The following is a 142,984-nucleotide window of genomic DNA, read 5'->3' on the forward strand; positions in this document are numbered from 1 at the left end:
AGAAGACTTTCTTTGAACCCTCATTGCTAAAGGGTTCTGAAGTGAAACTCTTTTGGTCATAAAAATTCTGGCTGAAAGGAAATCATCGAACTGGACAAACTGGACCAGAGACTGAGTTGGTGGCTATGTCGGAGCCACAGCTTTGGTCTCTGACTCCCAGCTCTCCGGCCCCTGGGCCCTGCGTCTTCCTGCAAGCTCTGAAAAACTGCTTGTTCTACAGCATTGAGGGTGACAGTCCTCCGGCCCAGCCACAGGGTGTGAGATGGCCGCTGTCCGGCAGCATGGCGACGGCCTTGACGCAGAGAAGTGAAGTGTCTCCAGTCAGAGCAGCCAGCGGGGATCTGGGGCAGCAGCTCGTCCACATAGGTGGCAGGAGCCACAAAGGAGCCCAAGCCACGCCGTGCGATGCACGTCACTGGAAGGCCAGCCCCCTGTCCCAGCTCCCCTAAGTCTTGCCAGGAGACAGCGATTCCGAGTGCAGCGTGCCCGTGTCCGGGACCTTTCCAAACCGTTCGGTAAAAACGCGTTGGAGGAACTGGCTTCCCCGCTCCCCATCCAAGTGGCTTGTCCACAACGGACACCGTGTTGATGGTAACACTTTAAATGGGAAAGCAGGAGAACACTGTTTAAAATGCAGAGGGTTACAAAACAACACACAAGAAGAGAAAATGTAATCCAGCAATGAACTGCTAAAAAAACAGTGGTGCTTTCTAAGTAAACATGCACACTTTCCAATGTTGAACCAGGGTGAAGAGCAGAGGCGTGGTGTAATGGAACCTGCTTTAGGGACTGGGTTTTGTTTCTGTCTTTCCAGTAGTGAGCTCCCACGTACTATTCCAAAAGTAACTCCACTCTTCTCTCTTCCCCTGCCTCCACAGACCTTACTCTGAACTCATTACATTGTTTTTAGTTTTACTAAACTATATATTCCACCACTACATTAAAAGGTTTATTACGGCCGCTAGGCAAATGCTGCTGGGTGTTAATCTCTTAGGGACTGGACCGTGTGCCTGCCCAGACTTGTCTTCTCGCTGTGCTCACAACCAAAAACAACACCAAGGACACAGTGCCCTTCAGCTCCATCACAGAATGCGCCTGGGCCACCACCTCTAAAAGGATCCATTGTTTCAAATATTTCTGCCTGTGATGAGCATGTGCTCATGTATAATTTATGGTCGTATCTGGTGGTTTTGTGGGTATGGGTGTCATAATTCCACAGTGTGCTCTGTGTCTCACGGGAATGAACCGAAGCCGGGCTGATGCATTGTGCAACTCCAAGGGGCGGCATGCGCATCATTGCCTTTGGTGCCTTACGGAGCTGCACGGCGCACAGCCTGGGCGGCTTGCGGGGGCAGCCCTGACTGCCGAAGGCATCAGATGGGCCCCAGGAGAGCTCGGGTGTGTGTGGTTGGGACAAGGGTGACAACGTCAGCTTCAAGGGCAGCGGTGCAGGACCTCAGAGCTGGAGTGGGGCAGGGTTCACTCTGTGTGATTATGGGGTGAGATTGATATCGCCTGCCAAGCTTTAAGAGCGGCTGGTGAAGGAGATATTAGGGCTTTGCTTCCTGGGAGGCTCCGGGCTTGGGGTGTGGTTGACCTCAAACCCCAGCGGGGGCTGGGCAATAGCCAGCAGGGTCCGTGTATTTACCAACCTGCAAGTTCTCTAAAGGTGTGTCAGCCCCTTGCTGGACAAGGAGGGACGTTTTGTTTTGTTTTGTTCCCCTCCTTAAAAAAATCTAGCAGCACCTTAATGGTTGGGCAGAGGTTGCTTTCTCTTCAACCCAAAAGCTTCCCAGTGAGCTCGCCTCATGGGAGGGGCCCTCTTCTGCCGGCAGAGTGTTCAAGCCGGCAGAACCCTGCAACACTAGATCCCTTTGGAGATCCTAAATGGAGCCGCTGAATTGTTGTCATGGTTACCTGGTACAGTTTCTGAGGCCAGAATGTTTTGAAGGAGGGCAGCCCTGAGCTGGGTATCCTGGGTTTCTGAGTAGGCAACTGAACCAAGAGAGCTGCTTCCCCCTTCCGTATCCCACGCTCCTAGTCCCTAACCAGGAGTGCGGCATCCAAATGGATCACTCTAGCTTAACCCCAGCCCGGCCCCACTGCCCACAATTGTTACAGCTCTAAAGGACCAGACTGCCTTAGAAGCACCCTGGCTGTCGCTAGGGAGTGCCTCCTCCCTCTACAAACCCACACAGGTTCCTGGATTCACTCATGCATGCAGCTGCTACTGAGCAAAAGACATCTGTGAGCAGTTCTTTGCATTTAATATATTAATAAGGAACTGACATTTTTGAAAACCTCCTATGAGCCCAGCACTTCACATGTATCTCATGTAATTTACCAACCCAGTGCAGGAGGAAATATCATTCACATTTTATCTCTGAGGAGCCAGGGGCTTGTAGAGGGCATGCCTGGGGCTGTACAACAGGAAGTGGCAGAGCTGGGATTCAAATTCAGGTGCATAGATTCCAATGATATTCAGTTTTCTTTGCTCTAAGCCATGGCTGCCATTTTAGCCACTGAGAATTGGTAGCTCCAAAAGACTCTCAGCCATCTACTGGGCACTGAACATTCATTCATTCATTTAATAAACATGTCCTGAATCTGCTGGCTACCAGAGACACAAAGATAAATTGAGCACAAAATTTGCCCTCAAGAAACTAACCCCCTGACAATGAGCAGTAATTTACAAAGGGGAATGTATAAGGTGCTAGAGACAGGGGCATTGGGAACCAATCTGGAGGAAATGACCCCTAACTGAACCCGCTAAGTCTCAAGGTATGTCCAGTTGTGGGGAATAAACAGCAGAGTAAGACCCAATCCCTGTGCTCCAGGTATCAACACTTGCAGCAGAGTTGCAGAGATAAGATTCAGGCTTGTGACACAATGAAAGGGAATAAAATCACTAAGGCTCTAACAGGTGTTCTATGTGGAAGTGTTGGAGGGTTGAGAAACTGAGGCGGCAGAAGTCAGGGCCATTGAGGGAAGGCTACAGAAATGAAGTAGATGCCCCCTTTGTTCGTAAGAGTTTCCTTAAAAGTCTTTGATCTTTTATCCCTTCTTTTCTCATAGTCACTTCTGGTTCTACTCTGATATTTTTTTTTCATGTTTAATTTCCTGCTAAAGGAAAACACTCACTTATTCAACATCTTTAGAGCTTGTGCTGAAAGCAAGGCGTTAACCTACGCCCCGATGGTGGTCAAGGAGGCAAGCGGTGGGGATGCACAAAGACGAACAAGACATACCCTTGAGCAGCAAGTCAATAACCTGCATAAGAAAGGTTGAGATGTGAGCTCTAAACCAAATGGCAGAAGGAATGCAATAATTCAGACTTGGAAAAGGGCCTGTCATTCAGGAAGGACAAGGTCCTCTCCTCAAAGAGCCCACAGTTGAGCACAGGTCCGGTCAATGCAACCATTACAATATATTGTGATTAAAAAAAAAAAAAGCATGTGATGTGCACAGGGTCATGGATACTCAGAGAGGATTCAGAAGACATAGTGGGTAGCTTTTGAACTGATTCTTAAAACTAAATAGGGGTTTGCCAGTTGGAGAAGAGAGGAAGGGTGTGGGATGTTTGGAGGGAGGTGAGACATTATAATTTACTGCCCACGGACGTGCAAAGGCCTTGAATACCAAACTTAGGCGGGGTAATGGGCAGGCTAAGAAGAGATGTGAGCAGGTGAGGATTGCAAGATTTTTGTTTTGAAAATGTCCCTCTCCTTCAGCGCGTAAGGTGCACTAGAAAGGGGAGGACATGAGGGCTCAGCCACCGGCGCCTATGGCAGCTGTATCTTTGCGCCTGACAGGCTGCACCAGAGCTAAGCCAGGCTGGGGGTGGGGGTGGGGATGGGGATGGCGATGGGGGAATGGGAGGTGAAGGGAGAGTCCCGCGTGAGGTCTACATTCAGGAGAGGGACGTAGTACGCAGTTCTAGGCACCACATAACTGCTGGGAAGACTCCTTCTGGGGCGGAGCTCGAACCAAAGCAAGTGACGCCTGGGGAACCACCTTTACTGTGGGCAGTTCCTCCGTTCATCCGCGTTTTCGAGGGTCGCCATTCCGATCCCCAGCACCGATCACCAACACCTTGACTGTTTTTCGTGGTGCTCAAGGAATCTGTTCTCTTTTGCGCATCTCTACATGTTCCTCTTGCGAAGCGTGGTTAGAGAAGACAAACAGCGACGGAGGCCTTTGCCCACACTAAAGATGGCGACCGGCTGCGCTCACTCTGGGTTGGGGAGCAGGTCCCAGGCAGGCGGCTTCACTGGGCGAGGCGCAGACGGAAGGGGAGTCTCTGGAGGGACTTTTTCGACCTTCCTGGGAGGGGACCTAAATGGGGGGCGTGGCCTCCTCTAAACTCTAACAGCTGATTGGTCTCTAGGCAGGTGGGCGGTGTGTCCGCCGTACCCCACCCCTCCCTCTTCGAACCGGAAGTGTCTCTCGGTCTTTCCAGCTGGTTGTCATTTCACTCGGCTCGGTCCTGAGGAGAAGGACTCAGCCGCGGCTGCGGGACCCGGGCACCGGGAGGCGGTGGCGCCGGCGGCGGCGGCGGCGGCGGCGGCGGCAGCGGCGACAGCAGAGGAGGAAGAGGAGGGAAAAGGAGAGAAGACGAGCCAGGCGGAGTCCGCAACAACGACCGCGGGGACTGCGGGACCGGGGTAAAGAGACGGTGGCGGAGGCGACGACGACGGCCCAGCAACCGTGAGGAGAAACAAAAGCCTTCTAAATTGCAGTTTTTGAAAAAAAAAATCTTGGGAAAAAAAGAGAGAGCAAAGGGGGGAGGCCCTTCTCTTTTAGGATAACTACACTAGTGGGTTTTTCCTTTTTTCCTCTTTCTTTGCCCCCCTGCGGAGAATCGAACTGAGAGAACTGAACAAACCGCCCCTGGGTCCCATGAGGGAAAAAAACCCCGGAGCCGCAGAGAGGGGAAGAGGCCGAAACCGCAGGACCTTCCAGGTCGCCCCCTTGGTCCCCGCACCCCCGGGCCGCCGGCTCGTCCTCCTCGTCGAGTCTTGCTAATCCTTCCTGATCGCGACCCCCTCAGAGGGAGAAACGGGTGTTTCCAACCCATTTCATGGGGGAGAGGAAGCCGGGGGGAGCCCAGGAACAGCGACCGCAGCAAGATCTGCACCCAGAGCCTCAGGAACAGCCCCAGAGGCCAAAACTGCACCCCGTGAAAGAGCAGAAACAGGACCAGGAGCAGAAGAAACCTCCCTGCGATCATCCTTCCATTAGTCAATGCTGATTTCCTCTCCCGCAACCAGGAATTCACCTCCCACCCCAGATAATCTAATATAATCTATATATATAAATATATAATATATAATGTTCTTAAATTATTCCTGATTTTTTTTAACCAAGCTGCCAAGAAAAGAACGTATTCTCCCCTTTAGCCCTATTCTAATTTTTATGTGAGTGAATCTAAACTGCTGAGGAAGACCATATGTGATTGTTAAATTATATATATATATTTTTACTCCGCGCAATGCTTATTCTTCTACATCTATAGATGCTTGAGAAGCTGTGTTTTTGTCATTCATGTACATTTTCCTTTGGAAAAAGAAAGCGCCTATTTTACTAACCAAAGACTTGATTTTTACCCTCTTCGTTTTTATTCCCTCGTAGAAATAAGCCCAGTTGGATTCATGTCAGTGTTTTAAGAGATTTTGATTTTTCAGTTTTCTTTTTTCTTTCAGAGACCAGAATTCCAAATCAGAACTATTTAGGGTGATAAGCTGCGATCTTTGAGCTAGCTATAAATAAGACATTTCAAACAAACAAATTTTGGGTAGAGCATACGAAGGCGTGAGACATCAGGTTGTCATTTTTTATTGTAAGATTCTGCTCCTAAAAATAATAAATGGGGGATTACGGGTTTGGAGTGCTAGTGCAAAGCAATACTGGGAATAAATCTGCTTTTCCAGTCCGATTCCATCCGCACCTGCAGCCTCCACACCATCACCAAAATGCCACCCCCAGCCCTGCTGCTTTTATAAATAATAACACAGCTGCCAATGGCAGCAGCGCCGGGTCAGCTTGGCTCTTTCCTGCTCCCGCTACCCACAACATTCAGGATGAGATCCTGGGGTCAGAAAAGGCAAAAAGTCAGCAACAGGAGCAGCAGGACCCTTTGGACAAGCAGCAGCTCTCCCCTAGTCCAGGTCAGGAAGCTGGAATACTGCCTGAAACCGAGAAGGCAAAATCTGAAGAAAATCAAGGGGACAATTCTTCAGAAAATGGCAACGGGAAGGAGAAAATCAGAATCGAATCGCCAGTGTTGACAGGGTTTGATTATCAGGAAGCCGCGGGGCTAGGTACTTCCACCCAACCCCTGACGTCCAGTGCGGCGTCCCTTACTGGCTTCAGTAACTGGTCAGCCGCGATCGCGCCTTCCTCCTCTACAGTCATCAACGAAGATGCCAGTTTCTTTCACCAGGGAGGGGTCCCAGCTGCTTCAGCTAATAACGGTGCTCTGTTGTTTCAAAATTTTCCCCATCACGTCAGCCCTGGCTTCGGAGGCAGCTTCTCCCCTCAGATCGGGCCTCTCTCCCAGCACCACCCTCACCACCCTCACTTCCAGCATCATCACAGCCAGCATCAGCAGCAAAGGAGGTCTCCTGCCAGCCCCCACCCGCCACCTTTCACACACAGAAATGCTGCTTTTAACCAGCTGCCTCATTTGGCGAATAATCTTAACAAACCCCCCTCTCCATGGAGCAGCTACCAGAGCCCCTCTCCTACACCCTCTTCTTCCTGGAGCCCAGGAGGTGGTGGATATGGTGGCTGGGGAGGTTCCCAAGGCCGCGACCATCGCAGAGGGCTGAATGGAGGAATAACGCCCCTGAACTCTATCTCGCCTTTGAAGAAAAATTTTGCAAGCAATCACATTCAGCTCCAGAAGTACGCTCGCCCCAGCTCTGCCTTTGCTCCGAAGTCCTGGATGGAAGACAGCTTGAACAGGGCTGACAACATTTTTCCTTTTCCGGTAAGATTATGTTCCACTAATAGATTAAGATGAATAAGGAAATGGCATGGTGTGGTATCTAACTAAGAGAGTTTGAATTGTCTGTGTTCATAGCAGAGCTCTTCTTAGAATATGAGTTCGTTACCAGACATTATTTTGGCAGGGACGGAGTGTAATTTGGAACAAAATATTAAGCTGTTTCTTGGGTAAATTTCTCATTGTCATCTCCCCATAGATAATTGTGTGACTTGGCATAATTCATACCAGGTAGTTAGTGATGTCGTAATTATTAACTGCAATACCTTTCTAGCCTGACAAGAGAATCAGGGTTGGTTTTTCCCTACTTATTTACATGAGAGTAAATAACAGAGGTACAAATGTCTTTCACTGTGGAAACTGATGAGCACTTTGTCCTGTATGCAGAAACTGTATAACCAAAAAATTCATTTTTCTCCGCTATAAGGTAGTGAGTGACTAGACACCAACTCTTAAATTGTAGTTTTTTCTCTGCTTGCATTTTAAACCTGGAACCTCTCTGGACCATGCAGTCTGAACAGTCTGAACTCACTAATTTCCCTGTAAACCTCTTTGCAGTTTCTGACCTGCCATGTGTCAGCAAGGCCTGCTAGAGAAATTATTTCAGTCTTTTCTTCATGCCTGTTTATTTTGAATACTGTGCAACTGTAGATCTTAGAGTGACTCTTTTAATGATGACTCTCACCCGTTTGTTTCTTTTCCAGTGTTAACACTAGGGGTGTAGATAATTAACCGTGTCTAATAATAGATCCGGGCCAAGAGCGCTTGTCCTCCTTGCCACCCGTGTATCCTCGTCCTGCAAGAGTCACATTGTTTGATGTTTTTGAATTAATGAGCAGCCAGTCTAGTTGATAGATATGAGATACAGGGAATTTCATAGTTCATTGGACATCAAATGCCCCACTGAATTTGTATATTTTGGACGCATGATCATTTATATGTGTTTAGGAAATTTATATGAGATGGTAAGCTAACATAGAATCAGTCCTCACAACAAGCCTGCAAGGTAAGTTCAGTCGTTTTCCCATTTTACAGATGAGGAAACTGAGTATCAGAAAAATATAATAACTTGCCCAACAGTGCACAGCTGAGAAGAGTACAAACTCTAGATTAAAAAAACAAGGATTACAAATATATCTGTATATACACATGTACATATATGTATGTGCTATAGCTGGAGTGTCATTTTAGAGATCTTTCTGCAAGGGCTAAAACAGATGAAGTGCAGAATTACCTGTTTTAATTAATAGTTTACTTAGTGGTGGGGGAACTTTGCAAAGAAAACACTGTCATTCCAAGGAAGTAAATATTCCCCCCATAAGGATGCAAGTGTGGTGGTTAGGATGTAACTTAAAATAGTTGGTTAAACATAGTTTTAGATTTTTTTAAAAATAATTTTTTGCGTAAGTATCAAAAAGCTTTTGGCCTCTGTTTTTAGAAAGGGATTTTACTCAAACTGAAGAGAGAAATTGTTGTGTTTTTAGTTGTCAGGTAAAGGCTGTTTACAACATTGGCAGTAGTCTCATGAAGTCGATTTTTAAAAAGTTGGTTTTGATATTTCTTTGAGCACAAATTTAAGGGAAATTTAATGCAAAGGCAACTTTTATGAATTATTCATATATTGCTAATTTTAAAAATTCAAGATGGCATTTTTTACATTTTAACTGGATTAAGATTGGCTCAGAATTGAATATTGAACGCACTGTTCTTTTTTATTTTGCTGCTATACGCTGATGGAATAACTTCATGGTTTATTTTCCATTCTAAGTTCACTGACTTTGATAATGGTTTGCTTTGGGGAAAATAATTTCAGAAAATGAATAAACTATACATGTATGCACATGACTAATATTTTTAAGGGGGTTAATAGAATGTGTTTAACAAGTGAAATCTTTCCATCAGTTGATTTCTTTGGAGATTAAGCTGGTTTATGAAATAATAATAAACTAGATTAAAGTTGATACTAAAATATATTGCTAGAAACTAACTCTTCCCTTAGAATTATTGTCTATAGTGCTGAGAATGGATGGGATGAGTCAACATACCTGGCTAAAATATAGTAGGATGATAAAAAAAGTTGCAGATTTCTGGTCACAGTTTTTTAGAGAGATTGAGAAAGAGCGAGAGTGTGCACACATGCACGAGTATGTGGGCTCTAGCATTGGGGTGATTTGAAAGTCATAATAAAAATAAGTGCTTTGAAAAAAATCTTTATGGCATGAAACCCCTAAGTGGGTTTTGAAAATATCATAAGTTGGTAAACCAACCACAGTGATGCTTACTTGAACGAATGCTGTGTGTGTGTGTGTGTGCGTGTGTGTGTGTCCGTATATGTGTTTTAACAATTATTCTTTTGAATTAATTATTTGGCACAAAAAGTCATTTGGCATTGATATGCATTGGTTAAATTTGATATGAAAAAACTTGAAGGAACATTCGTGTGGCTGGGAGCCAGGAGACGCAGGTTGCGGTCAGGCCCTATCGGTATCAGGGCATCGGGAGGATTCAGTTTCTTTATAAAATGTGGGGGTGACCTAGGAGATTCCTAAATTCCTTTTGATCCTAAAGCAAGCTACTGTGAAATTTAAACTACTGCCACCACAATCCACTCTTTTTAAAAACCAATGCGATCTTATTTAAACCTAATGCTTTGAACACTATTAATTTTAGGAAAGATATTTTTATAGATATTAGTAATTCAATTTTGATTACTATTAGAAGAAAATTCCTTAGGTGTAAGAGATCTTTAAATTTATCACAGACATTACAGAAGAGTTTACATAACTACTTTATAATATTGGTATTCAATCAAAGGCTAGCATGGTAGTGTTATATTAAAAGGAAATCATTTACCTGAAATGTAACTAATACTAGGCAATGTTTATTTTAATTTGAAATGAATCAGAATGGTTTTTATGTTTGTCTAATGCAGGTTTGAGTGCATACAGTGAATTAAAATTAATGGTAACATTTTAATTAGTCTTTTTGGCTGATCCTAACCTTCTCTTTGTATCCATGTTTATGGAACAGGAGCAAAGATTCTGAATATATGAATAATCCTCTAAATAACTGCTATGATGAGGCATTATATTTTGGGATTTTTTTGTATTAAAATTTGTTTCTAAGTTATATTTTCTTAACTTATATTTTTCATTATGCAAATTCAGATAATATACCTCAAATCCAGTTTTCAGATACTCCTAAGCTAATAGATAGTTAATAAAGCTAACACACCTATAATACTTTATGTGTTTTACATTTATTTACTCATTTAATTAATTCAACAATCACACGAGGCAGAAATTATTGTTATTATTACTAGTCACACATAAGATTTGGCTCAAGCATTATACTGCAGTGCCTCTTCACATAGATGCACTACAGGTGTAATACAGGCAGGATGGGGCTGGGGATGGGCGGAGAGACACTTCCGGAAGCATGTAAGATGAGAGGAAAAATTTTACAGAGTAATGGATATATGATGGTCAAAAGCTGATTATAGGTAACATTTTGAAAGTAGAAAATAATAGAATGTATTTATCAACTTTTAAATGTTAAACTTAGATAGTATTCAAATCAATATTTTTTTTTCTGTGTTTTTAATATATATTACATGCCAGGCACTGAGCTAGGTGCTCTCACATATGTTATCACTCTTGCTATGTAAGATTTCTCAGTCCTATGACATCTGGTTTTATCGTCCCAATTTCAAAATGAAGAAACAAGGTCTGTATTCCTCTGACTGCAGACATGAGTTGACCTTTAGAAGGGGGTAAAAATCTGCCCCGTGCTGCCAAGCACATCCTGGAATTCTGTTGTCCAGACCAGATAGTGTGTTGAGGCACCCGCCAATTGTTATATCTGAACATGGCATTTCTTTGGAGGCGTGCCTAGGTCTTCTGTCCTTACAGGAAAGTAAAGGGGAATTGGGTAGTATCTATTCTGATACTCGCTGACCTTCAGCTCAGCTATGTTCCCACCTCCACTATCTACGAACCAGGAAGTAGGCAGAAAAAAAGAGGGGGGCAAAATTTGTCACAAAGACAACACTAAAACTTGATTGATAGCAAGACATTTTAGGACTTAGAGATCATTTGCTCTGACTTTAGACGCTCTCACCATGGATTTGTTGTTGTCTTAATGAAGCAAATAATTCATGTCACTTTAGTAACTCTCCTTGTATTGTCAGTCTATTGGTCCTCAAAGTGGTATATGTCACCTTACATTTTAAAACAAAGTTTACTGCATTGCTTCAGTTTTGAAAGTCATGGTGAATTATTAAATTATCTAAAGTGCAACCTCATTACATCTTTTGCTTTTAATATAGTTCCAAGAGAGATCTTTGCATAGAAAACATTGTCTTTGACTTTGTATTTGTTAATATTAGAAGAGGAGGAACTAATTTTTTTTTTTTCCACTGAAAAGTGTGAGTTGGTTGGTCCTGGCTCCAGCAGAATTGAGATACTGGGAAAGCTTTTGGAAACACCTGCCAGATACAGTTTTACGCCTTTTTGTAGAAAGCATTTTAACTAGGCTTAATTGCTTTTCCAGTGGAATAGACTTCGGGTGGGGTAGAGTTTTTTTATTATATTTTGTTCTTGTCTTCAGAGAAGCCATGGAATATGAGCAGCACATTGGTTAGCATCTTTCGGGAAAAGCTAGTTTATGCAAGCCTACTGAGTATGTTTTGGTACTTGGAACAAGAAAGATGCTACTTACTTAGTTCATGAGTTTAAACTTTTGAGAGTAATCCTTGTTGGTGTTCAGGAGAAAGAAATGGAAAAATAATCTTTAATACTAACATGTCTACTTTGAATTTTAAAGTCTAAATTTTATTTTTTTAGGACTTTTCTCTATTTTGCTATAAGGAAGATAAACTTGAAGAGCCATCGTCACATTTTTTTCAGCACTCTGTTATTGTGGCTTGGTTTTTGGTCCACTTGCAGATAAGAGAGTATGTGTAATGTGTTTCTCTTCAAGGCCTAGGGAGCCCATAACTTTAGCATGTTTAATTTTTCCTGACAAAACTCATTTTATTTTGTATTTTATTTCTCAAAGAAAATTGTTCTTGCAGGAATTAAGGTGTATTTTACTGTGATAAGTTTATAGCAAAGTGTATTTTTTAACTTCAAATTTAGTGTTGATTCTCATCACATTTTATATTATTGAAACAGAAAGAGTTCTGCTTTCAGGTTTTCGTAATATTCTTAGTAGGTAGAAAGATAAAGGTGTAGATCCTATTTTTAATTAGTTTCTGAAGGTGAAACTTGAATAATTACTGAGAAAGACTATGTTGTGAGTCCAGACATGTAGTGGAGTGAAGCACAGGCTCTAGATTCAGACTTAAATTTGACTCTGAACTCTAATTAGCTGTGTGACATTGAGCAAATTGCTTAAATTCAGGAAGACAGTGCCTCATCAGGATAATAATACCTGGCAGTGAAGGGCTATTGTGAGATGCCTTGAGTCTGTGGCTGTATTAGGTAACTGAATTGTTTTTTAATTTAAAGTATGGATTTCTAATATTGAATAAAATCATGAAATTAAAATAATTACAAAGGTAGCTTGGACATCTGTGATCAGTTCAAACAGACCTTAGTATTGCTTATCTTATTACATGCATTTTACTTCTCAGAGCACTCCTTGGGAATAAGCTAGATGCAACCAGGACAGATAGAACCTTTAGCAGCGTTATTAATTTCCTTGAAGAGAAGTTGTATATGTACCTAAACTTTCATTAGCACTGGTAGCCTTTCAGTATTTTGAAAGATTTTGCCTATAGTTATTATTTTAAGAAATTTGAAAGATTTGTACATATTAAGGAAAACTATATTTTAATGGAAAATGTGGTTTTTTTGTTGTTTTTTTTTTTTTTGCTGAAGCTGGGAAAAGCTAGCATAGATTTGAATTGGGTATATTTTAGCTTTTATCCTGAAATTATTTTGCTTTTCATATTTTAATTAGTTTATTTATCACATATTTATTGAACACCTGCTTTGTTATGACTAAGCATAGGACTTGATATCTCATAAAAATTGTTTTGATTTGGTTTATTTAGTGTATTTCTGACCTGTGCTAATTTTTGAGTGATACCAAACATGCATTTTTTTCCCCTCATTCTATGCAAATTAGTAACCAGCCCAGATAGGTTCCTTTTATTTTAATCCATGAGCTATTTAAACTTAAAGTAAACTAACAGATTCAGCTTTCGGGATAACAAAAACAATGTGTATATGGCATTTCTAAATATTTTATTAATGGTCACATTTATAAATATATACTTGTGCAAAGCTTCCTTGTACACAGATGTGCTTATTTAAGTTTGGTGACAAAATGGCACCACAAAAGGAAAACTTGAACCTATGGGTAGCAGAATGCAGGTCCCATTATTTGTCAAAGAAAAACTCCATCAGGCACTTACAGGTCCTCTTTCATGTTTACAGACTGAATGATTAAAGTTGAAAACCTTAAGCTGTACAAGTACTTTTCTTATTGTTTGGGCAATTTCTATTTGGTGTATATTTACCAGATATATCTCAATTATAACCACTCCATATTAGATCTTATTTATTTATTTATTTACTTATTTATTTACTTATTTAAATCCTTACCTGAAGTTATGTCTTCTGATTATTAGAGAGAGACAGGAAGGGAGAGAGAAAGAGAGAGAAACATTGATGTGGGAGAAACATCCATAAGTTGCCTCCCATACGCGCCCCATCTGGAGGTTGATTCTACAACCTAGGGATGTTCCCTGACTGGGAAGTGAACCTACAACCGTTTGTTGTATGGGACGACGCTCTAATCAACTGAGCCACCCAGGCAGGGCAGTATTCTGTATTTTAAAGGCATATTTATACTTAAATATTCTTCCAGTTGTTTTTGAGGATTGCATTAAATGCTAGTCAGTGAAATAGCTGCTGTCATCTTACTGTCTGCAAGATGCTTAAAAAAACAAAACAAAAAAACAAACAAAATCCAATATAAGAACATTGCTACTCAGGAGAATTTCCTAATTATAGTGTGGAAGTCAACTCCTGGTTTCTAAATATAGCTCTGCCACTCACTAGCTATGTGACCTAGGGCAAACTGCTCAACCTCCCTGATCTTTCATTTTCTCACTTCTTTTGTCTTACTTTCTTGAGAATAAAAATGAAATATGTCTAATATTTAGCTTCCAAAAGATCCTGTTGTTATAAGAAAGCAAATCATCAAATAGAAATACTAGTTCAAAATCTTGCAAATAGCACAATTTCTTCCAATGTGAAAACCATTGTATACTGGGGGTGTAGTAATTTTAAAGAAGAGTTTTATGAACTGAACTATAATTCTTAAAAATAAAGATACTGTGGTTAAATGATAATGGGAATCAGCCTAGATTATGCTTTTATGCTGAAACATTTAGTGACCAACTCTTTTTTTTTCTCTTTGAGTAAAGTTTTTACCCCTGTGTCTTCTAAACTGATTATGGAAAAATTTTAGCATATTCAGTAGTAGACAAAATAGAGCAAACCCCTGTGTGCATGTCACCTGGTGTCACCAATGATCAGCTCCTGGAAGATCCTCTTCCATCTGTCTTCCTAATCCTCTCCTTCCCTTTCATGTTATTTTGAAGAAATTCCCAGATATTGTATCATTTCATTTGTAAATGGTTTAGTCTATGTTTCTAAAAGATAAGGAGATTTTTTTTTTTCCCCCTTAAAGATGTTCTTCTTTAATTGTTTTCAAAACAAAGAAACTGGAGCAAGGCCCCCATTTCTGTTACATCTGCTCAGCCCATTGCACCACTTGACATGATGTGAATCTCCAAGGAAACCACCTTCTGGGCGGAGAAGGATGCTGATGGTCACGTGGGCATCACAAGAAAAGAGATCCAGCAGAAGCACCAAAACAGCAGCTGGGGACCAAAAATTTAGGAGGAGATTGATCCATTTTTCTCTCTCCATGTTATCCTGTCCCCGAGATTCAGTCTTCTGTGGACTTCTGGGAGGGTCTCTGAAAGAAGATTGAACAAAACAGGACTGAGAGCTTTTTGGTTGACTGTTTCTGTCTTTTGAGAGGAATTTAGAGCTTCAGGGTCTTTTGCGGTCTTTGGTCTGCATTGAACCTTTTCATCCCTCTCTCTCTTTCAACCCATGAGTATTTGATGCGTCCAGTGGTCCATGGGCGGCCATGCTCTTTCTTGGGGGCGGCCCAAGGCAATTGTGCTCTTTCTCCTTATGAAGTGTACAGTCTGGTGTCTTCTTGCTGTGTTGCCTGAGTGTGGAGAAGTGCTCTCTGCTTAGGAGACTCAGGAGAGCTAAGGATTTGGGGGCGGGAGCCATGAGGGTTCAGAAGGGCTGACACTGGGCACGGGCTGCTTTTTGACAATTGCCGTCAAGGCTCATAAAAGAGACATGACATGGGTTCCATGCCCTGTAGGACATGAGCCTCAGCTTATGAATAAAGAGTGTGCACGCAGGCGACCATTCTCTCTGCTGACCCTGGACCCAATCAGGCCTGTAGACATGGAGCAGAGGCACTGGGACAGCCAGGAGCTGGCCAGAGACGGGGGACTGGCCAGAGCGGCACTCCTTACTTCATTTCTTAGGGGAGAATTTTAGTGGCGTCTATCTACTCCCTTGTCCTGAAGAGCTTATTATGTAGGATAAATCACATACTGATATTTTTGGGTTTATAGGTTTTTGGCTTACGTTGCTGATCTCTATGAAAATGGGCTACAGGAAATATCACAAAAACAGCTGAATTATTCAGATGCAAACCACACTGAATTTAAAATAATAGTTTCAGTTTCTTTGCCATGGCACCAGAGGGAAGGGGCAGGGGGACTATTTATTGAAAAGGTCTAACTGTGGGGCACCATTCCTGGGCTGTCACATACCTGACCTCCTTCCTCCTCGCCGCACGTTTAAAAGGAAGGCGTTCCTCCATTTTGCTGATGAAATCAAGGTTCAGCGATGCCACTGTGAAGATCACTTGTCTAGTAAGTGATGATTTAAATGCACGTCTTGGAATAGATTTTAATTATTTCTCTCTGCCAGGCAAGGTGAGAAGGAACAAACAGTCAACACCAAGAAGGGGACTGTTGATCCAGGAACTGAGTAATCAAGCCTAGAAAGCCAGTTTGTTTTTTTAATACAGTTAAGTAGTGACAAGAGATGTTTACCACTTTAAGGAGTTCTAATGCTCAAAATGAGTGTGGTTTCTTTAGTGAAGGTGGGATAAAAGACAATTTTCTCAAAGACTTTCTGAAGAGATCTGACTTGTCAGGTCACATGAGAGCGAACAGAGCTCTTGCTCCAGTCAGGGTAACACACAGAAGACATTCATTCCTGTGGTTATAGCTCATTACTCATTAGGGAGCAGTTGGTAGCCTGAGACCTGTTAAGACTCTTTGCTTTCATTATAAAATGGTCATAATGAGAAGAATGAGATGTTACTAAATGTGCAGATACTTACCTCTTTGATTTTTAACTTCTGACGCTTGTTCTTGGAATTCAGGCACTGTATGTAGTGAAGGACTTTATGTCTCGCAGGTGTTAATAGACTGAAATTTCTGGGTTAGACAAGGCTTATATAAATGGACCACTTTTCTGAGCTTCTGTCCTGAAGTCAGACTCCACTGCTTACTGTGTTACTTTGAGTGCAATTGGTTAACTCGCTTCACTTGCCTAAAATGGGGATGGCCTTAGTACCCACTTCACGTGATGCTTGTGAGGAACTAATCCATGTAATAACAGATAACTCATGTCAGATGCCCAACCCTGAGTCAGAAGGCACATGTTAGCCACTTTTATATCAGTGGTGACAATGATGATGGATTTACTGTATGCTGCACAGATGCTACCATCTGTGACTGCGAGGAGGAGTGGAGCTTGCAGACCAGCGGGGAGATAGCCAAAAGAGAGCTTGTCAATATCATGTAGGGTGTCACCATGCTAGGCGTACATGGGGGAAAAAGGGACTTGTGCCTGGACAAGAATGTATGGGTCACCTGGGAGTGGAGCCTTGAAAGTTGACCACATGGTCAACTTTTGATGTCTGTGGGCTCGAACATTTCATCCAATAAGAATATTTGTGTTTTGGAAAATCTTGGATAAAAACTCTTATAGTTAGTTACCTTTGATTAATTACGGCTCCACTGGCATCTCAAACTTCCTATTTATTTAGGCACCTCTTTGACACACTGGCATAGGCTTTACTTTCAAAACAAAATAATTTCCTTTCCCTTGTTTACCAGGCAAAATTTAAGCCAGAAAAAGAAACTTCCATAGGCTGGCACGGATACACAGTCATCTGAGAAGTGTCAATCACAGTAATGTCGGTCTTTACAGAAACAGAATGAGTAGAGGGAGTAGCTGAATTTTGGCTTTGGTTCTTAATGATGTGGCTACATTCAGTTAATTATATTTTGTGTTTTAGACCCAGTCTAGTATGCTGAAACATATTAACTCAAGTATAAAAGGATAAGAGGCAGTAATAGAATGGTCATGGTGGTTGATTTGTTGAAATTGAACTTGATTGTAATTTTTTTTCCAAGTTATGACCTTAGAGCTTGGAACGGAGGGCTTTGTTTTGAGAGCAAAGTCCTTCTCTTCATAAGTAAACCTTACAGTGGTTTATGTAGAATATTTAAACTCCACTGTGTCATGACTGGTCAGCCAGGATGTAAGCTACCAATCACATCTCCAAGTACCTAATGAAGGTAACCTATTGGATGGAATTGCTTAACTCAGTGGTTCTCAAAGTGTAATGGTCCTTAGTTTCATTTGAAAACTTGCTAGAAATGTGAATTCGTGGACTCTACCCACAGCTACTGAAAGAGAAACTTTGGGGGTAGAGCCAGCAGTCCATGTTCCCACAAGACCTCCAGATGATTCTGATACTTTCTCAAGAATGAGAAACACTGGCTTCGATTATCCATCTACACGTTTACAGAAACAACAAAAACCCAAAACCATGAATGATGATTTTGATTTGTGGCCTAATTGAATCTAGTTGTTCTCTCTGATAGTAATAGACCAAGCGGTTCATGTGCTTCTTGTGGCTACTTCAGGAATGTTGTGAAAACCACGTCGTGTCCTCAGTTACATGCTGATGTCGCTCTTCCCCTTTGGCCATGACAAGACTAGTCAGGTGTATACAATAAAAGGACAAGCCCTGCCCTTTGAAATACTAATTTTTTACAGGAAGTTATTTTTGTCAACTTTGATTTTTATAGTGACTTATATGATTTTTCCTTTAGGAATTGTCCTGTGAAGTAGATAGAAACTGAAACCAATCAGTTACTGCCACACTACTCAATATATAATATTAATATTATAATGGAAATTGTTATAATCAAAATATAACAATGAAGATCACAAAACGAAATGAGTTCTAAGCATTGTAACCATGTTTGCTTTGCTGAGCCTTGAAAATAATTGGTGTTTCTTTATTTTCATTCCTGATTATTCAGCTACATGTGCTAGCATCATAAGGCCTGGTTCCTCTGTCAGGTTCTGCCTCCTCCACTCACCTGATATTGATCAAGTTATTAATCACTCTAAGCTTCAATTCCTTCATCAGTGAGTGGGATAATAACTGAACATACCTTATTGTATAGGATTTTTGTGGGTAATAAATAAGAAATGTAAAGCATTAGCACTAGATAAATGTTAGCTGCTGATATCATTGTTGTTATTATTATTATAAATATAATTATTATTTCTACCACTTCTACTCCTGGGGTTGCAGTAGCTAAACTAGAGATACCTTTGTGATAGGTCACTAATTTGTGCACCACGTCTGTCTGTTACCTCAATAGGGAGATGGAAGATACGGCTTCTCGTTCTCGTATTAAGTTTTTAGCATCTCTGATACCATCCTTTATTACTCTTATACATACATTTTGTTCTTTCTTTTGTTTAATGAGTACTATTGGAATGCCTACTGTGTGGCGGGCACTGGCCAGCATTCCTGCCTCCGGGACCCCTGCAGCAGAGCGTCTCATTTACTCAAACGTATGCCTTAATTAGTGGGGGCCTTTGGCTGCCATGACCACTGCCTTACCCACAGGAGCATCACCTGCTTTGTAGTGAGACATAGACTTGAACCCTGACTAGACTATTGAACCTTGCAATGACCTGTCTGTGTAGTAAACTGTGGCTTTCCTTAGCCTTAGTATTTATCATTGAAACAGGAATAATACAACCTAACTTATAAGGAGGTTTGAGAATTAATTAAGACAGTATTAATAAAGTACCTAGAGTAAGGTAGGTACTTAGTAGATGCTCAATAAATGGTAATTCTGCTTTTCTACCTTTGCTCCCTGTAGGCTGCCTAGAGAAATGGGCAATGGTGGGCTGAAGCAAATGTAGTTGTTGCTGGGTTTTTTTGTTTTATAATAGATTCTTTGACTTTTTTTTTTTTTTTTTTTTTAAATCAGGGCATCCTGCTCAATGAATTGTTTTTAGTAGATTTTTTAAGCCTGTTATTTTGCATTAATCTGTTACTGGTTGACCTCCACCTTTTTGTGGGCAAAAGTGACAACGTTTGACTAGTAATTCTCATTCGCATTTTTGGTTTCTGCCATAATCATCATCATAATTTAAACTGTGACTCTTGGAAGAACACAAACTAAGGATATCAGAAAGCTAGACTACAAATGTATTTTGGAGCTAGCAAAGGGACATTAGAGATCTAACCAAACTCTTTCTCAGGTCAGGAAGGAGGTCTAGAGGATAAAAGTGCCATGGTCACCTGACACACCAGTGGTGGGGTTGCGCTTCCTACTGTCAGGACTCATACCATTGATTTATATTGATGGTCATGTCTTGGTCGTCAAGTTCGAGAAGAATTGTCGCTCTCTATTTTTTAGTTGTTTACTTTCTGGGAAGTAGATCATAGAAAATAGATCCATGGTTATGATATTTGGCTCAACTTTCAATCAAAAAAGGCAAAATCGAAGAGCGATCTCTGGCAATCAAAGCACTCTTGATTTGACATTTTGGTCATTAGGTATGGAAAACAGCCTTGCGCTGCTTTTATTTCTTGGGTTTAATTATTAGTGTCTACTCCTCCACCTACTTCCTAGTGGCACAGACATTTGTATTTTAGTTTTTTCTTTTAAATTAGAGGTTAAAAATGAGCAGAAAAGATCAGCAAGAGTGTGTAAATCAAGAATGATAAACTTAGAACCTCTCTGAGAACAGAATGTTTGACAAAATATGTGGCTTTTGAACTCTTTGAATTACCAAAGCATCATAAGAAATAAAATGTTAGACAAATGTATAGTTTATAATTATTATAATTGGTAATAATGTTGGATTGTGGGGATGACTGCATATCAGGTCAGGGGTGGTGAGGGTGTGGGACTCGGGCCTTTGGGTCTCGTCCCTTGTGCTCAGCATCAGCGACCTGCTAAGACTGTTTCCTTCTGAATCCACAGAGTCTAAAATCCCTTCTCAGTATGTTGTGTCTGGAGATCTTTGAGTTAAAAAATAATGAAAGGGAAAGAGAAAATGCCACTGAAGAGAAGGTTATGGAATCCTGCTTCTCAGATTCCTTTAAAAAAAACTTATTGATTTGAGAGACAGAGAGACAGAGACATCAATTTGTTGTTCCACTAATTTATGCATTTATTGTTTGATTCTTGTATGTTCCCTGACCAGGGATTGAACCCACAGACTTGGCATATTGGGGACGATGCTCTAACCAACTGACTTACCTGGCCAGGCCCAGATTCCCTTTCCTTTCATAGCCTGGCTGTGTTGTCTTTGTGTTCATGTGCTATGTGTAAGGTGGGTCAGCAGTGTGTATTACTGCCTCCTTTCAGAATTTAATTTGAAAATATTTTCATGTCCTACTTTTCACTTATCAAGCTAAGCTTTAATCTGGGTTATCTGTAGTACTCCTCACGCAGAAGAATGCCCGAGCAGCTGCGCCATTGTGTACTTTAAGATTCCTCCCCACCCCGAAATGCACTTGGTTAAGCCAGGGTTTAGACCAACAATGTTCTCCATACACTTTCTTACCTTTCATTTTAATGGCAGTAAAATCAAGAATACTTTGCTTCTGAGTGGTCTTGCAGACATTTGATAACTATTTTCATACCTTGGCTTGTAAGAAAACAGAGCTATTCTGAATAGCATGTGTAGATGCCACTTTCGTCAGTAACTGCCACTTTCGTCGGTAACTGCTGGAACCAGTTTGGGAAGCTTTGCCACGCTATTGCGACCCTAAGTGGCAGAGAAAGATTACGAATTTTATTTTTACATTTATTGAATGTTCTTACCTAGCTTTAATTGTTTCTGCTTTATTAGCAAAAGTAATGTTTTTATTGAAATTATTATTAGACATCAAATCACTCTCTGCTCTGCCAGGGGTACTTAACTTTTGTGATTTTGATGTTTTGTAAGTGTTCAAAATAAAACGTGGTAATAATGTATATCCTACAGAGAGGGAGAAAAATCGCTACTTCTTGATCTGTGTCCTGCCCAGTGCAGCTTATTGCCCTTTTTCATAATTAATGCTATTTTAAAAGTGGTTTGTGGCTGTTTGGTTACAGGATCGTCCCAGGACGTTCGACATGCACTCCCTGGAGAGTTCACTCATTGACATAATGAGAGCTGAAAATGATTCCATTAAAGGTAATTTTAAAAATGTAACTATTTGATTTTAATAGTTGAAAATTTGTACTATCTATATAACCTGATCAACAATATGGCAAATATTTTGGATCCATCTTGTATCTAGTCAATTTTATGCATGTGTGACTTTTTGGTAAATACTGGACAGCCGTCCACTGCCGGCCCGTCAGGGTGTCTGAGAGGACCGCCGGGGTGCCGATTGCACGGGGAGGGCAGTTCGCTGGGAAGGCATGAGCCGCGCCCCTCGTTTCTTTATGTCGCAGGCAACACCTTGTCAGTGCCTTAAACCCATGTTTCTGTCCACCCATCACAGAGGCTATACACTAGGAAGAGTTCGAATGCTGATAGATTTTTAGCCTAGTTTAATATTTTTCAAAAAATGGCCTACAGTTTCAAAGTTAAAATGATGTTTTGTTGTTTTTGAAGTATTTCCTATGTATTATGTTAAGAAAAAAACAGTGCTATTCCTACTTGGATTGTGGCCTCCATTCTATTTCTAGCCATCTGTGTTATCTTGAACAAGACATTTGAGTTTGAGTAGGCCTCAATTTCATACTCATAACAAGGGACTTCAAATCAGCCTTCCAATAAGGAACCTATAATGGGGAGCTTTAGAAATAACATACAGATGCCTAGGCCCCGTCCCAGGTGTGGATGGGACTTGACCTGTTATTTCTTTAAAAACAAATTTTTTTAAAGATATTATTTATTTAGAGAGAGGGGAAGGTAGGAGGAAAAAGAGGAAGAGAAACATCAATGTGAGAGAGAAACACAGATTGGTTTCCTCTCAAATGTGCCCCAACCAGGGACCAGGCCTGGATCCCAGGTGTGTGCCTTGACTGGGAACTGAACTCGTGACCCTTCACTTTGTGGGAAGACACCCAACCAACCCTGCCATGCCAGCCAAGGTGACATAATATTTCTTAATGTCCCAGTTGATACTCATGGGTATCCAGGGTTGAGAATGGCCAGAATAGATGTTTTCTAAGGGCCCTTCCAGCTCTGATTTTATGAAAACTATCCTACAAAATAATATACAGGATCTAGCACAAATAATTCTGCTTTTATCACAAAGTCTTTTTTACAAAGATTACAGAATCATAAGCATGTAATTCTGTAACATAACAATATCACACTCAAGCACACCATATGATATTTTAGGTGAAGTGTTCAAATTGCTGTCCATCTTGTGCGAGGCATTCATCTACTCTACCAACTACACTCCAGCAAGCTTAACTTCTGCTGGACTCTGTATTTTTCTGGACATAATATCTATTTTACTTGAAAGTACTTTTTAAAAAAAAATTAGGTTGTTTGGTATATTTGATCATCCTACTTGTTTATTCATTTGTCCATTCTTTCGTTCATTCACTCATTCATTCATTCATTCAATGTTTATGAGCCTGCTTTGTGCCAGACACAGCTTGCACTGGGGTTAGATGTGACAAGGCAGGCTGTAACATCAAGTGGTGACCAGCCTGGCCCAGGTTGGGCTTTTTTTTTTAGGTTAGTTTATCCTATTACTGATGAGTAAAGCTAAATATTTTTCAACAATTGAATAATGGTAAATTTCTCAATGAGGAAAGCTTCTCAAAGTCTGGAGAGATGAAAAATAATATATGAAAACAATATGCATCCATCTGATGAGGTAACTTTGAAATAAGATAATTTTAAAGGTCTTTACTGATGTCCCTGTGGAATTCTGATAGATGACTAATCTGAGGCACACTGTTTCTGAGGAAAGATGATCTCTCACTCAGAATTGGCTGTATTTTTTTGCCACTTTTTGTCATTCTGACTTTGGATAGGCCTTCAGCCTCTTTGACCCCTCTTCTCATTTTCTCATCAGAAAAATGAGAGTCTAAGGTTCTTTCTAGACCAGAAAAACTGCACACTATTAAAAAGTAGCCAAAGGAGAAATCTGAATAAGGTCTATGGGTTGTATCAATGTCAGCTTCCTGGTTCTGTACTCTAGTTATGTAAGATGTTACCATTAAGCAACCCTGGATCAGGGGTTTATGGGATCTCTCCATTCTACTTTCTGCAACTTGCTGTAAATCTGTAATTATTTCTAAGTTAAAAATTAAGTACAGAAAAAGTATCTAAAGGATATTTGTTTATTCTTAATGTATTTATTTGATTCCTTCAACAACATTCTCTTTTTAACTTCCTTTTTGTGGGGGGTTGGGAGGAGAGCCTCTAAGGTACTAGGTTCTAGGGATAATAAATAATTAGGACTCATTTTCACAATAAGTGCCTATTCTTTTATTAGAGAAAACACAGCAGCAGACATAAACAATTTATTATGTGATGTTCTAAGAAGCAAGCCTCTAATTAGTATTTAGGTTAGATAAGAGAGTTTGCACACATTGTTCTTATAGGATTAACAGCAGCATTTTCTTGATTTATCAGATTAATCCAGGACATTTCTCTCAGGTTTATTTATTCTCTCTTACTGTTGAATTTTTGTATAAATTCTGCCTTTATTTGGTATTCCCTTTTTAATATCCTGTAACCAATTTTTACCTAAATTAAGTTTCTTTTAGCTGATTCTGTAGGGATAATCAAAAGTTAAGTCTGATGACAGAAAAAATTAAATCTGATTGGCCTTTTCTGGGAACATAAAGGTTTTGTAAAATTGTGATCTCTAAGAGGAAGTGCGGGAGAGCGGAGCCAGGTAGGTCTGGATTTAGATGGCCATTCTGCCACCGCGGTTGGTGAGGGTTCAATGGTGTGAGGTGCCTATAAAATCCAATGTGCTGCCTAGTTTATAGATGATGCTCAGTGAATGATATTGATTATTACTAAATGTCTATTAGGTCTGTCCTCATGCTTATCAAATGAGAAAGCCAGTTTTGGTTGAAGTGCCAAGGCGACTTAAGTATATTAAGAATATATATACACAAAGTAAATGAACTTTGTGTATATTTTCCTTCAAAGAGCAATAAAGAATCCACAGATGGGTTCATGGTCCTAAAATGCCAGACTGTAGCTATGCTTGACACACCACAGTGTCCATAGCTACCATTTTATAACCAAGGCGATGACCCTCTATCACTGTGGCCTGTCATTACCAAAGTGTAGTTTTGCTGGGGGGCATACTTTATTTCTTATCAAACTCTCTAAAAACAACACATTGTCCTTTTAAAATAAGGACATAAAACCTAAGTATCCATTTTGAAAATACCCTCTTCCTATGCCCTGCTCCGTTAGAAACAGAGAAAACAGAAAATGGACATGAATTCTATAAGATTAGTAGAGAATGATATGCCTCTCAGAAAGAGTATTAACATTCACTTACAAGAATTAACTTGAGAATTGTTTTAAAAAGTCTTCATCATGTGGAAGCAAAATTTATATCTGGGTTTATCTTAAAAATAATTTAATAAAATATATTAAGATTGACCTCATTTATTTTTATCTTTCATTTGCGGCTCCTCATAGAAAAGCGATCTGTATGTATGTGTTTAAATAATAAAGCCTAATTTTGGTACAAGAACTACAAGGTGAATTAATTGGTGTGGTTATATTACTTACTTAAATTAAAAGCAAACAAACAACTGAATTTGCCTTTTCCCTTTTGGGAAAAAAAAATTCCCTTAGTGTAATGGGGTTTAAATTTTTTTATTTTTGCCATCAACAGATGGCAAAGTGCTTAATATGCCTCAGAACCTTCAAATATAGTTTTTGAGTTTCTTTATAAATGTGCCATTGATTGCAACTGACTTGTTGAAAACCTTTTATCTTTTTTCTTTTTTAACATTTTAACAGATGTGCCAAAGGAGTACCTAACCTTCATTTCATAATTTATATTCTTTTATTTTTACACCTTATTTAAAAATAGTTTTTCTAAGAATTTTGAGGCTCCTATCACTTTCTCCGTATACAGAGGGTTAGCTCTTCAGGAGGAAAGGCGTCCTCCCTCGGCCTTATCTCTCCACGTCCTTGCTCTGATCAGCTGGCATGTCTGGATGTTATTTTTATCTTCGAAATTGTATATTACTTTCTCTATAACCAAAGCCAGTGGCAGTCTGCAGCGGCTCTTCTCCAGAGACAATTTCATTTTCTTTCCTGTACACCAGCCTCATAAGCCAAGAGCCCGAGTTACAGACCCATTTTGAATTTTGATCTCCCAGGTGGCAGCTTGTTCGTTGCTACAATATTATTAGGCTTATCAAGCACTTTCTTCATCTGGACAGAAAAATCTTTTACTGTTAGTGATGTTCAGATGAATATTTGGGGAATGTTGTATATTGCTGTTATTTGTGAGGTTTTTTTTTCCCTCGCCTGTGAAATTGGTACTTATTGTTTAGAAATGGAGCAGCGTGAGCTAAATTAAAACCACATGTGAGCACATCTGTTTTCAGCCTTCTGAAAAATAGGCTGGACATAGTGAAATAAAGAGTCACGAAGCCATATTACATTCAGTGCATAGTAGGAGAGACCTGAAAACCAAGCCTTTTTCTCTTTCCTGGGAGTGGAGGGAATGCAGGAATATAGATATAAACCAAAAAGTAGTTGCTTGTGGACTGGAAGCTCGGGAGACAGCACTGGAATAAGGAGGCAAAAAATAGCACTTGGAAATGATCAGATGTCAGACAGAGTCGAACAATTCACACTTTCATAATAGTGGTTGAATATTTTATGTCCTGTATATGAAAACAATTTCATATCCAGTTTGCTTCATTTCACTAGAAAACCAAATGAGACAGCAAAATCATTGTGAGCACAAAGGCAATCTATACATCGTCAAAACGTTAATAGCCATTCAGATATTAACTAAATTATGAGTCCGAATATCATCGCATTTCCCCCCAGAATGTTGTAAAGCTGGTGCCCTAAGTTCTTCATACTGTTATAGAATATATCTTACTTTCAGTTTTTGGAATGAGGAACTCAGCACATCCACTCCAACCCTCTGAGTGTCAGACATTTTAAATACTCAATTTGAACATAAGCAATAATGACTGTATTCCGAAATGCAGGCTGTTTAAAGTGCTGACCTTTTTACACATCCCAGGGAACCCAAGAAACCTATGGCCTATGTAGCATTAAGCAGTGGGAGTATGTCCTTCAGTTAGATGTTACTGCCTCGCTTGCTCCATGCGTTCATTTAATAAGAATTTAAGAGCTGGATCTGCTTCAAAAATGCTATGTATTTAATTCCCGACTGCCGGAGGTATTATGACCTTGCACTTAAAAATACTTTTGATATCTTTTTCTTTCTTTATTTGTGCATTAAATTTGGTGGCCCTTCCCCCCTATTTTTCATTGCTGTGGGTTTGAAACAAATGCATAAATGAGTGGGCAAGTGACGATTCCATCTGTGCCTCTTTTCTTTGTTGCCAAGCAAAAAAAATTTATAATAATCTCTCTACAAGAAAATCAAACTCAGTTGAAAGTTTTGTACACAAAGTCTGTTTCATTAGTTTTATAGAAGTGTTGTTGTTTTTTTTAATGTCACTGTAAGAGAGTGATTTTGGGGATAATTATTTAAATTCTCTATCTTCACCAAAGCAGAGAACGAAGTTAGTGCTACTTAAAAAGGATACCATAAATAATAACCAGGAAACCTTAAATTTTCCCTTGATACATAATCCTCCTAATGTTCCTATATTCCAAAATGCAGTCACGTAGCTCTCTGTTTTAAGGAACAGATGTTGCGTATTGATACAGATGTTTTAGAACAGATAGTGCATGCTGACGTTATGTAGACTGAGATAGCTCTAGAAAACTACTATGAGAGTTGCTGAAAATAGGACTAAGTTTTTTATCATTGATTTATAACTTCAAATTTCAGAGTAAAGAAAGTTTCTAAAGGGAAATGAACTCTTACTAAAATAAGTTTTGTTGCTATAATATTAAAATGATTTATTTCAAATGGTGGTGGTGGGTATCATTTCTTACAGTATTTAACCTGTTTTGAGTTAAGTCAGCTTGACTGTGGTGATTTGAGAAAAGACTACTAGTCCCTGTCACCTTTTCAAAGGATTAGATGGATGTTTTCCTTCCAGGGAGATTTAATAGCGCTTGATACGAAGTGCTGTAAAGAAGAAATGGATAATGCAAACCAGCTAATTTCACTTGGATTCATAACCAAATATCTCCTTCCAAGTAAATTACCATTGCTTGGTGTCAGATGTCTTTCCGGCATGTGGGACGATCTTTAAATATTACGAGTCTTGAAGACTCGGAGTCAGCCAGGCAGCTGCGAGGAGCCAGGCTGGAGCCTTCCAGCCCTCCTGGTTCTTTGTCGCTCCGTTTGGAGGGTACCAAGTGATTCAAAGCAGTGCGGCAGGGGGGTCGCTGGGACCTCTGGGGAGTAGAAAATTGCCCTACTTCTAGAAGCCTCATGAGTAATGGAGTAAGGCATGTAGCGAAGAATGTAATTTAAACTCGGCTACAATGAACTTAGTGTGTGGCTGTTCAGAAACGACACGCTTTCCTCTCCTTCTGCCTGCTCCCTTTTCTGCCTGCTGTAGTGGAAAAGCCCTGAACAGTCTCTCTCTTTTGCTTGGCTCAGTTGTGCCCTCGAATGGGACCTGGGCTTCGGTGTTGAGGTAACTTCTTTGTGAGGAAGAAGAGGGCAGAGTTGCGGGGCACGTTTGTCTTTGTGTTGCCAGTGCAGAGTGTAGTCCGAGTTCTGCGCCACTGTGTCCTCTGTGGTTACCGTTGACCAGGACTCATTAGGTTCCTTACAGCACTGCATAGGCAGAGTTTACAAATGTGTGGGTTTTGAACAGTGTTGACTACGCTTTCCAGATTGGGGGTTGATGTTGGTTTAGTTTGGTTTGGTTTGTTTTATTTATTAAGGGGAGGATGGGGAAAGGAAATGTCTAGGAGAACAAAACATGATGTTTGTGAACACCGATGTGCTCGTAACATTGGACTGAAGTCTTCCTCACTCTGACCTCTGAACTGAAACCAGCAACCAGCTCGGTCCCTACTGAACGCTCCTGTGCCTTGTCTAGATCCTCTTCTGTCCAGTTTGTTTCCATAACATGTACTGGTAAGTAGGATGTGACGATCCTCTGTCCTCCACTCAGTTGCGATAGACTAATGGCCCTTGTTTTGATTTGTTCTGAAAATCCTACAAGCAGTTGTCACAAAGGGGGAATTTGTCTTATGTCATCCATGATGTAGATCCATAATGACCTAAGCAGTCCCCTTATCTTAATCCTGAACGCTGAACACAATCTTATTCTGAGTCCATGATTATTGGGTAGTCATCTTCAAACACTGTTGCAACTCCGATTTTACCTGGGAGAGAGGTGAAGGTAAAGGGGTTAGGGGGGAGCGCGACAGTAAACATTCTGTGTTATTGGAAGGTTTGAAGATCCTAAACATTTCTTTAAAAGATTCTTTTAACTCAACTTTTTTTTAAAATTTTTACCATTTTGTTAATGTTGAATATATTTTATGGCTGTTGTGACTTAAATTTTGTTTGACACACATTCAGGGCAGTGAACTATATGTGACAGTTAACACTTAGAAATGACAAATCAGAAAACAAACAGCGATCAAGTAGCACATTATGTGCTTTTCTGTAACGTTTTGCATTTCACATTCAGTAGCGTGTCTAATTTAATGGCTGTAGGTTTACCATATGGACAGAGAGTAATAATATTTCTTAACATTGAGACATGACATCTGAACGACACTTAAGGAGTAGGGTTTTCAGGCTTTGTCAACAGTCTGTCAGTGTTAAATATTAGGGACCTCTGCAGTATAAAAAAGTGAAGGAGCTCCAAGACATTTGTATAGATCCATTTGTCCATGCTCCTTGTCCCAATTAATAATAGTATATTGTGTACCCTTTGATAGCGTCACTTACTATTTTTGGTTTTTTTCCTTCCTTGTTAAATTCTGTCGAGAGCTGACAGCTATTAGTATAAGACAGTCCCAAGTACTAATATCTACACAATGAAAGCCCTTTTGATTAGGGAGTAATGCAATAGGGTGTTGTTGTGAAGGCCTTAAGACTTTCCCTGATCCTGTTACACGATCCTGGAATAGGTTCTTTGTTGACTGTGAGGGAGGGAAGCAATGCCACCTGATTCATAGCTGTCATAAAAATACCCGATTCTCTTTGCTTTCAATTTAGCAACAGGAAGGACGGAACAGTCACACAGTTGTGCACAGAATTATTTCTTCCCGATACCCATGGAATTTCTACCTTAATGTTGTACACAGTTCATTGACCTATCAGCTGTTCTTGCCTGGTTTGTGGATTTCTCTGTTCACTGTTCCCCCTGTCTGGCCACCCTTCTCACTACCAAAGTTAAAAGAGGGATAAGAGAGAAAATTCAGTGGATTTGTTGGTTAGCGGTAACCATTTGCAAAAGGAATACATTTTTAAATGGTTTTAAACTAGTTACTACTTTTTGGCATCAGATCATGAGATGGCCAGGCTGCCTCTGGGCTTTATTATTTTGTCCAAATGACTGATTCTGAATTCGGCCCCATGCTGGTACGCTCCATTCTAAAAGCAACGCTTTGTTTTCTTGCGGGGACTACCTGGTAACCAGTCAGTGGAGAACGTTAGTGGCACTCCGAAGGGAAAGCAGTTCCACAGTCTCTTTGGAATTCAACTGGGCAGATGCCAGTTGCCATAAATTGGGGGAGAGAAGGAGGAGTCAACCAAGTAGAGGACCCTTTTTTAATCCTTGAGAAACCAACAATCAGGTGCAAGTCTTAATTCTGTAGAACAGCCATGATTAAGTGAAGTATAAAGAACCTACCAAAAAAAAATCTAATTTCGACCAGCTATAGTATTTCAAATAATAAATGAATGGCATGGTTAATTACATAGAGAGAGATTTAAATCAGCCACTTGATCTCTTTATTGTAAATGATTAGAAGTTGTTAGCTTATTAACAAACAGGCTTTCCCAAATTGTAAGAAATAAAAAGAGAAGCATTTAGAGCCGAGTTCAAAGCTGACTCTGCCATTTGCAGTTATGTGGCCTTGGGCCAGTCCTTTCTCTGTAGATGTTAGTTTCCTCACCTGTCCACGAAGGGATTGAACTTCATGATCTTTAAATTATCATCAGCAATTCCACAGTCTCTCTGACATGCTGTTTCTAAGTGACAACATCGAAGATTTTAAAGGTTTAGTGATTGACAGTAGCATATAAACTCCATGATTCTGTTTTTGGCAGTATTTAATATTGAGTAGCTTGTAGAAGGGTTCTAACCAAAAATCAGATTTAGTCAGCCAAGTGAAGGCTTTGCTTTTAGACTGCATCTCTTCTTTTTGAAATAGGCCTAACTATATTACATTTAGGAAGCAGTTGTTAAACTTGACCTCATGAAATGTTCCTGCTCTTGGTTTGTGGACCACAGGCTGCTGTGGCTGTGGGAATTATTTGATAGGCCTGTGACCCCATCAGGACCGGGCATCCCAGTTAGATGATAGACGTGTCTTTTGTGTAAGCACGATTATCTTCCAAAAGCATATGGATGCTGATGTAATGAATTAAAAATGTATTTAAAGGTGTTAATGAATTCATAGTAGCCTTTTATGATTAAGGGTGTTGTCGTCGTTGTTTGATGTGTAGTGTTCACTGGAGCAGTTGTCGTCAGGGTGGGGGGCCTCTGAAATGTTTTGGTCAAAGTGGGTCTTAATAATTATGGAAGGTTATGAAACACGGCTCCAGAGAACTTCTCTCATTGTTCGGCTTCAACCTCCCGCCATTAGAATAGTCCCAGTTACGGAAAGGAGAAGGACGCCAAAAGGAATTTAGTGGAGAAGATGGTGAGGAGGTGGACAGAGAAGAGCGGGAGGTCACGTCCCCATCCGAGATTGTTCTCTCCACCAAGGAGCATTTTGGACCTTTTTCTCTGACACCTGAAGCCATCTTTTTGCCCTTTGAGGGCGCTTTAGGCAACACCTGGCACAATGCCCAGGGGCAGGACGCCATATGACAAGAGAGGGAGGTACCCCTGGAGTTCTGTCACAGGTAGCCCTTGTTAGGAGGGGGAGCCAGCCTTCTTTAAGCCCCGTGGTTTGTGGAAGTATCTTACATCTTAGCTTCTGCTTTGTTCCAGTTCCACAAATATCTGTGCACGTTCCATGTACCAGGTAGTAGTTTAAGGACACACCTGTCTATGTTTCTCTTTCTTTGAAGGGGACAAGGATATTCTGTGTAGGGAGCAGTTTCAAGCGAAAGGGCACTTCTGATTTTTATTCTGTGCTGCTTCTGAGAATTATCTCCAACTTAAATCCTTACAGTAACCTTTTGTGTGAGTTTTTTGATCTCCATTTTACAGTTGAAGAAGATGAAGTTCAGAGAGATCCTACAGTTTCTGTAACGTTAGCCAGTCGACTGACTGGTACCTGGAGGGTCCAGTTAAGAGCACACAGCCTCTGGCTCCGGGGTCACTGGCTCAGGTACTTACTGTGTAGCCCAAAGGGGGGCAACAGACATTAAAAAATGCAAGCCTTTTTGTCTCAGTGCGCTTTAGACAGAGGGTAGGCATTAAATTTCTTAATTTCTGTTCAGGAGACTGGGTACAGAATTGAAGAATGGTATTTTATAATAATCTTGTGTAAAAGATTCGGCTCTCACGCCGGCCGGTTTCTTGTACATAGGCGCCCTGCTGGGGGCGGACGTTGGAACAGGCCCTGAGGAGACTTTTCCAAGCTGGCGTATTCTTTTCCTTGGGCCCGATTCTGATTCACTAGGGCTGTCAGGGGACTAGAGCGTGCGTGCCCCTGAAGTGATTCGGCTGTGCCGTGCTCCCCCTGCCCCCACGTGGCTCCCTCCACTTCGGGTGCCTGTGTGCAGCCAGAGCTGCGGGGCGCATTCCTGCGCCGCACACCTAGCAGGCATCCACTCTGTGCCAGGGAATAAGAGGCAAAGGCTCCTACCTCGTGCCACGCATCCTCCAAACAATTAGATATCTTAGAGCAGCGTGTTAATTATTTAGTTTTGAAGGCTAATAAGAGGAAGACTCAATGCCTTGAGTATCAGTAGCAGAAAACAGGAACTGGGCCTTCTGAGAGATAGCTAAAGGTGAAATTAGATCAGGTATGAAACTCAAGCACATTCTTCTCCAGGGTTCCATAAAGTCACCAGAGCTCATATTAACTAAGTGACTCGAGTTGCTAATAGGTATGTATGTAGAAAGCCAACTAGTGACTTTGCAGATTGCCTTTTGGGGTTTGGACTTCAGTAACCAGTCTTAAGAGTGGCTTATCTCTCTAAAGTTCTCAATCACTTGGAAACAACTTAGCCTGTGGTCCCTAGAAATATTGTAAGTTTGTCTTGACCTTCTTTTATTTACGCTCATGTCAGGACAGAGAGCCATTTCTGAAAACCATTTTGACCTTGAAGCCACTTATACGATCCTTGATGTTCATTCACTGGTTCTCTTAAAACATGTCTCCAGTCAAACATGCTGCTTTTAATCAACCTTTTTGCAGGCTAAGAGAATTTTAATTCACTACCTTAACTTTTTTTTCTGTATTACTTAAAACGTTTTCTACTATCTGGTGGTCTTTTTCCACTTTTTCCCCTATTATGTTATCTTAAAAAAACAAACAAACTGGCCTTGGCTGGTTGACTTTGGACAAAAACTATGCCTAGTTTTTTTAAAGCTAAAAAAAATTGCCATTAATCACTGGTATCATAACATCCTCTTAAGGCAAGTTATCTTGTTGCTCTGTCCTCTAAATGTAGCATCTAGAGTCAGAAGTCCTCTGGCAGGGATAAAAATAGCCTTCCTGCTAGCTGGCTTGTTGTTAGGCTTACTGGCAGGAGGAAATCTTTTGAATTCCTTAATTAGGTCAGTTCTTTGCTGCTCTCTCTCTCTAGACATTCCCTTCTGCCTGAAATTCTGAGATGCTTTTAGATCTCGGAACTTTGTGCCTGCCCTGCGCTGGAGCCCACGCTACCCTCCCTCTACAGGGGACCTGCCGCGATCTAGAGAAGCCGATCCTGTTGGCTTTACTCGCCTTATGGATAAATGTTCTTTTCTTCTGCCACTATTACAGTCTGTGTTTCAACAATCATATCACAGTCGAAAAAGTAAATGTGAGCTTTTAGTACAAAAGAAAGATCCTTCCGAGTTTTCTTAAAAGGAAAAATTTTAAGTTGAATTTTCAGAGTTTTCATTTCCTAAAATACTTCTGTTTCACCAGTTTGGCCATTAGAAAAGCAAGGAGTCAGGTTTTTCCTCCTCTCTCTTCCAGGGAAGAATTACATTCCTGTTTGTAACCAAGAACACTAGCAAATTTCTCATTTCTCTGAAGCTGAAAAATCCCCACGTGGCCCTTCTCCAAGGTTCCAGTTTGGGTTTTAGGTGCTAAAAGGAGTCCCTTCCTCTCTCCGTCCCTGACAAATGGAAATTGTTGCTTATCTCTGGCTTATAGATGGGGAGGGGAAAGGAATTATTATTAATTGAGTACCTACTCTATATGGGGGATTTTTCTGGGTATTCTGCAAAAATTGTCTCATGAATTTCTCCCAACTGCCTTGTGAGATAAATGGGAATTTCCCTGTTGTACTGAGGTTCAGGGAAGCTAAGTAATGTGACCCAGGTCACCAGATGGGGTTGGCCTAACTCTCAGCCCTCCTTGCTGCGTGTGCCGGTGCAGGGACCGACCCCTGCCGCTCTACGCCATTCATTCATTCAACGGCTTTTATTCAGCGCCTCTCTCTGCTCCAACTTCTGGGATGTAAGACCCTAAAATCTGTCCTTAAAGATCTTGCCCTAGAGGAAGAGATAGCTTAGGAATAGATCACTTAAACACAGTGTAGTTAAGTGTCAAGGGTGTTGTGTGGAGGCCTGGGTTATCTGACCCGGAGCAGGCGGCTTGCAGTAGGGGGCACCGGCCGTAGGAGGTGAGGCCTGAGAGGGACGCTAGCAGGGCAAAAGGGTGGGGGCTGCAGTGGCGACATATGTGGGGCAGAGAGCGGGGAGAGCCTTTTAGGCAGAGGGGGAACTCGGAAGCGAATGTCACTGGCCCAGTAGCCCTGCAGGTCTGCAGCGGTGCCCTGGGAAGGGAAATGGCAGCGTGGAGAGGCGAGCCTGCGGGGACGGCGAGGGACTTCAGTATTCCGTGGGCCCTGGCTTTTAAACTGAAAGCCAGCCCTGTCCCAGAGAGGGGCTTTGTTCAGCCTGAACTCTGTGTTTATGACTGTGACTGGCTCTCTGGGGGCGGGGGAGCCCTCTAGTTGATGTCAGCCCCAGCCAGGCCCGCCTTTCTGATACTGCATGCAGACGTCTTGACGGGAAGTCGGTTGTATCACACGTGGGTCAGGAGGGAGAATGAGATTCCAGGTTTCGATTGGGGAGTTATTTTTAGGTCAAATAATTATTTTTAGGTTAGAATAAATTATTTAAAATAGTTACCTTTATATCATTCAATGGTAGAACATATTGAATACATTTTTGTTAGTTCATATTGATATGTGTTCTGCATTTGTATAAGCATAAAGTGGTATTCAAAACTGCATTTATTACACATTTCTTGAGCCTTGTTATGCATCGTCTAGGTCCCCACAGCGCCATCTTGCTGCAAGTCTCTGACACTGTTGGTAAACACAGATGTGGGAAGGCAGGTGAAGCACCTCCTTTAAAAGATTATTTATTGCAGTGTGGCGTCTACATACTTGGCATGAACTATATAAAATGAGTGGGAGCAAGGTGCAGGAGCACCTCTCGCTAGGCAGCAACGACAAATGCATGTGTATGTGTGTGTACGTGAGCGTGTTGTGTGCCTAAATCTTGGATCTACCTGAGAAATGGGCCTAAGGCCATCTTATCCTTTCCCTATTAGAAATTTGTACCGATGTTTACTGATGACCTCTCCCTTTGCTTTGGAGTATCTAAGGTTTTACAATGTAAATCAATTTAAAAATTAACTTAGAATTTCACACAATTTGTCACTTTCCAGGACTGCACGGCTGTCTGTCTGTAATTTGGACAACCTGGTAGAGTTATCCCCCATTGCCATTCCTTGGCCTACACCGCGTCACCAACGACACGGGCATGATTCTGAAAAAGAGAAGGTCATAGCACGAGATCTAATAGTGCTGTAGAGCACTTGATACTTTCTGGTCTTTGTGTGTTTGAAAGGGCAGCCTTTAGTGTATCATTTCTTGCTGAATCATCAGTAGCAATGGTGTCTGGTTTACTTTTTAGAAAATAATTTATATCTAATTTTGAAAGTAGTACATACAGATGCTGCTAATATTTTAATTTCCTTCTAGTCTTTATTCCTTTTATATCATTGAGTAGGTTACTTTAGTTAGTGTCTTATAAGAATATGATCGTACATACTGTTCTTTTGAGCACCTCCTCCCCATGTAACTCTTAGTCGGGCTGGCTGGCAAATACTGGTTCTCTCCCAACTCGCGAGTACCTAGCCGAGAATTGCCTGGTGGGAGTGTGGGTCTTTTTAAGGCGGTAGAATTCGGTGGCGTGGTTCCCCAGAGTCGCGCTGTGTCAGCGGCCTGTATTTGGCAAGGTTGAGTCATGTCGCCGAATATAGCCTGTGCCTTATGCATGGTGTGCGCCGGCCTTCAGGCTCCAGAGGCCACAGCCGCGGCAGAGGCCGTGGCTTTTCTGTTGCGGTGTCCTTGCAGGTCAGACCGCTCCTCAGGCGGTCTTTCTTTCTCCTTGTAACACAATCAATACCAAGAGTGTTCAAAGATTGAACTTTCTTTACCCAATAGGTTCACTTGCCTGAAATCCTACTACCCTCCTTCTCCCTCGAGGAATTAAATTCTAAATGTGCCAAAACCTGGGTTATGTTTATAGATAGGATGAGTTATCAAAAAAAACCAGTGAAACAAAAACCATAAACACTGGGTTATTTTTAGATTTAGATGGATCAGATACTTTTGGTTTACTTTACTTTATTCATTTGTGAAATGCTGGTGTTCTAAGTTCAGTGGAATGAATTCACTGAGTGCTTACCTTGTGCCCAAACAGGAAACTCAAGGTACTAGTTTAAAAAAAAACCAAAACCCTCTAGTCCCTAAACAGGGTTATTATGTAAGAGAGATAAGAAAGTTAGCCAGTAGCTGAAATAATTACCTAAGAAGGTTGGCTGGTGAAACATGGCTAGAAATGAAATTTGGCGAGTTGATCTAAAAAGGGGGTTTCCTTTTTGGGAATGGTGCCCTGAAAAAGGCGAAACAAACAAAAAAGAAAAAGAGTTGAGAAATCCCCTCCAGATGAAGGAGGAGATTGTGGACGACCTAGCCATGAAACAGAAGATGCAGCAATGCCAGTGTCGGGCCCCCAGGAGCAGAGAGGCCGCCGGCGCGGGGCGGACGGGGCGCGGGGGCAGGGGAGAGGCGTGCGGAAGACTTGGGAGTCCCACGGCGCTTCAGGTGGGAGCTTTCAGATCTCCAGGGAGAAAGTGACGTGCGTGATCCATGATAGATGTCACGAACGGATAGCTCTAACTAGTTTGATTATAGGAAGAATTTACAGAAGGATAGGGCTGGCAGGTTAGGGAAGTTTTAAAAAAGTTTTTAAAAAGTGTTTTTTTTTTTTAATGTCACTGTTTATATTTTATAATTGAAGTAGAAAGCATTACTGATATTTAACAAAATGTCACAGGCGTATTTGCGACTCAGACATCAAAACTGAGTCCAACCTGAGAGGACTCATAAGACCAGGTCAAAAATTAAAAACAAGTATCACCTTTCAGAGTTAAACCATGAACCTTGCCAATGATCCTTCAGTGCCCTATTGTGTTAGCTGAAGACTAGAATGACCGCATTCAGCAGTCCGAAGAGCAGAAGCACCGTCAAAGGTCGCCTCCCGGGGGGCGGAGGGCTGGCTCCCCTCAGGAGGTGCGCTCTGAGGCGGCCTCTGGACCTGAGTAAAGGGGCACTTCGGTGCCCGTAGCTGAAACGGTCCTCTTCTCCTTAAAAGTTACCCAAAGGTGAATTTCTGATGAAGTAGAACTTGATTTCTAAAGTGGGCCAGCCTGTTTGGTCACTTGTCTTCAGATCCTCATGCTTAATCACCCTTCCTTGGCATCAAAGAGGAGAGATTGTAGTTCATATGGAACAGCCATGACTTCGGCTGGAATGTTAACATTAAAAATTCTGGAATATATGAATATCCTCTTAGAAATACAACAAAAGATTTCTTCTTTACGTCAGTTCATGTAATTACATAAATTTGGTTTTGCATTGACTCATATCATCTTTTTAAAAAATGTTTTATGATAAATAAAACTGGTACATGTGATTGCTCTGTTAGTTCAGTCCTGGAGGGTTTTACTTTATAAACTATGTTCCGTTCCAGGAAAGTCGGCTGCTGGGACGAGTTAGTGATTTGGGAACAGTAGTTGCCCCTCCCACGTTTTTAACAGTTGAGGGTCATGTTCTTGGTCCAGCATCTCAAGTCTGCGCCCTTCACAAAGCACACTGTGGCAAGTCAGTCGATCCGGGCTTGTAGGTAAAGCCGTTCAGATGGAATTTCAGTGGTGCTGGATACTGGGCTGTGTGTATGAGCATTAAATAACAAGCCAAATTTTAGGAAGAAATTGAAGAAAGTTATTTTGTACTTCCTCCTTCTGTATCGCCATCCCTACCTCCACTCCCTTAATAGGGACAAGCTGAAATTTTAAATAGAACAATTGAGAATTTAATAACAATAAAGACAATCCTTGTATTTGATTTTAAATCTTAGGAAAATCATTAGGTTCAGATTTTGTTTCCTGTTAGTCTCCCAAGTTTTGGATATGGATTAATTAAAGCTGTAAACAGTAAAGAACAATGTTCTCTTTTTCACGGCATGAGTTCATTTCCTTGGAGACTGTTTCAGAGAAGCAGGCTTTGGGGAGACCAAGGCTGGCTGAGGCCTGCGGTTCCGTTCCCGAGCTGTCCGCCTGTGCGGGATTGATGGCCCACTTGTTCGCCCTGGTCCCTGCGGCGCGCGGCGGAGCCAGGCAGAGTCCCCTGGCGTCTTGGAAGACTGGCCCCCCAGCCTCAAGCCTTGGGGGCCTCTGCTTTCCCACCTTTTTGTAGCCTTGGAGAGCCTACTGTGAGTCTGTAGGGTCGGCGTTTAGACTGCTGTTTCCAATGGAACGTTTGTAATTCCGAGTTAATTTTAAATTCTCACGCTACTCCTGACTTATACGATGCTGGCCTATGGTAGCTTCTTAACAGTCAAGTTCTCCTGTCTGTTCCTTAGGTGAGCGAGACTTTGTTCAGGGTTCTCCACCATTCTTATGAGGGCGGGTGTAAATGGGCACGCGGAATATGGAGACTTAAAAATGTTGCCAGAATGACTTTTATAATGTATAGCACAGAATTAGTGTGCATTCTGTAAGAACCTGTGGTCTGATATCAACTTACATGTAAAATTCTTCCCAAACAGAAATATAATTCCTTATTAATAGAGAAACCATTTCCAGGGCCATAGCCCTCCCTTTATTTGTTGTTACCAATTTAAAAGTTGGCACATCCTCCAAAAATTTTAGTACCTTCACAAATCCTTTTTTGATGGGCATTGTAGGTGCCCATTTTAGGTTCAGAACTAGATTTTTGAATCACTTAAAAAGTCAAGGGAAACGAACTCAGCATTCTTCGAGTGCCCCTGGGGCTCTGGGCATTGTGCTGTGTGCTTTGGTGTTTTCTGTCGTGTGTGAATACAATGATACATTTTTCTTTACCTTCTGTACTTCTCTCCAAAAGGTGAATTTTAAACCCATTAGCATGTCTGTACATGTAGACATAAGTCTGGCACTTTTGTTCTAAATCATAGGAAAATACTACTGTGATTATGTACTAAAAAGCAACAAAAAACTATACATTTGAAAAAATTGTTCACATTTATGGGGCAAAAAAATGTGAAGATTGTTATTATGAATTGATATTGGAGCATAATGGTATAAAGAAAATTACTGTGGATAGGGATTGAGAAATTAGAATGACTGACTAGTTAAATAGGAGGGATATTTTACTTTTCTACTTTCAGACTCCCTATTTGAATGTTTGTGAGTGATACATATGTCCTCTGACTCATTGTGTTTATTAGCACAACAAAGTTTATCCCATAATATAGCTTTTTAAAATACCTTACTATTTAAACAAGTAATTCAGTTTTGTTATTGAATACGCTGAAACCATCCATGAAAAAGTAAATTTAGTAACGGCCTTCTTTTACCTTCAGGTCGTCTAAACTATTCATATCCAGGATCCGATAGCTCTCTGCTTATTAATGGTAAGTGATAATCAATTTACCCTAGCGAAGTTCACAGCCCAAAACAAGTTAGTATAGGTGAAAAAAATAGAGCAGTTATGCTTCAACAAGTGGAGAAATAGCATTAGTTTCTTCTGTAATGACAATTAAAACTTGCTATTAATCTCTCAGGAATTTTGTGAATAATTATTTTTCCTTCAAATCGTTGCAAGAATTTTGTAAACTTCGAGAGCTAACCAGTTCTATCTTGCAATTGGTCACAATGAGAATTACATACTGATACAAAAAGGATGGCTTAATCTATTTAGCTTCTGTAGACTGACCTTTGAAATGTCAACATAGAAACCATTTCCATGTAGTTGGAAAAATGTTCCAGTGTAATCAGAGATCTGAAACCAGAAAAAAGCAGCCTGAGACCACAGGGGTTGACATTGCAAAGGACAAGGGCATTGACTGTTTGCTGTATAATGAGAACAAGAAAAATGCTGTTTTATTGGCCTTTACAGTGTCTTCTCCCCGCCTGTTCTAAGTATTACCGCCGTGCTATTGAGTTCTGTTTTTATGGGCTTCTGCTGAAGCAAACTAAATTTCAGAGAGAAGGAGGGGGCGTCTACGCACAGCACTAATGAAAGAATCCGAGTGTCTGTTTGGTAGTCCTGTAGGTTAAAATAACTGGGGGACTGCAGAGGGCTTGTTTACTCCTTTTCTACTCATTTATGAGTGAGTGGATTTCAGATTTGTGGGTTCATTCTGCCTTCCATTTGCCAAAGCTCATTTTAAGTCCTACCACTTCTCAGAAGTGTTGCCCAGATAGCTTTATTCTCATCATTCCAAAAATAAAACAAAACAAAACAAAACAAACACAAACCAAACCAAAACAAAACCAAACTCTTACTCCTTGTCTGTAATATATTGTGAATGGGGCATTAAAAATTATCTCTCTGAGCGGACCTCTTTATGGCCAGTGTTTGAAACCAGTGCTCTGCAGGACACAGGGCTGTCGCGCCAGGAAAAGGTAGCAGGTTTGACTTAGGAGAGTGAATGTGGGCGCATCCGATCCTCTGGAGGCCGTGTGGTTTATAAAAGCCTTACTTGTTCACCAGACTTTGGTCTTTTCATGCTGCTGCTGCCAGAAATAAGGCCAGAATATAATATTTCAGCATAACTGTGTGGAGACTGAAAAGGAAACCCGGCAGTAACAGTGGCATCGGGCTGAGGGACAACGTCAGGGCTGCCCTCGGAGCTCGCCCCGTGGAACGGCCCCAGCGGCGGGTCTCCGCAGTGGCAGCCGCCGCCAACCTGGGGTCGAGATGCCGCTGTGGGGGCCTAGGCAGAGGGATCGATTCTTCTTTGTCCCAGTTTCCTCATGAAGTCACAAAATTAGGCCAGTTGCCCCTTGGGCCATCTTTGTTGAGGTGAGAAAATAAACATTCTCTAGTGGGTTTTCCTCAAAGTTAAATTCACTTTAATTTTTTAAAAAAAATCTATTATGAGATTGTTTTTCCTTCTTTCCCTGCATAAATATTTTGTCTTTTATGAACAGGTCATTTTTTAATGACCCTTACTTGGCAAAGAAAAAAATAAAGGTAACCTTTTCCCCCAAATATTTATGTTTTGAAATTTTACTGGGCCATAGACTCTAGTAGGGAACTAGATGTTTTGTACCATTGCATTCATGGAAATTGTATTCATTATAAAGGTCTGCTGGCTGCGGTTCACGTTGCTTAAACTGAAAGATAGGAAGATAAAGAACAAAGCAACGTCAAAGAAATATGCCGGCTCCACACACGAGGCCTCAGAGTGTGAGGTCGAGACTGTCATGGCCTCAGATCCGTGTTCTTGGTTGAGGGCTTCAAACTTGTTTTGTTGAATTGGATCAAGTGTTAGCTCCTAATAACCAGCCAACTAGGACCAGATGCCAATTTATGCATTTATAGTGGGGAATAAAACTTCTAGGTAGACCAGATGTTGGAGTTGACTGATAGGCTTTTTTTTTCTTCAGTAGCAAAGTAGATTATACCAGAAGATTGATGAAAAATTAGGCAGTTTTAACAAGCTGGAGGTGGAGGGGTGTTGAGACAATTTCGTAGTCACCTTTCTCTAGGCACAGCCATAGCCCGTCCTCGTAAGCCAGGTCTATGAACCGTCTTCTGTGGCAGCCGCTTCTCCAGGGGCATTGGTCTCGTTCATGTGCTGACCCTCAGGAGCTTTGCTCTCATTTTCGCTCATGCTTGGGGAGCACACCTGTATTGCAAACCTAATTTAATACTTAACTGTGCTTGATGAAGGTAAACTGAAAAAACACAAATGCTACCCATCTCATAGGATTGGGGTGAAGATTAAATGCATATAAGCCATTTAACATAGCACCTGGCACATAGTAAAGTTAAAACAGATGCCATTTAGGAAGGGGTGGGTTATGGTGCAGTCAGGGATGTTAGTACTAAAGATTTATAAAGAAAAAAACACAACACAAGGGATTAAGAGGAATATATAAACATTGTCTGTGGCCAAATATGCTTGTTTTTGGTCTATTCTTAAGGTAAATAACCTAAAACTTATCATACACACTTACAAAAGCAGTCCCTTCACAACTTAATTCATTTTCAGTTTAGAACTGAAAATAAAAGCCTAATACCTACTGTTGCTTTATATTCATTATTCAATTTTAAGACTTTAAGGAACTACCAGGAGCTCCCTGTTTACCACAGGTAGTCCATCCAGGCTCTAAAAACCTTTAGAAAGGTGACTGTATACTGCCGCTCCACCTGGCTGTAACTGTAACTTCCAGAGCTTTTTGTTCCAAGCCTCTTTGGAGTTGAAAGCCATTTCTTGCTTTGTTTGGATAAAATAGTCGAAGAGCTGTTTATTTTCTTCCTTGCATGAACATTTGAATTTCAGCTGTGATAATTATCGTAGAACTTATTTTGAAATTTTCTAGCAATCTCAAAAGAAGAAAGATTCAGAGCAGTCTCCCAGCTTCAGCAGTTTATATCGGAATGAGGTTGGAGTTTGCGTGCACAGAGATAAAAGCTTACTCATCCAGTGGGTCCAGTTACTGTCGGTGGGTCTGTTTGCCATTCTCAGTCATCAGCTTTCGTCCTGTACAGTGACCTTCATATTGCCACCGGTGTCTCTTAAAGACATCACCATTATAATCCAACAAATGATAATTGATAACTGTGCCAAGAACGCTATAGCGCACATTCTAGGGAATTCAGTTTAGTGCTGGCTTCTTAGTTGTAGATGATTTTTTGAGGGGGAATCCTTGGGTTCTAAGTGCATTTTTTTTTTTAAACAGGCTTTTTAGGTACTTTTCGGATATCATGTTGGTTTGCTACGGCTGCCATAGCAAGTACAGCAGACCGAATGGCTTACACAGAAGTTTAGTTTCAGCCCTAGAGCCTGGAAGTCTTGAGTTGATTTTTTCTGAGGCCTCTTAACTTGGCTTATAGGTGGCTGTCTTCTCTCTGTGTGTTCACATAATTTTCCTCTGTGCATGTCTGTGTTCTAATCTCTCCTAATAAAGACACCAGTCATATTGGATTAGGGCCCACCTCATTGACCTCGTTCAGCCTTAATTACCTCTATAAAGACCCTCTCTTCAAATATAGTCACATTCTGAGGACTGGGGGTTAGAACTTCAGCATAGGGGTTTTGAGGAAGGGATGAATTGAGGAATTCATCCCATAACAGATGCCTTTTCCTACATAATAGGAGATTTCCTAAGTCGAATATAATAGGAACATAGTTAGAATATCCATCCTATGGTTATAAAATCAAGCCAGTTTATTAACTAAGGCAGAAAGGAGAGAGATTAAAACATTAATTTTTCCTTTTCCCAGCTTGAAGCTTTACTTTGCCTAAGAAAACTCACATGCAGCCGCCAGCACCTCTATGCATTGCCCTTATTTCTCCAACCTCCCATTCTACTACTTTAGCCCTTGGGACTAGGTGCTTCAACAGTTAACCTTGAAAAAAATAAAAAGAACCTTGTGGCAGAGGAAGTTACAGCACAACAAGAAAATATATTAGGTTTTAACGAGCTCATGTATGCATTTCCTCTGTGGATGCCTTTCACTTAGAAACACCAGCTAAACTATTTGCTTTGTCTCATAGGAGCTGAGTAAGAGAACTTTGAAAGGTTAGCATATAGCGCAGCGGCTCTTAATTATAGTTCCGTGGAGAAGGGAGGAGGTTGTTCGCTGAAGGGTTGGGGTGGAGGGGAGAAATCTATGAAAAGGGAGTGTATAATTTCCTGGAGAGAAATATAGATTATAGTCACTGAAAATACATATAATATGGTCCTATTTGCTACAGTAAGGGGTGAAAGAAAAAGATAATATGAAAACATATTGTAAATTCTAATGGCGCTTTACCATTGTTAGCCATAGAATAGTATTGAAAAACTAAGAGTAATTATTGAAGACCAACCAAAGAATGAGTGTGTGTGTGTGTGTGTGTGTGTGTGTGTGTGTGTGTGTGTGAGTGTGAGTGAGTGAGTTTATTTTTGAGGAAGGGAGACAACTTTTGTTTATTGAGCATCTGACCAGCCATCATATATACATATGGTGTTGTTTACTCTCTTATCAGCTCTCCATTTTCATAAATGACAAACAGGGGTAGGAATATGCAAAACTATAGTTACATTCTCTGTCCTTCTCTAAGATAGCTTTTTACAAATAGTCTCATATCTTTATTATACCTCTTATCAAGATTCTCTAAATATTGTTGCAACAAGCTGGTCTAAATGGAAGTCAATGTGACATAGGAAATTCTGACTATTAAGCATAAATCTAAAATACTTTTGTGACGATGAATCCATTAAATTAGGAGTTGATGTATAAAATTATTTAAAATGATTCTTTGAATCTTTGTTGAATCATATGCCCTGGTCTCTATGATGATTGTCTGTGTTTTTGTTCTACTATCTTTATTCTTTTGTTCACATATTAATTCCTGTTAGCTTCCAGGCTTTGATTTATATCTTTTTCACTGATTTGCTAATTTGACTAATTCCCCACATACTTATTTTTTCAGTCCTACTGGAAAAGTCAGTTATTTTATAGCATCTTTTAATCCGAGCCCTCTCCCCTTGTTTTTCCAATAGCCTTGCCACCTGCCTTCTCAGCACGGGGACAGGGAGAGGGAGGGGTGGCGCTGTGACAGGCCAGCGTAGCCTGACGAGGACCAGCCTGTCCCTGCTGCTGACACCTAGGATTATTCTATCCCTCGTGTCTCTGCAGAAGTGATTAGATGTCCTCGTGTAGGAAAGGACACTTTCCTCAAATATATAATTTGTTTTTTATATAAGTACCAAGAAGAAAACCAAAAAGTGTCCATTACTAAATCTAATAGCACAGTGTACACAATAATAATACATTTAAATAGTACACAAAGGGATACAACACAAAATAAAATCCTTCTTTCTTTTCCCATCCCAGTTTCTCTCCCCAAAGATTCTTGTGGTTGCTTCTAGAAAAAAGATTTATGTATATTCCCACATCTGTTTATATTTTCTTTATTTTCAACTTTACAAAATAAGAATCATACAATACACACTCAGGCACCTCATGCAAAGCACATCTTAGAGCGCTTTAGTATCAGTGCCTGAATAGGTGCCATATTTTTTTAATGGCTACATGCCAAGTATTTCTTCTTATAAGTGTATCGCTATTGCAGGTACTTTGTTTCTTTTTGACTATAACAAATGAGAAAAAGATACTTTTTAAGAGATAAATATTTTCATTTTTATAATGAAATAAATAGTATATATCTATATAGTGTATATTTGTGTATAATGAAATATATGTAGTATATTGAAAAAAGACCTAAGTCTTTCTGTTTAAGTGTAGAATCCCAAACCAGTGGAATATTTTACTAGAGGGAATTTAACAATGACTAGAGGGCATTTGTAAGCAATCCTGTAAAGACATTTTGGAAATAAAACATTTATTAATAAATCTAATAACAACATGCATCCAGAAGTTATAAAAACTTATAGCCATAATTTTCCAGCCCATTTAGACATTCTTGAATCATGTTAGTACTAAATATTAAATTATTGAGGACTTATAAATCAAAACTAAGGAATGAAAATAAAAGTAAATAAACATATAAATCATATTCATTTTAACCCTGATGGGGACTAGAAGATTTTTATTCAATAATACGCATTTTTAAAATCTTTTAACAGGTCCTCTTTGGTAATTAAAGGCAAATTCTGAGCAGTTTATGGCAGCCGCCTTAGCTAGAAGTTTTCCAAATGTAGATTTCTTTAAACACACTTAAAGTGATTTTTTTTCTTGCTACTTCCCTGCATGGTTGAGAAACATCAAAAGTATACAACACCTGATAATCAAGAGGTTGGAAATCTGTCTGACAAGACAGATTCCTCAGGAAAATTGAGGTGTGTGTTACAAATATTTCACCATACTGTGTTTGTGGCAAGTGTAACTTAAAGTGGGCAAGGACAAGGTGCTCAGTTTCATCCACAGGGTAAGGTGGCACCTCTGACCTTCCGTTAATATCTGGGTTCTGGTTACACACGTGTGTGCACGTTATAGAATGTTTTGAACTGAACACCTAGGATTTGTGTACTTTCCTGTATGTATGTCACGTTAAAATCTACATTAAAAATAATGCATAGTGTTAACATCATTATAATAAGTAGAAATCAAACATTTAAGCATTCTCACTTCTGTGCTCTAGAATGTCATTGTTTTTATTTTTTTGGTACTCATTTATATTAATTTCCTGATTTGAATGGGCAGTTTTTATAGTTATAAACATTGTATACCTATTATCAGTTTTCCCTTAATGTGGGAAAATGTTTCTAAATAGTTTTCAGGACTTAATATCAGAATTTAACCATGAATCCTTTTATATTAACCTGCTTAATTTTGTGGCATAAAATCAAAGTTTGAAAGTACACATTTGACAACTTTGAGAGTATTAGAATTCACTTTTGATCAGTAGCCTTTCATGTTCCTGAAACTGTATTTGTTTTTGAAATAATGAAAGCTATGGGATTTTTATGTTAATTTTGTAGCTTTGAAAAGCTCACTCTTCGAACATGTTTTCTCAGAAATCTAGGCAACACCAGTCAACTTTTTAAGGTTAACAGAACCAGGATTTCCAAATCCTTCATTCCCTCAGACCCTGTGTCTTCGGAGCAGTTAGGTGCATGGATAGAAAGCCTTTAAACAAGCAATCTGCTTTGTGGTGTTTTTGTCTTTCTAACGTCTGCCAGGTTAACTAAATAAAAGAACACCTTTCCCTTTTTGAAAACATAAGACCCAGGGAAGGAAAACTTAACAGCTGAGGGAGATTATATGTTGTTTTCATCCATTTGCCCAAGTACTTTGGTGAAACCCCACGTTCTCTAGTGCTGGTAGAAATGTATTTTGCTACAAGACGTAATTTCACTATTGGAAAATGCGCACACCCGGCACCTCTGAGTCACACTTGTAACTCAGTTGCAGTCCCCGCAGCCTCCTGTTTAAACCTGATCTGCAGCCCGGGCCCCGCTTGCTGCGCTGCACCTGCGCTGGGCGCCTGGGCCAGTGCATGACGGCCCCCGACCTGCAGCACTGCCACCCTGCGGTGCCCGCTCTCTGCTTTCCTTTTAAGGGCCACCTCAAATGCCACCCCCACCCGACCCTTTAATGAAAACCAGGGCTCCTCCTGCTCTGCCCCGGTGTACCTGTCACACAACTGTCACAGCAAATAGGCGCAGCAAATAGCCGCATTATCATTATTTACCTCTTGGCCACGCGGTCGGGGCCACGCGTACTTACCTGTCCGCAGCGCCTCTCAAGGTGAGCGTTCAAGAAATGTGTGTTGAATGGAATTGAGGCATTGGGACAGGCTGGGCTTGTAAGTGCCAGTTTGTTTCAGGGAAGATATTTTCTCAAATGTGTTCTCATTTCAAGTTTATGCTGCCATTTCCTGAGTACACAGGGAAATACATATAATTATATAAATATATTTATACACTTCTCTTCTTGGCTGCAGCCTACTTGGTAATAAAATTCCAGACCTTTTACTTTTCAACATTTGGAGCATAGTAGAGGATTTGATTAGGGTCAAGAAACCTTTGGCCAAAAGGAACTTTGTAAATTGCGTAACAGTTTCATTTGTTATGATATTCTTTATTAGGGGTTAATTGAGAGGTAGTATAAAATGGCTACATATCCTGTAGTAGGGAAAAAGCCAAGAATTAAATATTTTGCTATTTATTTAACTGTTTTTTAGCAGGGAATTCTGAGAGAAAATAAGGTTACTGTGGTAGTTGGTTTAGATCATGTGACATACTCCTTTACTTTGATACTAGTGTGGACCTTGAGTGACAGTTACAACAATAAGTTCCCTTTAAAACAAATGTCCTTAAAGAACTTAAAAAAAGAAAGTAGTAAATTGACTTCTCATCACCCAAATTCTTTGTTTTTGACACAAAATAATATATAGTGAAATTTTTTCAATTTCAAAAGCTGGTAGATGAAAGCACAATTGATTCTTTTGACAATGTTTGAAAGGTTGTTTTTTTTTTTCTCATTTGACATGCAGCAAGGACATATGGGCGAAGGAGAGGTAACATTATTGTTTCTAACTTTTGAATGTATAGTTGTATTTGGAGAGGACTCAAGTTTGCTCAATTTATAATGATCGTGGGGAAGCGGGGCTGGTGGGGGAATGGAACATAGGTTTGATTCATATATACTTTACGCATTGTAGTTACCATCTAGATATTCTAATTTCAAGGAGTCAGAATGGTAGGATTTGGATTTGAACCAACATAATTTTCATATATCTTATTATAAGCTCAACTTATTTATATCTAAAGATTTGTTTCCTTTTCCTGAAAGGAATTTCTTAGGAGAAAAACAATTAAGATTCTTTAAAAAGGAAAATCCAGTCCAAATCATCTCAAAATACCTGACTGTATTAGAGGTTCAATTATACCTGAATACTTTGTCTACTCTTTTTTTTTAAACCAAGTCAGCATAATACATTTGATGTAAAATGAGATTAGCTAAATAAATGGCTAATCCTATAAATTGTAAACATTAGGGGAAAGCTCTGGAAACTTTAGAGAATTTTAAAAAATCATTTCCTAGAGGTGCCTGAATAAACCCTATTTTTGCCATAGTAGTTTGCCTTTTTAAAGACAGTTTTAAATAGCTCAGCGTTCAAATGTAAGCGATTTTTGAAAATCATTCAGGAAATAGCCTCCAATTTTATAGTCATTTTTTAAATCTTCATTATTAACTCTTTTGAGCTGTGGTTTTGTATGTTGAATTCCTGACAAGCACACATACTATTATGATTTGTGTTTAGCAATGCAAGTTGGAAGGAGGAGGAGCACGGCAGCAGGAGGGCGTTGGACTGTCTCAGGCGGGGAGAGCGGTCTGACCCGTTTCTGTGGGGCTCACTACCAGGCCCCTGTGCAGCGCCCGGGGCAGACTGGCAGCCAGAAAAGCGACCAGTGCTGGCGAGATTCTGCAGTTATTTGAAGCTCTGTGTTTTGCTCAGGATTTAAAGTTTGAACTTTAAAGTTTCAATACGGGAAGAATATAATGTACATTGGCATCTCTGGTCTTTTCTGCTTATACATTCTGAGTGATATTTTCCAACATCAAGCTTAATGACTAATTTTTAGAATTAGATAGCACTGTAGCAGCTGATTATTACTCAGCTAAAAGCAAATGTGTCTTTAGCATGCCTAAAAATCTTAAATTCTAGAAGACTAGACAGTGAAGTCAGATAACAGCGTTTAATGGGTTTTGGTTGTACCCCATTAGTTAAGGTAAACTAAGATGAGTGTTCGCTTTAAAAACCGACACCTTCATTTTAAGGACATTCTTAGAGGAAACTGTGTGGGCTGTGTTACTTGATGTTTTAAGAAAGTTTTAGCGATCTACATCTGACGGTCACATCTGATGCTTAGTGCACATGTCCAGGTTGCCAGGGGCCAGGTCCCATCCAAGGCGGTGCCGCCCGCTGCCAACTACTTTCAAAGGAGCGCTCTCGCCTGCAGTGTTTGCACTCACCTCGCCGAAGCTCCTGGGCCCCAGGGGCGAGTGGGGCAGCCCTCCATTCAACCATGAACTTTCTCCCTGGCTCTGTTGGGACTTGAAGGTGATGGGAATTCAAAAGCTTATCTAAGTGATTCTATTCGTTACTCAGTGAGAAAAATAAAAGCCACGGTTCTGTTGAATCAGCTGCTTTCCTTGTTTGTGGCGCGATCACCAGTGGCCAGGAACGTTTTCTGTTAGCTTCCTTTCCCGCTTTCTGTTCCAGGTCAGTCTTCGCTGTTCCCAATGGAAGATGGATTCTTGGATGATGGCCGCGGGGATCAGCCTCTTCACAGTGGCCTGGGCTCACCTCACTGCTTCACCCACCAGAATGGAGAAAGAGTGGAACGATACTCTCGCAAGGTGTTTGTGGGTGGACTGCCTCCTGACATCGATGAAGGTACATTTAGAAAGGATCATCCAGAACATAATGCCCAGAGGGCGGTGCACAGTAGGAAGCCCATAGACAGAGGTCGCTGTGATGATAACAGCGCCTTATTGGCCCTGGGCTTCAGTTTGCATCACTGTCTTTTCATATTTTCTTATCGTGGCCTGTGTGATTAGTTCACAGAAGGAAAGAGGGTAGGGCTTTGGGAGCCGAGTGAAACAAGTGATTGGACTAAGTGCAGTGGAGTAAACACCACTGGGAAAGCGTCCCAAGGCTCTGTTGTGGGCACACATGAGTGCTAACTGCTATTTTGTCTGTGTGCCATCTTGACCAAATTCAATGGGGCATTTTCCAAAAAGATGTGGACTCTGACTGGGGTGGTGGGTAGAGGCAGAAGTCTTGAGTGCACGCCAGGGTTGATGAGGACACGTGATACTGGTGGCTAGCACAGCACCGGCCAGGCAGACACCAGCTGGACCAGGTGACCGAGATTCACATGCCCAGTTAGGGCAGGATGACATAGCATTATCCCGGGGGTAATCCTGTTCAGCACGCACGGCCGGCTGGACTATGGCTGTGAGGTAAGAGAGTACAGGCGAGGTCAGGAGTCACCCTGCGGAACAGAGGGCCCACACGCTTGAAGACTGTAGAGCACGTGACGGCCAGGAAGGAGCGAGGAGCTGTTCCAAAGTGAGGAATACCGATGCCCTAGGGACATGACATCGAAACACAGCACGTGTTCTGGATGAGAAAGGAAAAGAGAGATGCTGCTGGGAGAGTTTGAAATCTGGGTGACGTGTGAATTGGGCGTTGTATCAGTACTGACTTTCTGACTGGGAGGATTGTATGGAAATAGATAAGGAAGTGACCTCGTTTTGAGCAGGTAGCAACAGTTGCGTTCTGGGTCATAGAGCATCATGTCAGAAAAAGGTGATTGGCAGGTAGGGAGACAGTTGGTAGCTTGAATCATGCAGAGGTTCAGAGAGAAGGAGGAGGGGAAGAGGCAAATGCGCACCATACTAACAGTTAGGGAAGCGAGGTGAAGGGGGCAGGCGTTCTTTGTACTGTTCTTGTAAATAGGAGATTTGAAACTGTTTTTTTTTCTAACTACTTCCCCAAAAATGATCACAAAAATACTGAAATCCACTCTTTTGCTTTGTTGTTCATTAGACGAGATCACAGCTAGTTTTCGTCGCTTTGGCCCTTTAATTGTGGATTGGCCCCATAAGGCAGAGAGCAAATCCTATTTTCCTCCTAAAGGTAATTCTTAAGATTCAATGTGCATGTACAGTTTATCCTTTCATTGTTTAATGTTTAGCATTTTCAGAAATGTTTACATTTAATGTAAAACTTTCCATTGTTAAACGTCTATTTTCCCAAATGCACCTTTAAAATTTCTACCTAATATATACTTCCAATTCAAATTTAATTTTACTTTGAGAGATGTTTCATGATATCAGACTGAACTTAATGTTGATGTTATGAGACTTTAGGCAGGAATATTATATTTTAATTTAAAAAAATGTAATTCCTTTTCCCTTCCTTAGTTTTAGTTTGTTCTTTCTCTTGAAGAATTACGCCCCCCCCCCCCCGCAAATATATATATATATGAGAACATATAAGCATTTTCCTCCTTTTTTATCAGGCTATGCATTCCTGCTGTTTCAAGATGAAAGCTCTGTTCAGGCTCTCATTGATGCTTGTATTGAAGAAGATGGAAAACTCTACCTGTGTGTATCAAGCCCCACTATCAAAGACAAGCCAGTAAGTGCATCCTAGCATGAGAATAGCTTCTGGGTTTGGCCTCCATCTCTACTCTGTTTGAAAAACTCGCAGACATCATGATGTTTCTGTTCATTGACATGTTTGTAAGTAGACTAGAAATGAAGTTTTATTATTGTTGCCAGGCTTCTAACATTGACATTCTGTATATTTGTGCATTTTATTTTGACAGTGAATTTTTGGTTAATTAAAATATTGGTAAATCTTTACTATTAAAAGACTTCACTTAGTAATGAATTTGATAAGGTAGCTGAATTTCCTATCAATAATAGATTTAGCTTATTATAGGCAATGAAATTTCCACCTTTGTTCATTTTATTCTTAAACATGAAGTGAAGGATTAGGATATATTCTTTGAAAATCTTTTCTAGTTGTATAGCTTCATTGCTTTGTAATGATGTGAATTGCTGCTTTTAAACATACAAAATACTCTGCAACAATTTTGAAGTTCTTTCCCCATGAGTTGTACTGAGAATGAGTCATTCGGGTCTGTACACTCCCTAGGTACAGATTCGGCCTTGGAATCTCAGTGACAGTGACTTTGTGATGGATGGTTCGCAGCCTCTCGACCCACGAAAAACTATATTTGTTGGTGGTGTCCCTCGACCATTACGAGCTGGTATGATTAAACAAACAAACAAACAAAAACCCTCTTTATCCTTGAGCATAAGAAATATTTTGTAAAGCTTTTTTCAGGATAAATTCTCCGTATGCATTTGAGTTAATGTCTGAGTGAGAGTTCTAGAATTGGTGTCTGGGTTTGAATTCGTGTGCTCTGCTCTCCATTAATAGTTGAATGACTTTGGACAAATTACTTAATTTCTCTAATTCTCAATTTCCTTTTCTCTCAAACGGAGCAGTGAGTGATCTACTTTATATGGCATTGTTTTGAGGGTTAAATGGGATACCAACGCAAAGGGCTTCGTGTAGTGCCTCACATGCCCACAGTCATCATTCCCATTTCCAGTCATCTGGAAAAAAAAAACAAAACCCTTCAATACTAGATTATGGATCGAGACATTTAATGTTTGTTTCCCATGTCTTCGTTTGCTCATCAGCTGTTTGCTGAGCTCTGAGATATAATAGGGTTCCCAGCAGTGTATCATGTTTTTAGCATAGTACTTACAAAAGAAATTTCACCCCCAATCAACTCATTTGAGATTTAATAGTATAAGTAAGATAAAGAACATAAAGTGAATAAAAATGCAGTTTCATAATTGTAGCACCTAATGGAAAAGATGACACATTCATTTTTTTCAAGTTTTTATAAGAAAAATTGGCAAGAGCTAGACTGTAGAGAAAGGTACCAAGATTTTGATGGAAATAAACCAGAAGGACCTCCAAAGAGCCTCCCGATGTTTTCTAGTGTTCAAATGATACTTATGCTAAGCTATACCTTGTCAACTGGTAAAGAAATGGCAGCAACATGGTGTAGAGCAGATAGACCAGGGCGCCACGCCCAGCACCACCACCCAGCTGCCTGGGACCTTGGACAGATTGATCCTCGTCCCTGTGCCTATTTCATAGCGTTTCTCTGAAGATTAAAAGAGAATATAAGTAAAACACCTGCCCTTAGTTAAAAGATAAATGGACATCTCTTTCCCTAAAAGCAGTGAACAAATGTCCTCTTGTGAACAGATAGATAGATAGATGGATGTCTGGACACCTGGTTGTAATCACGTTTGATTTTAATAATTATTATAATGACTTGAGCTCAGAGTAGAGATGAACTGCTTTTGATGAAACCTTTGGTGAGCCAGATGAGTTTTCCTAATTTCAAATACCCGCTTTGCCTCTTTCTTACCTAGTGGAACTTGCCATGATAATGGATCGGCTGTATGGAGGTGTGTGCTACGCTGGGATTGATACCGATCCTGAGCTGAAATACCCGAAAGGAGCCGGGCGAGTCGCGTTCTCTAATCAACAGAGTTACATAGCTGCTATCAGTGCCCGCTTTGTTCAGCTGCAGCATGGAGAGATAGATAAACGGGTAAGTCCTAGACTGCATTCCGGAAGTTCTAGAACTGGCCCTCTAAATGTGTCATTACCAAGATTGGAACGGGGGAGTTTTATATGACAATAAACTGACAGTGGACAGTTATCCCTATAGGACCAATTAGATGTATGTTCTGTAATGCATCTAGGAATTTCCTAGGAATTTCTTCTACCTCCTAGTCTTTTGAGTAGTCTAAGCAGAACACTATCTGAGTTTACTTGAGTCGATTTAATTTTTCCTGAGCTATCACCTACATCCATTCATTTATTCAGTTAGCTGATCGTTCAGTATTTATCATATTCTTCCTACCGCATTATATCAAGTCTGCAAACGCCCTTGAGGTCTCCCGACTGCTCTTGTTCCCACCCTGGGCGGCAAGCGCTGCAGCAGGGCCTCTTTCCCAGCGTGCCACGCACCACGTGATTGAACTGCACATCTTAGAAATGTTTCATTATAACAAATTAAGTAGAAGTCATAAACTTTCATTTGTAGCCTGTCCTGCTGCCTGAAATTCGGTAGTGAGCAGTGAGCACTGTTCTCAGCGCCTCAGGCCCCCCTTTGTTGGGCTTGTCTTCTGAGTCAAACAGTTGGGGATCGCCTCAAAGAGAGCTCTCTCCTCTGTTTCTGAGTGTGTTGTACTTGACATGCTGCGCTCCATTCGCTGCCTTATTTCCTTGCAGTCACAGACCACTTCCTATCTTTGTATTCCGTGCACCCAGTAAGTGTGTTGGTGCCAGGGACCAGAAGGCCCTGTCCCCCGAGTCTGCGGTCCGGTAGATCGAGGACGCCCCCTGACCCCCCTGCCAGAGGCCAGGCGGCTTGGTCCTCGTTGTGGTGAGACGGGAAGTGACACCCGAACGTGGGCCGGCCGCATGAGGAAGCACACTGTGTAGTTCAGCTGACGTTTTTTTCATAGAAACACCTTCCTGATGTGAAGGAAGCCACGTTTTGATTTGCGTTCCGGTGTCAGCTCTTTATTTCACGGAAGGCCGGCGCCTTCATTAGGACTGACTCGGATACCCGGCGCGCCGAGCTGTGGGAGGAAGAACGGGTTGCTCGGTTGTCCTGCGCTGGTCTCGGGTCAACGTGTAGAAGCCGTCAGGCCAGCAGCGGTTTCCACGTAATGCTCACGTTTCATCCCACGTGTGTTCCGTGTCAGCGGCAGGGCTGAACTAGGGTCGCAGGCAGCGTCACGCGACGCTGGGAGTAGGTCAAAGAGGAAGGCGTAGGTGCCTTTGCGCACGTGGAGGAAGGCGGCAGTAGCAGCCGCGGTGGATTGAAACGCGCCTGCGTGTGCTTTGTTCACGCTAAAACGTGCGTGTGAGCGAGCGAACCGTCTCCCCGGCCTGAGCGCAGCCCTCGGACGTAGGCCTCAGAGCTGCTCGGTGAGTCCGCAGGGATTCCGGCTTAATGTCCGCTCCTCCGCAGCCGGATCCCGCCAGCGCTCCCGCCACTCGGGAGTGCCCGCCCGGAGCCTGAGACGCCCGGCCCCGCCGCCCCGGCCCCCGCGCCCGGCTGCCCCCGCGGGCGCGGCCCCCTCCGTCCGGCCGCCCCGCCGGAGCTGGCGGCACCGGTGGCCGTGACCGCCCGGTGTGAGGGAGATTCAGCGGGAGTCTCGCGGAGACGGAAAACAGCCGGCCCTGATCTCCCGGGCCAGCTAACGGCCAGGCTATTTTTAATACTTGCGAGGCTCAGGTGACGGGTTGGCCTGTCGAAGACGGGAACAGGCCCAGTTTTATAAATGCACCTTTGACTTTTAGACTCGAGTAAAGCCTCCTGACTGACAGAGAAGGACGGACGCAGGGCTGGGGAGGGTGGGGCCGCAGTGCATCGTGACCCCCGGGTTCCGGCTCTGCGACGGCCACTCAGGAGGCCGCGCTGCAGAGAGAACCGCGGCCCGGCTTTGTGACAGGCGCTGCGGCCGCCCGGGCGCTGGGGCCGCCGGAGCCAGGCGCCGTCCCTCTGCCGTGGGCGCTGCAGCGCTGTCTGTGGAACCGGGGGCCCCGAGTGGGTTTAGTGGAAAGTGTAATTCCACATACAGTGAACGTCCAGCTCCACTAATTGCAATGCCGGTGTGTGTCTGTGAAAACTCTCCTGTGGGTTTAATTGCCTGTGTTCCGTGGGCGTCACTTGATTTCTGGTGGAATCCTTTCTCCCTTGAAACATGTTTATTGAATAAGACAAAAATGAAAAGCGATGTATAAAAACCTGACCCGCTTCTTCAAAGATAATTCAGTAAGAGAATTATCGACCCTTCCCTTTGGGGAAATTGGCCCAGACTCACCCCGACAGCGGCGGGCACGTCTGCGCGCGGAAGAGTCGCCTGGTCCGGCCACCGAAAAGCGTCAACGCCTGTCTCTTGTTTCTGATTGCAGGTGGAAGTTAAGCCATATGTCTTGGATGACCAGCTGTGTGATGAATGCCAGGGGGCCCGTTGCGGGGGGAAGTTTGCTCCGTTTTTCTGCGCTAACGTTACCTGTCTGCAGTATTACTGTGAATATTGCTGGGCTGCTATTCACTCGCGTGCTGGCAGGGAGTTCCACAAGCCCCTGGTGAAGGAGGGCGGCGACCGCCCTCGGCATATTTCATTCCGCTGGAACTAAAGGAGAACTGCAGTGCTCATTTTCAGGCCTCAGAATAAGTGCACTCTTCTGTTAATGCTGGCCCCTCCTCAGCCTCCTCCCGCTGGCATGCCCTTTCGCAGCAGTCTGTAACTTAACAATAGTGTAATGAAAAGAATGGCCTACGAGAGAGGGGTTTTGTAGATTCTGTGTCCCGGAAAACAATGTGGATGAACTCCTTTTTCGTATCGCCATCATGTTGCCTGGAAGTTTTATTCTCTTGTTTTGCTGGAGAACAAGAGGATCCAAACTTCCTGCAACGTTTTCCTAGAGGAGAGAGAGAAATATGAAGAGAGAAATGAAACGATAGAGTATTTTGGGTTTTTAATTAAATTATTGTTAATAATATATAAGAATACTTTTATTAAAATAACCATGCAACAATAACACTATCAGTCTGTCCTGACACAGTCTGTCCCCCAGGGAAACGCTTCTGCCTTTCTCTTTCTTTTCTTTCATCTTCGTTGCCTCTGTTTCCATCCCCTTTATATTCTTTTAACAGCAGTGGAGGAAGTTAACAATCATTAACAGGAAAGAGCAAGTGAAAGCAAACGCAAAGGCATGAGCAAGATTGAAGCAGCATGATCACTAACTTGGGGGGTTTAGAGGCTGAATATCATTTCATTCTGCCTCAGAGTTACTTCCACATCAGAAACAAAATAGTCAAGCAGGCAGAGCTAGGTTTCTTTTCTTTTAAACACTCTTTAAAATTTAGAATGTAAACATCGGGGAAACTTACTACTGAGGGGAGTGCACTTATTTCTTTTTAAACTTACTTATCTGGCCACAGCCCCAGGAAACCTACCAAAGCTAGAATTCACGACAGCTGGTGGGAAAACTAGCATTTCCTCTCCTGAGATCAAATGTATAAATTTTATTTTTGATGTTCTATGTAAACTCTATATCCTAATTTACAAACACTCATCAGGTGTCAGCCTTTGCTCTCCATTTTGACGCTAAAAAATACAAACGTACCAGATCTAGAGATACCTCAAGGATGTCATTTTTGATTGTGTTATATAGTACACTTGTAGCCAAAACTGGAAGACAAAATCAATACACAAATTGGCTGCTGATTGGCTGCTGATTGGCTTCCTTTTAGATTTAAAGTTACTTTGGGTATCCTGTAATTTAGTTGTAACATAGAAAATGGGGAAAAAAGTTTAAAAAAAGTTAAGTAGTTGCAAAGTGTTTTGCACTGTTGAACTAAGTAACTGTGTAAATCTGTGCAAAGATACGTATGTTTATCTTACTCTTCCTATAAAATAATAACATTACAGTTTCAGAACTTAGCATGGGACATAGTCAGTGTTTGAAGTGCCAACTTCATCAAGTAATGCATGCTTTATTATAAATAAAATCTAGCTTTGAAAGGCGTTATTATGTGTTGAACAGTATGCTTCAGGGGTAAATTTAAAATAGTCTCTTGAAGCCCTGGTCATGGAAGTAACTTTTATTTTAATTGACTTTATCTTATTAAATGCCCTATTCACCATTAAGAGGATTATTATCAGTGTGCAAAACATTGTTTAAAAAAATCTAATGGCAATCTTGCTAGTTGTGCTACCTAACAGTACCATCTCGGATCCTTCAAAACCAAAGACTTGGCCCAGCACTGCGGTGGAACCATCTGGCTGATGCCCCCGACCGATTCTCTTTAGGAAAAGCAGCCCTTTATTTTTAATACAGGCTTTAACGAACTGTGTACCTGGGAAGTTCCAAAGGTCAAAATGGAGGCATTTGCTGTCTAATAGTCCAACACAGAGTGGGAGCTGCTTTTCGAGAATTCCCTGCAAATGTTGAAAGCAGTCATGCGGAGGGAGGGTGCTCTTGTGCAGCTGGTCAGGGACTTTTTTTTCTTTTCTCCTGAACTACATGATTCTAAGTGGAATGTTCATTTGCCTCTTTCTTCTTTTACACGCTTGTAGGTGGCTTGGGGTGTGCTATTGTGCTGTTCCCACTCAGTAAACAGGTGTGATGAGTTAACAAGAAATAACACTGTTTGAGAACTAGCTTTGAATAATAATTTTTCCCTTTGTACATGACCTGCTGAATTTCGGTACAGTGTTTTTGTAGCTAACTTATTTTGTCATGCACATAATGTATATTTGTTATGCACTACTTTTGTATATCTTGTTTTTCCAACAGTGAACATTTTTAGGCACACTTTTCACTGACGGGATATCTCTTTATGCAATACCTCAATTTTTCATATTGCAAAGAGTAGCTTTTTGTACTTTTATTACTGAGAGATCTTCATATACTTCATTTTTTAATATAAATAATTTTAATAAATTTTATTTTCTTATATTCTGCTTTTTATACATTTCAGTGCTCTGCATACATTTTAAATTATGAATGTTGTGCACAGCAATGCTATTTTAGAGTCTGCAGAGAAGAGAAAGCATGTTGCTTAAACATCCTTCCCCAACACCAGCTATTGGTGTACCTATAATTTAAGAAATAGTCTATGTAAAGTCACAAATTAATGAAAAAAATTCGCATGAAAATGACAGATAACACTGTAGTTCCTAAAAAACAATTAAATGCATAAGCATATGTTAGAAATTTAAAATAACAAAATTGTCTACAGCTTCTTACTAAGTTTTTAAAATTATTCATAACGCAGACATTTTTGGTGAATGTTTAGCCATTTTTAATATTAATAAATTGATGTTAAGTGTTTGATTCAGAGATGTCTGCTCTTTTAAATTATATATAAAGAAAAAAAAAAACCCAGCCTGCCGCAGGACAGGTGTGTAATGTTAGTGTGCATGACTAAGGTAAGAAATCGCTATTCTACTAATATTTACTTGTGATTGTGTGACAAGTGTGTTTACAGATTATTTGGTTACACTTCAATTTACAGGGCATAAACAGTTAGTATCTATTACTCTGAACTTTATCGATTACATGTCCTTCAGATTACATGGGATTGTAGTTGGGAGTTACCATGTAACTCAAAACATAATTAACATGTAATTAGTTTACAGATTTTAGGGTATCACTTCAATTTACCAAGCATGTAGTTGTAGCGCACTTAGCATGGCACCAGCCATGTACTTACAATGTAGTTACAGAGTAATTACATGGTTATTTTTGCAATGTAAAATAAAGTGTTTCTGATTATTTTCTATGTAAAAGACCCCCCCGCCCCCTCTGGTCCCCACGCTTTGGTATAATATATCTACTTCCCATACACAGACCTCTGCAGAGTGCAAAATAAAACTTGCAGTGAGTGAATTAGCATTTTTTGAGAGTGCTGTTGGAAAGACTTGATAATTCACCCCTTTTGTTTTGAAGAGTTGAATCTTCTGTTCAAAGGTGATTTAAAACTTGAATGTGATGAATTGTGGCAAGTTAACTTCAAGTTATGTGCAATACTTATTTCAAACTTTTGAAAGATCTTTGCAGTGTAATTCTTTGTTTTTAATTGCAGACATTTAAAAATGTCATTTTCTACTGTTAAGAGTAATCCTCTTTCTTGCTGGTGTTTCTAAAGAAAAGAATCAGAAATCAATCTTTCTACTAATGTAAATTTGAGATTATTTTTAAAAATGGAATAAAAGAGGTTTTGGTCATTTGCTTTATTTTATTATCTTATTTTAAAGCTACTGTGATTGATAGCATTGTAAGAATCGGGACAATATTGTATTCAACTGTTTTATTTTTTATATTTTTAAAATTTAAAGTATAATTAGTTTTTATAATTTGCATCAGATTTTTGTTATATTTTTTGGAAGTGAAACTTTTAGCAAGTGGGTGTCTAGTTTTTACTAATCCCTAATGTTTTTTTTTTCCAGTGTATTGCTCATATTATCAGAAGGAAAAGTTATTTAAGTATGTCAGTTAATTGTACTACTTGGCTGAATTTCCATATAGTTTTTACTGTGTATGGGGAGGTTGTAGTATTTATTATAGCATTTTAAATAAGGGTAATTCATTTTTTATTAAAGTCATTTTCACGTTAAGTTCTTATTTTTGTATGTTCTACTCTTAAGTTATATAACACAGTTCCTTTTTTAAAAGAGTTCATTTGTTGAAGTGCTAGTGGAAAATTAATGTTATTAAATAGTTTGCAAATGACTATTTATACCAGTATGCATATAATTTTTAAATATTTGTAATGTGAGATGTTGAATGAATAAAACTTTTAACTCAGTGTTCTTTTAATATACTTATTTATTTTCAACCTAAGTAGGTTATACTTCCCTTGTTGGGAAAATAACATTTAAAAAATACTGGGAATGTATTCCTGGGCCACGACAGAATGAAGCAAGAAGACATCCAGTCCCGTGAGTACTAGTGGTGAGGGAGCACAGCCGGCATGAGCCCGTACGGCCTGCACGGTCATCCCCACGCGGCCTGCACAGGCCTCTCTGTAGCCGGGAGTACGTTTTCGAGGCCTGAGGCCCAGGTCCATGCGTTCGGTCATTGCTCGTGGCCAACTGTCCAATAAAAGTGAGGGCTTACGTGTTTGTTTAATAGGGAAAGTCGGTATCTGGGAGGTTTCCTTGTGGGTTTGTCAATGAAGACTCTGGATTTCTGGCCACTCTACAAGAGGCTCCTGGTTAACAGGTCTCCTTCTACTTTCAGTTGCTCCCTAGACCCTACGTCACAGGATGTGGCCCCGGGGATTTTCATCTCTACAGCGTGGGAGTTGAAAGTCTTATCTTTGTTTCGGTTCATTAATTGTGGACTGCTGAATACTCTTAATGTGTTAGTATTTCTATTTTAAATTGCATTTTCAAAGTGTTAACTTGAGGATTTATTATAACAGAAAGTATCACATGGAGAATATCTCATTTTGTGAAATTTAATTTCTGCTCTTTTTTACCTTGAATATAGTTATTTTTAAGACTAGAAGGAGTAATAGTTGTTCTGAGACAAATGGACTTAGAGGCCTTTTGCTTCTAAATTGTCTTCCTCAGTATGCAACTCTTCAGACTATAGGGGCTCCTGAGAGTTGAGAGAGAAGCATCGATTTGTTTTTCCACTTACTTACACATTCATCGGTGCCTTGACCGGAGATCGAACCTGCAACCTTAGCATATCAGCATAACGCTCTAACCATCTGAGCTACCCAGCCAGGGCAGCAACCTGTGCTTTGACTCTTCCATTCCATGATACACTTTCTTTCTGATAATTCATATAGTTTGCCTCCTTCAAATATTTCCCTTTGCAAACGTCCCCCAGCACCCAGCCCCCATGAGCTTCGAATGAACTCTAAGAAATCAGCAAATGAACACTGTGCCCTACCATGAACTCTTTCTCTAGCAGTACCAAATCAGTCTCTTATTAGAGAACATCTTGTTTTGGCACGCCTGAGTCTTGTCGTGATATTTTAAATTGGAATCTTTTCCTAGTCAAGTAGGGTGTCATTGTTAGCTGGCAGGAAAAAAAGAGTGTCACAGTGATTCAGCGGGCGACCAGAGTTGGACGAGTACAGTTTGTCTCAAGGAAGTGTGAAGGGAACAGCAGCCTCCACATCCAGTGTGTGCAAACCGCTCGTGTTCTCTGCTGCGGACGATCTGAAGGCACGCCAGGGAAAACTGCCTGTGGGTGGAGGGGGCGGGGGGAGGTGATCAGTGAGCTCGAACGCCAAAGGCCGCGCCTGAACCTCCGCGTTCCTTTCCCTCGGCGCTCTTGCAGTAAGCAGGGCTCTGCTACCATAAAAATGTCAACGTGATCAAGCACATGTCACCATTTTAAGGAGATTATTTTCAACTTCTACGCCCCCCACCCCCAGCACCAAAAGAGAGAAGAAAGAAACATAGCCAGGAATGACCCCCTCAGACTACTAAAGACACGAGGGTGTTGAACACTCCTTCTGAAATAAGTTACCCAGGAAGAGAGCTGGTGGCAACTGAAACTGGGGAAACCACATCAGAGGTGTCAGGCAGGCTCATAAGGGCCCCAAGTCTCCGCCTTGGAATGAATGGAAGTGTAACTCGCTGCTCCTATTCGAGGGGAAGTGAAGCAGCACCTGTGCGTTCAGCTGTCGGTGGGGGACTCAACCTGGTGCAGGGGTGTGGGACGGCCTCCCGGGTCGGGGGTCCTCAGCTCCTCTGACTCTGCAGTGACAGGGTGCTTTGGTTCAGGAAGAAGAGAGTAGTAATCAGTGATCGCTGGTGCCTCAGGCACTTGCATATGTTAGCATGGTCACTACCCCATAAAGTACAGGGAGTCCTCGCTTGATGTCGTTGATAGGTTCTGTGACTTTAAGCAAAACATGGTATAAGGAAACCAATTTTACCATTGGCCAATTGACATAAGTGAGTGCTAAATTCCTACAGCATCTCATCAACATACTGTAGCGGCATTGAATGAAACGCCATTATTTGAGGACCCGCTGTGCTGAACACAATACAGAACTGTGCCACGGGGCTGCTGGGGGACTTGGGGGTGCACCTTGGTGTGTGGGGAAGCCCGGGTGCCAGTCCCCGCCTACCAAGCCCCGAAGTCTTCCTCTGTCCACCTCACTACCCTGGAGTAGTTTGTTTTTAAAACAAAAGTATCATTTCCAAACCTAATCTGGGCGCAAGCTATCATATCTGAAGCTGCAGAGGTCAGCTAATGAGACAGCTTGCTAGAACATGAGTTTGGATTGAGTCCTCACGTGAGGCCACTCGCTCCCTAAGAACTGGCTTTTGGTTACGGCACTTGCTCCTTTGCTCCAGGTCACAGAGTTGGGTAGTGAGGGTGGTTGGGTGGAGGAGGGGGGAGGAGGCCAGAGGGCAGCTTTCGGTCTGTCACGCTCTGGTGGCTCAGGTCCAGCTCCACAGTTCTCATCTGCCTCACTGTTCTCCCTTGAAGGTGGGCCTGCGTGTGGCTCAGCCACCAGACTTGGGGGGATGTTTCCAGGAGCAGGGAGTTTAAATGTCGTTTCTATTCACTGTGAGGAAGTCCACACTTCTTAGTGCACGACTGACTTCACCACCAGGGAAAGACACATCAGTGTGGGGCAGGAAACGAGTACTGTGAACCCCAAAATTCCAGAAACCATCCATTCCGGGAATACAAATAATAACAATGACCAGCACCGTGACCGCTAGCACTGATGGAGCGCGAGCCAAGTGCGTCTGCAGCAGCATTGCCCCGCAGCTTCGCTTCCCAGCTTCCCACGTCCCGAGGTGCGGTCGGTGCGCTCGTTTGCAGGTGGCCGCGGTTCGGAGCCATGAGCCAGTCTGCAAAGCCAGGATTCAGACACGGGCCTGTGGAAGTTACACTGAAAGGACATGTGCCATTTTACAAACTCACTGGAACGCCGTTTCCCTGCACAGGATCTTGTTTGACCACGATGTCTTTAATGTGATAGCTGTTCCTCATAGCCATTATATCATCCACTAAATTGTCAGGGGATTAAGAAGTGGACCTACCAGCCAAAATCACATGGATGCCAAGCAAGAATATGTAGCTGGATGGATGGAAGGAGGGTATGGTGGGCGGGTGGGTAAGTGGGAGATGGGTGGGTGGATGGATGGGTGGGTGGGTAAATAGGCAGACAGATTCAGATACATCTATACATATATACATTGGATATTTTCTCAAAATCAGCCCCACCAAGGAGAAAGGGTTTTACTCCTTTCTATAAAACTAATTGAACAACACATTCTGTGCAGAAATCCAGCCTCTTCTCAGGCATCTGGTCCATGGAGTGTCTGCATGCTCGTTCTCTGTAATCTCAGAAAACCAATCCCGAAATCCAGAGGGGCGGGGAGAGGCTGTTTCACTGGTGTGTCCTGGTGAACTGTAACAGCGCTTATTCAGCTTCCGGACTGAGATGCCAGAATCATTAAAATAAATATCGGCAGAGAATATCTATGCCTGGTTTTATATATATAAAGAAGGAGCATTACCATTTTTAGAGCACCAGCGCTGGAATGCGCAGCTCTGACCGTTGCCGCAGCTGAACAGCTGTCCCTGAACAGATGTGATGCTGGGGAGCCTGGAAGAACCAACTTAGAATGTTTGAACGTAGATTTGCAACAAAATGCCCTTCTGAGGGAGGTATTAAGGCCGCAGCCAAATAGAGTCATCAGCAACTATTTCTGTGCCATCCAAAGAATTCAAATCTAACAGCCCAAACACGAAATTCTAAAATTGGGAGGCATGCAAATGGGGACTCATATTTAGTCCCCCGAAGGTGTCCTACTTAAATCAGGATCAGCAGCCCTCCCCTGGGGGTGGGGGATGGGGTAGGGAAGAGCATGGGGTGAAGGAGGGCAGGTTAAGGGGGAGAGAAGGGAAGTAGAATTCAATTATCAAACGCAGTTTTGCGCCCAGGAGCCGTTAGCACCTCCCTCTACCACACATGCACACGCACGCCCCCGGAACCAGGACCCAGCACACAGCCGCGTCTCTCCCAGGGCACAGCACGTGTGCAGTGGAGCAGTAGTCACCGCAGGGGAGGAAAACGGGGATCCCCCCTGGCCTTCCTCACACCTCCTCTATATTGTAACACTGTTTTCTCTAAATTCCACGTGGGGAGTGGAGCCCCTAGCCTTGGGAAGCTGGGTCTCTATGAGTCTTCACCTGTTTCTGACAGCAGTTAATGCGTGTCTAGGCCGGGGTCAGTCCTCAATACCTGTTAACTGTTACTAGGAGCATCATCACAGTTGGGCGGCTGCTACAGTTAGTATCCCTGCGCTGACCAAGCGCCGGTCCCTGGTGCAGCAGGAGTGGGCAACAGAGTCCCTGTGCGGCAGGCGGGAACCCTCTGTGCCGCTGGCCCACGTGGCGTTTTCCTTCTGCAGATTCTGCCCGTTCCACCCCATCCAGGCTGCACGGGTTGCCATGGTGACGGAGAAAGCATGGAGACTCGAGGCCATGCCCACTGCCCTGTTCTATTTTTCTTTCTTTCCATTTTAGGAGGAGGACGCCTCCACAGTGGGGACCCGTGGGTGTGCACGACCGACGTGAGCACCAGCTCGAAGCGGCTGTTCTGGGACTCTGGTTTCCAGACTGTTGGTTCCCCTTAAGAAGGGCCAAGAATCTTTCTCTTTAGGGAAAGAAGCAAGAAAAGAGGGATGGGAGTTGGAAATTAGGCCTCCAGTCCCTCAGGGGACAGCTCGGTTACGCTGCCTTTTAGGAAACAGATTTTGAGTCCAGCAAAATTGGGCTTGCACCCCAAACACAGGGATCTCTGGAGTTAGGGACACCCGGGACTTCTGTCCCTTTGCCACCTCCGGCTGAGCGACTTTGACCGTATTAGGTAACCTCTCAATATCAGTTGTCTCGGCGGTCAGAAGGGGCAAATGATAATCTCTCCGTCCCTGGGCTGAGGGAAGGATGAAATGAGGCAACCAGGAGAGAAACACTTCGCCGTGAACCTTAGACGCTCCCATCACCCTCGCCATATCATCCCAGATCCGGCCATTGACGGGCCGCAGCCGCCTGGGAAAGTCCCTTTGGTCCTGAGGTGTTGCATACACCATCTGACCCTGGCCCCGCCATCTCCGTGTGGGGGGGACAATGACCCTCAGCTCCCAGGACTGCCGTCAGGATCAAGTTGGGTGGATGCCCCCCGCCCTGCGGGGCTGTAGGCAGCAGAGCCCTCCCCGCGCTGCAATTTCCCTCCCCCTGTTCCTAGGGCAGAACAGCCCCCCACCCTCCCACCCCCTCCGGGCCGGGCCCTGCCATTCCCTGACTAAAACCCTCCATCTGCTTCCCCTGCCGCCCTGCCCGGGAGCCCCTGGGCCCACCCCCCTTGTCTCCCGTTACCCTCCCCCTCCCTCTGGCACTCCAGCCACTCGGCAGGAGCCTCTCTCCTTTCCTGGAATACAAGCCCCTAGGAATACAAGTTTCCTAGGGCAGGGTCTTCTCACCTGTTGTTCCCTCCACGAAAAATTATCTGCTGTCCGCCTCCCTTCTCCCGATCCACCTTCCCCCACTGTCCCAACTCAATTCAGTACAGGGCCCTCATTCATTCTTTGGCACTTAGCTGAGAGGTCACCTCCTCCAGGAAAGCTTCCTGGATTACTCTTTCCAAAGCCCCCCTCCGCCACCCCCATCGCACCATCCTCACAACAGGTTTGTTATCAGAAGCACTCCGTCCACCTGGCACTTATTACAATGTAATCATCGCTAGATGCAGTTTTTTTTGTCTGGTCTTTCGGGGTTGGGGGTGGTGGACACAAATACTGTCTTACTCATATTTGTGTCCTCAGGACCTGTCATGCGCCTTGCACATCATAAGTGCTTAATAAATGTTTGCTGAATGAGTGACTCACAGGATCCGGATGTTAGTTCCCTTTCCTAGCTCTGCTCTCAAAACTGCCACTGCGGGTGTGGCTACTGACGGGGCCCAAGGAGCAGGTCTTTCGCAAGAGGAACAGGGACCGGATGCCTGGGAAAGGTGCCTGGAGCTCTCGAAGGCTCGTGTGTGCCAGACTCAGGACCTGGGATCCTGGTTCACGTGCAGGTTGTGATTCAGCACAGCTGGGGACCTGAGACTCTGCATTTATGACAAGCTCCCAGGCGAACGCAAAACACTCAGACCACGCTGGCAAAGGGGAAGCTTAGTCACTATGAAAGCCTTCATTTTGGAGTGGAGGGGTCAACGACAGGGTGAGCGAGCGTAGATGCTTGGAAAGCAGGGCCTGGCTGGATTCTTGGTGCGCCTCCCAAACCGAATGCTGTTGGGACCCAGGACACAGGGCAGGGAGGGGAGGAGCAAAGAACGGGGTCCTTCTGCTACCCCGGCAGACCAGCCAGAGAGTGCAGGAGGCTAGAATAGACTGTTTTAGAATTTTAGAGAGAATTCTATCCTGGAGTTTGCTCATTCATTTATTCGTTTCTTCAACAAATATTTGCACAGTATTAGGACCTGAGGTTACTGTGGGGACAAGACAGACAAAGTTTCTGTCCTCTTGATGCTGACGTTCTGGAGAAGGACCTGGGTTTGAGCCCTCGGATGTGTGTGTGCGCTCACGTGCATGCGCGCGTGTGAGTTTGGTGCGTCCTTTCAGCTCTCTGAGCCCTAGTAAAATGTGAGGCCTACACCAACCCCAGGGAGTTGCTGGGAGGAACTCGGGAGATGATACCTTACGAAGATAAGGCATTATTATTCACAGAGCTACTAATTTTGAACTTTCTCTCCCTTAGCCAAAGGTGGCCATCCACAAGGGAGAATTGCATCGAGGAGTTTCTGTATTCACTTAATCGTTCATCTGTCAAGTATTTGCACTGCTCCAGACTCTGGGGGTAGCGGGGGGACAAAGTCAGCAAAGTCCCTGTCCTGTTCGGATGTACGTTCAGAGGGGAAATCAGACAATCAACAAGCACACACATGTAAACAAGAATGTGTTAGTGTTGAGTGTCAGGAGGAAAATGAGACTGGGTAATTTGGGGGAGGCTGGGAGTGGGGTTGCTTTGACTGGGACTTTGGAGAAGTGGCTGTGACAGGTGAGATTTAAGAAGAGATCTGAATAACGAGAGAAAAACAAGCCATGCCGGAATCAGAGGGAAGAGTATTCGGGGTGCGGGGGACAGCACGTGCGACAGTCCTGCGGCAGGACTGAGTCTGATGCATTCGAGGGAGAGCAGTACAGCCGGGACGGCAAGCGGCAAAGGGGAGAGATCATAGATGAGCTCAGAGAGGTCACAGGGCCAGGCAGAGCAGGGCCTCGATAGCCGGGGAGAGACCTCGGATTTTATTTTTAATTAGATGGAGAGCCACAGAGGAATAGCTGCAGGGAAGGGGTGTGAACGGCTTTGCGATCACCCTGGAAACGGCACGTGGAGGACCTGAGGAGCCACTTAGCGGGGATGGCAGTGGTCTTGGTGAACGAGGACGGTGGGTGGCGGTGGTCGGTGGCGGCTTGGGCCAGGATGATGGCGCTGATATGGAGAGAGGCAGGCACCTCAGGGCTCCATGATGGAAGCAGCGTGGGGAGTGAGGGAGATACATGCTCTACTATTTTTGGAGAAAACACAATCTACCACGCAGTACAAATCCCACTTCTTGGAACACTTTGGCAAAGGCGGACCTTCACGAAACCAGAAGGAAACAAGGCCTGTTCTAACCGAGATGCACAGAGCCTTCAAAAGGAGGGTGTGGGTTACAAAGGGAAGTTGCTACTCCAGCCCCTTTCCGCCCTCATTGAAATTCTTTGCTGAGTTGGAAGGGCACGTGAGATCATGCTTTAATGAGTAATGAGTGGTAGGTACTTAGATGCATTCAACAGGCTCTAGTTCTGATGAAGCATTATTCTAATTTGGAAGGGGCTTATGGAAGGAGGACAAGATAGAGAGATGGTGCAGAGAGCCCTAGAGCTGGGGCTCAAAAACCAAGAGGTAAGACATGTGTATATGTGTGCATGTTAGTTTAGTGGCCTTGAGATAGCAGGGGAAGGAGGAAATGACCCATTTCCCTGCCGCCAGTTCTAAAGAATTCTCAGTTCCCCGGAGGGTGGCCTCTTCCCATCCATTCAGTCCCAATGAACTTGGTGTCAGGCTAGGTCCTCGGGAGCCCAAGGCCCCCTCCTTCACCAAGGGCAGAAAATGGAGAGTGTTGATGTTACCTCCAGGTTAAACAATGGCCCCGGACCTCCCCTGACAGGTGTGCCGACAGACTCGAATCACCCTACACTTTTGCACTTGGGTACCGCCCTCACACCCTCTGCCTATGATGCACAAAGTCTCCAGTCTTAAAAAATAAGTCCTGTTCTCACCACAAGAAGAGAAAAATTGTGACCATGTGAGGCGATGGATGTTAATTAGACTTACTGTGGCAATCATTTTTAAATATACACAAATACCGAATCATTATGTTGTACACCTGAAACTAGTATGTTACATGTCAATTATTCCTCAATATAAAACCACACCATGCTCCTGTAATTTCCTGAGAAAAGCATAATTCTGTGACATTGTATTTTGTGAGTTAATAGTGTTTATTTGTTTAATGTAAGCATTTAAAATATATCACAATTTCTTCACTTAAAAAAATATGCTTCCCCTCTTGCTGCCCCCACCATGGAGCTGGTCTGGGCCCTCTTCCTTCCCGGACAGGTCCAGGGTGGGCGTCCTGAAAGCCGCGGTCCGCTTAGCAGCCAGGACCATTTCAGCCCCCGCCCCCTTGGAATCAGTCTTCTTTCCGTGCTCAGGAACGTGGCAGAAACTGCCAGAAGCATGTGGCAGAACCAGTGGGGGGTGAAGGCGCAGCATTTCAAGTGTGGATGAGATGGGATGGCTGTTTTATGACAGTCCTATGTGGCCATCTCCTGGGGGACTGTATGTCCCCATCCATGCCTGCTGCTGGCCAAATGGAGTTCATAGTGGGGAATATGCATCCTTTGGCTTTCCTCTCAGCCCCTGCAGCTGTGTGATGAAGGTAGGGGAGACAGGAGGGGATCACGTCATTTGTGGGCTGAGAGGGCACCTTACACAATCGCTCCTGGTCGTCACAGGCCGTGCACCAGCCGAGCGGGTCCTGCACCTGCCTTTCTAGACACCCTGGGCCAGCGCAGGGCCGCCTCTCCCAAGTGCATATGGACTGGAAATGCATTTTCTACAAGTGCCAGAAGGAGTCGTGGTTGGAATTCAGGCTACTCTTTGGTAAAAATAAGAATTGAGTTCTTTCTTAAAGGTGGGGGTGGGGAGGGAAAGAGAGACAATTTTATCTGGGAGCTGTGACTGCCACCTGGTGGATGATATTAGCTGAGCAACTAAAAAGGCTCCTTTCTTAAATGTCAGCCATTCATTCATTTCTTCACCCTTCTGTCCGTGGTTTCTGGTGGGCGGGGGTCAGCTCCCGCACAGTGTTATAGATGTTGTGATAAGGACAGTCTGAGTAGGGGCCACGGGAGTGGATGCAGGAGCCCCCAGCCTGGGCTTGAATCCCTGCTCTCAGACCTCTGTGCTGTGACTCTGACTGATCTACTGAACGTCTTTGTGTCTTTGCTTCCTTATCTGTAAAATGGGGCTGACAACAGCCCATGTCTCACTGGGGGGGTCCTGAGAATTAAAGTACACACTCCATGTAAATGCTCAGCACAAATAAGGTAGGCCACAGGTGAGGGAAAAAATTGCAATACACACAACTAAGCTAATATACAGAGTATATAAAGAATTCCACTTACTGAATGAGAACCCCATATATAAATAGAGAAGAGATTAAAACATCAAAGATGATATCCAAATGGCCAATGGACTTCATAAATCATTAGGGAAATGCAAGTTACAAGAAAGAAATGTCACATGGTTAATTTTATGTCATATTGGCTTGGTCACAATACCCAGATATTTGGTCAAATATTCAAATGGTTCTGTGAAGGCATTTTTTTGATAAGATTAATATTTAAACCAGTGGACTTTGAGTAAAGCAGGTTACCCTACACAGTGTGGGTAGGCCTCGTCCAATCAGTTGAGGGCCTTACTAGAAAAAGAATGACCTCCCTCGAAAATAGGGGAATTCTATCAGTAGATGGCCTTCAGACTTGAACTTCAGCATCAACTATTCCATGGGTCTCCAGCCTGCTGGCCTATCCTGAACATTTTGGACTTGCCTGCCTCCACAGTTGAGAGAGAGAGAGAGAGAGAGATCGAGCGAGAACGAGCAATCCTATTGGTACTATTCTCTGGAGAACCCTAATACACACATCCATCAAAATGGCTAAAACGGTTATGAATGTGCGAACGTGTGGAGCAACTGGAATTCTCACCCTTTGCTGGTGGGAGTGTCAGTTTGCACAACCATCTTGGGCTCCTGCTTGTTAGTAGCAACTAAAGCTGAACATATGAATACCCTAAGCAATTCCACACTGAGATACATGCACTATAACCTATGTCCAACAAGTGGTATATGAAGTCTGTCCAGAAGGTATCCAACCATGTCATATGAAAAATACAGACATTTTTTGAAGATGTGAGAAACATTGCACACAGGACAATGATGCCTTAGTCCCCTTCAAAGTAGGCACCTTGGGACATCACAGAGTTCTAATTGTCATCAGATACCCTGCTGTATTCTTAATCTCATCTATGGCCTGAAATCTTTTCCCTTTCAAAGGTGATTTTAGTTTTGGGAAACGCCAGAAGTCACATGATGCCAAATTTGGGCTGTAGGGGGGCTGAGCCACCTGGGTGTTTTGATGTTTCCCAAAAAAACTCTTCAGGAGACATGATGCATGAGTGGGCTCGTTGTTGCGATGAACCTACCAATCACCAGTTGCCCAGAGCTGAGGCCTTCTAAATCATCCGAATAGCTTCCACGGAGGAATGTTCAAGCTTAATGCAAAATTTGATGCAGATTCGTTGCTCTGCTCGCTCAGTCATTTTGAATGCGACAGCCACACAGTACACATGCTTACTCAATGGCATCTGCCACCTCCACTGACTAGTAGAGTGAAGCCACCATTGTTCACACATGTGCATTCCCACCCACTCTCCTTGGCTGCCAAGTTACATCAATGTCGCACAAGCTGTTCTCGTTATATTAACAATGGCTATACTTTTCCCAGACCTTGTATATCTAAGAGCATTCCTGGCAGCACTATTAGCAATGGCTCCAAGTTGGAAACTACCAAATGTCCATCAACCGTGGGATGAATGAATGAATGGGGGCCTATTCCATGATGTACAACTCATGCAGTAACATGTATCTCACAAACATAACTTGAGCGAAAGAGGCCAAACACAATGGGCAGACCTAATGGATGTTGTTTGAAATGGGAAAGAGCAAAGGAAGTGTTTCTGGGGAAGGACATGAGGTACTTCTGCAGGGCTCCATTTCTTCGCTTGGCTGGATAGTACAAACGTGGACATTCCTCCATCTGTACACTGATGATTGCTTTACTTTCATGCACATATTTATAATTCAATTTTAAAAGCTTATTTTAAGAACGTATGCCACTGTCTATTTCTTTGGGGAAGTGACTCCACATTTTGGAGCTCCAGTTCTCGGCTGTCAGATGATACGGATTTAAAAAGATGGTCTATGGAGAAGCTATCTGTAAAGTGTAAATGTAAAACCATTACCACGTAGTTCACAGGGTTATGTACTCAATAACAGAAATCAGAATTAAGGCTAAGGGAACCGCCTCTCATTATGCACCCTCTGCCTTCCTTGGAGTTATCTTAACTCAGCTATCCTGCGCTGGCATCTGAGGACACCGGGAGCTCAGAGCGGGACAGTGTCCTGCCCAAAGAACCCCGCTGGTCAGCCGCTGGACCCGGTGCGGCTTCGGCCCCTGCCCTCTCTGGGCAGGGTCACTCGAGGCCCAGGCCCAGGACGAACGCGTGCTAGACAAAGGTCCCACGGGAGCCCCTGCAGCGAAGGGGCCGCCTCCCTGCCCCAAGGCCCCCAACTTCATCTGGGAGACACTCCACATTGGTCACGGCCAGGGTCAGCTCCTCGCTCTTAAATCTTCCCCACTCCCAAGCTCTGGGCGCTTCCTCCACCGTCTCCTTGATTCAACGCATGTCCTCAGAGGGTTCTGTCCCTCTGGCCCGCTCCCACCTCAAGTGAGCTGGTCCCCGAACGCAACACCACTGTCCAGGTGCGTGGGCCCCCATCCCCCCCAACCAAGGGGCCTTCCTCCTCCCCGCTCCTTCTAGTGTCCCTGGGCCTCCCGTCTCCCTGCAGAGTGGCCCTCCGCGGACGCCCCCTCTGTCCTTCGCCCGCTGAGGGACGCGGCCCCCGCCTCTCACTGCTACTGCGTCCCCCTCCCGCCTTCCCCCCCTCACTGGCTTCCCAGCGGCAACCTGCCCCCCAGGTAGTCCGCCCTCTAGCCGCCCCCACAGTGGTCTGTCCCCCACCACCTCACACAGGAGTCCCCCCCCGCCCCCCCCCGCACAGAGTGGTCCAGACCTCATCACCCCCCAATTTCTCCGCACCACACAGTGGTCCGGTCTGTCCCCTGGGCTACACCCTGCACACACAGGGGTCCAGCCCCAGACGCCCCTCCCCGACAGTGGTCGCTTCCCTCAGCTACTTACCCCCCCCCACACACAGTGGTCCGGCCCTCAGTCTCCCCTCCCCGACAGTGGTCGCTCCCCTCAGCTACCTAACCCCCCCGCCCCCGCACACAGTGGTCCGCCCCAGTGCGCCCCGCCCCCGGACGTGGCCCGCCCCCGTCGGTGGAGGCCGAGGTTCCTCCGCCGCGGCTGTGAACGGTCGGCGGCGATGGCGGCTGCCGGTGGGAGGCAGGAGCGGGACCCGGCGCGCTTCGTCTACGTGGCCCGCTTCGGCTCGCACCAGTGTGGCGGCGTCTTGCCGCTGGGCGGGCCCCGGGCTCAGGGCCGCTGGAGCCCCGGGCTCGAGGCTGGCGGCAGCCAGAAGGAGCCGCGTGGAGCGGCGGGGGCCCGAGGCGGCGGAGAGCCGCCCCCCGGCTCCGAGCCGGGGGCTCCCGCCGCCTCCTCAGCGGGGCGGCCGTCGAGCGCGCGGAGCGGCGGGAGGTCGGCGGCGCGTGCAGGTGGCGCGAAGGGGACCAGAGGGCAGGGGCGGGCGGGTGCCGGCCGGTCAGGCCGCCTTTCATGGTCCTCGGCAGCCGCCCGGCGGGTGTCGGGGGTCTCAGGGCCGGGGGCTCCATCAGCCCTCCCGCCCCAGCCTCGCTCAGCGTCCGGGCCCGTGGGCGCCTCGGTCCGCCGGCGGCCAGGCTCCGCCCTCCTGTCAGTGTCCTGTCACGCGCTTCAGGAGGGCCTCGGCCGGGGCCGGGGCGGGGCGCTGAGGTGGCCGTGACAGTCATTTGAGATCAGCCTGAGGGGTCTGAGGCTGGAGCCACCGAGGTCCCCCAGAATGAGGCGTCCTCGGCGTCCTTACTGGGCTCCTGCTGGGATTCACTGAATTTAGGAAGTCAGTTGAGGAGAGGCGACATCTTTAAGGTGTTCCGTCCCTTCCTTTCTGAAAACAGACTGTCTTTCCATTTGTTCGTTTTACTTTTGTGTCTTTCAGGAATGTTTTATGTTTAAAAATTTCTTGTCGATTTATTCCTACGTCTTTGATCTTCGCTGCTATTGTAAATGGGTTTCCTCTTCCACACTGTCCTCTAAGTGTTTGTCGCTTGTGCTTACAGAGCTCCTTGATCTTTAGAAAAGAGCCAACTTTATTGAGGATTGATTTACATACACTTGGAGGAGGTTTGACAAAGTCACACACCCCAGTGACGCTCACGACAAAGATCATCCCATCGCCTTAAAAAAGTCCTGCCTCTCTCGGGGGCTCGCCCCTCCACCAGTGCTTTTCTTTAAAAAAAAAAAAAAAAAAAGTCTTTGCTGAGAAATAATTGACAGCACATTCCACTCAGCGGCGCTGAACTACTTCCGGTCTCCACGGGTGTGCCTGTTCCGGACATTTCGTGAAAATCGAATCCTACAATATGCGAATTTTCCTGATTGGCTTCTTTCGCTGAGCCCAGTGACTTTTGTATGTTAATTTTGCATCCTAGTACTTGACTGAATTCTTTTATTATTAGAGTTAGTGCCGTGGTTGATACTCATGATTTTTCAGGGATCTGTAATCCGTACACAGAATTCTACGCCTATCGCGACGCCTGCAGTGGATTTGTTTTGCATAGGCTAATACCTTGAGTGCAGTGGTGGTGAATGGGCCCGGAGGTTGTGGACATTCTTGCCTTGTTCCTGATCTTTGGGGAAAGGCCTCAAGTGTTTGCTGTTGAATAAGGTGCTGGCCTTAGGAGCAAGGCATCTATATTTAAAACACGAAAAAGCATTCCTCAATTTTTATTTTCTTCAGTGTTTTAATCACGATGGAGTGGGTGTTAAAGTTTGTCAGAGGCATTCTGAGATCTATGGCGATAACATTTTTTCCTTAGATTTATTAACATGGCATATGCTATAAATGGGTTTCCTGATACTGAACCAACCTTGCATTCCTGAAGTGAATCCTGTTTGGCGACAATGTCATGTTTCCTAACGTAGTGTTGGGCTCTCCTAACAATTTGATTAGAATTTTTGCATTGGTATTTGTGAGAAATAGTGAGCTGTAGTTTTTCTTTCTTTGTATTTCTTCATCTGGTGTAGGTTATCAGAGTTATATTTATTTCATAAAACAAATTAGGAACTATTCATTCCTTTTCAGTGTTCTGGAAAATTTATAGAACACGGGGACGGACTCTGGTGTTTGAAGGTGTGGTAGAATTCTTCTGGGAAACCATCTGGCTTTATTACTTTTTGTGGGATAATTCTAATTACTATATCTCCTATGAAAATTGGTCTCTAATTTTTCTAACGCTAATGGGTCAATTTTAGTAATCAGTATTTCTCTAGGAAATTATCCATTTTATCCAGGTTTCCAATTTTATTTACATAGAGGTCTGCAAAGTAGTGTCCTATGATTTTTGAAAATTTCTGTTTCCATGGTTATTTCCCCGTTGTCATTTCTTCTTTATGAAGTATGTGCTTTTTCTTGATCAAATTGACTAGTTCTTTTTTGGGGGGAGCATCTATTTTGTTAATTAAAAAAAACAGGATGTTGATTTGTCAATGAGACATTTTGTTAAGTCTCATCCTCATTAATAAAGATAAATAATATAATAAAGATAAAACTACTATTTTCTTACATGCGCTTTCTTTTATTGTACTTTTATACCTTTTCTGAACAGGACATTTTATTCATTTATTTTTATTTTTGTTTTTTATTGATAAAAATTTTAGTGCAATGAATTTTCTTCTAATCACTATTTTAAATAACTTAGATGCTAATATGTTGTGCTAATATGTTGTCACTATTGTTTAAATTCTGTAATTTCAGTTTGTATTTCCCTCTCATCCTAGAGTTGCTTAATGGATTTGAAGTTTTTTTAATTTACAGGACTTTGCTGTTTTGTTTTTGTTGGTAAACTCTTGTTTTATTGCATTGTTACCAGAAAGTGTTGTTAGTAACATTCCCATTTCATACATGTTACTGATGTTTCCTTTGTGACCTGATTTATATCCTTTCTTTTTGCTTTTATTCCCCCAGAAGCCATGCAGTTGGAGGGCTGTCCCTTTAAATCATTCTTGGTCCTTTAAACTGAGTTGGCCCCATTAAATTGCATGCTTGGTACTTTATGTGGTGTCTAGCCCTTTAAATCTCTTCCCTCAAGTCTGTGCTGTGATGTGCCCAAATATGTTTTAGTATTTTAAGCTGTAAGGTGGATTTAATCATTCTGTTGATCACTCCAGGTCTCCTGTAGATGTCTTTCTAGTGTCCCTCCTTTTTCTTTCCTGCCTTGGAAACTCATTTTATAGTCACTGAGGATGTCTGCATGGTAGAGTGAAACCTTCAGAGAGGTACGCTTCTGGAAGATAAACCTGCGAGCTGTTTGTGAGATGTAGTGGAGTTTAGAAATCCAGGGGCAGGCAAATCAGGCAACTCTTCCAACATTTCAAACAAGGCTAATAAACCAGGCTGGTTCCCCCTTCGAGCAGAACTCGGGAGATGTAGTTGTAACTTACATGTAATAGCAGATGACGACTGCTTTGTGGCGGTACAAATAAATGCTTTGGAAGTGGTGAGTAGTTTGGGGATGAGGGAATCAGGGAGGGCTTCATGGTGGTAGAAGCTGCATGAGATTTACACATCTACTGAGACAGGAGGGAATCACAGGTTGGAAAAAGCCGCGCATGTGGATCAGTGATGGCGAGTGATTAGGGAAGAACTAGAGGTATATTTTGACTGGGTCAGAGTGTGTAGTAAGTGAGAACTAGAGACAGATTTGAACCATAGATCTGATCAAAGCCTATGTTATACATGGGAGCAGCCTCAGTGAGGCACACAAAGCAAGAGGAAGAAATCATTGTGTGTTTTTTCTTTTTGCATTCTCTGTGCTACTTGACATATTTTGGATCCTCACTGATTACAGATAGACTTGTTGGCTCTTATCCTGAGTTCAAGGAGTATATGTCTAGGTTTGGTAAGACTTACAAACAGAACATTTGGGAATGGTGCACGTATAGTGTTCCAAAGGCCGTAGGCATTGGGTTGGAAGGACAAATGCGGGCAAATGAAGAGCGGAGCTTCAGTTATTTTCCTGCACCATGTACTCATCTGTAGTCATTTATTTAATATGTTTTTTTAAATAGGTGCATGTTTCCCTCTCAACTAAATTTCTTTTTAGAACCCTTTATATTATTACCTCAGTGGAAAATATGTACCATTTGCCATAAATATAAATTAATTAAAAACAATCTAATAAAGGCAAAACAATATTAAATTTCAGCCCAATAGATCATCTGCTGAAGGTTGTCTGTGGACACAGAGAGCAGTTAGCAAGTCTCAGAGAAGTCTTAATGACGTACTAATTTCAGACCTGGACTTTCTCCTTGATGTAACAGAAGATTGAAAAGGAAATGGGAGGGGAATTAGTGTCACATCCTGAGAGAGAATGTTCTTTCGTGCTCTGTCTGTGCCCCGCCCAGAATCCGCAGCATGCTTCTCACAAACTGGGAGGTGCCGTTTCAGCACATGCTCTAATTTACTCAAACAGAATGGTTATTGTATAGCTAATTCATATGGCATTAGAAACTGGACCTCCCATGAAGAGTAGAGCACACTCCTCAGGTCAACAGTGTGATAGATCCTATAAGGACTGAGCCCCGGGTGCTTTGTGAGACCAGAGAACGCCCCAGCAAGCTGAGTATGGAGCGAGTAGGAGGAGCCAGGTAGGGAGTGGTGGCCGGGTAGGAACCAGGTGAGTTAAGGATGGGGGTGTTCAGACAAAAGGAGATTATAAAGGCTTCCAGGGAACACATGCCCACTGTTTTATGATTTTGTCTTTGGACACACCGCCCTTAGGTTTTCTTCTAACAATTAATATTTTGGGACAGCAGCATGGTTCAGTGAGTAGAGTCAGGATGCTTATTCCCGCTGAGGAACTTTTATCAGTATCTCCTATGTCTGGCAGTGCGGACAGAAAGATGAATAAGGCACACAAGCCATTGCCCTCTAGAAGGTCATAGCCTAGAGGAAGAACCGCAATATAAGCACTTGATGTGAAAGTGTGCTAAGGGCTCTAAGGTGTCCTGGAGCCAGTGCTGTTTGGGACTGTGCATGCTTGAGGGAAGGCTTTAGGGAAGATGACGTGCGAGTTGAGTCTTGAAGGGCGGGTAGGAGTTTACCAGGTGCACGTGTGTGCGCGTGCACACAAGCATACACACACAGTGTCCTAGCAGACAGAGAAGCAAGGACAAGGGCTGGGAGGGGTAAGAACAGGACACATCTGAGGAGCCACAGGTGTTTTGTGTAGTTGGCAGCATAATGTATTGAAGTTGAATGGAGAGGAAGGGAGATCACAGAAGTACATTGGGGCAAGATTGGGTGCTGGTATTTGCTTACTGTTGCTGATCTTTTAGGGGCTCACCTTTCAAATCAGAACAGAAAGGATATTTCCTAGGCACTTCCAAGGTTATCTCTAATTGTCTTTCTTCTTTTTGTTTTCCCACCATTATATTAGCTAATTAGAAAACTGGTATTACCCAATGATCAGAAATATACCAATTGTAAAACTCCCGAAAGAGAGCTCAAGAGACATTTATAGTTGCCTCTGTTCTCAGGACCATGATGCCTTTGAAATAGGTACTGACCTTGACATTTCCTCTTTTTTCTTTTTTTAAAATTAGGTTTAGTCCAGAAGACTTTAATTAAAAAGTTTGATTTTCCTATACCTTACAATGAAGCTTCCAAAATAATGAAGAAAAAGAAAAAGGTACTTTTCTTTAGAAAAGGGGAATGAGAAGTATTTGAATTTTAGATTAATTTCTCTAAATACAAATGTGGGAAGATACTCAAGATGGTAAAAATAGTTTCATCTTTTGAAAAGTTCGATTTACTGAAATGAGAAAATAAAATTAATTTAGCAGAAATGGAACTTGGTTTGGAAATATTATATTTATTAACCATAAAGAATAGTCCTTGCAGTGTTTGAAGGTATAAAACACATTTTAATCAAAATGTAACCCACTGGGAGATTTTTCAAAGTGTGAAAATATGTTCCATAGGCTATAACAAACTCTGATAGATAATGTAATGTAAGAAGAGAATTGTGTATTTCACAGAAAAGAATAATGTAACTATTGGTGTCATTGCTCTTTAAAAGACAAGGAATGTACATTAAGTGTCTAGCAGGAAAGCTGACAAGGACGAACCTTTAGTGCTGAGCCCTTTTCACCTCTGGTCCAAATGTTATGGTAACTTGAGTGTTTTGAACACTTTCAATATTAGTTTCTCTATTCATCTTTGATGTCCACTGCATGCTTTATACTTCAGTTTACAGAACGTGTTAGTTGATAATGACACATAAAATTGTATTTTCTGAGCTTGGTGCTTGGGTTATAATTCACATACAGTATATAAATAACATTCAAGGTGACTAACCACATGGATTTTGAGTGAGCACCTAATTTTCCCACTAAGAAATATTTCTTCCAAGAACCAATCCCTCTTGGGTGAGAAGAAAAGAGCAATAGCCAGTATTTACTTATAACTATTAGGTGCCAGACACGAGTAAGTGCTTTACAACTATTTTTTATTCTAATAATCCCATGTATGAAGTTAATTACTAGATAAGATTAAAATACTTGCCCATGTCAAGCAACTGGTGAGTGGCAAAGCCAGAATTTGAGCTGAGGTCTATGTGTTTGCTTCCATCGTCCTTATTTTGTCTGTTCTAGTACATTCTTGCTCTCTAGTTGTTTTGCTTTGATATGTCTTAGCAGAAATGTTTAATTCTTATGTAGAATAAAATACATTAAAAATCAAATTATGGCCCAGTAGTTTAGACATAGGAATAGAAATTCATTATTTTTATTACTGGATTGGCCAAAAAGTTCGTTTAGTTTTGTCCATAAGATGCCTTTAAAAGCCCTCAGTTGTCTTTAACTTCATTCGAGACAATTTTGTTAGATTGTATTGTGACAGGTGTCGTATCAGCATGCATTTTTAAAAAACATCAAAATTGATGAATTTTTGTGTAGCCATTTTAATATTGAAGATGGAAGAAAATACGCAACATTTTTGGCATATTATGCTTTATCATTTCAAGTAAGGTAAGAACACAACAGAAACACAAAAAGGACTTATGAGTGGATGGAGAAGATGCTGTGACTGATCGAATATGTCAAAAGTGGTTTGCAAAGTTTCATGCTGGAGATCTCACGCTGGATGATGCTCCGCGGTTGCATAGACCAGTTGAAGTTGATAGCAATCAAATTGAGACATTAATTGAGAACAGTCAACGTTCTACCATGTGGGAGATAGCCGACATACAAGAAATAGCTATCTCAATGAAGTTACTGGTGAAAAGGAAAAAATGTGTCTTTTACTTTATGGACAAAAACCATACGGACTTTTTGGCCAACTCAGTATCTTCCCAAACAAAATCGAGCATGTTGGAACCATTTTGGTAGAGCTTTATAGACACAGCCTTCGGAAGGAAACTTTATCCAGGATAGTTAATTTAAATGCTACAGAGAGGAAATGCTGGGAAGTTGGGGGAAAAAAAAATCAGAGAATTCAGTGATAATGGGGAAGAGATGACATTTAAGTTTTAGGTCTCTAAGTGCTAATATTGCTTTATAACAATAATGTCAATTGACACACAACACAAAAAGTCACTCCCAGTTGCCCCCATCAAAATGTGTGCCCGCTTTTCTGCTCAGTGTTCCTTTACTGTGCTTTTTAAGGTTTCAGTGTGGAAAAAATTACACAAGTTCATTGGTAGAATGCTGCAAGAAAATGAAAAATACAGAGTCAGGCTGAAAGGCCAACGACTGCCTAGTGAAAGTAAGTTATAATTTTTATTGTCTTTAACGACTGGCTTCTCTAACAATTTAGTTGCTTTCAGATCACATTAGAACAGCAGTTTTCCTAATTGTCACATGCAATGTACAGAACTGTGGAAACGAGGCTATCTGATAACCACTGTTCGTCATAATTAAAAGTACAACGTACAGATAGTAAAGCAGTGAGGCAGAGTAGACCACGGGCGCAGGTGTGAGTGGGGGGTGCACACGATGACTGTTGACTGGAATCTGCTGAGCAAAGGGAACACACTTGTTTGTTCAATCTAAATTTTAATGCCACCCTTTTAATACAGATTACAGAACTCATCCATGTTGATGAGAAAAACATTTTAATAGCAATATAAAATTATATGTCACTCTAGTCACATGGATGCTGCCATCTAATTTAACGCATTTAAACAAAATCTGCCCTTGAGTTACAGCCTTGATGTCGTTACCTCTTGCCTAGAAAATATCTCATCAATTAAACCATTTTCTAAAGCCGTATCAATAGCAAGTTTGATACTGTGGCCAGAGCAACAGTAGATGTGATCTAGTTTATTAAAGTGATTGGAAGATCTGGGTTCTCAAGCAATTAAATTGGATAAAAAAAAATCTATGTAACTAATGATGCCACATGGATCGATAAATTATAAGTTATTTTCTCTCCTTCACATGCATGTCCAAATACACGTGTTGCCATGCTGAATGCTTCTGTGGGTCCTTAGTACAGTCACTTGATGACAACTTCTATTTTGACAGTAAATGTGCAGAATATAATTTTACGAGGAATATTTTCAAACAATAGCAGTTATAACAGAGTGCTGTTTTGTAAGCCATTAACAGTAGAAACTCATTATCGTTTGTGTAATATTGCATCAATAATAGCAGAAATTGTTTGCAATAATGGCATATAAGCCAATGTTCAAATTAGTGATACTTGATTTTACCTTTCTTATCCAATTAAGGAGAATGAGGCAGGAAAGGTGATTAGGAGGAAAAGTAGTCAATGGTTTTATAGGTGGAGGGGATGTTTGAATAAGCAGAGCAATGTGTAAAAAACCCAGACCTTGTTCTGAATGTTAATCCAGATCTAATTACTTTAATGAACATACTATATTATATCTAATTTTGCTCTGGCTGTAGCCTTGAACTTGTTATTTTCTCATGGACTTCAGCAAGAGGCTTTCTATTAACCATGGAACAATCTTGTATGGATTGTTTAATAACTTAAGATAATATGTTGTGTTTTTCAGAAATAACCTCTTTATAAACAAAAGACATCCTTGTAATTCATTATTTTATATTGCAATTTTAAGCCAGACTACAAAAACTAATAATCATGTTTTTAAAATGTTATAACTTATTCCTTAATATGTATTTATTAATAGGAAAACCATTCCTAGAGGCCAACCTGAATTTTCCTTGTGTTTTATATTGTTTCTAGACTCAGATTACACAAGATGAATCTTCTTATCATCTTTTGGTAAGAATCTATTTTGGTAAAAAGCATAATATAAAATACAGACTTTTAAAAATTTCCCCTTTATATCCTACTTTCTTTAACCTTTAGTGTATAGTCATTGCTAATTCCAGCCAGTTTCCTTCCTTAAACCCAGTGTTTGGCACATAGTGGGCACTCATTAAATATTTGCTGAAATTTAATAAACTTTATTTGGGCCCCATCTTTGCTGTGCTATTGAAACTACTGTCTCCATGGTGCATATTTTTTCTTTTTGTTCATGCATCTGCTTAGTTCTCTTTTCTCTTTGAACATGCTGTCACATTTAATATAATTTTACTAATACTACTTCAAATTTTCCTTCCTTCTTCATGTCTTGGAGACTATGCCATGGTTCTTCTTTTGCCATTTTGAGTATTTTTGTCTGTCCCTTTTGCTGCCACCTAATAACAAATGCTGCTCTAGGAGGGATTATTGGGCCTACTCTCTCTCTACATGTTTATTCTGAGATAACACACCCATATCTTTGTAGCTTCAGTTGCTCCTTCTGGTTGCATGACCCTTAAATCCGTAGTCCCCCCGGACCTCTGGTCATGTCCCTCTGAATTTTGGTAGGCTATTCTACAGTTACTTTTAAATTTCACATGTTTAAAACTGAACATATTATCTTTCCCCCTTTCTTTTGAATTGTTCCCTGGCTTACTAGTCATCTGGGCTCATTAAATCCTGAGGGAGAGACTATATCCAGTTTGGTGGGGTTTGGAAAGTAATAGAAAAGAGAAGTAAGATGGGTCTCGGAAAAGAGAAAATAGACATTTATAAATGGGAATGTGGGAGAAGGGTGTATGTTTTTGGACATGGACATGAGCAAGTATATGCCATCCAGGAAAATGTTTAGGAATAGCGTTTGAGTAAAGCTTGGTTAAAGTAGAAGGAGGGCATGCAAACACACCGAGACTGTAGTTCAGAGGGTCTCATGTGAGTACGGGGCCAAGGATTCGTATTCAGTTCAGTAGGTAATGGGGCAAATATGGAAATTGTCTTTTTATTCTAAATGATGTCAAGTGTACAGAAAAATTGCAAAAATAATACAAAAAACTCCAGAATAACCATGATTTTGCTTGACTGTTAACATCTTGCCACATTTTCTTTATCATTCTCATACTTTCTCTATCTATGTATGTGTGTAAATACATACACACATACAATACTTTAGTGTGTATGTCCTAAGAACAAGGGTATCTTTGATATAACCAGAGTGCAGTTACCAAATTCAGGAAATATAACATTGGTATAAAACTTTTATATAATCTATTTTCTATATTCCATTTTTTTTTCAGTTGTTCCAATAATGTCTTTAATGGTTTTTTGGTGTGTGTGGTACCAGGTCTAGTCCAGGATTATGAATTACATTTAGTTGTCATGTCTTTTTAGTTTTCTTTTTTTTTTATTCTCACCTGAGGATATGTTTATTGACTTTTAGAGAGAGAAACATCGATATAAGAGAGAAACATTGATTGATTACGTCCCATAAGTGCCCCAACCAGGGATCAAACCCAAAAACCAAGGCACGTGCTCTGACCAGGGATTGAACCCACAACCTTTTGGTGTACAGGACCATGCTCCAACCAGCTGAGCCACCTGGCCAGGATTCTTTAGTTTTCTTTAATTGATAATAGTTCCTCAGCCTTTCTTTGTCTTTTATATTGACATTTTTGAAAAATACAGGCCAGTTATTTTTCAGGCTATCTCTCTGGATTTGTGATACTTCTCATAATTCGATTCCTGTTTTGCATTTTTGGCTGAAAACATTCTATAAACTTTCTTCTTGGAGTATCCTGTTTGGAGTTGTGTGATCTTCATTTATTCCTTGTTGATATTAACTTCGATCTGCTAGTGAAGTTGTTGTCCATTTTTCCACTATGTATGTAGTTACTATTTTTCTCTTTGTGTTTAGTTAATATTTTATGGAAAGATATTAGAGACTATGTGTATATTTTGTACATCGTCAGAATAGAACATTTTAAAGCAATGGATTGATCAGATCAACACCCGGCATTGTAACAGTGGCCCAAGTGGAAAGAGAAATGCGCTTAACTAAGAGTGGCAGAGGGGTGGAGGGGAGACACATGCTTGGAGGAAGGGGATACAAAAGAGACTACTGAGTTTTGAGAATGGATAGGGAAAAAATAGGAAAGTCAAGGGAAAGAGCTAGTTTCGTGAAGTTACTGAGTTTTATTTTTGCATGTTGAATTTTAGGGGATAGTGAGGTGCTCCAGGAAAATTCCAAGCAAGCACTTGGAAGTGCTGTGTTGCCAGCGTGGCACCTATACCGCAGGAAGGTCTGGTGTAGGTCTAGCAGGAGGTGAAGCCTCCGTGTGTGGATGCAGGGGAGAAAGGACTGAGACCAGAATGCTGGACCGTGTCTAGGATGAAGAGGGAAGTTTCAAAGAGGGCTTCTCAGGGTTCTGCCGGGAGAACTGGGGGATTGTGGAGCTGAGGGGGGACTCAAACAAACTTGACAGAGGTCAAGGAGTTGGCAGTACAAAGGGGGGCAGTAGCCTTGTTCAGGGAGAGTGTCGATACAGAAAATAGGAGTACAGAAATAGGGCGGCTAGGGACATTTGAAAAGTTTCCGCACCCGGAAGTAAAGCAGAAGTTCCAAAGCGATGACAGTATACAAGCAATTACCTTATTAGTGGCTGGAGTGGCTTGAAAGTAAAGGCCTGTGTTGTCGCATTTTTGTGGCTAGTTCCTGTAAACGGGGCTGTTGAAGTCACCAACATTATTGGCAAGCATTAGAGAGGAGAAGAAAAATATGAGTTAATATCAAGTCAATTGTAAGCTTTTCATGGTCAACTAGAGAACGTAGAGCTATCACAATGGAGGATGGGGGGGAGGCTGTTGCTTTATAGTCTTAGAAATGTTAATGATGTTTCAGTGGTTACTGATTATAACATTTTGTATTAACAATACTCAATTGTCATCTTTTATCTAGGATCTGTTTATCAAGAAGATTATGAAGAATTTAAGGATAGAATTTTAAACTGAATCATAATTATTTGTTAATTTGAGTATTTTTTATTGCAGTTGGGACTTACTTGAATAGAAAAACTACCTTCTCTTTGAATTAATAGTATTTCTTTGCAAGCTAACATTATTCATTAAGTGTTCTTATAGTATGCATACAAGTATTATTTCCAGAATTAATATTTATACATATTCTTTTAAGTTAAAGTTCTACATGCAATTTAAATTAGCATATTAATACAATTGCATCCTTTTAAAATCGTCAACTTTACCTTTTATTAATGAGGCTGCAACTGCAGCTTTATTTACTTCTTCACTCAGATGTAATTTCTAAATAAAACTTGTATTAAATTATTTTGGCTTCCTCACATTTTCTAAATTTCTCAATTATTGTATGATAAAAACCTACAATTTACATAGCAAAAATTATTTTGGGTGTTAAATGGTTATTAAGCCATCTTTTCATCCTAAGGAAAGGTAGTAAATTTATGCAAATTCTCTATTATAATATGGAATATTTTAGGAAAACGTTTGTGAAGGGATTAGAGAGGACATTTTCTCTTCTTTCCAGACCTCTAATTAATAGATACATTACTTTTAAGTCAATGAAATGAGAGATTCAGAACTCTGAAAATAATTTAGAAGTGTTTTTCAATGAAACCCTTTTATTTTCTACTCAATAATTACCTACTACTTATACCAGTTTTCCTGCTTCTTGGTGATGTGGTATCTCTTCCTAAATAGTATCAAAATCCTAGGTGGAACTGAGAAATTAGAAGGCAGAGACAAAAAGAGGTTTGCTCATGATCAAGCTCCATGGACACTCCTTGCTTCTTCCCCTGGAGGTAGAAGGTCCTCTTTTCTGACCAGGATGATAACAGTGACAACATCCATTCTTTTGGGGACACTGAGATGCGGGCATCCTCACTGCTCTTACAGTGGCATTGCCGAGTGGCTATAATACAACATTTCTCATGAAATAGTGCGAGAAGTAAGGACTGTAAAATGAGTCATGGTTTATTTCTCCCTCTAGTTGTAATTTAACTACTCTGAGACTAGAACAGCCTAGAATGTGTGGCAACACGTTCTTCTGTGACTGCTGAGCAAATCTACCTGTTTCCAGTTGAAGGACACCTTGACTCGGGCAAACGACTTGGGCCTTGCCTGCCGTGCAGTGTCGGCGCTCAGGCCTCCTGGCAGGAGGGTCACGCAGCTTCGGGGTGTGCTGGGTGACTTTTCAGGCTGCCAAATTCTTGGGTAAAGCTTCAGATTTTAGCTTGTAAAACTTGAGTCATTGTGAAATGAGACATTTACTTGTTTATACTGTAATTAATGCTGCATAAAGTGTTGTGGGGAATGTGAATGAAGATGGTGTGATCATTTCAATGTAGGTTTATATTTATGTGACTTGCACTACTTGACAAAGTAAAATACTCTTTTAATTTATCAAATGTGTCAATATTTATTAGATGTAAATATGAGTCTAATGCTGGATACAAACCTAGTTTGTCTCACTGTTCTAGAACTATGGAGCAATGAAGACTTGCATGGAAATAAATGTTCTAGATAGGTGCTCTAAGTCTTTTAATTTTTATTAAAAAATTTCTGGTGAAAATGTATTAAATCTCTTTTGTTAAATAGAATATAATAAACATAATACAAGTTTTCTTTGCTGACAATATCTCGAAAGTAACTTAGGTTTAATTGCATGCCCCACGCCTTCCAACCTAGCCAAGATAACCATCACACTGAATTCGTGTGTATTTCCTTACTTTTTATATAGTTTTATTGCAATTATATGTATTTCTAAAACTTGGCATCTCAGTGTTTAATTTTCTAATGAGGACATTGTGTTGCATATACTCTTTTTGGACTTTTAATATTACTTTTTAATATCATCTTGCTAAAATTCGTGCATGTTGTTGATTGCCATTGTGGTTCATTCGTTTTACTCTGTACTTTCTCAAAGTTAAGTAAAGTGTGAGGAAATATCCACATTCCTGGGAATCCTGCAGTTTGAGCCCAGATTTCTCCCTTTCCCTCATGATAAATTTATTAACCACTTGCTTAATCTACTTAATTTTATTGATAATAAATGATAATGCTAAATGAGTCCTCTGATCGCTATGCTTTTAGAAATCTAATTGTGTGTATAGAAACATTTTATCCTGGAGAAGTTACACTAGGAAATCAGATTAAGCTGTAGATTCCTAAGTGAAGGACCTGCTGCACACTGCTTCACAAAATATATCCTCATTTACTCTATTTTATACTTTCTGAGATTCTGAATATAAGGGAGACCTTCTGTATTTCTGGAAGTGTTCCAATATGATCTCAAATGGTTCCATTTAATTGTCAATTGTCAGAATGTTCTTTCTGTGATCCTAATGTGTCCTCGTGGACTCTTAATTCTGGAATCTGGTGAAGGTTAGAGAAATTTTTGAAACAGCTGGAAATAGCCTAGTTGACTGTGGATGAATCCATTGGTCCCAGGGTTTTAGTGTGTCATTTTAGTGTTTGTATTATGTAACTGAGTATATGCCAGGAGCCAGACATTTTATTTTATTTTTGAAAAGTCACCATGAAATGGAATCTCCTGGATATTAAAAGAGTCAGAGATCAACTGAAAGCTGCAATTATCCCAGCAAAGGTAACGCCAAGTACAGGAGCTACCAAACATGTACTGCCCGCTCCTCCCTGAAGGTGAGAGCCTTCAATTACAGACTGACCTAGGGCAGCCGTAGGAGTGGTGCCTTCCACCTGCAAGGCTCCTGCCTTTCGTGAGTCAGCTTCCGGTGGCGCCTTCATTAATTCACCTACGCGCTTCTTCGTGATGTATTTATTGAGTACTCATCATGTTCCAGATTCTGTTCTAGGCCCTGGGGGAACAGAAGTGAACAAAACACATCAAACATCTATCTTCAGGGGAAGACAGATAATAAACAAAATAACTAAAGTATTCTGTATGTTTACAAGTGCTACTGAGGAAGGTAAAGGAGATGAGTGTGACGAGGGATGCAGTGTCATGTGGGCAGATGGAGGGAAGGCGGCACCTAGAAGGTGACATCGGGATTAAAACCTGAAGTAAGGGAGCCAGGCATGCAGACAGGAGGAAAGACCCTGGGAAGAGTGTCCTGCGTTGAGGCTGGGATCCTGAGGCTGGAGGAGAAGGCAAAAGAGGGGGTCCAGTGGGGTGGCCGCGAGAGAGGGGGGCGGGCGGGGATGGGGGGAGAGAAGAGGTGAGGCGAGGGGGTAATAGACACCAGGTTATGTCTCTATTTTGAGGATTTTCATTTTCTTCAGAGTTAGATGAAGAACTATCAGAGGGTTTTGAACAGAGGATTGGTGTGAACCAACTAACGTTTAACAAACCTTTGGCAACAGTTTTGAGAATGGATTGAAAGGACTCAAGGGCCTCCTTACCTTTTGTGAGTCAGTGAGGGATGACTTTTCACCCATCTGTTAGTATAAGCACAACAAGCTAAGCAAGTAAAGCTTCTCTACAGAAAGAGACTTTTCCAAGGGAATTTGCAATGACTAAAGCTGTCTCCTGGGCAGACGTAACCCATCTCCTCGGAGGGGGCACTCCTATCCTTGCACTTTGCTTAAGAACAACAGGTGTATGAGAAAATATGAAACATCACTAATGATCAGGAAAATGCACACCAAAACCACAATGAAATCTCACCTCGCATCTGTTGGAATGGCTCTTATCGAAAGACAAAAGGTAAGTGTCGGTGAGGACGTGGAGAAAGGGAACCCTTGTGCACTGTTGGTCGGGTGTAAGTGGTGCGGCCGCCATAGGTGACAACATAGAGGTTCCTCCAAAAATTGAACCTAGAACTGCCACATAATCCAGCTATTCCACTTCTAGGTGTATTTCCAAAGGAAATGAAAACTACGTTGAAGGGGCACCTGAGCTCCTCTGTTCACTGCAGCATGTTCCACAATAGCCAAGATGTGGAATCAGCCTGAGTGTCCGTCAGTGGCTAGATAGATAAAGAAGATCACACACACACACACACACAATGGAATATTGTTCAGTCTTTTAAAAAGAAGGAACTTCTGCCATTGTGTCAACATGGATGAACCTGGGGGACATTAAGCTCAGTGAAATAGGCCAGTCACAGAAAGACATGCTGCGTGGTTTCGCTTACGTGTGGAATCCAAAAGAAGTCGAACTTGGAAGCAGAGAGTCGAATGGTGGTCATCAGGGGTGACCTTAAATATACACAATGTTTATTCTACTCCAATAAAGCTGGAAGGAAAGCAGGAATGGATGTGCACCATCTGTTCATCCTTTCTGGTGAATCAGAAGGTCTTGGGGCCATAGCAGGAATTTCCCCACGGTCTTCCATGGTGCCCAGGGACCTCACATTCAACTCTCAATTCACTGTGTGCCTTAGTAGTCTCTTACAAATTCACTGTTTTTTTAAAAAAGTTTGTTTTCTAGAATTCAATATATTTTTTTTCTCTAGTAGAGAATGACTCATGTTTTCTCCCATTAGTTTAAAAATAAATAACATGTTTTGGGGAGATGAGAAAAAAGCATTAAGATGAAAACCAGGAAAAAAAATCCTATAAACAGTAGCTCTATATTTTCATAGCTGAGATGTCTATACAGTTTGATTCCTCTTTTTCTATATTATAAATATTTCCCATATTTATGCAGTGTTCTGACATTTTTAATGACTGAATAGTATTTCCTCATATGGGATGAACCAAAATTTACCCATCCACCTCCTAGTTGTTAATATTTAGGTTGCAAGAACTCAATCCCAATTCTTACTCAACCACAATGCCACAACCACCTCACTGGAAAGAAGAATAGATATTTCAACGGAGAAGAACAGAGCACAGAGCCTATACAAGAGGAGTCAAATATAGTCTGGGGTCTCAGGGCAGACTTCTCTGAAGAAGGCATATTTAAATGGCTCTGCAGAATCCTAAGACATTCACTAAAGGGGTGGAAAGAGCCCCTCCGCCCCCGAATAGGGAACCACAGGGGAAATGTGGCGTGACAGTCTCCGGCTTGGGGAGGTGCGTTTGAGGTCAGTGGATGGGGATGAATGGCAGGAAGTGATGCTTGTTGAGTAGGCAGGGGACAGATCATTAATTGCCTTATAGGCTAGGTTTAAGATTTTGGTGTTTATCTTTTAAAGAAGCCTCTGGAAAGTTCTAAGAAGGAAAATAACATTACCAGAATTGCTTGAACTATAGTATACAACGTAGGTTGGTGGGAGGAAAACAGTTTTCAGGAGACATGTTATCTGGGGAGATGGGGACCCCGAGGAGGAGTCATGGGGACAGGAGTGGACTGAGGTGAGAGAGGCCTGGGAGGGAGAGCGTCAGGACTTGGTGACTGGAGGCAGGAGGGAGGAAGACGTCAAGAACTCTCAGTTTTCAGGCTGTTTGATGGATGGGTGATGCGGCAGCTCACTGACCGGACCATATGGGAGGAGGGGCAGGTTCTGGGCCAAGACCAGGAGTGCGGTTTGGGATGTGAGGTTCAGGGAAGTGCCTCTGAACCATCCAAAGAACAATGTCCAGGGAATGCTTGTATTTTGAGATCTGAGTTGAGAAGAAATCTCTCTGCTGGAGATAACATGAAGCAGTTAAGGGTCTATGGATGGCACGTGAAGTCACAGGGTGTGATTGTCAAGTATGGTATGAAGACAGACGAGGACGGAGCCCCCGATGCAAGCTCTGCTGCCCAGGTAGATAGATGGCCCTTCAGGACTGGAAGTCTTTGTCCCTTAGCTTTGGCTGGAAGCCTTAGCTACTAGCCCAGTCCAGGAACTGCCCTTGGCTGAAAAGAGCCACCCACCGTGCCCAAGGTCTTGAACGGGGGGAAGGGCACCCGACCACATCTCAGCCAAGGACAACTAAAACGGGCCATCCTAGCTGCAGCGGCACTTGCAAGGCTGTCCGAGGGCTCTGTTGAGGCTAGTACAGTTCAAGCCCTTGGTCTGGCCAAGTCGGCTTTCTTTCCTGCCCTTCTCCTTCCTTTCCCCCTAACAAACTTCCTGCGTTCAAAACTCTCAGAGTTGGCTTTTGGGGAACTTGATCTGCAACCCAAACTTCCCACTTGGTTGTGACTTATTTTACACCATAGGCTGGGCAGCTTTATGTTGGAAGAGGCAAATGAATGGATCATTTAACAGGAAAATTATCTCTAGGAATGCCTTTTAAAGACATGTTTCTAGGCAAAATTCAAAAGTTTTTTCCTCAAAAAGCTTTTATTCTTGTCAAATAATTTCTAAGTGGATCCCCAGGCTTTCCTTGGAAGGGCCCCGGGTAAGTCATCCTGCTTGTCCCCAGCAGTGGGCCTCCTTGATTCAGAGTCTCCTTCAACTCTTCCGAGCCAATCAGAGGAGAAGCTGACCTGGCCTTCCCGCCATTTGCCTTTCTGCCTCTCCTTTGTCCTTTTTTCCCCTTTAAATCAAAAGTAGGCAATGACCCATTTCCTTTTTAAGAGGAAAGAGAATCTCTTGCTTTTCATTGCTTTCTGACTGTTGTTATTTGAAATTTAAATATACAGCTCCTAGCAAGAGTCTGAGCATAGCTTCTTTTTATGCTTGCCTCTGGGACATTCTTAGAACAGATTTCTAAGAAGCTTATATTCCTATCACACCATTGCATTTGGAATAACATTTGTAAACTGACAACAAGATTTATAATGAGACATTTAAAGTGCCTTTATCATCTCTTTCATTGGCTATGTATCTATACATGGAAACAAAACAAAACACTTAATGCTAAAATGTAATGAAACCAATCAGAAGCATCACAGATTCATTGAAATGTATGTATGTAAAATAACTATTTTTACATGAAGCATCATTTGAGCCTTTTGGAAAAAGACTCACATTGTATTCACTTTTCTCCTGCTTCCAATTCTGACATGAGTGTCTTAGGAAATGGGAATAAATGGAAAAATATGCATCAGTGAAAATAAAGACTTAGGTTAACATCTGATGAGTATGTGAGAAATGAAAAGCAGAAAAAAAGAGGACACATAATCTGCACTAATTATCTCATTTTTCACTGGAGGAGACCAAAAGAATTTGTTTTATCCTTGAGGCTGAGAGATGAATGTCAATTCAAATACGTTTTTGAAATATTAAAAAATCACCAAAGACATGATGTTAAAACCTGTGTTCCTTCCAAATAACTGGAGAAAAAGTTTATGTAGGAAACAATGAAAGAATCATAGAAATGATGCTGAGTATAAGACACTGCACACCATTGTCAGGGTTAATTTTAAAAGGCTTGGAAGAACAAACAGAAACCTCTGAAGGAAGGATTCGCAACTGTATTTTAGATGGAGAGGAATTCAAATTACAAAACACTAAATGGGACAGATTATTTTATATTCCTTAAAACAAAATTTACAAGAAGATGTGACATCATGAAATTGTGTACCAAATAACATAGCTTTAATGCAAGGAGAAATATCACGATAGTAATGGAAAATAACAATGCCCTTCTCTAATTTCTTGACAGATCAAGCAAGTAAAAAAAAAAATCAATGAGGGTATGGAAGATTTAAATAACATAAGTAACAAACTTGATTTAATAGTTAGGTATAAAAATCTATATATGTAATATAATTTCTTCATGCTCAGAGAACTTTAACAGAAATAATTCATGTCTTAGGCCATGGAAAAAATTTAATACATTCCCCAAAGCAGAAAATATACAGAAAACACTCTTGGACTACATGCAATAAAACCAGAAACTAGTCTCAAAAGATATAAATTAGCAACAATGAAAACTAAGCATTTAGAGATTAAAATGTAAAAAACCTTATTTTACTGAACAGCTCTTGAGTCAGAGAAGCAAATCTTAAGTTCTAAAATAACTGAGGAATGATAATTTTAGAAAAGCAGCACTATTTCAGAGGGAAATTGAAGTAACAGCATTAATTTCTTTTATTATCAAACAGGGAGAAGGCGAATCAATAAACTAGATATTTGTCCCAGAAAGTTCAAAAGAGAAAAATGAGATAAAGATGAGGAAATGAAGAAGAAAATATTTTTAAAAGTACAAATTAATAAATTAGAAAACTAAAAAAATGATTAATGTAAGAGATGATTTTTTAAAACAATGCTTATCTAATCATTGAATAATAGTAGATACTTGTTTTTGCAGTTGTTCTAGCACTTTATGCATATTAACTCACCTAATCCTTTTAACAACCCAAGAGTGTCCTCAGTTTACAATTAGGAAATTGGCATAGAGAGGTTAAGTCACTTACCCAAGGTCATAAATCCAGCAAGTGGCAGGAGTGGGAACTGATCCCAAACAGCCTGCCTCCAGAGACTGGGTCTTTCACTCCTACACTATATTCATGGAAACAATAAACAGCGATTAAATTTCTAAGTGAATACAATGCATAGAATATTATGCTAAAACCACAGGTGATTAAAACCATTCTTTACAAGGGATTTATGGTGAAAGCCACCTAGAATTATCTTATGATGCTCAAAAGAACGAGTGTTGCTTTGTTTCATCCAGGTCCCTGCCATACACTCAAGGGTGTGTTACAAGGTCAAGAGGAAAGCCAATCAACTGGACCCTGCTTGCAGGGTATGGTGGTACCTAGATATCTGTTGTTTGGAGTGCTCAGCACTCCTTTCCACTTTTTGGAAGTGATCCCTTCCTTTCTTCCAAGAAATGCTCTTGTCCACTTGGACCATGTGGCAGTGATCAGGGCTCAAATGCCAGCTCCTGCTGCTCTACCAGCTCTGTGACCGCATGTGACCTGTGTGATCACAGGGGCATTGTGAGGACTGCAGTTGATGCTCTTGCACTGCTTGCTCTGAGCTAAACGCGTTTCCCACATTATCGCGTTCCCGTCTCACACCAGCCCCTCCTGGAGGTGCTATTGGAAGTCCCATCTTGCAAACGAGGGAAGTCGTCTGAAAAAGCCTGGACAACTGCCCACCCCTGCATGGGAGATAATCAACATTAGCTCCCCTTTCCCCCTTTCCGCAGCTCAGAGCCCCACGCAAGGGCCGAACCACTGTGTTTCACAGTATCATTGTTCTGGGAGATGTTCAGAGGTGGCGCCTTTCCCCAATAAATGCGCTTTTCCAGTTTTTCTTAAAGGCTCAAAGATTGCTTGTTCTAGGATGTATCACATTTTGTGTGTGTTTGTGGCCAGAATCCCTCCCACTTTCTTGAAACCGTTTTGTCCCGTGCCGGTTGTGGCCATGCATGAGAAACAGCAGGTGGTGCCAGATGCCAGATGGTGTGGGAGCCCGTCCGCGGAGGGAGGGGGCGCGAGCGAGCGAGCGAGCAGGCGAGCAGGCGGGCCGCTGCCAGGGGCTCATCCCTGCTCGCTCGCGGGCGCCTGGCTCTCAGAAGCTCCCAATCCCGACGCACGCAAGGCGCTGTCCTTTCAGCACCACGAGCCGGCCCGAGGAGGGAGGACTCTTGGCCGTCGTCCTCCTCTTCAAATTGGCTGGAATCTGCTCTGATCCCCAAGAGTGCAGCACAGTAAGTAGGCATTTGTTTCTGCTATAGCCACTCCCCGATATCCTCCAGCCCCTCGCCATCCCTTTCACCCCCACAGCAGCCCTGTTTTGTCTAATAACGGTCCCTCTGGGGGACTGACAAGAGACAATCAGCTGTGCTGGCCTTCTGGGGGTGGGGTGGGAGCGCCGCTCGCCTTCTAAGGGGGCTGGAGAGGAATAAATGTGATTTGTTTATTTAGTTGGCAATCTTGCAATACGGGGCTTGCTAACTTTCCATGGAAGAAAAAAAAAGGCCCTCTGCTATTGAGGAAATGGAGTTATTCCACGGCTGAATAACAGGGTTGGGTTTCAGCCAGTCGTTTTCTGGTTTGTTTTATGAAATTGTGTCTCCTGAACAAGCTACATATTATGTAAAAGGGCACGCTACCCATAGAGATGGTGAGTGTATTTGTTGTGCTTTAGGGAGATTGCTGAGGACAAACCAGTAGAATAAAATAGCAAGCAGGGCGGGAAGGTGAGCTCTACCATACTGCAGGGCAACCCAGAATAATGGGATTTAATTGTGTGCTAAGCAAAGCTTTTCCTTGAGATTCTATGCCTACGTTTGTTCTAGTGTCTTGGATTTTTTTTAAAGCTTGTATATTTTTTGTGTGTGAGTTTCCCAAATTTGAGGGCTGTTGAGCCCTGTGGGCAGATGGCGTATTTGGGCGATTACAGAAGTTTTACCGGATAATGGGAATCCTGTCAGGAGAGCTAGCGGAGGAGCCATGCCTTCGCTACAGTGAGGGCCGCCCGCGCGGAGCTGTTAGCGCTGTTTTCTCTGCCCCTGCCTCCCCTCGCACTGAAACTGGAATCCCGCTGCCTGCCTAGGTTGGGAAGAAAGGCTTAAGGATGGTGAAGCTGAACAGCAACGCCGGCGAGAAGGGAGCCAAGCCGCCTTCCGTGGAGGATGGCTTCCAGACGGTTCCCCTCATCACTCCCCTCGAGGTGAATCACTTGCAGCTGCCTGCTCCGGAGAAGGTAATGCAGGTCTCTCCTGGCCCGTCCCCACCCCCTCCCATGTCAGGAAATAAAGTGGCCATGCGAGCCACCCCAGCTCTCTCATCCCCGCGGCAGCCAAGGACGCTCCCTTTCTTGTAAAATGTAGCTGTCCCTGCCGGAGGCATGACATCACTTGTGTTATGTCAGATTTATGGTAAGTGTTTATTCATTTTGGTTCCCATGTCTTCTTTTTTAAAGTTTTGTCATAGCAGAGGAATATGAATGAGCTTCTAAATGGTGACTGAGAAAATCGTCTTGATTATTTGGGGGTGGCGTTTCAAAAATCAACTGGCATGGGTCTGAGGACAGAGGATTGGAAGCAGTCCAGCAAGCATTTAGTTAGCACCTGCTAAGGGCCTGTCCCGGTGCTGGAAGTTGGTTATGAAAAGATTACAAAATTCCTACCCAGTTTAACACGGACCGGGCGCACCGTGGCGGACACTGTCCCTGGGCACGGTGACAGCTGTGTGAGCAGAGGGGTGGGAACAACTAAACTCTGTTGCGGGCGGGGGGACTGGGAGGGCAGGTGAGGCTGCTGCAGGGGACATTTGAATTTGGCTTTTAGAGGTGAGTACATGGGAGGAAAAGGCATTTAAGGCAAAGGGCACGCGTGGGAAATAGCACGGCCAGGGCAGTGTCTTTGGGGGAGGTGTGGCTGGAAACGAGTGCCCGACTGAGGGGCCGTCTCCTGCATGGCTGTGGTCCGTGAGGGACGCAGGTGGGCATTTATACACAGGTGTGCATGGGCGGGGGGCGCCATCCCACGGACGCAGGTGGGAGAAGCATTGCCGGTTAAGAGCCACCGGAGAACACCTGGGGTTTTCTAATGTGAGCTTTTACACACTGGAGGAGGCAGATTTGGAGGCAAATTATGGAGTTCCCTAGCTGAAGAGTGAACAATGGATCATCCTGTCTGTTTGATTCTCTCATTGGTGTCTCCAGGAGGGCATTGTCTGTCTTAACCAATTGGCTCTCTCCGATGAACAGAAGAGGAGCCAGAGCTGGATAAAGGGACTGGCTGATTGGCTGGGGGTTGAGTCATCTGTTTTGAAAGTGCAGAGGTTGTCAATATGAGAATGTGCATGGGGGTGACAGAAATAAAGAAACCTTGAGCCAGACTGCGAAACAGAAAAGGTCTTTAAGAATTAAATTCAAACAGGCAATTACCACTAAAGCGAGGTGGAGGGGCAGTATTAACTGGGTGTCTGGGGCGGGGAGAGCAGAGGTGCTCAGTTTTTGACTGCATATCAGGATCGCCCGGTGCGGTTTTGCAAACGCTGAAATTGAGGCCACCCCCTAGAACAACTGAATGAGACTCTCTGGAGGTTAGACCTGGGCATCAGAGTTAATGAAATCTTTCCGGGTGACGCCTATGTGCAGCCAAAGTTGAGAACCACTGTGCTAGACACATGTTACCCCTGGGAGTCGGGATTATGCACTCACATTTAAGGGTGAAAGGTGAAGGGTCCGAGAAGTTTGGTTAGTTTCCAAGGTCACAGAGGGAGCGGGTGGTGATGCTGGAATGTGAGCCCAGAAATAATGAAAGTTGGGCGGGGACGTGGAAATATTCTCTTGAGGTTTCGTGAGGCTTCAGGAAACACTTTACCTTTCAGCCAGTGCCTACAGCCACAGGGATCTGCATGTCCCCAAGAGGCGTGCCAGGAAAGGGGATTGGGGTGAGGTCACCTCTCCCCCCACCAGACACACACCTGCAGGTCACCCAGCGATCCTCTGGTCTCTGTCCCTGTTTATTCCTCCATCCCGCTCCATCCTCCTGCCTTCATGGGTTTTCTTCTCTCCTTGAGGGAGGAGCCGGACCCAATAACCACTGAGCACCTAGTCCAGGTGAACCAAAACGCTGTCCCAAAGCCTGAAGGATAAGTACATTGTAGCCCTGCATGGAAAGGGAAACCAATGCATCCTGAAAGATGCAAATCCCAAAGGAACACATCCCTACAGGGCCACATCACACAGCCTTCTTCTGATGTTCATGACGAAGTCTTCCTACCAGGTGGACCTCAGTTTCCTCCTCTGTGAAGTGAGGACAATCACAGCTACTTCCCAATGGTCAGAACACAGAAGTGGCTTCATTTGCAGAGGGCCTGGCATAAAACTGATGGTAAGAGTATAGTAATGGCCATTTTCAAGGGCTTCCTAAATGCTAGATGCTGTTCTGAGCCACATGTACACACATACACACACATGACCTTCTTTCACCTTTTTAATAATAACAGGACCCATAAGAAAATTGCTGCTTTAATCTGGTTTTTAAAGATGATGAAACTCAGGCACTGAGTGGTAACTTCCTAAAGCACATAGTTGCTAAGCATTCTGGCAATGTCTGGGAACCTAGAACCCAGGCAGAATTGTTCTAGAAGCTTCCATCTTGGCAGGAACATGGAGCCAGCTGGCTTGGGAGTCCACAGACTGGGGCTGGATCTTGAGCTCAGCTGCCAGCCCACAGTGCGACTCATTTGAGTTGTTTTGCTTAGGCCTCTCTCTTTCCCGAGTGGGACATGGAATAAGCAATTTTCTGTGCTGGTATTTAGATTTTATAATCTTTACAAGAGCAACCAAGGTTTTCCCCTGACATTAGAACTGATGTGTTAAAAGTGAATCCCATTCCAGAGCCAAAGGGGTCCTCCAAGTGCTTAATGACCATCACAGACTGATCAGTAGCCTCCCTCGTCCGGTGACATGGAGCAGGTTTCTTACACTGTCCCAGCCTCCTTGTGTGTAACGTGGCACTGACGACACTGGGACTCACCCTCACGGGGCCCAGGGAAGGCAAAGGGAGTCTGGCACAGTCGTTGGCTCTTTGATATGGCTCCAGTGAGTCTGCGAGTGTTTGAAGCTAAAATCGTTGTCAGAAAGAACTTGACCCCAGTGCTCAATCATGGTTTTTCTTTTTTGAAAATGTAAAATGCAGAGTGAGCTTGGCAGGAACGAGGACGTTCCTGACAACCACAACACCGACAGCGACCTTCAGATGCGTCCGCTGACTCTCTTGGGTATGGGACGCGAGTTTCAGGGGAAACTATTGGAGGCTAAACGGAGAGCACGCGTCTGTCTGACGTCCTTGCTCTGAGCTGGGGCCAGGCGGCAGGGGACACTCATAGCTGTTGTTCCAGCTTCCCTTCCCAGCAGCCACACCAGGCGGGCGCAAGCAATCCCGTTTTACTAACGGGGAAACTGAGGCTCAGATCGATGGAGTGACTTGCTTGAAACTCACAGATAGAGTGGAAGGTCTGGGGCTGGAACCCCAGTGCACTTGACACCCCAATTTCCTCTCTGCATCACACTGCCTTCAGTAATGAGACAGCCCGCCCATCCTCTGGAGAGCGCTTCTTCAAACTCCACACCCCCTCATCCATGGCCAGCTCCTCCCCGAGGTGCCGGGGACCACCCCCCGGGGCGCTCCCAGCCTCCAGCGCGCTCACCCAGCCCAGTGCTGGGGAGGTGGCGCCTGCCTTGCGAGGGGAGAGCGCAGGCCTCTTGGTTGGTGCCCCCCCTCTTCTCTCGCTCACTCTACTCGGTCCTCCACACTGTACCCGAGCTACTGTCCCCAGAGTTGTGACCAGGTGCTTTCCCTGCGAAACCCTTTCAGGTGTCCCCACAGGGTACAACCCACAACTCCTCACCTTCGTGTTCCAAGTCGTTCATTGCCTGCTCCACTGGCCCCCGTTCCCACCGCGTCCCACCTTGTACCTGGGACAGCAGCACGTCAGACCGATCTAAAGCAGTGGCCTCTGTCTGCCAGGGGGACATGTGTCAATATCTGGAGACATCTTTGGTTGTGACACTGAGCCCGAGGCCCTGGCCCTCCCCCGCCCCCACCTCTGTAGCCTCCGTCCTGGCGCACAGCGGGCGGTGGGAAATGCGGGCTGAACGAGGCCCCTTGCCCCTCGCCCAGCCTAAAGGTGGGCGTGGTTCCTCCGCTTGGCAGGCAAGCGGATAGACTAGAATCCAGGCGGCTGGGTGGCCTTCTCCAGACCACGGGAGCAAGCTCTTGAGAAGCTGGCCCATCGAATTTCAGGACATGCCTTTGGGGCCTCACTGCCTTCTGTTTATCTAAGTGACCACAGTGACCCGGGGGTCCCCCCACGTCCTCTCTGAGGTCACTACTATTATCCCCATTCCACACATGCAGAAACAGTCTTGGGGCTGCTGTCCTAGGAGGCGCCACGAGAGAACAGGGCAGCCGAGACCTGCACAGAGGGGTGTGCGGGGAGCGAGCGGATGGCAGCTTGGCAGGAAGCAGCCACGGACAGGCCCGCCCCACGCTGGCGAGGCCCCAGGTGGATCGTGCACTTGGCAAGCCGGCAGCCAGGCCCTTGGCAGGCGTCCCTTTCCTTTTGGCTGATTACTAAGTCTTTACACACCCTGGCTCACCTGCCTGTGGGAGGAAAGGAATGCAGGCACTTGGAGATGGATTACTGATGCTTGGCACACTTCTTAGTTTGCCTGGTAGACCACATGCACTTTGTGGTTCTAGAGACCTGGGTTCAAATCCCAGCTAAGCTATTTATTTGCTGTGTGGCTTTAGGCAAGTCACTTAGCATCTCTGGGCTTTGGTTCTTTCCAACAGTAAAAATGAACGCAATACCTACCTAATGGGGCTAGTGTGAGGGAAAAACATGAAAATTATCTAAAGACACACAGATGGTGCTCATTGATATAATTTCCTTTCCTCCACTGGACATCAGGAATATATCTCCTAAAGTTGACATTTTTGGAAGCCATTTGTTAAAACGACATGTGCTGAGAAGGATGGGGTTTCAGAGGCAGGGGTGCAGGGGCCGGACGGGGGGACCTGGACGGTTGGCCGAGGGGGTGCCACTCTTGTTATGGTGTCCCGTGTCCTTTCTTGGCCTCTCCGGTGGCTTCACCGGAGTTTCTTTTTCTCCATGAGACACAGGATCAGGGACCCGCCAGCGCCCCCCCAGGGAGCGGCAGCAATGCCCGTGCCTGCAGCTGCCAGCCCCCGGAGCCGCCTGGGCCGGCTTCTCCAAGGCTCTTAGGTGGCAGATTATAAATCACCCTGAGCTGGGGGAGAGGTCTGACCAGGCAGTTCCGACGAGCAGCTCTAAAATGACCACTAAGCATATTAAAAATCCCTTATAATTTAAAAACATAATTTTAAACAAAATATAACTTTCTACCTATCAGATGGCAAAAAAAAAAAAAAATTGCTACTGCCTAGTGTTGCTAACACCATCAGTAAGCAAGCCTCAGAGTGCTCTTGTTGGTTATATAATTGGGCGCAATGTTTTTCAGCGGGTTCGTTGACATTGTTTATAAAATGTAAACTATGTGTACCATTTTATTGGCAGGCTTCCAGATGGTAGGAAGGTATCCTGTGGGTATAGTTTTGCAAGGATATTAAGGTGTGTATATATACACACACACACACACACACACACACACACACACACACACATATATATATGAAAAAAAACTGGGAACAACAGGAATATTCCATGAGAAGGAGTGGATTAAACAAGGTCTGGGGTTTGGATGTGGAAAACTGAGAATGAGGCAGATTTGCTTGTGCTAACTCGACAGACGCATTGCTCAGCTAAGGCAACTTTAAAGAGTATCGTATGGTGATCCCATTCCTCGAGACACATGGGTATGTTTTATTCTTATAATTTATAAAACAGTTCGGAAAGTCTCACAAGAAAACCATTAAATGTTTAAGGTGTAGGGATGGGGTGGGTGGGACCGTTTAAGAATTTTATGCTATATTTTTAATACTTTTTACCATGAGCATGTATCAAGTTCTCTGTTTTTTAACTAAAATCGCCCCAGTTTCCCAGATGATGAAACAGTCTTGGAGAGCTTAAGTGACTTGCTCGCGGTCACACACGGAGAGGCCACGTGGAGTGAGGAGGGTCCAAGCATGTCGAGGGAGGCGTAAGCAGCGCTGTTTGGACTTGAATCCTAACTCCCATCACTTGCTGTGTGATCCCGGGCAAGTTCACTCACCACTCTGAGCCCCCAATTTCTCATTGTTAGAATGAGAACGATATCTTCCTCTGAGAACTGTTCATGGGGTGAAATAAGAAAACACAATACACATCGAATGTTTGTCACGGTGTCTGGTGCGGAGTATACGCTTAATGCAAGGCTGTTACTATTGTCATCGTCATGAACTTCAGCCCCAGGATCGTTGTTCCCGGGAGCGCAGTGGCTGGTCCTGGCCGCAAGCCGAGCTGCGCGGGGGGTGAAGTGGACGAGCCTCGGGACCATAGGTGGCGGGCCCGGACAGCGGTTCCAGCCCAGGGAGCAGCCTCTGCTCAGAGCAGAAGGAGCTGGAAGCCCCTGGTAGAGACCCCCGGGCACTCCCTCATCTCGCCCCACTGCCCGTTGCCACACAGCTGTCGTTTAATGATTCCTGAGTGATGACCTCACCAGCGGGTGGCACTTGGATCTGGGCCAGAAGCCCCGGTTCCAGGTTGGCTCTGCCTCTTCGTGGCCATGTCGGGCGGTGGGGCCATCTGTGCCCCTGCCTGTAGGATGGGATGACCACCCCTCTCCCACCGTGTGGAGAGGGTGGGCTGCGATGTAGGAGCGAGGCAACCGGCCCAGTGCCGGGCACAGGGCGGGCACCCCCTTTTCAGAAACGGACAGAAAAGAGCAAGAGAACCTTGACCTTGACTGTCACCGCAACCGCTTACGAGTCACTTGATCACAGGTCAGTGACAGCTCTCTGAGGCTCAATTTCCTCACCTGAAAAATGGGAAGAACGATGATTTTGAAGGGGAGATGCGAGCATCGGAGAGAAGGTTGCAGGGGGAGTTAGGAGAGGGAGCCGGGCCCCCAGCGCAGCGCCCGGCACATAGTAGGCACTCAGCCGCCGGCCCCTCTCTGCCCTGCTCTGAGCTTCTCTCTGCGCCGCCACTGCCGGGATGAGCCGAGGGTGCCGCTTCCCTCTGTTTACGGCCATGCAAGTCCAGCTCATAAAAATACAATCTTGCTTCTTGTCAGCACTACCGCGCTTTTATTTATTGTTCCTGCCAATCCCGGGGCCTCGCCATGTGGGAACCTCTTCATTATTGATAATCCCGGGAAGTAGTATTTTAAATTTTTATGATCTGTACTTTGCACCATCTGAACCACCATGTATTATCTGGCCTTGCCAGCAGACGGGGAATATATCCAGCCAAGGGGTCCCTTCAGGATGAATAATTTATTCCATTTCCACAATGCCATCATTTCACAATTATGTTAAATGATGTTCTTCATATCAGCCACCAACAGGACCATGTGAACTGATACAGAAATATGAAAAGAAAACAAATTTATTTCTTTGCCCAAATCCACAGTGATATTTGAAAATCTGGAGTTTCATTTTTTCCAAATATCTCTCACCGCCCCCCCTTTGAATAATAAAGGCAGTAGAATTTTTTTCTGTCCTCTCTTCGCTTCTGCCCCCAATTCTGTGATTATTCAAGGAGCTCGGGGCTCTGCTTTGCTCCATTTTTTTCTAGCTGCTGAGAGCAGAGCCTTTCTTTGCAAATTTATTTCCTCTTCTCTTTCTTTGCTTATGCAAGCTGATTCCTCCAAGGTCCAATTAATAACGATTGGCTAACATCCGTATGCTTTCCCCTTCATAGCACTAAAAAAAGTGACTGTTATGGTATCTCCTTTAATGGAAAGGGACAGTTTTTGGCTCCTCTCCGCAAGAACAGAACGCCGAGCTCCGCGACACGCCCCACAGTGGGTCGATTCCAGGAACTCCAAAGGGCTGGGTTTTCTGCTCCCTTCTTTTGGCCGGCGAGGTTCTCTGTGGCAGGGTCCCCGCCCCCGCCTGCCATGCACATCTGGACAGCCCTTCTCGGCTTCAGGACGCTTCCTCTGCTCCTCGCCACCCTAAGTTCATCTCCACGGTGCGCGGTGTGCCATTCAGAGCCTCTGCCTGCTCCCCGCTGCCCCGTCCTGTTCTCTGGCCACCCAGAACCACCTCTCTGTAGTTTGCCCACAGTGCCAGCCTCCGGGCATCTCCAGAGTGTCGGCTGGTGTATGCTGCCCCACCCGGTGCCGAGAGCGCCCCCCCCCGGGCTTGGAGAGGCAGGAAGGTAGACGAGGCCCCCTGGGCACGTGCTCCCAGAGAGAGGCTGATGTTCCTGGGGTGGCAGAGGCATAACCGGACAAGCGGGTCACCCCAGGAGCAGTTCTTGAGGAAGCAGAAGCTGGGCATGGAATGGATTTGGGAATGAAGGGGGAGGCGGGGGGGTCGTGGGTGATTCCTGGATGTGATCTGACATAAATGATGTGGAGGAAAGTGCTGCTATTTTCTGAGCTCGGCATCACGTGGGGAAGAAAATGTCGAGGGGCAGGTGGGTCAGGGAGCCCACGGGCTTTGCCATGGACGTGACACATTCAGGTGCGCTGATCCGAGGGCGGCTGTCAGCGGGGCAGCCTGCGTGCCAGGCGCGGTGGGAACTGGAGGTGTGCAGGTGGGAGCTGTGGGGCTACGGACGGACTTGGAAGTGATGGGGGTGAGAGCCCTCACGGGGCGGGGGCTGGGAAAGGGGGGAAGAGTGCCCACGACCTGGCCCTGAGGGATGCTAACCCCGAGATCCAGCAAAGGCGGGCTGGTCGGCGAGCAGGCGGAGAACCAAGGGGGAGACCGCCGGGTGGAGGGCGTCTCCAGCGGGAGCGGGCGGCGAGCCCCGCCCAGGCCGCCGAGAGGTCAGGGAGGGCGATCGGTCCAGGCAGGGGGGCAAAGGCCAGGTGGGCAAAGGCCCGCTGTGGGTGTGGAGATGGGGTTCCAACAAGAGAGCGCTCTCACGGGGGTGACGGTCAGGTTTCCTGTCGCAGCCTGGGTTGCTCTGGGGGAGACGTGGCCGGGCTACAGAGAGGAGCAGACGACGGGGGACAGACACGGGGTCAGGTGCCCACCTGTCCCTTGGCCTGTGTCTGACGTGGTGGTTTGAGGAATGAGGCTCTGAAGGCGAAAGAACTGTTTCCATTCGAAAGTCACCCAGCGACCTCTCATAGGCGTGCAAGGCCAGCAGGGCGTGGATTGGGAGGCTCTGACCGACCCCAGTGCTGCCTAAACTCTGCACCCCCGCCCTTTCCTGCAAATGACAAGTGGAGTACTTTAAAAAGAAATGTTACTTATATTATAAATATCACAAATGATTTATATGTTGGAAACCTAGAAGTTATAGGAACAAATACTCTACAAGTTATATATATTTTTGACCTTGGTATCTTAGAGGCCGCCAACCATAAAAGGCCCGGGCAGTCACCGCCCCAAGGCTCCCAGCTCACAGGGCGCACTGACTCGTGCAATAGGGGTTCCGTTAGGGTCACCTTCCGGATGTCACAGGCGGGGACCCAGGGCTTGGACAGCTTCCGTGCTCCCCACTGCACGGCGGCTCCCAGCAGCGCTGCCTGTCAGGCGGCTTCTCCCTCCCGGCCGCCCACGCAGGGCGCAGGGTTCCGTCAGCGCCTCGGCAGGCTGACAGCGCATCTCGGTGAGATGGCAGCCGCCTCTGCAAGATATTCAGGCTTTGGAAGAGTAACGTGGATTCAATAGGCCTTTGTGTTTTTGTTTGCGGAAATCCCTAAATCAAAGTGGAGTTAAGTATATGTGCAAAGGCTGAGCTCCGGGATGTTCATCACAGCTTGTTTGTGTAACTCGAACAGTGGAAACAATCTAAACGTTCAACAATAGAGAGTAATCAGATTAATTGTAATATATGCATACCCTGACTATTATGCTACAGCAACAGGCAAAATATGCCCTGACTGGTGTGACTCAGTGAGTTGGGTGCTGTCCCGCTGGTTCGATTCCCTGTCAGGGCATGTGCCTGGGTTGCGGGCCAGGTCCCCAGGTTGTGGGCGTGCAAGAGGCAACCGATCAATGTATCTTTCTCTTTCTTCCTCCCTTCCCCTCTCTCTAAAACTAAATAAATAAAATCTTTTTTTAAAGGCAAAAATACTACCACATATTTGTCTACATCAAAAAAATGTTAGTATAGTGTTGTATGATAAAAGCAGGTTATAATTTATAGACTATAAATCCATCATAAACAGGATATATATTTTTGCATAAATAGCAAGTATACATAATACCTGCATATAAAAACATCTGGAAAGGCGTGACAGAAATCGTTGCCTATGATTGTCTCTGTTGGAATGGGGACGTGTCATGGGTAATTTGAATTTTCTAGTTTCTTGCATGTGTTTGAGAGGGATGGACTTTATGCCACATATAATAAATTCTAGTTAGCAAAATAAAGGAAAGAGAAGTGTTTCCAGTCTCCACACGTGCTAACACTGGGCGAACGTTTCAGGTGATCGTGAAGACAAGAACGGAGTATCAGCCTGAACAGAAGAACAAAGGGAAGTTCCGGGTGCCGAAAATCGCCGAATTTACGGTCAGTGTCTTGGTGGTGTGACAGAAAGCGAAAGGTAAGGCCGGCCAAGCCGGCTCCCACCCCCTGCGCTGGTGGAACAGGCCCGCTGGAGAGTGGGGAACGACGCGGGCTATTTCTGGGTCCATTTCTTAGAACCATGCACCTGGGTCACTAAGTCTAATCAAATAGCAGGGGCTCTGCCTTTCGAGGATGACCTGAACTCCCCTCTGTTTAGATAATTTGATAATTGCTGAATGTATCTCGTTTCTTCTTTTTCCTCCCATCCCCATCTCTCTGCCTTTCCGTCACGACCTCCAGGAAATGTGGTGAAAACGTGGAAAGGAATTCCAGTTTTAGTCAGTAGATGGTTGCAACAAAATGCGATAAAGGCAAAGGGAAAGAAAAGCTGATGTAGTAGAAAGACCAAACGAACGGGCGCCGCTCTGTTTCCTGGCGGAGGGGTCGCTAGGAGAGCTGATAAGTGCGTGCCCCTGGGAGGAGCCGCAGGAAGGAGCCATGAAGCATGCTCTGGGGGCGCGAAAGGAGGCCTCGGGGGAGTTTCCTGGGGAGGTCCCTTAGGACCTTAGGTGGCTGAGGAGAGTGGAGCTGTGCAAAGGCCCTGCGGCTGGTGGGAGTCTGGCCCCAACAGGGGCCGTGAGGCTGGGCTATAGCGGCGCAGGAGCAGGTGGAGGTGAGGCAGGAGAAGCGGGCAGAGGACAGATGGCCCCAGGCCTCGCACACTGCATGGAGGAGCTTGGGTGTTACGCTAGAAGCCTCTGGAAGGGGCACGACTGAATATGGGTTTTGACCGCAGCGCTGGCTTCTACGTGGCTGGTGGACTGTAGAGGACAAGAAGGAATGCGGGGAGACGATAGGCCAGAGCAGTTAGTTGTCCAAGTGAAAATCAACAGCGGCTCCAACAAGGACAGCGAGCAGATAGAGACGCGGGCAGACCTCCGAGGTACTTAAGGGGTGAAGCCGGCAGCGGAGGTGGCAGAGCAAGGGACGGACCGGAGCAGGCCGGCTGGGTGTGTGCCGTCCCCACCTCACGCCGGCCGTGGGGCCACGGGGCAACAAGCCTCGTTCATGCGTGGAGATCAGGCGAGGACGGCTGCAAGGACGGCGTACAGAACACAAGCACGGGGCTGGGCTCTGCACACGAGAAGCACACAGCTAATAGTCACTGTGTTGTGTCAACGGTGACTGGGGGCTTTGAGGGCGAAAACAGCGCGTGGCTGGTAGACTGGCAACTGGTGTGCACGCGCGGATAGACACACCTCTCTGTTCCTCTTCCTGTCTGGGCGCTAAATCTGCGTTGCAGCAGCTGGGTGTCTGAGCCCGGGAGGGAGAGTGGGGAGGGACCCCACTTTGGGAGCAGGGAGGGCTCTTATTTTTTGCTGTCACTTCCGTGTCTGGCCCACGGTGTGGGCCTAGCAAACGTGGGCTTGGCCTGAACTGGCTGTGAGTGCATGCAAGCCCCGGCAGGTCGTTGTGTGGGGAGGGCTGGGTGGCCTGGTGTGTCGTGCGCGTGCGCCAGGCAGCGAAGGGCATCAGAAATATGCCCCGATGCTTGTGTGAGAAGGTTGACTGCAGTGTTGTTATAAAACCAAGGTATTGGAAACCATGCTAAAGTATCAACCGCCCTCTTGTGATGCCATAAATACGACCACATCCAGAGGGTAGACTATTTTAACAGTTCCTAAGAACTGTTAAACGGTTCCTTTTTTTTTTTCCCAGATACTCCTTAGTTTACTATGAATTACTGGCTTATGAGATACTTCCATCTTCTTTTTACTTTCCTGTGCTTTCGAAATTTCATACCAGCATGTACTGTTTCAATAACAACAACAACAAAATTCTAGTTACTTTTAAAATGTTAAAGTAACAAAAGTAACAAAATTAGAGCTACTTTTAAAATGTACTCTTTTACCAAATAGTGTTACCAATTTTGGATGAAATTATTCCTTATTTTGCAGTCACTTAAAATGATGGTTATGAAGATGTGCAATAATTTGGGCAAATACATTACAGAGAAGATTGTGTGAATAAAGCAGAGGTTATGACTAGATGTTTTTTAGGATTGGAACTATAAAACCCCCCACAAGTATACAGAGGAGAGAGGATATGGAAAGAAATGTATCAAATTGCCATCTGTGGCTGTGTCCCCACTGGAGCATGGTTTTGTTTGTTTTCTCTTTGGCAACTTTTGGTGATGTGGCTGTTTTATCATACTGAGCGCTCAGAAACCTCTGAGAAACTGATATAATCCCATAATCCCCCAGTTCTTAAAGGGCAACTATGGCTCAGAGCGGCGATGTGACCTGCCGCCCAGCTAGCCAGCGGCGGAGCCGGCGCTCGGAGCCAGGCCTGGCCAGCCCCTGCTCGGCCATGCTGCCTGCAGCTGGTAGCTACAGGTGGGAATAGAGGCGAGTCAGCTAAGAGCCACGCCGTGGCCAGGCCGGGCTCCAGGGCCTGCGGAAGCTTCCCATGCAGTGTGACACGATTAGACCTGAGGGTCAGGGAGGAAGAAGGCTGGGCGAGGGGACAGCCGCTTGTTGGCACTGACTGTCAGATGCGGGTGGAGCACTCTGCCACTTGGAACGAAATGGGAGGAATGGTGCGATTCCTTTGCTTATGTAAAGCTGCGAACCTTTGTTAGCTCGGGTTTGCTTTCCTAAAGAGAGCTCCCCCTGGGCCCTGTGCCCTGCGGAGGAGGCGTCCGCTGGGGCGAGGGGACACGAGGATAAGAGTCTGAGGCCGGAGCTGTCAGCTGCAGCGGGGCTGATACGGAGGTGGAATTGACAGGACTTCTTCCTGGCTGGGAAAGAAAGAGGGGGCTCGAGGGCTTCCCGGCATTTGGCGTGGCTGATGGTCCAGGAAATGCCATACTGAAGTGGGAGGCAGTGGGGTGGGGGCGCACTGACGTGAGGTGCCTGGTGCAGGCGGTGGTTGCAGGGGTGGTCTGACGCCCCTTGGGAGTGGCTGGCCCAGAGCTCAGGATGGAGGCTGGGGCTGGAGACCCCCCGGCTGGAGATCGGCATTCTGCTAGGCTCAGAGAGCAGGTGCGGGTAAACCGGGCTGGGCCACGCCCCCAGTGTGGTACTCACGCAGGGGTAACCATGGGGACAGCACAGATACCTCCATCCCTCATTTTAATACCTTAATACCTTTGCAGAGGTGGAAGGGCTTATGACTTCACATTCCAGAATTGACCTGGAGAGAGCAGCTCAGCGCAATTATGCTGTGAGAGAGAATGAGAGAGAACAGGGCAGGGAGGGGCGATCTGAGGAAGACTGGCTGGAAGAATCGCCTGGAATATTTGTCTTTTCTAAAACCAGAAGGCTCTTGCAAAGGACCACAGACCTGACATATTGTTCATCAGTCTTATTTGACAAGAGGGGGGCATGCAAAGAGAAGCCCCTCCTTCTTTCTTACTCATGGGAGCCTGGTTCTTCTACAGCTGATTTTGCTGTGGGAGGGGCTGATGCTGTGGGCTGGGCCAGTGCTGTGGGAGGGGCTGATGTTGTGGGAGGGGCTGGTGCTGTGGGAGGGGCTGATGCTGTGGGCTGGGCCAGTGCTGTGGGAGGGGCTGATGCTGGTGTTACAGAAGGTGTTGGAACTTGGAAGGCGCTTGTGGCATGTAGGCTGCTGGCGCATCTGGGCATGCTCTCGGGCCTGGGTGTCCCTGGGCTGGCATGACAAGAAGCTGAGTGTTGCATTTGGAAGCCGCTTGTGTTAAGCTGATGAGAGGGCTTCTGGGGATCTCCCGGGCTTTGGGGCGAGGATCACCCGGGCAACTCAGATCATATCCTCTTAGCTTCATAGTCTTGGGAAAGTTCCTTCACCTCCCTGAGCTCCTGATTCCTCATCAAAAAGCCAGGGCACAATCTTGACATAAGCAGTCTAAGTCCTTGGCACACTCTAGATCTTACCGAGTGACCATTATATTTCTTTCCTGTTTGGATCCCTTTTTCCCTCCTGGCTTCTTAGCTTTCTGCCTAATTAGCCGAATTTTGTTGGCTGAAACAGACCTGGACCTCCCTTCCCTGGCTTTTCCCCAGGAATGTGGCTGGGAAAACCTGGAGGAATTGTTCAAAGGGTAGCTAGTTTGACGTCAGAGTCACGGCAGCCTCTGGGTCTCCACGGTGGCCACGGGCGCCATTCCTGTGGTGCCAATTGCTCCACGGGCTCCTGGGGAGTGGCAATATTTTTTCGTAGGCTATTTCTCCACGCACCAGCTATAACATGAATAACCCTAAAAATGTTTTTATGGACACTTTTCAGCCTAACAACAGCCTTGTGAACTTGGTACTCTTGTCACTATTACTACCCCCTTTTTACAGAGGACGAAACTGGTGCTCAGAGAAGCGAAGTGACTCCAAAAGCCACTGAGCCAGGACCTGTCAGGACAAAACAAGAATCCAGCTCTGTGCCTCTATTTCCCCCTCTCTCTGCCACACCTCGACGTTCCCCTGCCATGTCCTTGCCAAGCTGTGCCTGCTGCCTTCTTTCTGCCCTTCCTGTTTTTGCTTCCATTTCTCCCTCATCTTTATCAGTGTTTGCTCCAGGCTGGGAGGAACAAAGATGCATAAGACAAAATCCTTGCTGTCAAGGAGTTCGCGAATGTGCGGGTTAGACGGGAATGTCCTGGCTGCCTTCGCGGCTGTACCTTCCCTCCGAGGTCACCTCCTCTGGGGTGCCTCCCCTGGTCCCCTCAGCTGGGTTTGGTGCCTCCTCAGGGCTCTGAAGGTCACATGGGGCCTGATGGCTGCTCCTGCATTTGCAGCCACGTACCCCCACCCCGTCCTCAGCCTCTGACCCCTGGAGATCAGGGTCACATGGGGACCCATCATTTGTTCTCAGTCCATAAAGCTCATTTCAGTAGCTTTATCTAAAACCGGGGCCCTCTCTCTGGGTCTTGCCTGTGACGCATCCCCATAAATGCCCTCTTCCCTGTGCCGCCATCCTAGGGAGGTGAGACCTAGGGAGGTGAGACCTAGGGAGGTGGGGTCTCACCTTCAGTGTCAGCGTCACCGTTTGCTTCTACCATTGTTTCACCGAGCGCCCGGGGCTGCCTCTCAAAGGTAGGATTCTGATATTTGCTGACAGCAGCAAAGGGAGAGAAGCAATTTTACTTTATGATCGGCTGTCTTGGTTTTTATTGTTCTCCTATTTTTAAAAAATGTGTTTGGAGGAGCATTTTAGGTAAGTCGTTAAAAACACTGCCCACTGGGTGAGGGGCAGAGTCACTACCTGCAGGGAAGCATCTGCGTGTGAGCGGCACGGGTTGGGGGGGTGCTGCGGTGGTGTCCGGGGTTCGTTACGGCCTCCCCGGCTGGGGTTTTATTGGAAATCTGAATGAAGGCGCTGGCCTGTGTGGCTGGGTGCTTTCTCCTGGCCCGATGGAACTGTGCCCTTAGAGTGACCTTCAAGAAATATGTTGTTATTGATCATTGAAAAGCTTTTTTTTTCTTTTTTTTTAAAAACAAACTGAGGTGCTCTGACAGGAGGAACGAGCTCAGGGTTTGGAGGAGGGAGCGAGTGATTCGGTGACCCCTCCACAGCCACGTGACTGGCTGCTTTCACTGCCAGGTTCTCACGCTCATGGGTTCAAACACGAGCAAATAAATGCTGTAATAAAGAGGTCCTCTTGTGAGTAACTTTAGTGTAGAAGGAGCCTTGGAGAGTTTAGTGAGTATATTCTTGTTCCCCGTGGGGCTCCTGCAGGGGAGGGGCTGGAGCTGGTGGACGCCCCCGCTCCCCGGAGCCGTTATTGCAAGTTTACACACCTGTTGTTGAACTGTTGGAAGCCCGTAACCAGCTGCAGTGGGAGCATTTGCACCATAGCAATTGGCAAACACTGAACATCATGTCCCCTTCACTGCGTCGACCCCAGGAGCCCATTCCCCAGCACCTACTGTGAGGAAGGCCACAGGGGACAGAGAAACACGTGGCCAGGATTTGATGCTGCACATTTGTAAGGACCAAAGCCGGTCCTCTCGCCTCTCGGAAGCTGCCTTCCCCGGTCTGTAACTCGGGGTAGCGGTGTCTGTGTTACAGGCCTGCTATGAGGACTGGGATAATAGAAATCAGCACTGTTCCATGGTAGCTTCTAGGTGGGGCTTCCTCCTGTCATTCTGTGAGCTTCGTTTCCTGTGCGGGGTCCTCTGACTCGACGGACTGTGTTCGCCGGGGCTGGTCTGCCTCAGCGGGCCCTCGGAGGTCTCAGCTGGCGCTGCCCTGGCCCAACACATCGTCCTTTCTCCCCCGCCCACCAAGCCAGCTTTTGATCCTCCATCGCCAACCCACCGCCTTCCCCCCATTATGAGCAGAGCATGTCAGGCCGTCGATCTTGCTGGAGAAATCTTTGATGGCCTCCTGCTTCCTACAGGCAACTGTGTGAGGCCTTGCATGGCCTTGCAGGCCCCCCTGAAGGCGGTCCCTGCTGCTGGGTCCGGTGTGTCTGCACCGACATCCTGCCCTTGCCCTGTGCTTGCCTCTCAGCGTTCGGCCGAACCACCCTGGCTTTTCACAGACCCGGGGCTTTGCTTGGCACTGTCCTCTGCCTCTGTGGCCATCCCACGTCTTCTGCCTTGCGACCCAGCCCAGGTCTTACCTGCTCTAGAAACCTGCTTTTGATTTCCCAGGTCGGTCTCTCCTCTAAGAGCCCCACCACTCCTGCCCCTGTCCCCGCTCTGAGGTGGCACCCTGGTGTCCCCGGAACTCCCCTGCTCCTGGCAGGACTGTGGGAGGTGGCACCAAAGGCAGGGCGTCATTCAGTTGTCACAGCCCCGTGGTGGGGTGATCAAAGGAGGAAGCTCACAGCAAGTAAAATGATAGTTTAAAAAGTATTATTTGTAATTAATTAATAACAATAGTTGCCATTTTATTGAGCTGCTATTATGTGCCAGGGAGTTGGCAGGTCATTTCCCATTTGATCTCTGCTATAACTCACGCAGAAGGCATGGCTTTTGGTGCGCAGGTGGGAGAGCTGAGGCTCAGAGAGGTTAGGCAGGTGCCCGGGAACACAGGGTCGGTGAGGGGAGGGGCCAGGCTTTCCTGACCCAGGCGGGTGTGTGCCTGTGTGTTTATTAGGAGTGTGTTTGTGCGTGCTCTTTGGTCTACCAACTTCCAAATCAGGGAACCCTGCTCACTTGGGGAACTGGCTCAATTAAACTAAACAATCCTCTTAACCAACGTCACCCCAATAAATTTAATAGATTAAGACAAAAGAAAAACTAACTGAAAATTTTAGAATACTAAAATTTTGCCGCCCCAGCCCTGCTATTTGACAACCATCAAGCTAATTTCCCTTTGGCTGTCTTTTCTCCTTTCTTCTCTCTGAATACACTTTGGCTGAGTCCTGAGAGGCATTGAGCCAAAAGAAAATACAGAAGCAAAGATTTCCCAAGAGAGAAACGCCGTTCTCCTCGTGGCGTGTCACGTGGCCTGCCCCGCAGTCGCCTCTCGCGGTGGGAGGTGTTGTCTCCTGATGTTCTCATTCCTGGGCCTCCATGGCTGCAATGCGTAGTTATATGAAATGTGATTTTTTAAAAAAATGTATTATGTTTTAGCTCCTAGAACTGTCAGAGGAAGACAGGTCCTCACCAAGTGGCTGCATGTGCAGCTCGTGGTGTCACCACCGTGTTCTATAATTATAAGAAAACGCGTTGTCATAGCAACTGCCGTGCAGACCTAGCCTCCTCCTGGAGATGCTGACAAGCCCTCAGCTCTGTGATCTGAGCCATTCGGAGACAATTTGGTTCTCTGAGGGGACTCAGCTCTCACTTGGGAGACAATCGTGGACTCATTCTACGTCTGCGCTGCCGGAGCTTAGTTGTACCTTGCAGCCTGAGAGACCTGGGTTCAAACGCTGGCCCTGGAAGGCACGGGCTGTGTGACCTTGGGCACGTCACCTCACTTCCATTGTCCTCTGTGCCCTCTTTTGTAAACTGGAAGGCTGTTGTAATGATTGTGTCTGGGATGTGCCTTGCAGGGGGCCCGGCCCACAGCGGCCCTGGTTACACCTGCCAGGCATCGCCCCCTTAGCTTCTTCCCAGTGGGCAAATAAAAAGTGGAAAATGCTGAATTAGGGGATGTTTTCATAATCTTTATTATTATTATTATTATTGATAGCATTTGTGGCTAGCTAGCCAACTTAGTAAATAGAAATTTTAGCATGAGTCATGTGTATCCGGGAGAGAATAAATGAATATTCAGCTAGATGAAACGGGCCTAAGTTAAAATCCTTTTAACTTTTTTTCTTTTATTGCATTTCTCTGAGGCTAAGAAATGGATCTCTAATCTCTAAAAACATCAGAACTAAACAGAGTAAGAAACCCTGGTTTCTGTTCTCGTCTCTGGGACTCAGTGTTCCCATTTGTAAAACGAGGATGTTGGGGGTGCCCCTCACAAAGGGCTCTTCTGTCTTCGATGTTTTACGACAGCAATTCTCAACCAGGGACAATTTTGCTCCCCAGGGACATTATGGTTGTCAGAACTGGGGTGTGTGTGTGTGGCATTTAATGGCACTTAATGAGTAGAGGCCAGAAATGCTGTTAAGCCTCCTAAGGGACAGGCTGGCCCCCATAACAAAGAGTTATCCTGCCCTAAATGTCAATAGGGTGGAAGCTGAGAAACCTCGGTCTAGGATCCACCGCCATGTTTATTGGTCTAAAAATAGAAATCACACCCCTCTCAACCCACCAAGACACGTCAGGTTTGTGTGGTGCTCAGTTTATTTTCCTAGTCATCTCCTGGATGTTGGAAGCCCTCGAAAAATAGTAAAAGTAAAGACAAAAGACTTCTCAAGGGCCCAGGGGGCTCAATAAAAAGCGAGATGGCTGCCGGAGGTGGGAATGATACCTTCCTTCGCAGTTTCTTTTCTCTTGGTGCTGCATAGCTCTTACAGACCAAATGTGATTGTTTCACGGGCAAAGTAAAATGTACAGAATGCAGCCTTAGGTCCATAAATAGCTTTATTGTGATTTTTCTACAGAGAATCAAGACGAGTCTTGTGTTTATTTTCACTGTACCCTCATTTCCAGCTTCTTTGATTTTGACATTCCAAGTCATAGCCAATGTGTGTCTCCTCTCCAAGTCACGTGTGATCACTCCTCTCTCCTGCTTGCAACCATTCTGGGGCTTCCCCACCTTCAGGGTGGAATCTGAACTCTTTGGTCCACTGAACCTGGCCCTCAGAACCTGCCTCTTGCTCATCTCTTCAACTTCCTCGCCTTCCTGCCTTTACATCCTTCCTGCCAACCTGAATCACGCTTGGAATCCTGGACACACTGCCCCGTCTTGCCTCCACTCTCCGCTTAGCTGCTCCCTCTGCCCTGAGTGCTTCTCTGCCGGTCGTCTAGTGCACCTATTCCTCTCATAGGCCCCTGAGGTGTCACCTGCAGGATGCACCTCCTAACAGCTGGCCGTTTCCTCCTCTGGAGCCTTAGTCACCGGCAGGGGGAGGGGGGCGGTTGTCAGCTTGACCCTTTCATGCATCTACTTTCTTACCCACGACCCTCCGTGGCCCCAGGAGAGCCTGGGCTCCAGGGGGCCGACTCTGCCCCTCCTGATTCGTTCTACACCCCCATGGCTGTCGACCCTGGGGGGCCAGAAAGTTTTCTTTTACAATAAATGAAGAGTCATGCAATTACACATGCAAAATTCCAACTGTGCAGAAAGGCATACCGCGGAGGTAAGTCTCCTTTCATCTCTCTTAATAAACCTTCTCATCCAAAATAGCCGTTGTCTATGTGCTGTCCACAGGTAGCTATATACACTTAAATTAATGAAAATGAAATAAAAGTCAGATTTAAGTCCTCAGTCGCACAAGCTACATGTCAAGTGCTCAGTAGCCACACAAGCCCGGTGGCTGCCATGTCGGACAGCGAGGGTTCACGGGACGGTCCGTCACCACAGAGTGCTCTGTGGGCCAGGTCAGGGGAGCTCCTCGCGTTCTCAGCTGGAGGCATTTCCACACGTCAGCCTATATGTACTCACACATGCACATATACATTTGATATCCTTTTTCATTTTCTCAAACAGGACCATTTTATACACCTTTTTCTGTACCTTGCCTTTCTCTCTTAATAATGTATCTCAGAAACCCTTTCTGCATCAGCACAGTGAGGTCCTGTTTTGTTCTTGGTAATGACTGTACACTGAGGATTCTCCTCATCTTTCCCAATCAGTGCCCTATTGTTGTTCTGGCGTTCAGCCTTTTGCTGCAATGCACTTCCTGGCTTCCTAGTGCATGTGTGTGTGTGTGTGTGTGTGTATCTCTCTCTCACACACACACACGCGCGCACGCGCCCGTCTTTCATATATTTTACAAGTATGTTTGGAGGGTATGGGAACCTTCCTCTTAAAAGCTTGCCAGAGGGTATGTGAGTCTTCAATTTTAATAGATTTTTCCACATTACCTTACAAAATTGTCCTGCCAACCCTTCCTCCACCACGCCTACAAATGTGTTCTTCCCCACATTGTTCATTTTAACAATCCTGTAAAGTTTTACCAATCTGATAGATAGAAAATGGCATCTCAGCCTTGTCTAAATTTGTCTGTCTTTCATTATTGGTGAGATCGAGCCTCCTCCTGTGTACTAATTGACTCTTGACCTTGGCTTCTTTCCTGGAAGACAGTCTGTTTCACTGGACCACTTGTTAATCCTCCCTACTGATTTACGCGGCCTCTCCCCAAAGCTAGGAACTTAGGCATTCTCACCTATTTGTATTTTCTCAGTTGTCCTTTGCCTTGGGTTTTGTTTATGCTGTAACTTCTTTTCTAAGCCTGTGGGGTTTCTTACTTTTCCTTTACTCACCAACTCCAAGAGGTGTAAAGGCAAATATGGATACCCTCAACTCAATAAAAATCAAGACCTCTTCCACCTTAAACTCATGTTTTCTTCTGGTGCTTTAATGATTTTATGTTTTATGTTAAAATTTGGATCCATCTGGAATTTGTAAAGAGCAAGCTGGGAACCCAACTTTATTTCTTTGTGAATGGCCAGGTGCCACGTGCTCTATAATCATGAGCTAATCCTACCTGACTTGACCGCATCCTACATGCATTTCAGTTTACTTCTGTATTTTCTTTTCTTCTACTGGCCTGACAATCATTTGGTGTTGGAAATTGACACAGCACCACATTTTCTCAATTACATGGTTTTACAATGCGTCTTAAAATCTGTATAAACTCTTCTTCCCTCATTCCTTTTACTTTTCAGAAACTCCTCACCCATTCTTATGTGTTTGTTTCTCCATATAAATATTAATATGTTGTTTAGGTTCCAAAAACCATGTTAATGATTTTTTAATTTGGGTTCCATAAATTTATAGATTAATTTGAGGAGAGGCTAAATCTTTAAAATTTTGAGCCTATCTAGAAAGAAGATTTAACTTTGCATTTGTTGAAGTCTTTTAAGGTCTCCCGTTGGGCTTTAAAATTATCTTTGTAGTTCTCATTGAATTTATTTCAGAGTATTTTACCTATTTTTTTGTTGATATTATAAAGGGGACCTCTTCTCCTACTGTATTTTTAAACTGGTTGTTATTTATACTTAATAAAAATGCTTTTGAATCTTGTACATTTGCCACCAGTTACCAACTTTTCTTATTGTTCCTAATCATTTGCTTAAAAATTTGATTCTTTTAAAAAAGAAAGAAAAAAATTAAAAAAGAGAAGAAAATTTTTTGATTCTTTGGATTTTCTATATATATAATTGTATCATGTGTCCAAAATGCTAGTATTTCTTCCCTTTTCTGGTATTTGGTTTTCTTATGTTATTTCCTCTTTTCAAATGTTAAAGACTCCTAATGCCATTTTCGTCTCCCATTGCATTGGTCAGTACTCTCAGCTCTACTGTTTCTAGTGTTTTACCATTTACATTTTGATGAACTTTTTTTTCCCCAATGCATTTAAGAAGATGATCATATGGTTTGGCTTGTTTGTCCTTGTATTATGGTAAATTATACTGATGGATTTTTAAATATTGAGCCATTCTTACATGTTCTCCTTTGGTCATGGCATAGCACTTAATTCTGTTTGCTAATACATTCTTCACATGTTTGCTTTATTAAGATTTTGAGGTTGTGTCAAGTTTTCTTTTTTGTGCTGTCTATTTCAGATATGGTATTAGATTTATGCTGCCTTTGTAAAGAGAACGTACATACCTCTTCCTTCTAAATGCGCTAGAAAAATGTGAAAGAGTAGAAATAATCTGTTTCTTCAAGTTTTTTTTTTTGTTAAAGAATTAATTCCTAAAATCATCTGGCTTAGTGATGGTTGGAAGGGTGTAGGCAGTTTTCAGTAAATATGTGAAGAATTGATAGACAAATAAATTCCATTTGTAACCAGCTGCCCCTCAAAGCTTTCCAAGTTGACATTTTGAAACAAACCCACTGTCATCCTCTGAACTGTCCCTCCTCCATAGACATTTCTCAAAGTGGCCCCAATCAGTCAATAAATCTTTGCAGAGTGGCCACTGAGTCCCAGGCTGGGCGGTCGGAGGTGTGGGCAGTTCGTGGAGAGCCAGATGTGGCCGCCATCCAGTGTTCCTGAGTGTTGGCATGCAGCTGAAGCCTTCATTTATGTGAATTTGAGCCTAAAGCCGCAGCAGCAATCATGAAATATTAATAGAGCTCAGGGCTCTGTATTTACAGTTACCCTGTGGGCTTAAATCAGTCATGATTGGCTCTCCAGTACAACACTCCACTCCAGGTTGCACACACGGATGCAACAGATTCTCTCCTGTTTGCATTGGAGCCGCTGCTATTTCTACACTGGTCTGCGGGGCAGAGGCCATCAGACCACCTTGCTCACCTCTGCGACTCCCTTCTCTTTGCCTCCCCGAGTTATTGGTTTTTAATGTATTGGATGAAGATACTAATTTTGGTTTGTGATGCTTAGATGAGGTATCATATATAAAGCACTAGAACGCAGCTGGTACCCAGTAAACCCACGTGTATGGCCTTGTTTTGGTGTCTCCCCAAATGCCTGGCCCAGCCCTGGGCTGGGAAGAGGATGGCCCTGAAGTGAATGCTCAGGCCCGGGGGGCTGGCAGGGCCCTTGCCTCGTCTTCCCACGTCCCCGTTTCACCCCCTCCAATTCCACTTCCACCCAAACTGCCAAAGTACTTCAAAAATCTTTTGCAAATCCTCAACCAGAGATATGTTTTTTTATTGATTTTTAGAGAGCGGGGGAAGAGAGAGAGAGAGATACAGACACATCAATGTGAGAGAGAAACATCTATTCACTGCCTCCCATATGCGCCCTCACCAGGGTTCAAACCCTCAACCTGGGCCTGTGCCCTGACCAGGGACTGAACCCGTGACCTTTGGTGTACAGGACAATGCTCCAACCAAGCAGGGCACCAGAGTGATCTTTAAAACTCAAATGGAACCATGTCAGTGAACATCAAATACGTGGTATTTACCTGTTAGCCCACCAGTACTCCTGTTAGATTCTGTCTCATACCCTTGCTCCTTCTGGAGCCTGCCTCTGTTTCCCTTTCAAGCTTCCTCTTTCACATCACATAGCACCCGCACCTCTGTGCCTTCACACAGGCTGGAGCCTTCGCACAGGCTGTTGTCTTTGCCTGGGTCACCGTCGCCCCCCCACGCTTCCCGCTCCTGGCTTAGGCGTCCCCTTCCCCGGTGCTGCCTCTGTCCCAGCACCTCTCGCTTTGCCTTCAGAGGCCTCTCCTGGGAGCACAGGCTGCTTATCAGTCATCTCTGCCACCAATGTGCCGGGCCCTGGGCCGCGTGGACTAGGTGTTCCGCCAGTGTCTGTTGTCAGGGACACAGTTAGTCTTTGGGTTACATGGTAAAATATGAATGAGATTTCCTCCATTCCAGTTCTCCGAGGAGCCCTGGGGAAGCAGTTCTTTGAAACATGAAAATGAGGTCAGGAAAATCAATTGTGCTTCTCGGCTGCAGGGGATGAAGGGAAAGCGTGCCGTCCCAGGCCTCCCAGGGCAGGGCAGCACAACGGGAAGTGGGAGGCGCCTTTCGTGTTAATGCGGGGTTGCAGCGGGGCCCAGGTCAGGAGCCACCAAGCCATTCAGCCGCCTGCGTGTGCAATTCGGAGGCATGTGTTTGAAGAGCCCCCAGCATGGCCTCTTCCTTCTTTTCAAGCAACAGTGAGCTGGCCGGGCAGCCTCACTAACGCGTTTACAGTTGAACACCCGTGAGCCCAGATGCCTCTGCCCGAAGTGGAGGGGAAAGGCCATAAATAAGACGGGAGAGTGGGTGTGGGTGGGGCATCTCCTGGGGTCCAGGCACTGAGCTCGCTGCTTTTAGCCACTCCTTTGACCATCATAACTGCCCGATGATGTGGACGTTGTCGCCGTCATTCTCATAGTACCGAGGAGAAATCAGAGGGCGAGACAGGGGTGACTCGCCCGCAGCCACACGAATTAGAAAGGAGTCAAGTGTTTCTCTGCCAAGCAGTTTCTTATCTTCTATCAGGGGCATCCAACTTTTTGGCATCTCTGGGCCACACTGGAAGAAGAAGAGTTGTCTTGGGCCATACATTAAATACATTGCGACACGTCATCACAAAAAAGTCTCTAATGTTGCAGGTAAATTTACGACTTTGTGTTGGGCCGCATTCACCGCCATCCTGGGCTGCGGGTTGGACACCCCTGGTAGACTTTGAATGTTTTAACGGATCCACTTCCTTTCTTTGGTTGGGTGTCTAGAAAACCTGGAGCCAACTTATTGCCCCCGCTGCTGCAAGTATGGGCGCTGTTACAAGTCCTGCCTCCAATTTACGGCCACCCTCAGTCCTTCCCTTTATTTGGTACCATTTCCCTCATCTGCACAGTGGGGACATAATAGCAACACCTGCCATGGAGGGTGGTTGTGAAGACACAACAGAGAGACCCCGTCACATGCTCGTGGCAGCACCGGGCACACCGCGAGCTCCCCGTGGGGGTCAGCGGCGGCGAAACTGTGGAGCCTGCACGTGGCCTTCCGTCATTTCTGGAAAAAGAGAGAGGGTGTAATAAAAATGAGGGGAAGGAAGCTCGTTAGGTGGCGCTTACTGACCTGGCACGGACTGATCGAGCCCTGTCCGCAGCCAAGCCCGGGGGTCCTCCAGGCGGGGCCCCCAGGGAACAAAAACCTCAGTCCAACCCAGGTCTCGCCCAGGCAGGCGCCAAGCCCGCTTTCTCAGCCTGGAGCCGAGAACATTCCACACTCTCTGTTTCATTTTCTGTGTCCAGGGAGAGGCTCTGACTGGAACCTCGTCCCCCACCTGGCAAAGAGCAGCTTCTCCTCAGGCAAGGACACCGGCCCCTCCCTCTGAGCCCTGAGGCCCAGCGCAGCCCACCTGCCTGGCGCTGGGAGGGCAGGGCTAGAGGGCATGATTGAATAAGCACACAGACCGGGCCCGGTGGCAGCCGCTGCGGGAACTTGGTGGCAGGAAGGGGACGTCATCGGGTTCCAAGCCCTGGCCCTGGTGCTCTGGGCAGAGGTCTCTGGGGACCGGCAGGCCGGCTGTGTGTGCGGCTCCTTGTGTCCGCTGGGCGACTTGCTCGCCCTTGTTGAGTCAGAGCTGTTACAAGGGACAGGCACTTCCATTCTGAGGAGCCAGGGAGAGGGGGCGAGGGGCTGGGGCCCGACTCCCGCTCCAACAAAACCCCGGGAAGGTGCGGTAAGGCAGTGACTCAACAGACCATTTTGGTGCAATTAGGAGGTCCAGCCGGCAGCCTGCTATTTTAGTGACAGGAAGTCAAGCAATTGGCTCTACAGGCAGCTGCTTAGGGGATGGATTTCACCAATAACGACGGCAATGAAATCCAGCGTCGCCGGCAGCTTCCCAGCCAGTCTGTGGGAGTCCTCCCTGCAGCGCGCCTGCCTGGTGCGGGGGTGCTCGGACTGACCCCTTCGCAGATCAGGACGCTGCGGCGCAGAGAAGCGGTGCCGCTTGCACAGGTCACACAGCCGGTCTGGCCACAGAGCCCGGCTCTGCCCCCCGCCCCCCACTGGAACCCTTTAAAGCCCCGGCACCCCAGTCTCTGAACAGCCCAAACCGAACCGCTGCGCTGCCCGTTCCTGACCCCTTGGCAGACTCCCGTTTTTTAAACAGTAAATGAATACGTACGTGAACTTCACGACCTATCTGCTCCCAGCCCACCTGCCTGCACGTCAGGATGGATTCGCAGCCACAGTCACTCCCAGTGGGAACCGCAGGGCCAGGTGACATTGGGGTTTATCGAGGTCCACTTTGTGAGGGCCTTCCCGTCTGGACCATTTTTTACAAAGTGCTGGTGACTGGCAGGGTCGCAGTGGACGCTCCGGGCCTCTCCTTGCCCCGCAGCCCGGACGGGAGGAAGACCCAAGTGTGTTGAGCAAATGTTTGGAAGAAGAGGCTCCACCCGTCCTGGCTGAGCGGCTCCGGGGAGCCCCCATAGTTAGTTAGACAGGGAGGGCGTAGCTTCATCGCACAGTTGCTGCTTGTGCCCAGTAACGCCCATACGGACAGCTGCTCCCTCACTTGCAGGAAATGCTCCATAAATGGCCACAGGTGCCCACGGCACTGCCTGGGAGCCCACTGTCCAATCAGCCCCAGGCCAGTCCTGCTCCCTGACTCGCCTTGGGCCTCACCGCCTCCCTTCTGGGACAGATGGGGGTCAAGGCCTGGTTTTGGCCGGTCCTGCCGTCTGAATCGCCACCAACCGCTTTCTGAAACCTTGTTTCCTATACACGTTAGGATTAAAAATTTCGACTTTACAAGGCTGTTGACAGGTTTAAAATGAAAATATAGATTTGTGTCTGCTGCCCCCTGTTTAAAATTGGGAAGTTGCCCTTATAGTTTAGGGTCTTGGTCTTTTCCTGAAAAAGCAGATCAGCCACGATGTGGGCCGCCTCCCCATCCTGGACCACAATGGCCTGGGGCGCAGGGGGCACGTCCGCTCCAGTCCCCGCGGTGCCCAGCACGCCCCCTTCCTCCCACCTGGGCTTCCTCACCGTCGTCACCTGTCTGCTCGGTGCTTGCACGTAGGAGGTGACTAGAAAAGGCTGGCTCCTTCCCTCCTGACAGGCTCTTCAGGTCTAGGTGCACGTGTTCTGATCTCCATTCTGCATTTGACTTTCGTTTATCAGCTTCTAAAGACACAACCTTGTGAAGTAAGGCCTCAACTTCTCCATCCTGTAAGAGGCTCGCTGTCAAAGGCCTTAATGGCCTCGGGTTCAAGTTGACCGATGGCGTGAACTTTCAAAATGGAAAATGCAGCAGGGGCCAGAGATTTATCTCTTTCATAAGCTGGGCCCCTGGACCCTCATTTCTTCTTTTTAATGACTATGCCAATAGCAAATTAAACTGGGGAATGAGTTACGCTCTGAAATGCTCCCACGTAAATTGCGTTTCTCCTCTTTTAAGGGCTCCATGAGCACTAACGCGTTCCGGCTCTGGCGGGGTTCTCACTCCCACTCTTCCTTCCGGGGGGAGTTGCTCCTGTGGGTTCTGCAAGAGACTCTTGAATTATTGCTCCTAGAAAGTCGGAGACCACAGCTGTTTCCTTTTCCTTTTTCTTTCAAAAGGCAATTTACTTAGCTGGATTCGCTGGGGCCCCAGAGAACGGGCTCTGTAATGGGTTTGCGGGGCGGGGGGCTTCCCCAGGGAGCCGGACCAGCAGCCTGATAAGGCAAGCTCTCGGTCCGGGGCCGGGGGAGGCTGTGCCTCCGTCAGGGCGCCCCGGCGGCAGCGCCCCTGGGACAGAGAGCGAGTGGCAGCGCGCACGACCTTCGGGATCCACCTGAGTCCAAACCCTGCTTCTCCAGCCCCCGTCCTTTGAGCTTCCTCAGGCAAGTGGCTTCCTCAGGTTTTAGGTTCTTCATTCATAAAACGAGAGGGATAGTAAGACCAACCTTTATAGGGCTGGTTTAAAAATTATTAATAAGGAAGTTCAAACAACCACGTCACACTTAATAATCCTTCCTGTCCACTTTAAAGTTTTCCAATGACATCGTCTTGGATATGGGAGCATGGCCCCCGAGCCAAGCTACCTCCCTCTCCAGGAGCTGAGCCCCACGGAGGAACTCCACCGAGCAGGGGCAGACACAAAGCAGACGCCCACTCTCCAGACCTGTCCTGCCGTTTGAGAGCCAGCATTTCTACCCAAGACATGACATCATGGCCGGAATGGCCCTGACCTGCTCGCTTACTGACGTGCCTGTTTCAGACCGAAGCCAGGCAGGGGACCTGCTGGACCTCGGGTCGCCTTTCTGCACTGCTCCCCTTTTACAGAAGGAGAAAATGGGGGAGCTCAGGAGAGACTCGGGGCCCAGGGCTTTTACTGGGGGCTCTTCACAGGGGCACCTCTGTCTAGCGCCAGGCTTTGTACCCAAGGGCCCGGCTCCCAGAAGGAGGGCAGCTGTCAGCGTCACCCATGTTGTTGGTGCCGTGTTGGGCGGAGCGAGCCACGTGCACTCGTCCTGGGGACGGTGGGACCTCCGGACAGCCCAGTGTCCAGACGCCAGCCAGTGGCCGCCTTCCCAAGGGTCGCTGCCTCGGGCCCCTCTGTTACTTGTTTTCTGTGAAAACTCCTCCAAGACTCCTCCTGGGAGGGTGGGGGCAGGGAGTGTGTGTATGTCTGCAAATAGGGCGGGAAGAGGCAGAGGAGGAAGGCTGGGTAGAGACCCTTCTGCCTGCTGGACAGAGGCAACACACTGAGAGCGGGCTGGTGTGCAGGGGACAGAGGACCCTGCCACGTGCGCCGGCCGGTGTGATTCGTCACCGGGGCAGGAGTTATGGGACAACGTGGAGCAGCTCCTGGGGCTCAGGCACCTGCACTGGCCCATATCCCAGAGCCACACACTGGAAGTAGGGGAAGATGATTTCTAATTTTCCAAACCAATTTTTCTGACCCGATTTCCCTTTCTTTTCTTTCTTTTCTTTCTTTTCTTTTTTTTTTTTTAATCAACTCCTCTGCCAAGAAAGGGGATTGAGGAATGAAAGTAGCTTAATGGAATGCACTACGTGGGCTGCAGGGCTGACGTCTCCATGGAGACGGGGATGTGGGCTGCATCCAGATGCTGGGCTGGGAGGGAGGGAAGGAGGGAGGGAGGGAGGGAGACGGCGCATGCCCCTGGTGGAGGCCGGGACGCGAATGGACAGCCTCTGGGCAGAGCGAGTGCCGGGCTGTGCTCTGGGGCCCGGCTCTGGGCTGGGCCGGAGCCAAGGACAGAGTCCTCTGGAGCTGACTGAGGCGCCCTCCATGGCAGGCCCAAGGCACAAGCTGAGCAGGAGGCCCCTAGGCACGCTCCCTGCCCTCGAGAAGCTCGCAGTCTACAGACTGAGAGGAGGGGTGAAGGGGTCACAAGAGCTCAGGTGATTCATGGCCATGGCAGGACCAGCCCGTGGGGGCCCCAGAGCGGCCTGTTGTGGAGGATGCCATGGGGCGGCCCCCGGTGTGTGCGTGAGGCGCCCTCCCAGAGGGAGGTGGTGAAAGACGTCCAGAGAGCCTAGGAGTTTCAGAAGTTGGGCTGTAGAGGATGTGTCTCTCTGTCCTCGCCGGAGGGTGGTTTGCACAAGGTCATGCTGCAAGTCAGTGACAGAGCGGACACAGAGCCTGTCCTTGGGTCCCCCGCACCCCTGCCAGCTCCAGGACGCGCAGGCTGTGCGTGGGGACCGAGGCCAGAAGCCGAGGCTGGGTGACTGTCGGTTGTGTCTCCATCCAGGTCACCATCCTCGTCAGCCTGGCCCTCGCGTTCCTCGCCTGCATCGTGTTCCTGGTGGTTTACAAAGCCTTCACCTACGACCACAGCTGCCCTGAGGGCTTTGTCTATAAGGTAAGGGCCTTGGGGCAGGTGATGTGCGGTCCCCCCAACATCAGGCTACTGCTGCGGAGGGGCTCTCCTCCCTACTGGAGACCCAGCCCTTCACACAAGGTCGAAAACTTCTGGCCAGACACACGCCGCGTCTCAGAGAGTCTGCAGGGAGGCTGCCATATGCAGAATCTGGATGCCAGTGAGGAGAAGGCATCGATCCCCCCTCTTCCCATCGAAGCTGGTGGCGGTGACAGTGTTGATGCTGGGGAGCCCAGGCCGGGTGCTGTCGCCTGCTCTCTGGCTGTGGTCCCCAGGTGGGGTGGCTGTGTTGCAGGGTGGGCTGGAAGCCGTCTGTCTGTGAGCTTCCCCTGACTCTGTCTCTCTCGTCCCCAGCACAAGCGCTGCATCCCGGCCTCCCTGGACGCCTACTACTCATCCCAGGACCCCAGCTCCAGGAGCCGCTTCTACACGGTCATCAGCCACTACAGCGTGGCCAAGCAGAGCACTGCCCGGGCCATTGGGCCGTGGCTGTCGGCAGCCGCTGTCATCCATGAGCCCAAACCTCCCAAGGCCCAGGGCCATTAGAGGCCCACGGCAGCCAGAGTGGGGGGCGGAGGGGGAGCCTCCGTTGGCTAAGCCAAGCTCCAGTTACAAGACAACACTGTACTCCTGGGAGGTGGGGGGTGGGGGGCCGGGAGGAGTTGGGGGGACTCATCTGAACTATTGAGCACTGGAGTTGTCCAAATCAGTATTTCTTTTCGTCTTTGGTATTGTTGATCCGTCCCCGAGTCAGGCTCCTGTACAAAGGCATGTTTCGTGTTGACTGTTCCCATGTAAGATATTTTCAAAGCCACTGCTTATTATTTGTTAGGAAAAATTAAAAACAGGACAGGAAAGAAGCAGAGAACACGACCAAAAAAAGGATTTAAACTGGCTGCACGTGGAAGACATTGAAGGGCAGGAAAGACCCTCCGGGCTGCTTAGCTGAGAATCCGGAGCTCCTGTGCGGGCCCCGAGGGCGCGGAACACTTGGCGGTGCAGGCGGGGAGCTTGGGTGGCCGCTGGCCTGCAGGACAGGGACCGGGAAGGCAGGAGAGGCTGAGTCGGAGAGAAGGACGGGTTTTGACGTTAGTGAGCTCAGGGAGCGGGCAAGTCCGAGCGCACAGCCCCCAGCTGGGGGCCGTTGGCGAGGTGAGCACAAATGTGTACGAAGGGGCTGCCGGGGCATGAGCGTGGCGTCAGCAAACACGGAGAAGCGGGCAGGCTTGGTCTTGTTCCTGTGTTTCTAGATCTACACCTGGATACTGCCCGCCTTTATGAGACGATGGGGGTGGGAGGGGAGAGAAGGGAGGCCAGGCTGCAGAAAGAAGGAAGGACAGGGCGGGCATGTGGCATTTGTCCACGTGATAAGCACAGGCACCTGATTTTTACATTTTTGTTCGGTCGTTTGTTTCCCAGACAATAAAGGTCATGACCAGGTGACAGCCAGGGAGACATTAAGCTGGGAGCTGCCACAAAGCCAGGTCATTTCTAAGGGACGCTGGGAAGCATGGCTGTCTCTCGCCCACTCTGTGATGTTGAGGTCAATCTCCCTGATCTGGTTCTAGAAGCTCTTGACAAGGAGGCAGCACCGGGCCTTGGCCAGGCCCGCGGCTGCCCCGGACCACCTCACTGCTCCCAGGGCGCTCTTCCGCCAACATCTAGGGGAGGCTCTGGGGGAGGGCGTCGGCTCCGGGACAGCAAGGCCAGTCCTGGCCGGGGAGCAGGTGGTGTGAGAGGCAGGACTGCTTTCCCTCGAAGCTCTGACAGGCCCTATAAAGGGCATTTTCTGTGGCTTTGCTATGTTGCCGAAATCATCGTACACAGAGGCTGGGTCACAAGACTAGCGCGGGTCCAACTGTCCTGCCAAACGCCACCACTGACCGTCCCTCCCTCCCCTCACCGCTCTGCCCCATCACCTCAAGTCACCTGTAAATTCATTTGTCATCTAAAGCCGAATAACAAATTGTCCCTAGCCAAATGCTGAGCGCTTTATAATTCTGTGGTGTATTTTTGTCAGTAGGTAGCAGAGGCTGCAGTATTTTTTGGTGTAATTCTTGAGCTTTTCTGATGGAAAACAAATAAAGATGGATGTGTCTGAGAGTCATGACCTTCCTTTGCGACTTGATCTTCAGCTCAGGGGGCACAGCAGGGAAGAGGCTGGGGTTCAGGGGTCCCCGGGGCCGGGTGAGCTCTGGCAGCAGACTGCCCTGATAGGCTGGGGCTGCAGTTGGGCGGTGGAGGGTCCCTATCATTAGGCACCTGGGGCCTGAAGTGAGGCTGAGGTCAGAAGCAAGGACCAGGAGGTGCACCTGGCCACTTGCCTCATACCCATCGTCCTTTGCCCTGTGAGCGCCAGCTGAGCACCTACGGAGGGCCCGGCTGTGCCCAGCACAGGCATTCAGCCATGAATGGTGCATAGTCACTGCCCTGAAGTCCAGAGGTGGAGTCAAACGTGGGGACAGGTGTGCAAAAGAAGAGGCTGGGTGCCACCAACATAATACCGTTGGCTGGGAGACAACAGCCTGCGGGGGAAGGTGGGCAATGCGTGTGGCCCTTTGCATGATTAGCTCATTTCAATCTTCTCACCTTGGAAGGTAGAAGCTCTTGACCCCCACTTGACAGATGAAGAAACTGAGGCTCAGGGGGATGAAGAAATGCCCAAGGGCTGTAGCCGATGAGCTGGGATCCAAACCCAGGCGTGCGTGGCTGCTTTGCCCCTTGACTGCTTCCACAAGAGCCTGGGCCCCACAGCTGAGGGTGCAGTTCGTTCCTCAGAGAGTCACAGCCATCACGAAAGGACCCGGCTTGCCCTCAGCCCCAGACTCGGCACCCACGGCTCATGGCAGGCTAGCAAGCCGTCAGTGCCTCTCGCCACAGGCCATTCGTGTCTTTGTGTCTCAGTTCAAATACCTTCCGTGAGGTAGGTACCCCCATCATCGACGCCGTGGCTGCCGTCTCCTCTTCCTCACCCCTGTTTGGAGAGGAAGGAGGGGAGGCCCCCCCAGGCAGGGCAGCGGCTGGCCCCCCTCACGCGGCGAGGAAGCCGCCAGGCTGTGATTCCAACCCACGGGTTGTGGTACCAGCGTGTTACCCGTGGTGCCGTTCAGCGCTGACTGCTCATCTCTGCAGTCTGCTCGGTAGCTGATAGTTTGTGTTCACACCTCCTCTCCAACTCAGACGGCAGCCCTTGAGGGCGGGGCCGGGGAAGAGCTGGCGCCTGAGCCTCCGAGCTCCTGGCTGCACCGGGGCGGTGAGTGAATGCAATGGTGGGTGGGAAGAAGGAGGAAAGCAGGGGTCCTGCCCTTTGGGGCTGCCCAGGCTGCGGAGCGTGGCATGCGGCCAGCCTCCCTGCACCCGCCGGCCCTGGCCTCCAGCCTCCGTCCGTGCATGGGGAGCCGGGCAGCCCCGGCCAGGCCAGGGGTCTGGGCTGGCAGAGCAGGTTGCCCCATATGGCCAACTCGGAAGCGCCCACTCTTTTTTTCAATTACAGAGTCAACTAAAGACTTAATGAACACATGTCCAAACACTGTCACAAATGGATTTGCTACTCCATGGCCTCAAAAACCACGCCAAGGCGATGGGTGTGTGACTGGAAGGAAGAGAGAGTATATGGGGTGGGAGACTGGCTGTCCTGAGCAGTGGCCTGGGTCCACGTGCTGTTTCTGGCGGAATCAGAATTTTCTCATCAGAAAAAAAGGAGGGTGCCTAGCTGCTCCCATGAATATCTGAGGGCTGGGAGGTTGGGTCTAGAAGACTGTAACCAGAGGCTAAACTGGGGAAGGCCGCCTGGGTTCTGGAGGCCGGGGTCCCACAGAGCACGGCCGGCCGGCAGGGAGGGGTCAGGGGAGTCAGGAAACAGGGATTAAAAACAGCACCTTGGTTTGCAGAACAAGCTCTGTTTGTGGCATTTCCATACTTTTTTCATCTTGCCAACCCTGGGAACCTCATCCCAGGTGTGCAGGGGACCTGGAGGGGCAGAAGCTCTGACGGGTGGGGGGTCCCTGTGGATATCAGCCAGGGGCCCGTGGGGGAACTGGCCTCAGAGCTGGGCGGGGGGAATCCAGGCGGTGGAGAGGAGACCACTCAGAGCCTCCCCAGGCCACAGGGACAACGTCGTGGAGGTGGCGGGAGGGACGCTCCTGGAGGGCTCCCCTGTGCCCTGCCGGGCACAGAGGTCAAACAGGCACAGGAAGCTGCCCACACTCCTTGGGCTCCAGGCTGGCTGGGCGCGGAGGGGGGGCAGGGAGAGCCGGACAGTTGGGTAGAGGCCGTGGTGGGCCTGAGGTGACCCCGGCAGTGATACTTAGTCAGAAGACATTGAGGGAGGCAGAGGTTTTTCTGGAAAATTGAAAGACTCCCCCCATCAGCACTGCTGTCGATCGATTCATGCCCCCTCCATGCTTATGATGTGCTCTGCTCCAACTGGGAGGTCGTGGAAGAAGGAGGAGAAAGAAATCCCCAATAATTTTTCCAGGAAGCATACAACACCATCTCCTTTTTTAAAAACTGCTCCTGAACAGTGGCTGGGAAGAGTTGGTTTCCATGGCAACATTAATGCCATTCCCTGTAGATCAGGCTCAGTCTGGCGCAGCAGGGTGTTTATCTGACGCTGCCCTTCTCTCAGAAAGGCTTTCTTTCAGTGAACTTCGCCTCAGCGCTCAGGGCTGAAGTTGCCCCACGGCCACCCCCTCTCCGGATGCCTCCGTCCCCCTCTCTGCTCTTCTCCGTTTTCAGTGTGTCCTGCTCCATCCTTGCCTTTGCCTCTGCCTCTCTGTTTCCTTCCAGGGGAATGAGGACCGGAGGCTGTAATTTACGTTTGGCCTGAGGTCCCTGGTGAGCCTGCCCTGGGCGTGGGGTGGGGCGCGTGGCAGAGGGAGCACAGAGCCCCCGGCGGGGAGCCAGGCCGCCAGGCTCAGCTCCTCTCGGGTCTTAGGCCTCGGGCCACTCCCTGCCTCTCTCTCAGGTTCTGTGTCCCCGTCTTTAAAATGGGGGCAACAGTTGTACCTACCACCACTTTTTGTGAGCATTCAATGAACTGCTTTTAAAGATTTGCCTGTGGCAGTTCCTCAGCAAACTGTAGCAACTTCTTGAATTCAAGCCTCTTGCTCTGCCTCAGTTTTTTCATTTGTAAACTGGAATTACTTATAAACAGCCCCTTCCCCTCACAGGGTCACTGTGGCTTAGACTCAGGCAGTGTGTCACTTGTGGAGGTGGTTGGGTGGTGGTGCTCCAACATGGTCTGAGGCCGCGTGCTGGGTGCGCAGGCCAAGGTCAGCCACCCCCTGTGTGGTGTCTCGGGCCTCCCGGCATGAGCTACACAGTGATCTGTAGATGGCTGCTACCTGTGCTGCTCTTGGAGGGGCCCAAGCAGGGCCAGGCTGTGACCAAGGCCGGCTGCTGCTAGTGCTGGGCCTGGAGCCACTTAGCAAGAGGTACGGGGCTCACTGAGGCCAGACGCTGTTTGTTTGAGAGATTTAAGAAAATCTGAAGCAGGAGCCTGAGCCGAGACAAACCATTTGTATGGAAAAGCCCCTGGAAACAGCTCAAGTGGACCTTAACATTGGGTGGGGTGGAGCCTCAGGGAATCACCAGGGCGGGGCAAACAGTCGGAGTCAGGTGGATGGAATCTCAAATACGGCCCCCACCTGTGAGCTCTGTTGGGGGAGGGCTCAGAAAAGGAGCAATGGCCTCTGCCAGCCCTTCTGTCTGGGAGAAAGCTGCCCCCCAGCTCTCGCCCTGGCGCCAGACACTTCAGTTCTTCCCCATATGTCTCTGGTGCCTTTCAAGCTGCTGCCCCTGTGCTGGAGCTCAGAAGGAGTGAGTCTGAGTAAGTCTGTGCATGGGCCCTTTAAGAGGAACTGCCTGGGACCCCAGAAGTCTTTGTCTTCCACAGCCTCAATCCCTACTCATTTCTACAGTCAGAAATTATGGGGACTTATCTTCCTGGCTCTGGAAGCCTGGGCTGGGGGGCCTGGTGTGGGGCTTGGACCCTTCGCTCCTGAGATAACCCTCCCAATTTTTATCTGCCGCACGTGGGTGTGGGACCAGTCCGTTCCGCATCTGCACCTCTTCTACCAGTCTCGATGTGGTTTCTTCTTTAGTTCCGTAGTTGTGGGACGTCCATTCAGCTCGATTTCTGGCAGCTCAGAATCATGGTTGCCTGTAGTTGAGCTGTCATTTTTCCAAGAAGTGGTGCTTTTAATGAGTTGTTCTTCAGTTCTTTGCTCGAGAACACAGAAGAAACCCGGTTGTGCTGTGCTTGGGTCGGCCCTGCAGGGAACCCATTCGCCTGCCACACGGCGAGGTACACAGACGGGGCGGCTGCTGGGGTGGACGCCTTCTCATCAGAGAGAGCACTGCCCTCCCTGGGACAGGGACGATGGCAAAGGGCTTCAGATTCAGCTCTGCTGAAAAGCAACGGGCAGGGTATTGTGCTGGGACTTCAGCCACAGAGCCTTCCTGCCGCTCTGGGCAGAAAGCATCTTGCAACCGAGGCCCGGCGAACAGGGCTGAGAGGCACACCGGCCGCTTCTGCTCCTCTCTGCTGCATCTCCCTTTCATCCAGGCCCATGACGCGGCTTCACTGTGGCTGAGCAAGTCCTCGGCAAATAGATTTCCTTTCCCGAAAGCAAAGGGACAGCTTTATTATTTTTGGCCCTGTCATGCAATGAGCTAGGGAGGATTCAACTTGCCAGATCTCCCACCGAGAAGAGCCCTGGGCTTGCTCGGAAGAAATGTCCTGAGAAGCTGAGTTTGGCTGAGTGAGAGCGGCAGCCTAATCGGGGGCCCTCAAACACCTTTACTCAAAATCCCCCTTGGACAATAATAATTAGAAAGCTTTGTTTTCTCTCGCACATTTTTAGGTTGGTCCACAGATTCTTTGAAATCACAAGTGTAAAGGGTTGTAAGAGGTGGAGCTTACTATTTCTTGTATGTTAAGTATTTTCTTGGAAATTGTGAAAACTGGCTGCCCCTTGCGCAACGGCAAGGCCATTTCCTTAAACCCTCGTAGACCATCAGCCAGGTCAAACTGTTAGACAGTATCTGACTTCAGTACTTTGACCTTAAGAAATTACACTTTTTCTGAATTCTAGTCCTGTGATAGACAGACAGACAAATGGCCGTGGCTACACCGGTCACCACCACATGGTCCAGGCAGGTCATTTCATCCCTCGGAGCCTCATTTCCTGTAGGTGGCAATACGTAATACCTCCTTCACCAGGTTGTTGGAAAAATGAATGAAATAACTTAGGGAAAGTTTCTGGCACACAGCAGACACGCCATCTGCAATTAACTGCCACCTACCACCGTCGTGGCGCCCTCTGTCCTATCTCTCATCGCCGCGCGTCATCACGGCCTGTCTTCTCGTCCAGACCTTGGCCTTGTGAGGGGGGCGCCCCGTCTTCTCCTCTGTGTCCAGGTGCCTAAGGCAGGGGCGGGCACACTCCAGCCTGCCTCCTGTCTCTGTAAATAGGCAGGCACCCTCGCTGGTGTTTGGGTTGCCTGTGCTACCGGGGCAATGGTGGGTAGTTGAGACAGAAGCCCACGCGGCCTACAGAGCCTTGACTACGAGTTACCTTGCCATTTATAGAAAAGGTTTGCTGACCTCTGGCCTAGAACAATGTCTAACACCTAATAGATAAATGCTGATAAATAAACACTTCTTTGGAGAATGGACGAATGAATGAACAAATGAACCAGTGAATGAATGAATGGGTGCTACATATCAGCATCCTGCAAGGCTGAGTGCCATGGGCTGTGGTAATGGGTTAGCTCAACTGGAATATTCCACTTGTTAGGTTGTTGTTGTTGTTTTTTCTTTTTTTAACAAGTAGGTTGTCTCCCTTGAGCTCACCGGTATTTAAAGCTGACATCCTGATTATTAACTTCATCAGAGTGTGGCTGGCTGTGTGGGTGGGACCGCCTCGGAGAGAGGCAATGAGAGGAAGATGAAGCAGGGGAGAGACCGGAGGAGGCCCAGAGAGAGGAGACCGAGCTGCCCCCAGCGCTCAGAGCGGTCTCTGCTGCTAGGCAATCAAGCCTGGGCTGGGGCAGCAGCCCGGCCCACAGCCGGGCATGCGGGCAGCGCTCAGCAGGTTTTGAGGGATGAAGGGGATGGCCCCATGTGGAGCTTTGAAAAGAGGACAAGGCTGGAAGTAGGGAGCAGAGCTTACCCTCCTGCTTTCTCCAGTTGAGCACCTTGGACAGGTCGATGGACCTCTGCCCCAGCGAGAACAAGGACCTCTCAGGAGCACAGAGAGCGCCTGTGACTTAGTGGGCACCGGAAGGGGCAGAGCTCATTATGGAGCCGCAACTATGTGCTGGGCGCTGAGAGGGACATCGTGCAGCTGTCACCCTTGTTCACAACAAACCTCTGAGGCGGAGAAACTGGTCAGCAGGAGACTGAGGCCTGGGAACCTAGCCAGGTCATCTTTTCACGTCTCTGAGCTTCCTCAGAGGTTTCTCCCAGGGAAGGAGGGGTCAGGGGATGATTTCCTCGGGTGTAAACGGTGAACCTGTCATCTGGATACAGAGCAAGAACACCTGGAGAAGGGTTAACAGTTAACTAAGAGCACGAAGAGCGTGAACCGTCCAGCATCCTAATTCGATGACATCATATCAAGATATCAAACAGAAATGCTAGTGAGTAATTGTTTTGTACCGACACTCTACAGATGAGGAAACGGAGGCTCTGAAGTGTCAGGTGACTTGCCCCAGGCCACAGAGCAGGCCAGGGCACAACTGGGGTGTGGATTCTCATCTGGGCGGCTCAGACCACTAAGCCAACTGCTTCTCATTCTGTGACTAACTTGTCATTGAAAAAAGATGTGCTTTGTTTCCCTTCCAGGAAAAAAGGCCCCCACTTAGTGCTTCAAGGGCAGGATGATTGATTACAATAATTATAATATTGAGCAAGTAAAGTTTTCAATGCCAAGTCCAACACCACAAACAGCCCAAGCAGCCTAAATCTTTTGAAAAGAGCTGTTAATTAGGTTCTTATAATTCTACGCCTTGTTTTTGTTGAGATAGAATAAAATACTTACTCTGAGAGAGATTTCTTTACCAATCGTTACAAACAATGGAATCGGGAAAACATAAAATGTGAAAACATGCTTTCAGGGGCTGGAGCAAGTGGGGTGTCTGGTCAATGACTTTGCACCTGAAAGGTTTTGTTTTGTTTTTAACGATTCTATAACCGACACACACAGAGGCTTACTTTTAGATCGGTTTGCACCAAATGCAGCGGGTGCTTCAGGGGTCTGATGGTGGCTCCCTGGCCATGCGCTGGGCAGTGGGCTGGCTGTTGCCTCCCCAGCACGTGATTCCCCCTCTCCTTCAGGTAATAGACCTTCATGTGGAGCACACTCCCTCCCTCAGAGTTTTGGAACTGTGTGTAGAGAGTGGGACCCAGGACTTAGCCAGTAAACCTTTTAAACACTTCTGTTGCTTCAGGTGATCTGGGCAAGTGAATTGAGGCCTGGAAGCCTCAGGTTCCTAATCTGGACAATGGACATAGAGACCTTACCTGTACACAGTAGGATAGTGGTGAGGGTTAAAAGGGATGAACCCATGGGCTCCTGGCACATAGTAAACGCTCAGAAAGATTAGCTCTCATCACGATTATCATAGCTTGCCATGGCGTGTGAAGTGATAGTCTCATTCTTTAAGCTGTGACGTACTCACGGGCACGTTGTTACAGATTTTTTTGCAGATGTCACCACTCGTGCCTCTTGCCGGAGGCTGGGTGCATGCCTCAGTTTCCTTGTTCGGTTCTCTACCCTTGACTCCTGCCCTTCTCCTGGGTGTCTATTTTCTCCTGGGCCAGAGGGCCAATGGCTCTTTCAGCATCCACTCTCTCGGTGACAATCCCAAGGCAAGGGACTCCCCAATTTGGGAAACGTCTGTGCAACCCAGCCAGCAGGAAGGCAGTTGACAAGATGTCCTTAGAAACACACGCCCTGTAGCAGCCGCTGCACTTCGGCTCCCGGCTGCCAGGCGCTGTCCATGGTGCTGAACCCTCCGTGCGGAGACCCTCCAGGGTGCCCCTTGTTACCCCGGCTTCTCCCTGTGCTGCTGTTTCAGTCACGCCTTTAGGGTCACCAACCACCCCGTTTTCCTGGGACTGAGGTGTCTTGGGGGCTCATGGGAACTCATTTCTCTTCTCTTTCACCCTGGTGAGACAGTGACAACCCTCCTTCATGTGGCATGTCCTCTATCCCTCCTCCTGTTCCTCACCAGCCCCAAGAGACTGGAGCCCTAAAGCGCAGCAGACCCAGGGCCTCTCCTGGTGTTAGTCCTCACCCGCTGCCCCTACCTTGGCCCAGCCCCGTGCATCCCACACCGTTTCGTCCTGACAACGCCCTGTGAGGAGGGGGCTGTCATTGCCGCCCCATATTTGTGAGAAGATCTAGAGATCTAGGAGGTTTGGCCAGCCAGCCTGTGTCGCACAGCAGGTGACTCGTGAAACCAGGCTTGGAATCTGAATGTGCCCCGCGCCTGGGACGCACCCATCTGCTTGCCAGGGCAACCTGCCTCCCGCTGGGAGGGAAGGGCAGGCGACGCAGCAAAAGCTGCCGAGAACCAAGATTCAAAGAGCAGCAGCCGCAGGTCCTCCGTGGGCTCCATTCCTTTCACCGTGCATCGGCTGTGGCACTGAAGTGTTCCCTCATTGGCATGAAACTCACAAAGCAGGCCTGGCGCCGCGTTAAGTGTTTCACCCACACCACGTAATTTATGCTTTAGGAAAACCCCACAACCACCGCAGGAGCTGGATGTGAAAAGGCAAATTCTTCAGCTGCAGAAGTGCGTTCCACGAGGCTAGGCTGTGCACCCTGTGTGACAGATGGCCATGGCTGGCGCTGGGCTCTGTCGCCAGGGCCTGGAGCAGAAGCTGCCTCAATGGGGCATCCATCGCTGGCAAACGTCCCTTTTTCAGCCCTTATGCCAACAAATGATGCTCCCAAGGCAGTGCGTGGCACTTGGGCTCCTCTGCCACCTCCCAGGCTGCTCCAGCCCAGGGCCCAGCTCAGAGTTTGCAGGGACATCATCATGGTTGCCAAACCACTGCGTGCCAGGCTCATTTTCTCAGCAGAGGGATTCTTCACAGGTCATAGAAGCACTGAGGTTGGGCCTTAGTCTCAGGTAAGAGCCCAGAACCACAAGAAGGGAGATCGTGCCTACGGCTATTTCATAGATGAGGAGATCATGGCCCGGGGGTGTTAGCGCTCATTTCCACAGTCTCGCAGGTCGCCTACCACCTGCTTTTGTCCTCTTCCGCTTCCCACACTGCAGGCCACCTTGCTCAGAGCCCCGGCCCCAGGCCCAAGTGAGCCCATTAACCAGGCCCTTGCGAGTCCCACCTGGGGGCTTGTTTGGTCCTGTCCTATGATGAAGTACCCTTCAACCCCTGCGGGGACACAGGTCACCGGTGACTCAGGCTGGCAGAACCTCTCCTCATGAAAGCCTGTGGGAAGGCTGGATCAGCTGTGGCTTCTTCCTCAAGATTCAGTATTTTTGGTGAAGCAAAACCTTGGGCAAGAAACCTGCTGAGCACCAGGGGCCTCGACAGAAAATTAGAAATTCTCCTTGAGTTTCGTGGTGGACAGGAGATATAGGAAATCTTTAGTCTGACGGATCCTCGGCCAAGGTGTGCAGGGAAATTTATGAGAACGAGCTCTCAGAAAAATGCAAATTCCACCACTGCTGTCTCAGAAGTCGCCCGCGGTGCTGGCTGCGGTCCTGCTGTGTCCTTGACGTGGGGGTTTGGGGATTACGTTATTCAGAAATGGAAGCCAAGGCCCAGAGGAGAAAAATGGCCGAGGCCCACCAGGCAGGTGGTTCAAGAATTGTTGGGTACTTCTGAGGGGAAGAAATGAGGCTTCCTCAGGAAGGAGAAGGGCCATCTGTGCCCAGCCCTGGGAGGTCATAGATCGGAGGGTTGGGCCCACCGTGGGGACACTAACACAGAGCCCTCTGGGGATGCACACTGCTCAGGACTGCGCAGGGCAAAGGGAGCTGCTCCTTGTCTGTTTGCTCAGTGTCCGCTCACCAGGAGACTGTGCAACTGGCTTCGCTTGGTGGACTGAAAGGCCATGTGACTTCCTGAACTCATCCAATAAGTATCTATTGAATGTCTACCTAGGTCAGGCACGCTTCCAGGTGCTGGAGACAGGACAACCCATGAACAAAATCAAGTCCCTGCTCACCCTTAATCTTGTGGGGAACAGACAGTTTATGAATGAAAATAATTATGACATAAAAGGCCAGGCAGGGAGCGATGATGAAAGATGGGTGCTTAGAGGTGCCGTGTGGCTTCTCAAAGACAATTTTCTTTGTTTGAAATGTTAGTCCTTTACTCCTTTTTTCTTGCCTTATTACATTGTCAGGGGCATTGAGTAAAATGTTGCATAGCAGCATGATACAGAGAGCGTCCTTCCCTGTTTAAGTCCTAAGAGGAGATGGTTTCATATTTCACCAGTACACCCCTGTTGGTTAAACATCAACTACTAGGTTATGACTTTATTTTGGCAGAAACAAGTGTTTAATTTTATCATGTGTTTTGAAGTCCCTATTGAAACAGTCACATACTATTTTCTGTTCTTATTTGTTACACCAGTGAAATTTGTTAGTATATTTTTCTGATATTGAATAATAAAATATCTTTGCCATTACTATTTTGATACACTATTAGATTTGATTTGCTAACATTTTGTTCAGCATGTTTATAGCTATGTTTCTGAGTGAATATGGCCTGCTATTTCTTTTTTTTTTTTTCTTTCTAGTTTAGATGTCAGGGTTATGCTCACAAACTAAGAAGAAATAATTTCCATCTTGTTTTATGTTTTGGAACAGTTTATATATCATACACAATGTATTTTTTGGAAAATGTTGTGGCACTTGTCATAAACCACTGCAGTTTTTTTTAAGGCATAGGTCTTTGGTTAATTTTTAAATTTCTTCTATGTTTATTGATCTATTTAGGTTGTCTACCTTTTCTTAAATCAATTTTTAATAATTAATATTTTCCTGAGAAGTCATTAACTTCATTGACATTAAGTTATACCTAGCAGTCCTAGATTTTTAATATCACTCATATTTGTAGTTTCTTGGCTTCTTTCATTTCCAAAGTTATTTTTTAATGTCATCTCTCTGATTTTCTTGGTAAGGATTGCCAGAAAATTATCTACTATATTGATTTCTGCAAAGGACCATCTTTGGTTGCCTTGATCAAATTTACTGACTTGTGTGGTTTGCATTCTATTTTATTAGTTTCTGCTGTCATCTTACTGGCTCCTTTTAGTTTAGAGAACGAGTCATTTTTGTCCTTCTCAGCCTTGTTTAGATTCACGCTAAGTCCTCTTCATGTCAACCTGTGTGGTTTTCTAATAAACGCATTTAAGACCGTACATAGTTTTCCTCTAAGTGAGCGGACGGGCCGGACATCATAACGATGCTGCAGAAGATAAGACAGGATGCTGTGTATCCCTCTGCGCCCGGGGACCAGTGATCTGAATCTCGTCACCTGTGCAGCCTCAGCTAAGACTTGCTCGTGTCATGCAAATCCTGTTCCAACAACTCCAACTAGATGTTCACATAGGAAAGTAGCCCATTCAGGCACCCTCTCTTGTTCGGTTAGTTTAAAACAACATGTAGTCACATTTACATGCTCTGTTCACCTGTGTGTGTGCGCGTGTGTGCCAGTCCCCCATTTCAAAATCCCCAAGCATCTGCTGCGTGGTCAGATTGTAGCTGAGAACCAACCAGACACAGTCTCCGTCTTCAAAGCATTCACAGTCTGGTGGTGGCGAGGGAGGGGGATGGATATATAAATAGGCAAATTCAGTAAATGAAATAAGTGCTATGAGTGTAAATATTTTAAGGGCTGAGAGGAGGGATGGACTTAATTTGCATGGAGATGAAAGGGACTAGAAATCAGGGAAGAGCTCAGAGGGGAGGGAGGCGGCCAGGCTGAGGCTGGGCTCCTGCCGCCTGGAGTGGGGGGGGGGGTGCGGTCCCAGGCAGAGGAAACAACTGAAATAAAGGAAAAGAGATAAGAAAGAGCAGAGTGATGAGCTCACAGGGGAGGGGAGGGAGTAGGGGAGAGTCAATGGGGAGCCTAGCAGAGTGGCCCCAGCGACTGGTGCTAAGGCATTGAACTTCACAGTGGGCTACCGAGGCAGAGGATTCGCCTCAGGGCAGAGGGCAGGGGGCGGGGGGGGGGGTGGAGAGATGGAAGTTAGGGGGACCGAGGGAGGAGGCTCAAGTCACTGTACTGGCAGATGGAGTCAAAGGGGAGTCCAGAGACACCTGGGGCCCGGGGCTGCTTCCCGGGGTTCGTCAGCACACCTGGGCTAGAGAGCAAGCGGGGGCCGGCAACCCTCCCGGTCTCCCGTGGGCGCCTGGCGGCCCGAGTCAGCTGAGTCAGCTGCTGACCGTGTGCACGATGCCTGTTTCCCAGGAGAGCAGAGTTGGCGGCACCTCTAGGGCCCAGCAGGCCCACATCCTTGCCCCTCCTCTCATTGATCCTGTGCCCTGAGGCAGCCTGTTCCCTGCTCTTAAACTCAGTTTGCTCATCTGTGCGATGGGCAGCTGGGAGGGCTCAGCGGGATGGCGTGTGTGAAGTCCTGAATGTCATCTCTCATTGTCTTGTTAAAACATGGGTGTAGGTTTTCCAACTCCCCCCGCCCTGAGCACTGAGGCACTTTATTAATTTTGATTTTCCCTTAGAAAAGACAAGCCTAGTTAGTGTGATGTATGAAATGATGTATGTGTGTTATCTAAGAGGAAAGGGGGGGAAAACCCTGCTATACAAAGGGGTCCTGCCTCTCAGCGATGCCCTCTTAGCAGCTGCCTCAGCCTGACTCCTCTTCCTTTGTTCGAGCCTCCCCCTCACGCCTCATAACGTTCAGGAGGGTGGCACAGGAGAGCCTCAGGTAGCCATGGCAACCAGGCGCCGGCAGGAATCTGAGCACTGTAGCCCTGGAAAGCTGCAGATTTCATCCCTGCAGCTCAGGGAGCAGGGCCGGCTGCGGAGGCTGGGGCGGGTTTGCTGCATTGGGCTTTGCCATGGCCCGTCCAAGGCAGAGAGATTGTGTGGGAGGCCCCAGGGCCCGCTCAGGAGCAACCTCTGCTCCCTTTCCTCTGAATCACATCCAAACCTAAATATAACCAGGAGATGGAGGGGGAAGGGGAGAGGGAACAAGGGAACTCTCTTCAGCCTCCGGCGGACGGGTGCACCCACACCCTGAGCGCCCAGCACTCTGCAGGGGCTTAGCCAGGGCCTCGCCTGAGACGCCAACATCCCCAGGGTCTCCGATTATCCCCCCACCGCCCAAGCGTCCCCACAGGCGCCAAGCCCCTTTGAAATGAGCAGTCCCTCAGCTCTGACGCAGGCTGTGTCAGGCCTCAGCTACCGGGGTCTTTCCTCGCAGGCTCAGGGGCTGCCTGGCCCCCAGACCCAGCGGGCGGGTGGGCCCCAGGCAGGTCCAGGGCAGGTGCAGCAGTGCCAGGAGCTGGTGGGTGAGGGCCCTCTGGGGTGCAGGGTGGACAGAGCAGGGAGACAGGGACGAGGGTGGCACGTTTCAGGGTTTGCCATTACTGTACTCCCAGGTGGTGCGCTGGCATCTGTTGGCGGACATTATGCTCCAGGGCTGTGGGGTTAGCCTGACACCCTCAGCAGGTGCTGGGGGACCCCCCACAGCGAACATCCTCCCTCTACCGCCCCCCAAAGCCAAGGCAAGACCAAGCCTCTTTACACAGCCAAGATGCTGAGGAGACAGTTTGCTCTGAGGGCGACCTGGGCATTTCATCCTCGCGTGTCTCGGTCTCACTGCCCACTTCTTCCTCTGTCCGGTGGGAGGCAGCTGGGGTGGGGACCCGTCTTCTGAGCATTGGGGTTGCACCCCGCGAGGAAGCCCCATCAGCAGGCGCTGCCAGAGAGATCCTCGTAGCACCCCCGGAAACCACGCACCCACACCCCCCAGAGCTCAGGCACAGGCTGGCTGAGTTTTGTTTCTGTGGTGGAATTGAGGGACAGAATTCCTGAGTCGTAAAGAAATCTGAGACTCTGACAGAACCTCCATTTTCCTTGGCCTGCGCTGGGTCTTCTCGGGAATCGTGCCCAGCACGACTTGATCGTGCCAGCGCCACTCTGCTGAGGCTGCAGTGCGGGTGGAGGGTGGCTGATGCGCCGCGCAGGAGGTGACAGGATTCAGGAGGGGGGAGACCAGGATTGTGGGTCCTGGGGGCGGGTTTCTGAGCAGGTTGCTCATTCAGGGAGCCCGCCCCCCTCACCCTCGCGCCTTTGAAAGCTCCTGAATGAGAACGCGCTGCCGGCAGAATAAAGCTGAACTCCTTGGCACGGCGTTCAAAACCCTTTGT

The 142,984-nt window shown here is 45.7% G+C and overlaps 3 protein-coding genes across 5 annotated transcripts; all 3 read left to right on the forward strand.

Moving 5' to 3' along the window:
- Positions 1-4,429: 4,429 nt before the first annotated feature.
- On the forward strand, positions 4,430-58,354 carry CPEB4 (cytoplasmic polyadenylation element binding protein 4). 3 transcript variants are annotated; one of them, XM_054567618.1, is made up of 9 exons: positions 4,430-6,991; positions 21,555-21,636; positions 39,783-39,833; positions 50,115-50,288; positions 51,447-51,536; positions 51,922-52,040; positions 52,563-52,677; positions 53,867-54,048; positions 56,430-58,354. In XM_054567618.1, exons 1-9 carry the CDS (start codon positions 5,867-5,869, stop codon positions 56,655-56,657), a joined length of 2,166 nt encoding a protein of 721 aa, XP_054423593.1. In that variant the 5' UTR covers positions 4,430-5,866; the 3' UTR covers positions 56,658-58,354. The 3 variants fall into 3 exon arrangements, with proteins under 3 accessions (XP_054423593.1, XP_054423649.1, XP_054423729.1); XM_054567674.1 differs by lacking the exon at positions 39,783-39,833 and adding an exon at positions 48,381-48,404; XM_054567754.1 differs by lacking the exon at positions 39,783-39,833.
- A 15,449-nt stretch (positions 58,355-73,803) lies between these two features.
- CUNH5orf47 (chromosome unknown C5orf47 homolog) lies at positions 73,804-82,865 on the forward strand. The gene is made up of 4 exons (XM_054567479.1): positions 73,804-74,092; positions 79,239-79,324; positions 81,300-81,399; positions 82,846-82,865. The coding sequence occupies exons 1-4, from the start codon at positions 73,804-73,806 to the stop codon at positions 82,863-82,865; spliced, it is 495 nt and encodes a 164-aa protein (XP_054423454.1).
- Positions 82,866-95,238: 12,373 nt separating this feature from the next.
- On the forward strand, positions 95,239-127,184 carry NSG2 (neuronal vesicle trafficking associated 2). The gene is made up of 5 exons (XM_054568604.1): positions 95,239-95,394; positions 96,243-96,392; positions 106,724-106,807; positions 126,473-126,583; positions 126,956-127,184. Exons 2-5 carry the CDS (start codon positions 96,264-96,266, stop codon positions 127,145-127,147), a joined length of 516 nt encoding a protein of 171 aa, XP_054424579.1. The 5' UTR covers positions 95,239-95,394; positions 96,243-96,263; the 3' UTR covers positions 127,148-127,184.
- The last annotated feature ends 15,800 nt before the right edge of the window (positions 127,185-142,984 follow it).

The sequence above is a fragment of the Pteronotus mesoamericanus genome, unplaced genomic scaffold (assembly GCF_021234165.1).
Source record: "Pteronotus mesoamericanus isolate MK-2021 breed Mesoamerican mustached bat unplaced genomic scaffold, CSHL_Meso_final contig_1, whole genome shotgun sequence".
Lineage (NCBI taxonomy): Eukaryota > Metazoa > Chordata > Mammalia > Chiroptera > Mormoopidae > Pteronotus > Pteronotus mesoamericanus.

Excerpts from the sequence above, each read along its gene's own strand:
- CPEB4 (XM_054567618.1), top strand. The coding sequence starts at position 5,867 with ATGGGGGATTACGGGTTTGGAGTGCTAGTGCAAAGCAATACTGGGAAT. Across the intron at positions 6,992-21,554 it reads ACAACATTTTTCCTTTTCCG|GATCGTCCCAGGACGTTCGA; the intron begins GTAAGATTATGT and ends GTTTGGTTACAG. Across the intron at positions 52,041-52,562 it reads CCACTATCAAAGACAAGCCA|GTACAGATTCGGCCTTGGAA; the intron begins GTAAGTGCATCC and ends TACACTCCCTAG.
- CUNH5orf47 (XM_054567479.1), top strand. The coding sequence starts at position 73,804 with ATGGCGGCTGCCGGTGGGAGGCAGGAGCGGGACCCGGCGCGCTTCGTC. Across the intron at positions 74,093-79,238 it reads GAGGTCGGCGGCGCGTGCAG|GTTTAGTCCAGAAGACTTTA; the intron begins GTGGCGCGAAGG and ends TTTTAAAATTAG. Across the intron at positions 79,325-81,299 it reads TAATGAAGAAAAAGAAAAAG|GTTTCAGTGTGGAAAAAATT; the intron begins GTACTTTTCTTT and ends GTGCTTTTTAAG.
- NSG2 (XM_054568604.1), top strand. The coding sequence starts at position 96,264 with ATGGTGAAGCTGAACAGCAACGCCGGCGAGAAGGGAGCCAAGCCGCCT. Across the intron at positions 96,393-106,723 it reads AGCTGCCTGCTCCGGAGAAG|GTGATCGTGAAGACAAGAAC; the intron begins GTAATGCAGGTC and ends CGAACGTTTCAG. Across the intron at positions 126,584-126,955 it reads CTGAGGGCTTTGTCTATAAG|CACAAGCGCTGCATCCCGGC; the intron begins GTAAGGGCCTTG and ends TCTCGTCCCCAG.